This window comes from Rhinolophus sinicus, chromosome 2 (assembly GCF_057876585.1).
Source record: "Rhinolophus sinicus isolate RSI-liver-muscle chromosome 2, RSI-T2T, whole genome shotgun sequence".
NCBI classification, from domain to species: domain Eukaryota; kingdom Metazoa; phylum Chordata; class Mammalia; order Chiroptera; family Rhinolophidae; genus Rhinolophus; species Rhinolophus sinicus.
Window position 1 is genome coordinate 144,938,575 of NC_142502.1, and position 144,179 is coordinate 145,082,753.

The 144,179-nt window shown below is 39.1% G+C and overlaps 2 protein-coding genes across 5 annotated transcripts; both read right to left on the reverse strand.

Annotated features, from left to right (window-relative positions):
- Window positions 1-2,569: 2,569 nt before the first annotated feature.
- On the reverse strand, window positions 2,570-65,931 carry AFTPH (aftiphilin). Of its 4 annotated transcripts, XM_088796119.1 has the most exons (11): window positions 65,585-65,813; window positions 64,844-65,162; window positions 37,575-39,529; window positions 26,415-26,566; window positions 24,396-24,522; window positions 23,921-23,977; window positions 20,926-21,048; window positions 15,711-15,771; window positions 14,119-14,202; window positions 10,073-10,196; window positions 3,218-3,707 (listed from the first exon to the last, which is right to left on the reverse strand). In XM_088796119.1, the coding sequence occupies exons 3-11, from the start codon at window positions 39,495-39,497 to the stop codon at window positions 3,563-3,565; spliced, it is 2,796 nt and encodes a 931-aa protein (XP_088652245.1). In that variant the 5' UTR covers window positions 39,498-39,529; window positions 64,844-65,162; window positions 65,585-65,813; the 3' UTR covers window positions 3,218-3,562. The 4 variants fall into 4 exon arrangements, with proteins under 4 accessions (XP_019573561.2, XP_019573578.2, XP_088652245.1 ...); XM_019718002.3 differs by lacking the exon at window positions 64,844-65,162 and having other exon boundaries at window positions 2,570-3,707; window positions 65,585-65,931; XM_074332062.2 differs by lacking the exon at window positions 14,119-14,202.
- A 46,525-nt stretch (window positions 65,932-112,456) lies between these two features.
- Window positions 112,457-119,871, reverse strand: LGALSL (galectin like). The gene is made up of 5 exons (XM_074332060.2): window positions 119,373-119,871; window positions 118,515-118,586; window positions 118,286-118,374; window positions 117,440-117,617; window positions 112,457-115,546 (listed from the first exon to the last, which is right to left on the reverse strand). Exons 1-5 carry the CDS (start codon window positions 119,775-119,777, stop codon window positions 115,403-115,405), a joined length of 888 nt encoding a protein of 295 aa, XP_074188161.2. The 5' UTR covers window positions 119,778-119,871; the 3' UTR covers window positions 112,457-115,402.
- Between the last annotated feature and the right edge of the window lie 24,308 nt (window positions 119,872-144,179).

Genomic DNA, 144,179 nt, shown 5'->3' on the forward strand with positions numbered 1-144,179 from the left:
GTGCTGCCCCCTGCAGATTCTTTCTCCTTTGGAAAAGCACCAGGAAGGCAACAGATCCAGTCTGAAGCATCGCTGCAGCTGGAGACAAAGGTCCGGAATTTGTTTCTAAGCATTCCTTTAGCTCAACGAGACTGTTTGCATGGGCTGAGAAGGGGAAAATAGGTGGGGCCGAGACTTCTGGCTGTCTTACGTTATCTGTTCTCTCCCTCCTTACTACTAGACTCCTTTTTGGATTGCTACCCAGAATAAATGTATTTTCCAGTCTCTTTTGCAGCTAGATATGGTGCTGCAACTAAGTTCTGGCCAACAGAGTGTGATTGGAAACATCATGCATACTTTATGGCAAGTCCTTAAAGGGAGGGAGATTGCCTTCCCTGGTGGCTGGAATGGAGGGATGGTGGTTGTACCATTTGCAGTTACCTTGGACCATCAGGTAGAAACCATGTGTTGAGAAGATAGTAAGCGCTTCCGTCTCTGAGGATCTTATGAAGCCTCTTTACCAGTCGCAGACTGTTTCCTCCCATTTTAAAGTCAAGAGAAATAAGCTTCTATTGTTTAAGCCACCATTACCATTTTTCATCAATTCTCGCACGGGTTGTACAACAGCATTCTTTTGTACATCACTCAGGAAAAAAAAAAAAAAACACTGCCAAATAAACGGATACCCCATCCAGGTGTATGACACATTCGATTCAGAGATCCAATGTGACAAAGGTGTGAGTCTTATTACACGAAATGCAGTATTTTGGGTTTTTGTTACAGCCAAGCCTAAATCCCAACTGATTCAAGAAACACAAGGGAACGAGAAGATGACACGTTCTAAGAACACAATAATCATGTAGAGGGAAGAACAAGTTTCTATATGAAAGAAGGACCCCAAAATAGTAGTGACACATGACTCAATTCAGGGAAGTTTCTCCTACACTTCGCAGTCTGGCGCGTGCTAACTGGGGGATTATGTATGGCTATTTGGATTTGGACATCAAGGGACAGGAGACTCTAGGGGACGAGTGAGCTGATTTTAAGTGTCAAGGACACAAAGCTGATTGCCAAACCAGTCTCCACTGTGTGTGATTTTGGCTTTTTGGGTCACTGATTCTTTGGTTTCTTCTCCCAACTCTGCAGGGTCCTCCTGGATGACTTTAGGACAAATGTGCGGATGACGAAGACACGCTCGCAGCGGACAGGCTCTCCCTTAGCTGAGATCGGAGGATGCTCGAGGTCCTTCCCCCACCAGCCACTGCTACTGCTTTCTGGGGCAGTTCCAGCCCTGATCTGGTGCAAAACACAGCCGAGCACTTTTGGTCCTCAAGACTAGAGTGCTGGCTTTAACTAATGACACTCCAATAGCAAGGTGCCTATTGTGATTAAAACATCAAAGGCCAACATGACAAACAAAAGGGAAATCTGGCTTATCTAAAAGTGGGTGTAAGATGAAACATCCAGAGTTATGAAAGCAGGGCCTTCATGAGGAAGGCCCACTTGACCGTTTTCAAATAACAATGCAACAACTTATTTTTAGTGCTGCTTTCTATGAGTGTTTCTTAAATCTACCAGGACCTCCAGGGCCGTCATAGGTCTTGCTGCTTCTATGCTCTATCATTTACTGACTGTCTAGTCATGTGACAAATGTTTTACATTTATTATTTAATACATCAACCCCACACGTAGGTAGTATCGTTCCCATTTTAAAAGATAATATAATGAGCGCTCAGAGAAGTTGATTAACTTCTTCACAGTAACTCAGCTAATACATAGGCTCTGAACTTAGGTTGGTGAAGGTTGCTATTGCAATTTAGTTGTCATGTACTGTAGAAGCAGTCCGTTCAGCTTCAGTTACTGAACCATGTCAAGTGCTGCTGAAAATAATTTTAGCCTTTCATTCAGAAGGTCATTGGGCACTGAAGACTTGTGACTATTCTGAAGGAAAGCTTTCTCTGAAAAAGATTAAAAAAAAAAACAAGTTAGGGAAATGATGGAAGCTGGACTGGAGGGTAAGCATGGCCACTCCAGGCCATACTTCAATTACACTCAGGCAACTGTTCCAATGGCCCGTGTAATAACCTGGCAACACAGGAATCTGTCAGTGAAGGTGCGAAAGGTTCCCCTGGAACATTCCCGCAGCAGATGAGGTGATGGGCTGTGGGCTGACTGCTGATTTCTAATAAAATACATTATGTAACTCTTTGGGGCACCAAGATTTAGTAACAGTATTTTTAAATTCCTTTTTAGAAATTGTCTGATCACCTTAATTTCATGCATATATTTTCTTGGAAAGTAAAAAAATTCCTTACAAATCCCTATTTAATCTTGCCAATTCTGATGAAGACACATTATAATGAATCATGGGAATTTCTTCTATGATCTCAAGTTCTACATAAAAACAACTCAGCTACTAAAAGTACTGATCCAATTCTTACGGGCCAAATTAGAATTCTTCCTGGTTTCAACAAAGTGGAAGCCCTACCAAATATCCTCTAGACTGAAATACATTAAAATGGAGTAAAACATCACATCCAAACTCATTACATTCCCCCCCCATACCAAAGTACAAAGACACCAGGCTAAATTTCTTTTAAATTATTTTATTTTTGTGTAAGCTAAAAGGAAATTTACACACTGAAATCTCAAAAGACCTTGGGCATGCACATTACCCTTGTTAGAAGTTCTTCTACGTCTCTCTTTTTTCCATAGGAATTTCCCCAAACATTTAAAACCCATAGTTTTTCTGTATGTACAGCCTAAACCATAGCAATCTATGATTATGTCATTTTACACTGTGCAAAATCCTCAAAAAATAGTGGTATGATAGAACAACAAAAAAATCAGTAACAAGTAAATTTCATTGTAAGACATTCATATAATTTGGTCCTTCTCCAAATCAAACTGATTTAAAACAGACACAATCTCTTTAAACCCCTCCAAATCAAGTTCTGACAATGATCCATACCCTGTAACAAAGGAGCAATCGATGAAGTACCTTGCAAAAGGTCAAACAGCAATACGCCAGATTGAAAAGATTAAAACAGAGCACAAAAACGTTAACAAAAGCCAGATCTGAGACAAACCCACCACACACAAAATTCAAAAAAAAATTAAATGGGGACTTTGGAGCTTATTTATGATAGCAAAAGTAATTCAAGCTATGATATGAAAAATTAATAAGACATTCAATGGAATCTGAAAAGACTGAAGGGGATTTCACAGACAGCGGAGATTTGAGTTTTTAATTTTCTTTTTTTTATTTCAAAAGTTTTGTAAGAAGGACACCACCAGTGTATTTCACAAAGACATAAATGTATACACCCCAGCAACACAAAAAGAATAAATCTTCAAAAATGTTCACCCCCAATTATTTACATTTTTTTCTAATATAAATTTAGGACTTCAGTATGTAAATAAATATACATTAATATGTATACCTTCCTAATGCGGCTTCCCGACAAATCAGCTGAACTTGAATTTTTGTTTTTGTTTTTAATTACAGCAGGTATGCTTTTGATGGTAGGGAAGGGACAGAGGGAAGGAAAAGCCACTGAAACTGTCCGGTCCACATCAGTGGTCAGTCTGCTTTCTCTTGGGCGCTTGTGGAAGGCGTTAACGTGGCAGGGAACATCAACACCTTGGCATGCATGAAGGTCAGGTCGGGAAGGCTAGCGATCACCTTGATGGCTTCTTCACTCAGGTGCTCTTCTCTTTTCGGTTTCCTATTGACAGATGGAAAAAAGAGAAGTGTGCTAATGTGACTTTGCTGTAGGTCAAATGGGAGCAAGTCCACTCTCAACACAGTCAGTTCGCAAGCTATGGGGACCTGAGGATCTTTTTCTCTGCCAGTTCCTGAAGCTCATAATACTTTTGTGCTGTGTGCTTCCGGTGCCAGATGCCAAATCTCCTAGGAAGATGCATGCCCTGTTTGTGTATGTTCATTACAGCTAGTCACATACATGCAGATATGCAAGTGTACCCATGGACAGCTCACAGCTTTACTCAAGGCTAGGAGCATCTACCCAGGCTTGCTTGTAAAATGTTACTAAGTAGAAATACAATTCAGAAACCCTAATAACACTCCGCCCAACTGGAGTTCCCCTTGCTCCCTGTGAAACTACCCAAATTACCTTAATATAAGACAAAGTATGTCTGGCACAAGAACTTGTAAGTCATTTTAACCTCAGGCATTCTTCATCCCCAAGGGGGAATTCCAGGAGAGAAAACCCTCAGCTCAAAACCACCCAGTCCCGGCCTCACAGGGACATAGACAGCAGGTCCAGAAGCAGCAGTGCGAGGGCCGGTTGCTGATGCTGAGAAAAGTCCACAGGCAGGAAAGACTCGGGAAGAGGGGAAACCTCTCAATCCTGTGGGTTCTCTAGATGAAGTACCTTTTGCTACACTGGCCCTCAGTACTAGAAGTGAGCAGTTCGGGGCCTACCTAGCACAGGTATGAAGAACTCCTGGTCTTGCCAGTAGGTGAACCACAGAAAATGCCAACTGAGCCGCAAATGTGGCTCCAATTGAGCACATGATTGTAATTCAACCTTTATTTTTTCCAGGATGTTAAATATATTGAAAGAATAGTTGTAGTCATAAAGATACTAATTTAAACCAAAGTACATTTAAAATTGTTGACTCTAAAAAGCCCAATATCTTTTATGGTAAAGGACAATTGTTACTGTGTTAGGTGTGACACAAGTTATTTCTTCCACTTAAATATTTTATTTGTCCTTGGGATGGGGAGCAGGAAGTCAGGAGATAAAACAAGAAAAGAGAGATGCAGGCTTTTATTTTATTAAGCAGACTTTTCTTTCACCACTTTGAATTTAGGCTGAAATCAAGATTTTATAGAATGACTGAAAAATCAAACATCAGACTTTTAGGACCAAAGTTCTTCAACAGGAGGGTCACGTTTAGGCACACTGAAACTTTCAGCAGATCAACCAATATTGAACTCAGCTCTAAGGTTTCTCAGAAGAATGAAACAGCACTTCAAAAATTTTCTGGTTCAACTCTTCAGTTGACTGCACTTAAATGGTGACAAAACTATGACGGTGGATCTTTGATGGGGAATTGGATGTCTGCATCACTCTAAAGTAAAACCAGACAGTTCTCTTTTTAGTCTGGAAGTGTATAACGGAGAAAGCCTCTCACCAATGGTCAGTCTTGGCATGACTAACAATGGAGTCAACCAGACGCTTTGTATCTTCTGATGTAATGCACCGCCTAGGAAGGGTTCTAGCCAAAATGATTTACCTGATTCCATCAAACCTTTAAGATATAATTTCCAGAAAATAAGGGAAATAGAGAAACATGTTAAAGACTACTTTCTGGAAGCAAACAGACAAATCCAGAGGTTGGGACATTCTGCAGGACAACGGGACTGATCTTTTTAACAAGCCAGTGTCATTAAACTGAACAACAAACAAAAGGGATGAGGGTAGATATGCTAGGTTAAAAAGGACTAAAAGCCATAACAGCCAGGTACAATAGTCCTAGATTGATTACTGATTTGGACAAAGCAGACAGAAAGGACAGTATTGAGGAAATCTGAATACAGCCTGGGTATTTGATGACATGAAAATTTACTGAAATTGACAGATGGAGATCACTGACTGTACGAGTAGCTTCAATTCAGTATGGACCATAAAAATCTCATTTTTGGTTAAAGCAACACACATACATGTAGACTTAAATAGAAAAAGATCTGAAAGAATATGCACTAAGGAGTTACAGTGATCTGAACGGTAAGAATGGGATACCTAAAATTTTTTAAATTTTGTTTGCCTGTATTTTCTAACTTTCAGCAATATATCTGCTTCTATAATCATAAAAGGTTATTAAAAAGAGTAACAAGACGGCACCTAAATGGCCTTCTTTATTTGTAGAGAGCAGTTTAAGGTGTGGGAAAGGAGAGCAAGGAAGAAGCTTCCATTCTAGGAATGGTTGGTAAAGATTATTCTAGGATTTCTACCAATTGCCTTATTTCAGACAATAGGAAGCGATGTAAATTTAAAAAATTACTTAGTTTATAGTTTGTGCATTTATCTGTAGTCACTATGCATTGATGTGATCTAGTTTTCTTAAAATATAAGAAGTAAATGCTTGAGAATTTGAAAATAAAAAGTTATATCATGAATTTTTCTCAAAGCCAAAGGCTGTGACCTAATTTTAATTTATATTCTCGCTAGTAAAGATTTATTCTTTTTGCCAAAGAAATACGTAAGAGTCCAGCAATAAACCCACTCATCTATGGTAAACTGATTTTCAACAAGGGTGCCAAGACCATTCCATGGGGGAAAGAAGAGTCTTTGTAACAGTGCTGGTACAACTGAATATCCACATGCAAAAGAAAAAAGGCCCCTATCTCACACCATATTAAAAAATGAACTCAAAATGGATCAAAGACCCAAGTGTAAGAGTTGAAACTATAAAACTCTTAGAAGAAAACCTGGATGTAAATTTTCCAGGTTCCTGGAAATTTCTTATCTATGACACCTCAAGCACAAGCAACAAAAGAAAACATACATAAACTGTATATTTCATCAAAATTAAGAAACTCTTGTGTTTCACAGGACACTATCAAGAAAGTAAAAAAACAACCCACAGAATGAGAAAATATTTGCAAACCATGTATCTGATAAAGATCCAGAATATGTAAAGTATCCAGATGTGTAAAGAATTCTTACAACAATGACAAATTACCGAATTAAAAAATTGGTAAAGGATGTAAATAGACATTTCTCTAAAGAAATACAAATGGTCAATAAGCACCTGAAAGATGTTCAATATCACTGGCCACCAGGGAAATACAAATCAAAATGACAATGAGGTATTATTTCATACTCACTGGGACGGCTATAATTAAAAAGTCAGACAATAACAAGCCTTGGTGAGAACAGGAGAAATTAGATCCCTCATACATTACTGGTGGGAAATGTAAAATGGCGCCACCACTCTGGAAAATAGTTTGGCAGTTCCTCAAAAAGTTAAACATCGAGTTACCATATGACTCAGCAGGTTCCATTCCCAAGAAAACTAAAAACATTTGTCCACACAAAATCATGTACATGAATGTAGCAGCATTTTTCACTCTAGTCAGAAAGTGGAAACAACCCAAATGTCCAGCAACTCATTCCTGAATAGCAAAATGTGGTAAGTCCATGCAAAGGGATATCATACAGCCATGAAAAAGGATGAAAAGTACTGATACAGCAACAACATGGCTGAACTTGAAAACACGCAAAGTGAAAGAAGCCAGACACAAAAGACCACATACTGTATGATTCCATTTATATGAAATAACCAGAATAGGCAAATCCATAGAGACAGAAAGAAGATTAGTGATTGCTGAGGAAAGTGGCAGATAGGGAGAAACTGGCTAATGACTGAAGTTTCTTTTTGGGGTGATAGATATGTTCTGGAATTAGTGGTGATGGTTGAGCAACCTTGTGAATGTACTAAAAACCACTGAATTGTACATTTGAGGAGGGTGAATTTTATGGTGTGTTAATTATATCTCGATTAAAAGGTGAAAAAAGATGTATCCCTTTTGACAACTAGTCCTTTAGCTTGTATAAACTTCAGTTAGAGGTCTGTGGCTACTAACTAGCTGGCCACTCACTGACTAAAATTAGTAATTTTTCTTTATTTTAGAAAAGGCATGCAAGAAGATTAAAGTACTTTAAAACTAAAAACTTGCATTTCTTTAAAAAATAAGAAGTCACTTTTACAACCCATGTATGGAAAGAGAAGAGTACATGTGCTTTGTCTTATACATACAAAGGCACTTAGAAAAGAGTAGGGGGTGCTGTTTGTTACATATCAAATTTCCTTTAACTAGACCACTGTTTCTTAAACTTTTCTTTCCTTTACCTAGACCACTGTTTCTTAAACTTTTCTTACCCTACAGTCGCTCAATGCTTTTCCACTCTATCTTCTGTGTATTGTCAAAAGGCAAGAAGATTTTGCTGAGCTTTACATTCTATAACTTACTCAAAAACAAAAATAAAAATGAAACAAAACCTAAAAACAACAAAGACACTTACAATGCTTTCTAAAGCTATATATGCCACCCGCCTTCTCTTCACTGTACAACTGAGAAGTACTCATGGGGACAATTTACAGTATTACTTTCTAATTTTAAGACTTGTGAATATTTGCACTTCTCACCATTTTCAAACAATTAACTCCCCAAAACAGAAAATACAAAGTTGGCAACTTAGTTTTTCAATTTATTGTATTTTAAATATGAAGCTGAACAGGTACTAGTGAGTAATTCAATGCAGCTATAACACTGACCCTAGAATATACACTACAGCGTTAGTTCATTTCATAATAGTACAGAATAAGGGAAAAACAAAAGTAACTTCTTAAAGTGATAGGGTTGGAAAAATTCCCTAGTGTACAGCACCTTTCAAAGATGAATTAAAAAGTTAGGGGGAAAAAAAAAAAAGTTAGGAGAGCAGGTTAACAGTGTGGTTTAGAGCTCCTCCTAATGGCATAAAGCATGAACTTTCATCACTGGGGCTTCCAACTAAAACTCCACTATAGTTTATTCAGTGAGACTGCAGAGGCAAAAAAGGTAAGGAAACAGGACAGTAGGACTGCCCTTAGAAAAGATTGTTCGAAACACAGCAGGGCAAAGTCCAAACAATAAAAGCATCAGTTTTTTTTTTGTTTTTTTTTAAAGTTAAATGTGCAGTAGCTTTTGGTTAACATATGTAGAAAAAGTTGATGAGAGATTTGTACGAGAAGAATTTCAATTTGAAAAAATGATTTATTTGGAAAGAGAAAAAATTAGAAAGCAAGCAAAACACCCACAATGGCCACATTTACAAGTAGGTTCACTTCATAGTAGGTTTTAACAGTGCCACGGAGCATCACTACAAAGAAATAGGGGGAATGAGAAGAACAGTGCAGAGAATCTGTGGACAAATGACAACGTACATGCTACAAATCCATTCCAGGGAAAAGGGTATCCATAATTATAAAACAAATAACAGCTTTAATAATTCTACATATTAATAGTATTAAAAATGATAAATATTGGTTGAATGAACGGATACTTAAGCATACAATACAGTTTAAAAGGCAATGTGATAACTCAAGCCAAAGTTTTAAGACAGGTAATAAGCATTTATTATTTGCAAGAATAAAAGGCTGTTTTAAATGGATTTTTTCTACAGAAGCACTGATTTTAAAGATTAATCTGAATTTGACAAGTAAGTGGAACGTATTTATTCAGGAGAAAAAGCTATAATACTTCCGCCAAAGTGGCAACTAACCAGGTAAATAGTTCCACTTTAAAATGCTCATGTGTCATGGATTTGGGACAGCAAAGTTGGTATGCCAATTAACCAATATTTGCTCTTGCAGGAGTGATTTACTGGCTCATAATGATTAGCTTTTTATTAGGAACTAGCTTATGTCTATGGCTAACAAGTTAAAGCAATGGCTTATTCCAGTGCTTAGTTATATAAAACTAAAGGTTTCCTGAATCATTAAAAGCCCAACCAAGTACATTCCTTGTATCTGATTCTGATGTTGAGAATAACTGCTTTTCTAAAGGCCTGAAGGGGCTCCCAGAAACCTTGGTACAGAAACCAGAGGTGCGGCATGTCAGTGAAAATTCAGAAAATAAAAGAGTGGCCATCCCCTACTCTATGTTAGCCCAGAAGTGAAAAGACGAACCTAAGTGACTCTGGGAGTGTGAAACTGGGTTCCCAAAGATGATCTTTTCAGTAAGTTATGAAGGAAAAGTGGGAGTGTTTTTATAATGGTTTTATGATTTCAATACTTAATTAGAAGTCTTCTCTACAAAGTTGGGGTGGGGGGAGAAAAAAAACCACATCTATTAGCCCTTTCCAGTCTTATGAAATAGCGCTGTTCTAATAAAGTTCATAATTAAACATAATTTGATACTATTTTCTGGAATTAGGCATCTATTGGTTTTTACACATAGAAAGTGAATTTTAATATTTAATAACAATACACTGAAATACTGCCAACTTATGTGCTTTCCCATTCGGGCTGTTTTAACAGAGAATTCAAAATGAGGGTGTAATGAACACTAGCTGTTTACCTGGTCGATGTGCTTGTCTTCTCTACTGTGGACATGAGTCTCGCAAATGCATCAGTCACTTTGAGGCTTGAGGTGGAGATTTCCAGCTTAGAAGTTGTTAACTCATACAACTCTGGGTCCACACCTTATAGTATAAAATGATAGTCAGTGATGGCAAGCTGCAGTGGGTTATTCAATAGCCACAATCCAGGATGCACAAGGCAAATGTTCTGTAAACATCTGAGTCTTTCACAAGCACAACACATCTTTAGTACACTGTACTATTGCATTTATTTTTTTAAAGTTTTTATTTTTTTAAAGCATAAGTCCCACTTTTCAGAGTTTTTATAAAGTAGGAAATACTTTTAAAATTCCACTTTGGTATAAAGATAGCCTTTATCGAACATAGTACCATCCAAACACTTCTAAAAATTCTATCTGCTATAGAAAACTCGCTCAACTTTGGAATAGTTTGTGACATGAAAGTTAACAATGATTTATAAATGGAATACACGATTTATTATATAATAGGACACCTCAGCTTTTAAATTGATTAATTTCAGTTTTTGAACTTCCTCTTCCCCTACCTCTCTGACCACTGTCCTCCATTTTTTCCTTCCACATCAGAAGATTTAGAAGCTAATATAAAGTTTCAAATACAGCAAATGATTTGGTTAGTTTAAATATTCTGACCATAGAGGACATAAGTAATTACTCAAAGCTTCAAGTTATTACTAAAGATAAATTATATACCGAATTGTTCTTTCTTCAGGTAAGAAGTAGGAAGGGTAAGATATTCTTGCAAAAAGTGAAAAAATAAATACTTTTGGACAAAATGAAAATTGTCTCAAGGGTTAATTATATTTCTATAGTCTCATATCTAAATCTAGTAGCTAATAGTTCAAATATCTTGTTAGAGGAATTCAAAACAAAGCTGTTAGAAGATTAGATTTATTGTAAAAGTCTATAAAAATCCTTCTCTTACCTGACTTCACTAAAATATACATGTGTTTATATTTCCCTTGAATATAGATTTATATTAAATATAATGACTACAAAAAACACGGAAAAGAACAATTAAATATTTCAACTCAAGCTAAACTTGGATAATAAAGATAATCAGATAAAAATAAATTTTAATCCTATACTCTCCTTGGTCCCAGCAAATTACTAGATGAAAAGTTCAGTATTTTCAGGGTATAACAGAAAAGCAGACTGTAAGGAAAAATGTCTTATAGCTTCATAAATCTTTACTTATAATTTCTAAAAAAGCTTTCATGATCAGCTGATAAAATTATATACACATACACATATTAAAAAATTTCTTCCTTTTAGGATATTTCAAAGTTAAGAAAAAACCCAAGAACTGCCTCCTATTAATCAACTTTGCAGACAGATGACTAGTAGATATAAACACAGATCTCAGATGTTTACAGAAAACAAACAAGCCAAAGCAGCTTCCACAGTTACCATGTCCAATAGGGAGGAAGGCTATAGAAAATGTTTGTTGACTCTCCCAAGTTCTTCGTATTTCATTAAGGTACAGTTTCAAAAACATATCTAAAAAGCCTTTTCTCTATTATTTCTGTAATAAATATATAGGTTGCAATTAAAATGCAAAAAATTATAGATGCCTGTAAAGGGACCCAACAAACCCAAAGTACCTTCTTCCTCTACTGTGAAAAGTTAGATGCCAAGTAACCACAAAATTTCAGTAGATGTCTAATGCATAATGCAGAATAAACAACTGCATTCTGACTGGCAACAGGAAAGTGCTGGTAAAAGTTTAGTTGGGTTTGTAAAATACCAGCTACTTGGCTGTCAAACAGTAAAGCGGGAGATTAAAAAAAATAACCAAAAAAAAAATCAACCTCCCAACCCAAAACAAACATTATCACCAAAAAGAAAGAAAAAAAAATAGTACTATGGCTATATTTTAATTTTTTCAAAAACAAGATACTCTAAACTAATAATTTTTTTAATAGAAGAGTTTTTAAAAATTTTTTTATAGAACCTTAATGAGGCATAGTTTAGTTACATAACTAAAACTAGCCAACCAAGTTCTATGCCAACCTCCTAAGTCTCACACACAAAATAATTAAATAACCGCAAGCTAGACAAAATGACTTTCCCAGAAACAAGTCAGAAAAAGTACAAGCAAAGGGTGAAATGGAATACTAAGGTGTTGATACCTGTAGCTTGATGGTAAATTTTAACAACAACCAACAGCAATAAAAAGAAGCCAAAGCAACTTTATAGTAACCAAATTTATATAGCAGCTAGAGCAGCATATTAATGAAAATATGGAACGAAAATATTTAAAAGGTTCCAAAGTAATGAGGACTGCATTTGACCATGCTAATTTCCTTCCATTACAGCTCTAAGCTTCTGAAACCGCTTGTTCTTCTCGAAGCTGCATATACTGAGCCTGGTTTTCAGGTCATTTCTGTACTTCTTTATATGGTCAGATTATTTGTGCTCCTATGGATGGATGGTTTTTAACTGAATTTGAAATGTAACCAAAAATTAAATTTAAACCAGGTTTTTGGGCATCCAAAAATAGTGACCTCATTTAAATTATAATACAGTGCACGACAAAACAAAGCTGAGAGCAAATTAAAAATGGGAGCTTGGTAATTCATTCTTGGGAATACAGTAATAAGGAAATGGATACACAAGTTTCCCCCCTCGCCCCATTAAGTATTTAAAACAACTAATTAGCTCACCCAGGTCATTTCATAGCTCAAATGTATTTAGAAGTAATTTAAGTAAATAGTGAAATATCATTTTGAAGTAAAAACCAACACAGATTGGTTTTTCATACGCTTGCAAAATCTTGGAAACAATGAACATGATAAATAGGGGCTTATTAGATTTGAGGAACCCAGTCATTTTCCCAAATGGCCTTGGAACTTCCTTATAGCAGGATCAGGTTTCCATAAGCAGACCTTGGAGAAGGGCACCATGGTCCCAGGCTCACCCTTAGCTGACTCTTACTCTCCCCCCTCCCCATTTCCCATCATGGTGCTAAGCTGCTGGAAGTCGGTGGCAGGGTTTTCTAGTTGAATAGAACAAACCCAGCAAATTCTCAGGAACCAGGCTGGCTGTGTAACTGGCCACTAGTGAGGACAGAGAGGGATCCTTGCTATGCATTCCGGGCATCAGCATCTATATAGCACCCCAAGGGCTGTCTGGTGATCAACGGGTATGATTACCAGATCACAAATTGGGATGACAGAGACTCATTAAAATCATTTAAAATAAAATGTAAACATAAAAATGCCATTATATTTTAATCTTTTATTCAGTTAGAAAATGACAAAGTACATTAGTTCTTTGGTCAATGAACTGAACTTTTGCAGGGCTGAACATTAATTTAACAGGCACTCCAGTATGGTTTAATTTCTAACTTTTAATATCTCATAGCAATTATTTTCTGATATTAACTTTTGTAACTTTTTTTTCTCCATGGAAAACTGACAATATACTTTCTATTTAAGAGCTACATAAAACAGTAATAGTTCTACGTGGGACTATATAACTGCTAGACTCCAACATTTTGAAACCTAATTATACATTTAGCAATACTAATAAACAACTATTTGAATGCTAGAATTTGTAAAGGTTCTATTATCACAGGCACTACAATGTAAAGTCATCTTTGTGTACTAAAATATTCTTAAATCTCTAAACTTCTATTTTTTCAAATGGCTTCATAGAATATGCTTTAAAAATTAAGCATATAAAACATCACATTTTTCACTTACATGGAAAAAAAAATCACCCCTGCCTTTAACTGTCTAAAGACATTAGGGCTATTTTATTCCTAGAAACTACTTGCAGCTCTGAATATTACACTCTGAGAAAGCTTTCCTTAAAACACATGTTACAAAAGTCATTTGCTAAAGTCAGCTACTAGAAAATAACAATAGATAGATGAAAGAAAAGTGTTAGAACGACATTATAGAGAATACGATCTACTTGTTTCCTTGTTTATAGGAAAGTCAAGGGATGTGGTCATGCTTTGAGTAAATAAACTAGAATTGTGGTTTTAACACTCTGCTGACCTGGGATTGTGGTGCTGCTGCTAGAGCTACTGTCATCCACGGGCCCAAAGAAATCAAGGTTCAGAAGAGTGGAACCTCCACTAGCTTGAAATTCAGTGACCGTGTTGGTAGGCAGCCACACAGAAGGTAAGCCAAGGGAGGAGGGGTTATGTGCAAAAAGGGGTAAGACACACACTTGAACATGCAGGTTATAATTAGTAGTCATTACACATTTTTAAATCAACATTAAAACAATGTGTACAGTATTAGTTTTTCATTACTAAGGACAGTTCTGAAGTAACAATTTAATTCAGTGTACATTTTCTCATGTACAATGTAAATAATTTAACACTTAGTAAGGTTTTAGTTAGGAGTTCAGTTCTTTCAATCAAAACTCAAAGCCATACCAGAAAGACCAAGGGGAAAATATACCCGTTAAAGGGAAACAATACTTTACTCTCGACCCAATATTAAATCACTGTACATGCCCAAATCAGTATTTCATGTTAGTAATGTTGGTTTCTAAGTAATGATTTTTCAAAAGTGACAAAGTTGTCAGTTTTAGGACACGCATCAATACATTAGCTTAAAATAAAACAACATAAGGAATGTCATAACTGCCCTACCCTGATGTGCAACCTCAAGCTGTACTGTTCCCCTTTAACTCTGAAACAGTAATCAGAAATAGTACACATTTTTAAAGAAGTTGTTTGTTAATAAAAAGCACGATGATTTGACTAAATAAATAAGACACCAGACAACAGCAAAAGGTGCATTCAGGCTTTCCTTCAGCACAGTTATTCAATTGGATGCTTTCCAAATATCCTGGGATCCCCACTCTAAGGCAAAGCTGATATGAATGACAGGTGTTTCAGGCAATGGCTCAAACAACTGATGAAGTACGAAGAGTAAAAGTAATTGTATTTTAGGGTCCAATTAAAACTTGTGGTTTCAACACACTGGAAAGCTAGCATTTTGTGTTTAAAGACGCCACATTACTGGAGTAAGTTATTCCCTTTTCAGGAATTTCTCTTAAAGCCATGAGTAAAACCAATTATTTCTGGAACTACCTACTAGTATTTTGAGATTAGAAAAGGATCAAGAAAATCATTCATTTTCCATTTGCATATAAGTGCTCTATAAAATATTATTAAATCTGAAAACTACCTTGAGTCAATAAACATGGATCTATTTGCACATTGTTTTGGTTAAATAATTGTGCTTTGTGCTTTAAAGCAGCCTCTAGCCACAAGACTTTGCAACCAAGAAAATCCCATAAATTAAAACTACAGAAACAAACTTCAAGTAAACTGGTCCTATCATTTAAGCTACCTAGATACTTGTAAAAAATAAATAAGCTTGTTTTTTGACTTAAGATAAAGAAACTAAAATTTTACCTCACTATTACTACCTATACTGGACATCAACACTGTTAACAATAGTAATGGCTGGTTTCTTGAGCAATTACTATTCAGAAAGAAAGCCTGAATTTCCAAAGATAATAAGAAGTTATGTTCAAACAAAAAAAGGAAATCAGCAGAGAGAAGTTTGTCTGAACTTTGTAGCTTTCTTAACTCTAGCTCTGGTGCTAGAGGCTCTACGGAGAGACGTACCATCTAAAGGGTTAGTAAGGCCACTGCTACTCCAGTCAAACTGGACGGGTGGTAGAGACTCCTAGAGTTGAAAACCAAAAAATCAAAATTAATCAGTACAGGTTGTAGCAACGTAAAGAATCCTTAAAAACAAAAACAAAAACTATTATAGCAAGATAATTAGCCAATAAAACACCTAAAGACAAAATTGGGATAATTTACAATTTCAGAAGGTTACCTGCAAATATTAACCCAAACTGAAATTGCAAAATTTGCAAATAGTACAGCTGGCTGACATTTAGAAAAGTCGTATCTGAGAAATGGAATTATCTTTACATTTTCAAACAGAAATTTATAGACTGATTCTATGTCAAGATTTCAATTTATTCTCAAATGATGATTTAAACTATTGGCTTGATTACAATAAAAACATTGAAATATTAAAAGACATCACTGACTTTTTTCAATAGTGTGATTATTTTAAATGACTAGTCACTTAAAATTTCTTAATAGAATAGTATAATGCAATAGAGAAGGTACCACTAATACTGAGGAGATTTGGGTTATTAGAGGCTGAGTAACTACTAAGTAACTAGTTGTATGACCATGTGTGGTTAATTTAGTTGGTTTCGTTATATATTAAACGAGAAGGCTCAAAGTCCACGGTGTCTGGTTCATTACAATTTTCCAAATTATAAAGGAAATTATGGGCCAGCAAATGGGAACTACATTTAAAATTTTTTTTTAAATTTAATCAACTTTTTAAATTTAGAAATTATTTATAATGTGTATTAGGATTCAATTTTTCTTTTTTTAAAGATTTTATTGGGGAAGGGGAAAAGGACTTTATTGGGGAACAGTGTGTACTTCCAGGACTTTTTTCCAAGTCAAGTTGTTGTCCTTTCAATCTTAGTTGTGGAAGGTGCCATTGGGCTTCAAGTTGTTGTTCTTTCAGTCTTAGTTGTGGAGGGCGCAGCTCAGCTCAAGGTCCAGTTGCCGTTACCGGCAACCTTGTGGTTGAGAGGACACGCTCCAACCAACTGAGCCATCCGGGAGGCAGCTACAGCTCAGGGTGCCATGTTCAATCTTAGTTGCAGGGGGCGGAGCCTACCATCCCTTGTGGGACTTGAGGAATTGAACTGGCAACCTTGTGGTTGAGAGCCCACTGGCCCATGTAGGAATCGAACCGGCAGCCTTCGGAGTTAGGCGCATGGAGCTCTAACCGCCTGAGCCACCGGCGGGCCGGCCCCAGGATTCAATTTTTAAGATAATGTACTAAAAAGTATGTTCAGAATGCATTTGCATATTCTAGGTTTTAAAATTTTGTTAACTGCCAAACAATAAATATAAAATGACCAAATAGTACATCTAAGATGTAAGGCAGTATAAAACATTTTCAAAATGAGCATTGCTTTATTTTAAGAACATTCTTGATGAGAAAAAATTTTGGTTTTAGGTTTCCTTTCTTCTTTTATTTTGGGGGTGCTGTTGACAACACTTAACTGAAATAACCTATTAGGCTCTTAATATTAACATATCATCTTTATTTTTTTGTATTGCTTTCCTATATGTATATATATATGTTTTATTGTAAGGTAGGTACTATTAAAACTTCACATTCATTTTTTTTCTGTGTAGATAAAAATGTTGTTCCCTGTAGGAAAGGAGCATGATTTTTGAAAGTCTAACACCATGATATTATAATAACAATTGTCTTGATAACTGGGATAGCAATGAAAAGCATATTACTATAACCATTTATTCTCCCCCATATGAGGTCAGGCCTGAAGGTTGGGGGGAGGGTGGATATAAACAAAGCAAAATGCTTCGCGGCTGCCAGGGATTAGGGATAGTTGTAGGAGTGGGGTGAGGTGGGGGAAACAGGGAGCAGATATTATGGGAGTTTTCTGTGGTGATGGAAGAGTTCTGTATCTCGATTGCAGTTGTGGTTACATGAATCTATCCATGTGACAAAATGACATGGAACTATATACACATATTGTACAAATGTCGTATTACTGGTTCTGATATTTCCTATAATTATGTAAGATGTAATCAAGCAGGAAACTGGTGAAGGCTATAAGGCACCTCTTCTGTATTATCTTTGCAGTTTCCTGTGAACTATAATTATTTTAACAAAAAATGTTAGTGAAAATCTAGTTTATAACCTACTTGCAAGACTGATAAACAACATTTAGAAAAGATCTTAGCTGATCTCAAAAATAAGCAAACAAACAAAAAGCTCTAGGCATTCCAACAAATTCAACTTAGTATTATTCTACTTCTAGATGAATAACCTTTAGTCATATTCAACATTGACTGGGTGGACAAAACCCAAGTATTCGCAGTAACAAAATTTCTGGATAAATGGAGCAAAGTTCTTTCCTTAACATGTTTTACCTAAATGATGTCAGGTAGCTAGATGCTTAGAAATATTTCAGTGATTTGCTAGAATTTTAGCTTCTCATATAGGTGTATGGCATTTTAAAGACATATCCAATGTTATCATAATGAGGTGCTAAAACATGAATCAACATTTACTGGAAATGAGACAGATGAAAAACAGGATACCTAAGCAATTATAGCCTAACTAATGGCATTGACAAGACAACTCAAAGAAAAAGCACTAGAATAAAGCATTTTAAAACAACGTGAAGCAATGTGGTATGAATGATTAGAGACAAAAACACTTAAGGAAACAAGGTCGTAAAAAGAGCAAAAAAAAAAAAAAAAGAGACCAGAGACAGAAGACTTGGGTGCTGGTCTTAGGTGTTCCACTGATGTATGATTTTGGGTATATCACTTAGCCTTTCCAAATGTTTTCTTATTGTAAAAGGAGAGCACAATGGTAGATAATAATTTTTGCTTTCTTCTAACTTTAATATTCTGATTCACAACTGAAACACCCATATCAAGTAGCCCAAGAGAGGAAGTTCACTAATGGTGACTAGGTGGGTAACTGCTAGCTAGCCACAGGGGGCTCTACTCAGCAGTGAATAAAGTGTGGTTAAAGTATTGATTCTCCTACAAGAAGAATCATTAATGACACCATGGATGGTGTAACCTTGCAATTCAGTGGGTAAAGATTAAAAAAAAAAAAAAAATCCAAAACAACAAAAATACCACTACTGCTTTTACCCATAACCTATCTTTTCAGGTAAAAGTATCTTAGAAAAAAACACCATTAACAGTTGTTAATAAGTTATTTAATTACTAAACAAGAGATGCCAATTGTTACAAGATTAATGAGTACAAACTTATTTGGAAGAAAGAATAAAAATTCAGTGGGTACCAAAATTGAAATAGAATAGACAGATCAAAAAACATGCAGTCATAATGAGAATTATGTTACTATGCTAAGTTTTATAGTCTATCAAAAATGAAAACTTTATAAAAGGAAGGTTTAGTATATATTTTTTGAAAACAAATCAGATATTAAACGGGTCTTTTTGGATACATTTTGTTATGCTTCTATAACTGAAGGCTATGGCTGTTTCATCTGAAAATTATGACCAGCAGGAAGATGTAACAGCATTACTGCATGGCCAAAAAGTAAAGTAAAAGCACTATATACATTGCATGCTAAAGAATAGTAGTAAGAAATATCACTTCATATAAAGAGAATCTTTACAATGCATTTCAGATGCTTGTTAAATAATTTAACCCGAATCACAAGTATGGAGCCAAGCAAAGATCATATATTTAGTGATGGAGGTGAGGCATCTCAGCACTTAATTCTGACATACATGCTGAAATCTGCAGTGTGAGTGTGTGTGTGTGTCAGAACGAAGACTTACACAGGCTCATGTCAATTCAGAAATAAGTTTGAACAACGTACACTGGGAAATACTATTTTCACTGATTCTTACAAAAGCCTAAAAACTAAAGCTAATGGAGGATCACAAACTACAATAAAGAAAATAAAGAATAAATTTGTTAATTCAATATTTATATGTGTATTTTTTAAAAAGAGAAATAAATGTATGCACTAACAGCGGTAATATTAGATGTTTCTTGAAACACACTTAAAATGGCAGGACCTTGCTTTGCATTATTTTATAAAGTATGTTATGCAAAACACTAGTGATATAGGTATTATGACTCTTCTCCCATGGTCCCTGCAGAAGAAGGTCCTGTGGCTAAGTAAATTTGAGACATAAATTAAAATTAAATAGGGTTATTATACACTACAAGATTTTTCAGAGTCCTTAATGTGTGTGTTGTAAATCTCCAAGGGTGGTTGCAGGGTATGATACAAAGTATTTCCCAATCTATCTTCACCCTGGAACCATTCTTTAGTGGAGCATCTCTGGGGATTAGTATTCAATGGAACACACATTTTGGGAAAGGCTGTCCAAACGTACATTTTTGTGTTAGATATAAACGAAGATGGTATTAATGGTTAAGAAATGACAAACACAGCAAGGATATGTTGTAGAAATGACAATGTTCACTTAAAAATATCAATCTTCTAAAAAACAATATTTAATCAGCACTGAATCAGTTTCTGATTTGATGTGGGAGGAATAATTAAGCAAACCAAAATGGCTCTTTCCTCCCAGATAAAAAGACGGAGACTTTGATATTAAACATATTAGACTGAAATAAAATCTGTGCTTAAATGTGCCAAGAAGGTAAAGAATAAAAAAGGGAAGAGCGCTTTCTTTTCTTCTTAATCCACAGAATGTTTTGTTAAATGCCACATCACTTTCAACTTAACAGTTTTGTTCAAACTCCCAAAACAACAGTTTTTGGCGTAATAAACATGCTTAAATTTTACTACTTTTTAAAATTTTGCAGGCTTCAGAAAAAAGAAAAACAGCAGAATTGAAGAGTTGGAATAAATGTAGTGTTTCCCATTTTTTGAGGAAATCTAGCACTTACCCGATTTGTTTGTCAGTAATTATGATCATACAATGTTCAAGCTGCAAGGAATATTTAGAAATGTTTGCTTTAAACTCTTCATTTCATAGGTAAAGAGACTACGTCTTGTATAGGTTTAAAGGACTTACCCATAACTGCCAGTTCTCAAATTGTGCCTTTCTATTTTTGGAAATTAAGGATAATTTGTTCATCGTATTCCACAGGATGTTAGTAACTGAAATCATGTCTATCATGAAATCAAAATTTTAAAATATTTTAAAAACTAAAAGTTATATATGAAGGGAAACAACAGTGTGTGGGGACATATGTGTATAGATATGCATGAACATATCTATACACGCAGCTATTTTACCTGGAATTGGTCAGATGGACATGTGTTCATTTCTGGTGACATGGTAGCTGTCTGACCGATAGAAGCAATTTTTTCTGCAGCAGATAGTGGTTTCAATGGTTCCTTGGTGGGTTCTAACATACCCTGAAAAAGGTGTATTAGCCATTAATTTTGCGGGGGATATCAACTTTATAAGAAATTTAATCTAGCAGAAAGCCGAAAGGAAAAAAAAAACAGGTCATTTGGAAAGTACTAAGGACAAAAAGAACTATTCTTAAATTTTGTTTAGAGAAAATCGTATAGCACTATAATGGAAAATGTTTCACAATAATATCTTTGGAACTCAAACTTTTTGAAGTAAGACCTTGTATTTTACAGAAGACTTGTTTTAAAGTGCCTAGTTATCAATGTCACACAAAAGCATAAGTTGGGATGGCGAGAGTGGGGAAGCGGCGGGCACAACAGTGTACTATATCCAGGCCCTAAGAACCCAACACTTTTATTAAGCTTCACACATTGAAACTGCAGGAAATGGCACCCTTCGTACACATTTCACCATGGGGGTGTTTGGAGAAGTGAGAGCTGATTTTAAAATACACCGTGTAATGTGATGACATCTATATGCTTCAATGTGAATTTCGTATTTGATCCTAGCTCCATACAGGAGGAGAGCCTTTATACTTAGTTCTTTGGACTGGCAAAGCAGAGACACAGCTAGTTTGGAGGGGAAAACATCCATCCTATATGTTCCCTTAGGTGTGTTGCAAATACACTTTTTGAGTCAGAAAGAAAGACAGTTAGGATGGGGAAGATAGAAACAAAGAAGAAAAAAAGAAATCAGCATTTTGCATCAACACTCTACCAAACGCTAATAATGGGTAATAATCTAGGTTAATGGCCTGAAGAAAAGCCAAGCTTCTACGTATTTAAAAATAATACTTGAGAAGCTCTTGAATATTTATCAACCAGACCAAATAAAAGCCTTCCTTTATGGGGAGTAAAAAACCCCCAAAAAGCTGTTAAGTCAATAATGTTTGAATCTGTAAATTTCTAAAAAAAAAACACCAAGTTTTCGGGAGAATTCCCTATCCTCCTCCCCAAATAGGGCATAAGCTAACTAACACAATTCACAGATTAAATTCTTAACAATGGTGCATGTGAAAGGTTTTCATCTAGCAGCTTGGAAAAGAAATTCATGGTCTAACTCAGTATCATATACATTATACAGGCTTTCTAGTGTGCCCTAAAGCAAGAGACAATGCATTTAGTTAACAATTACTACTCTTACCCAACTTTTCTAATGTGAACTATCACTTAAAACAGTGCTTCTCAAAGTAGTCCCCAATCAGTATTTTCTGCATCACCTGAGAACTTGTCAGATGTGCAAATTCTAGAGCCATACCCCAGACCTACTGAATAAGAAACTCTGGGAGTGGTGCCCAGCATTCTGTTTTTAACAAATCTTCCAAATAATTCTGATGCACATTAAAGTCTGAGAATCAGTGACTTAAATGATCATTTTAGGTACTATTCTTCCAGATGAGATCAAAAGCTACTGAACATCTCTTATGTGTAAAGAACCATGGAAAAATTCAGGTATAAAATTTGAAGCCATATATATGAAAAAGAGTATGTTTGTAAATGTAAGGCATCATTAAAATGGATGAGATGATGCATTCACTAACTCAACTTTAGTATTAAAAGGTTATACAAATGGTAAAATTATTACTAATAAAGATTATCATTAAGGTAGCAAAATAAAGCATAAATATTAGTGTCTAACTCCTCACAAAACTTCAAGAACTGGCTGATGTGCTAAGCCTACACATAAGCATTAAGCAGATTACTGCTGAATGAAAGCTCCTATAAATAAAATTCATACTTTCTATTTAGAATGTGGCAATAACATCAACAATCTCTAGAATGCTATTCCTTGAGAAAAAAAGAAATACAAATAACAAAAAAGTTAAAGAAATGTTCTGGATTATATTTACCCATAACAGAAAAGAGTGTAGGGATAATCAAAGTGTTTTGAAAATATAAGATAACCATTTACAAAGGAGCAGAAACTGATAAGAAAGTTCAAGCACAGAAACGTTTTTGTCCAATTCCACAAAACAAAAACAAAACAAAGCAAAATGGTCCAATTCAATATCAATAATTAGAGCTTATTCATGGAAAGTTTGTAGATTAAAAAAAGGTCAAGTTCCACAGCAAATTCATTTTCACATGCACATAAAGGGCTATACATTTTGACTCATACCAAGGGTTCCTTAGTTATTTTTTTCTTTCTTTCTTAAACATAGTATTTTCCCTTTATTTTCCAGTTATTGGTGAAAGAATTTAAAAATACTTTTAGTTTAATCAATAGAACACTTTTATTCACCAATAACTCAAAGACACACCAAAAAAACCCCCACAAACACATCAAACTTTAAAATGTGACTGAATCTTGATAAGGTACAGAATGAAAATTCCTCAGTTATCCTGGACTACCTGGCATATCTGAAAAAAACAAAATTCAACACATTTAAAACATTGATGGAAAAACCGAGAACCAATTATGGGTCCTGGCTCATTTTCATTGACTATAATTTTGTCTTTCCAAGCTTTTATATATATCCATACTCTCAATATTGCATTATTTAAATTGCTCACAACTGGATTAAAACAAATGATATTTCAGCTTCCTTATTTTAAAAGCAAACTTAGAAAAATAAATAAAAAGAGAGACCTCCACAGGTACATTTTACAAAGAGTTATGAGTACTAATATTACCAGGATAAAAATAATTTTCAATCTAAAACAAAACAGTCTGTAACTAACGGAATATAGAAAAATGTCCTCAGATCAAGACTTGAAGGGATTTATGAGATCAAAAGGGTATTATATTTATTCCTTTAAAGTTCCCATACTAAATGCCCCTTAAAATACACTTTCCATGTTATTCTATGTAAAATGATTTTACAGAATAAATGCAGCAATGATAAATACACACAGATAATTCTGTACTTACCAATCCTGCTGCATACATGGGCACTATAACAGGTTGCTTCTTATTGCCCGTGAAGAGCTACATATATGTGTTAGAGAGAAAGAACATATATTTAGAGAATGATCTGTCATACAGTGAAATTCTTTTCAAAATATCCTTACAATGCTTTGTTATATGCATTGTGAATGACAAATTGAAAAAATTATCAAACTGCCCATATAGGGTTAGATCTTTGATCTCCTCATCCAATTACTTCATTTTATAGTTGAGAAAAAACATTAAACAACTTTTTCTAAAAACAGGAGATATAGATTGGAGCAAAATTTATACAGACTTAGGTTTAAAAGTTGGCATAGTCAAAATACATAAACATTTAAACCAATTAATATTTATTTTTCTGAGGCACTAGTTTATCACAGCTTGAACATAAGTGTAACAGAATTAAAAAACATCCATAGGTTGATTAAAGGATTTTCCAAGGTACCAACAAACTCACAATGTTTCGGGTGTCTATTCCCAAGGAGCACAAAAGCTTCTTGTTGCTATGGGAACCGCCCCACTGATATCTCAAGCCATGTGCTTCATGGATATCCTGTAGCTCGGTCCACACATCCAGCAGTTCCCTGGAAAGGTCACGATGAAGCCACCAACAATGGGTTACTCAATAGCTTTCACCATGAATTCTACTTTTAATGTGACTGTGAAATATTATACTTTACAATTAATCTTGAGAATAACATAGTATACAACTATTATCTGAATGAAATCAATAGCCAACGTTTACAGTCATTAGAAAACTAAGTTAAACTTGTTTGAAACAATATGCCAGTAATCAAGTAAAAATTTAGCTATTATGTTCTTTTTTTAATATAAAAACAAAAATATTTAAAAGGAGGAAAAACAAAAGCAACCCAGCATTCCACCTTCTTATTACAGCCATTTAATATTTGTGTTTTCTCCTTGAGTCTTGATCCACAAAAACACAGGAGCAATTATAGCAAATACATAATTTGCATTCTTTTTTCAGAATGTAAGCATTTCCTCATCTACATATGTATCTTTTTCAATGGCTGTGTAATGTTCTATTAAGACTGATACACCATCATTTATTTAGCCAAAATCCTATAATTTTAAATAAGTTGTTTTTACTGTTTGGCTCCTATTTTTAGTAAGGCAAGAGTATCTTCCTGTATTTTATGGCAAAATGTATCTTCCTGTATTTTATGGCAAAATTCCTGTATTTTCCTTAGAATGAATCTATTGGAGAGAGATTCCTGGGTCTAAGAGTATGAACTATCTGTACATCTAGAAATTTAAAAAAAATACATCTTAACAATTTTAAGCTGGCAAAACATAAACCTTTTTGTTCCCTTCTCTTCTTAGAAATCACCCCAAAATGAAAATCAAGAAGCAAAAATAATCTTCATCTTCAATGAAATTAAGTGATACATAAGACCTTTAGCTACAAATACCGAGGTCACAAACAGGGACAAAGGAGAGATCTGCAGAGGGAGAGAATGCCTCAGGGGTGGAGAGTAATGAAATGCAAGGGAAGAGTCCAGGAATAACACTGCAATTAAAATTAGAAAATCACTCTAGACCCTCTAAAATCTAATAATTAATAGGAGTTCCAGAAATAAAAGAGACAATAGAGGGAAGGTAACTGTCCATACAAGAGAACTGCCCAACACTGAAGAGCAGAAGTCTCCAGACTAAAAGGTCCTACCTAATGTTCAATCCAATGAATGAAAAAAGACTTTTATCAGGATATTCCATTGTGAAGTTTTGGAACAACAGCAACAAAAGATCTTCAATTATAAATTTAATGTGAGGATAGAATAAAATAAAATTTTATCTCCTATGTACCTTTTTTTCTCAGAAGGCTATTAGAGGATGTGCTCTACCAAAATGGGATGTAAGTGAAAGGAAATCCCCTAAACAACACGTGTTAAAGAGGCCTAGACTGAATCCATTCCAGATTGGAATAGGAAGAGGAGGACTCCAGGAAAAAATGGAATGGCCAGCCTGATGGGTTTGATCATAAGTAAAATTGTAATAACAGGCTAATGTTAGGGAAAGACTTAGAAAATGGACAAAGAGAGGCAATTCTTAACTCCAGGAAAAAGTTGAACCGTAAAGGAAATAGTGGCTAAGCAAGCAGTGAATGCTATTTACATGATTATAACGAAAATACCAAATAAAAATTTAACGAAAAACTGTAAGTATAGTGGAACGATAAAGGGAGGAGAATGGCAGATGTAAAATCTAAATTTTCATCTACCATACTATGAAGCCAAAAAACAGTATGTAAGATTGATTAGAATACTGACTTAGAAATCACAAAAAAAAAGAGCTAAAAAATGGAGAAGCAGGTTTTTAAAAAATGTCTGAGCACAACATGATTTTTAAAACTTCAACAATGTTTTAGAACCTTAATGCTTTAAGATAACCTTATAAATTACAACAGTTGAAACTAACACATACAGATGCTATCTGACAACTGTCTACTACTTACCCACTTTCAGCTAAGGCCTCTCTTGTTTTTATTGGCAAAGTGCTTGTATCCAGCAAGTGCTTCAGGGAAGTAACTTCCTCTTCAGTATCAGGAACAAATATGGAAGGAAAACACGCTTCGAAAATTCGCTCCAGGCGGTTTAGTAAAGCTGTCTGTATCAAAACACCCCCCAAAAGTTTATTTTCATTTCTCTAATTTTAATAATGTCATAATTTTATCACACACACACACACACACACACACACACACACACACACACCCTGTCCATTACTATGAGAGACGGAAACTACCAGTCAGGTACAGGAAACACTAAGTGAAGAAGCATAACTACTCATAGAACAGCTGTTTTAAATGATTAAATAATCATGGTGACAGAGTAGTGACAAACGTAGTTACAAGCCAAGCACCAAACCTGGTACTTTGTAAATCTTACTTTATTTAATTCATTAGAAAATTCTATAAAGAAGAAATTATTACCCAACTGTAAAGTGAGAAAGCTATCTCAAAGTCTGAATAATTTGTCCAAAGCAAAAGCAAAAACAAAACCAGACAGCATTCATATTCTTTCCACCACACTGGGACGCTTCTTACTACCATTCACATACTCTAGATTTAGGAACAATAAGATTGTCAAAGTATTATGCTATTATGGTTGAACAAACCTTTTTCCTGGGTATAAACATTTGAATTTTGAAAGCCTTTCAGAAATATCTCTGCTGTTAATAGAACAAACCAAAGTAGAAAAGAATGTCTCAATTTTTACTTAGAAATTCCATTTCTCCACTCTTCTATGGTATATATATATATATATATATATATATATATATATATATATATATATATATATATTTTTTTTTTTTTAAACGAGAAAACTGCCTTTCCTCCAAGCAAAGCCTGCATATTCCTATTTTCACCAAGAACACTGGCATTTTGGAGTACTTTCACTAATTAAAACCTGTTAGATTAATTTACTCTTTGGGGAGATACTACTAGGTTTATTCTACATATGCAACTGAAAATGACATTTATTTCCCTTTTCTTAACTGTATTTTAGATACATGTAAAATTGAGTAGTAGCTCAATTTACTACTTAAACACCAAATCGGAATACAAATTATTGTAAGTGAAAGCTTGTCTGAAGAATAAGTGTACTTCTAAAATGACACCCAGTGGATAAGAAAACGTCACACCATGGTGGTACTTCTCACCAAATAACACAAACAAGTTAACACTTGATTTCTGTTATTCAGTATAGTCAGGAAATAGGAAAATGAAAACCAAAAGGAAAATTTTTACGAACATATAATATTTTCCAAACTAAAATCTCTCTTTTGAAAGTAGTATCAGAGCGAAAAACTTAACACTGCATAATTAGTCTCAGGGTGCTCTACTGCTATCTCCACAAGTTACTTTACCACCTTCATTATGGTCATGTGTGTGATATGAGGAAAGTTCTCAGTATCAATTATGAAACCTAAAGAGTAGACTCAAGATCCCAAGGCTTGTGAAACTTGAGTGTGTCAAGGGGACCTACGCTTACGCACTTCAACAGGGAATGGGCAGACATTACTCTTAAAGGGATCAGATAACAATCTAATTGGAAACCTGAGGAGCGGTGGCATCTCCTGGGCAGGGAAGGTAAACAAAAACTCACATATGACCAAATTTTATTTCTCTGTAAGTTAAAACAGAATCTGGCATCCGCTTTGTTATCCTTTTAATGGGATAGAAAAAGTATTTATGAAATTAAGAAAGAAATGACCCTAAAACACATTCAATCACACGGGCAATATTACACATAACTACCAGGTCTTAGGGCACACCAGTGAGCAAATGCTTTCAATTAGTAGAAATAGAACATTATATTAACCTAATCACCTCAAGTTTTTACTTCTTCCCCAACCTTTTCTCATAAAGAATATAAATGACACAGAAATGTAAAAACAAAGTTCTGTATGTCTTTAGAATTAGGTATTACATTCAATGGCTTCAAATCTTTTGTTGAATAAAATAGACAATTTTTCTACGTAGGACTAGACACTAAATATTTTCGGCTTTGCAGGCCATCCGTAAACAAGTAAGTGTGGGTGTGTTCCAACGAAATTTCATTCACTAAGACAGGCAGCAGGACAGATTTGTCTTGCAAGCCATAGTTTGCCAACCTGAGGCAGAACAATAAATATTACATTGGTGCAAAAGTAATTGTGGTTTTTGCAATTTTTAACCTTTTAAACTGCAATTACTTTTGCACCAACCTAATAAATAACAAATAAAGATTCAAATTACCAGAGTCCACTAACCGAACAGTACCTCCCACCACAAGGAGGAACTCCTCAACAAGAAAGCAGCTAACAGAACAAAGATTTTGATAAAATTAAATTTCCTCTGACATAATACTTTTAAAAGTATATCAATTGCCAACCATCCACAAGACCAGTTTGATGGTAAAAAGGCATCCACTAAAAGGAGTTTCTTACTACCGTACTATCTTGTTCATGGTAATACATAATGTTAAATTTCATTTACTAGTAGTTAATTCCAGTAAGTAAATGGCTGATGTAATTATAACACTTGAACAATAAAGGGCTGTGGACTCAAGGGGCTGAGACTCAGTTTCTGGATTTATAAACTGGAAATTATCAGGGCCTACCTCACAGAGTTGACGATGAATTGAGAGGATTAAATACTCGGCACCTAATGTGTGCTCAAGATGTGGTTGCTTTTATCACTGCTATATTATCATATAGGTGATACATACAGACACAGTGGCCTGTTAGGGAATAAAAGTGTCAAACTAGGTTCAAATCTCTCTAAGGATGTTTCTCTATCACTATTTAGCATTCTAAATCATTATGAAAAAGACCTGTCTCAATTTATCAATTTCTACCATAGTATAATAGGAAATTAAATAATCCAAATCATCTCCAAAAACCTCTTAAGTTGGGAAAAAAGCACCTAATTATAAAATATCTTTAAGAGCTGCTTATATAAATAAAACCTGTTACTGCTACTACTTGTGGACTTTAAACTTTGGAAATTGGTGAACCTTTTGGTTGACCTACTGGCATTTATGACTTAAATCTTGATCATATTATGAAACACAACGTGTGAAAACCACACATTAGGTGTGTTTAAGAGTGCTTTACTTCCCAAGATGCACAATAAAGTTAAAAGTTAAAAAATGTGATGGAATATAGTCCAAGTAACTTGGTAAATAGAACAGGTACAAGAATATAACATAATGCTCAGAACAGAGATTAAACAACCTACCACAAGAACAGTTTTTCTGGTGACCAAGCAGACAGGTTTCTTTCAAGAAAACAGATTTTTCCAAAACAGATTATAATCAGACATTAAATTATTTAAAAAATCATTGTTATTTTAAGCATAAAATTTGAGACTGATAAAAGAAATTGAAAACTGTGATACTGGTAAAAGTTTTGAGTTTGTTTTAAAAAATTATTAAATAATTTTAACTTTTAAAATATATACAATTTTTTCTCAACACTATGAGCAAAGGACAGTTTAATACGCGCAACCTTAAACCAGATCAGTAATATAATTAATATCGCATCAAAATCAGAGACAACAATGTGAAATATTTAAACTTGGATTCATTCTGTGTGCATGAGTAAAAATGAACCTTATTTATATTACCCTGATTATATGAACTCTTGTTTCTATATAGAGTATATGTAGCTAGAATAGGAAATCTCCTCCTGGTTTTGATTAAGTGACGGTACTACCTAATTTTTTTAACTCCTTATGGCTCTCAGAAAAAGAAGATGTGCATTGAACAGTAATGCTTATTAACATGTCACAGTACATGTGGACTTATATTAGATGTAAAATTCCAAAAGATTACGTTTGTTGTTTGGGATTAGTGGTAAAGTCAGACTGGCTGAGCTGTTTCCCTAAGCAGGTAAGGCAGCTTATATAAAGCAGACAATATCAGTATAACCCAGTCCAGGAAAGTGAGGGCCTAACATCAGGAAAAGATCAAAAGACTTTCTCTGAAACACAGCTAAAAACTGCAAAAGCCTGTTATGGTGCATTGTGGTTTTTATTCAACACTTACATAGTGCTTACTACATACCAGGATGCTTTATAAATATGAGTTCATTTAAGCATCATAAGAACCATCTGAGGGAAGTATTAATAACATTATTACCCCCATTTTCTAGATGAGAAGGAGGGAGCACTAAGCGGTTAAGATAACTTGCCCACGGTCCCACGAACACTTCTGAAGCTGAATCCTCACCTAGGAAGTACACAGCTTCAGTCTGTGCTCTTAACCTCTACATTATGTTGTCATCAGAGCAGTTCTAAATTTAATTTATAAAAATCACAGGAGCTTTGAGTACAGGGTCTATATGCCTTATCTTGAATCTCCAGTACTGAGGTTCCTACATATAGTTGGTACAGGAATAGTAACTGTATCAATATGCGATAGATTTTTTTTTAAAGCACTTCAATTTTATTTAAGACTGCAGGGGGCATATTTGTTCTATTTACAAAAGCAAATCTTATTGTAAGCCATCTACATCATTTTTGTACACAGGTTGGATATATTTGTGTAATTATAACATGTGTAAATAGTAATAGCTGAATGCCTTTATGTACTAGGTACTATGTTTGATGCTCTACATATATTACTTGATAAATCTTCTTTAAAAAACCCCAGAAAGAGTAAGTATTTTTGTTTCCATGTTACAGATAAAGGAACTAAGGCTCAAGGAGATAAAGGTAACTAACCAGGCTGATATTGGTATGGTGCACAGTAAGGATTTGATCCAAAGCCCAACTCCAAAGCCTACTTTCTTTTCACCAAACCAAAAAGTGGTCTTTCAAACATTTCTCGCCATTAGATAAGGGACTGAACTGTTAATTGCTGAGGTGATGACCACACTTAAAAAAAGAAAATTATTTCATCTGACACTACAATTCATAGTTTCAACCAAGCAAATGTGTAAATTTTTACTAAAAAGTCAGTGCTGTACTCTAAATTAATGTGAGGATAACAAATAAGTGCATATACACTTAGCACAGTAAATATTTAACTGAAGTTACAAGGGTAACTAAATAAAATAATATTCACATCAATTACTTGAATTTTAAATGCCTTTGATTCCAAAGTCAAAGAGGAAAAATAGTCAGAGTTCAACCTTGAATTTAGAATTAGGAAAACTGGCGACTGAATACCAGTTTCTGTAACTGTCATATCCTTCAATTCGTACATATCTCAACTTCTAAGCCTGGCAAACAGCAGCACATTTAGCTATTAAACATTTTAAGAACTGGAGGTTCTGATAAATGTAGGGTTGGAAGTCAAATATTCCTCAAGGCAGGTGCCAGACTCCCTTTTGATTTTCTCTATTTGTGTCCTGTGCTAGGAAACCAAAGGAGGTTTGCTACTTGCACAGAATAGCACTTATGCTCAGAAGAGTTCCTACCTGTCAAAATTATTCTGAGAATGGAAACTAGTCCAAAGCAGTAGCTTTGGTCTTAAAATAGTACGATGGGTGAGTATCACAGCCAGAAGTAGGAGTACTCCCACACAAATTCTCATTACCTCTCTATTACTTTCCACTATTCACCAAAAAATTCAATTGGCAACACTATTTCTTGTACTTCTGAAGACCACTTTCCAATCTCATTTCTGAGATTACTTAGTAACAGTTAACATTTATTGAGCATGTATTATGGGCAAGAAAGACATTGTGCTAAGCACGTTCACGTGCACAATTTTATTTTCATAATAAGTTCCAAAGTAAGTACTTTCATTATTCTTCAAATCTGAGGTTCAGAGAAGTGACTACTGCAAGTTAGTGCTAAAATATGAACTGGAACCTACCAGCGGTTCCAGAGCCTTGCTTTTAAGCCCTATATTATACTCAAGACTAACTTACCCAGTAGGCACAGGGCGTAGGGCCTACAATAATTTTAGGGGTTCATGAAAATGTTTTAATATCTAATATTAATATACTCATCTTTATACCAATTTGTAAAATAAAATTTTAAATGTCTTTTATGGGGAAGCGGCTCACAAAAGTCCTATGTGACCTTGGCTATACGATTCCCCAAAGGTACACTGGCTTTTATAGCATTTCTCATGTAAAACATTTGTTTTCCTATCAGAGTCCTTACTACCTTGAATGTCTTTATATTTTTTTTTTTTTCAAACCAGATAGGATTTCGGGGAAAGCAAAAATGATTAACTACTCAATGATTTAATTCATCCATGGGGACACAAAGCATCATGAATTCATTTATACTCATTCCCAGTTGTGTCATATCTCTGCCTGTCATAACTCTATCTGAGGTCGAAGGAAGAAAGCCCTGGGGTATAAAAACAGCTATTTCCATTTTATCCACTTGTGCAAATAAATCATGTTATCTAATGCAGAGCTGCCCAATTAGTATGTCTCAGTCATAAATAGGTTACAAGTTTTCAAAAAATCTTGAAAGCTATATATAGACATATGGTGTTATTTGCCTCTTGTGATGGTTAACTTGACTGGGCCATAAGATGCCCAGACAATTGGTTAAACATTATTCTAGGTATGGCTGTGAAGGAGTTCCTAATGAGATTAACATTTGAATTGGTAGGCTGAATAAGCAGATTGTCTTAATATGAGTGGGCCTCACCCAATCACTGAAGACAGCTTAGCGAGTGCACATCTTGGGACTTCTCAGCCTCAGGTATGCCAACTCCTTATAGTCTTCCCTCACCCCCATTCCATCCATCCGTCATCCTCCTGGCTCTGTTTCTCTGGAGTCTCATTTAGTTTTCCAAAGGGGTGTGTAAGACCAGCACTTAGGGTCTTAGGCTCTGGTTCATATGCCACTCAAATGCATATCTTCTTTAAAGTATCTTGTATTTAAGGTAATTCCTAGAATTTCTTCAACATATTTCTAGTTAGTTTTCCTTTCTTCCTTAGGAACAGAAGTTGATTATTGTCAATAGCTTTAATATTGATAGCATTAGGTCTTGCTCTAAGTGGAAGTTTAAAAGAAACATAAAATCCACTGGGTAATTTATTCTTCCATTTAAGCGGATACCTTATGCCTCACCACCATTAAATATTAAGTAAGATATCAAATACAAACTACAATTGTACACTTATCAATCCTCAATTTCAAGCTATATAACAGTAACAAACTGTAATATTCACCATGCTCTAAAAAGATGCTTTGGCCCTTCTGCACAATTTCTGGATACATCTAATACAGTATTTCTATCTATTTTGGAATGAAAGTCCAGAATTTCAAGTTTTCTGAGGGAAAAGTAACAAAAGGAATTGCTATCGAAATACTTCAAGTAGGTAAAGAGGTATAAGGCCAAAATCTTAATTTCTTTCTTTTATAAAAAAATTGAGATATAATTGACAGATAACATTATATTAGTTTCAGGTATACAATGATTCAATATATGCATATATTGCAAGATGATCACCACAATAACTCTAGTTAACATTCATCACCACACAGTTACAAATTTGTCTTGTGATGAGAATTTTTAAGATCTACTCTCCTAGCAACTTTCAAGTATATAATAATACAGTGTTATTAACTAGAATCACCATGCTGTACATAACATCCCCAGGACTCATTTGTTTTATAATTTGAAAATTTATATCTTTTGACCACTTGATTTCTTTATTTTGTTGCTTACTTCTGCTTGTTATAAGCTTAAGTGTTCACCCACAGAAAGGAAAACTTGCATAAACCTTAGGCAGATGGTTAAATAAACAAAGGTGAAAATACAGGATAAGTTACACTCAATTTGAGGGTGCCGGTTTTCTGGTGAACAAAATAATAGCTTAATCTCAAAATAACATAACCCAAAGTATTAGTGATTCTCTTTTCTTGTGATACTCTTAATTTTTAAAGCTCTCAAAACAAATCTTCATTTAAAACATTTTCCCAGTAGCATTATCAATTAGATGGCTAATAAGAAAAAATGATTCACAGCTTCCTCTTCTACAGCCAATTAATATAAAAAAGATTACTCACTAATTACCTAAATTCTCAACTAATATCCAGAGCAGTATTTTTCAAATTTTACAAAAGCTCCAAGTTAAATGGAGTGCTTATGACATTATCTCCTTTACTATACATCTAAGAAAAAAGCATCTTGGCTGTTTCAATCAAGCTTTCTTTCTGGAACGTTAACAGGTTAAAAAAAAAAAAGGCAGAAAACTGTTAAAACAATATACATAATGGTCTTTTGGGGAAAAGGATTGCTTTGAAAGTAAGGAGGATTTCGTTTTTTGTTGTTGTCATTTTCTTTTGTTTTAAATCTTAGCCCCAAAAGTGAAGCCCAGTTTGGACCTCTTTCCAATTTGTACACAACAGGGATACCAATACTTTTCTCTTACAATTTATAAGAATGTTAACAAGACAATGAAATATACTGAACTCTGGGTTCTCAGAAAAAAATATTCACTGTAGAGGAAGAATATTTCTAAATAAATGGTCACGTATGCCTCTTACATCAAGGCTTGAATGCGATGAAGCTTGCTGGACCCACATCTGAGAATCAGTTTGACTAAGAACATTTTATTAGTTTGAAAGATTTCTTCTTCTTGGTTGATTTTTCCCTACTTAACAAATTATTACAATAATGCTGCAACAACTGATTGTCTCTTGACCCAAAGAAGATATATTTTATTAAAATGTTAAGATATCCTTTTGGTAGGCTGAAAAAAGAATAGCACTAAAAAATAGGGACCTGGGCAATGTCACATACCAAAAAGTCAAAGAAATTGCAAATGACCTACACCAATTGTCTGACTTCAAAAAACAAAGACTCATTCCCCATGTTTGTTTAACTGAATTAACAGTTCTCAATTCTCAGCCTCTCACAACATTCTGTTAAAGCAGAATTTGCACAAAACCACTTGATAGCAAGCGCTCTGTTCAGGACAGAGTTGTTGCATCCAGGTAAGACTGAACAGGAATAAATCATTTAAAATTTTACCATTAAAAAACCTAAAATTTACTGTCATTAATTATGTGAGGATTTCTGTGCTGTCCCCAACTTTGTAGCAACTAGTAGAAACATTTTTTTAAAATTAATAAATCTAATCTATAGGATTAGATTAATGTACTTTTCCAGAAGATTTAGGAAAAGGAAGAAACTGCAGGCCACAAGCCTCTTTCACAATAGCTGGATAAGAATGAAAGTCACTTTCAACTACTCGGTTACTTACTCAGCAGGCTTACCCATTTCCCTAACTCAACTTTCTTCCAAACTTCTCTTCCAGCCCTTCCAGCAGCTTCTCCTTTCCAATATCCACCTCCAAGTTCTGCTCATTTTACATAACCCATTCAGCAAAAATAAAAGCCTAAGGATTGAGCCAAATAAACCTCAGCAAATCTTATTAATGCATCTTGTCATATCTATACAGTTTTTGTTTTATTCTTAATGGAATCATAATACAAAATTCTTATTTTTCAGCTTTTTCCCATTCATTTTAAAATTTGTCATTTTATTTTATTTATTTGAAGTAGATATTACGTCCTTTTTACAGACAAATGAGCTCAGAAGTAACCTCTCCAAAATCATAAAGCTTGTAAGTGGCTGAGTCAAGATTCAAACTCAAATCTGTCAGTTATCGAACTATACATAAATAACTTCAATCATCTTGTATAATGCAAAAAATTCCTTTTTTTAAGTGGTCATATTTTTAAAAATTCACTACCTGATGTTAAAAATTCTAAGGCTATATATCAAAGATCTACTACCAGTATCACATTATACTCTAGTCAGATGAGACTAAATAGGGAAAGGAGTAAATCAAAACCAACAGTCTTTCTTTGTATTTTATAATTAACTCACCCCTTGTTTAAAATTGCAAGCTCTGCCTCAATAATAAATTCCTCATCAGATATAATACACATTAACCAAACCATGTAATAACTGAATTAACAAATTAAGGTATTCAGACACTCAAAGTCAAATGAAAAGTTATTAGCTATACACACCAACTGATAATACCATAATTTCGACAGTATCTTAATGTATCAAAGGTATCAAAGCAATGATGTATAACCATTTCAATTTACATTCAGACTTTGGAAATATTTCCAATTAAAAATGATTTGCTTAGCAAAAGATTACTAACTAGAGAAGCAGAGTTTGTAGATTCTGATTTTATTCTCAGTATCTTTAAAATAAGCCTGTGGACCAAGTGTTACACATATCAATTGCCAGTATAAAGCAGTTATTTCCAAGTGTTTCTCTTCCACACCCTGGGGTTGAGGAAAGGTAAAACTCAGCACAGGGTACAACGCTGGCTTGGGGAACAACCTGGGTATCACTTGTAGGGGCTATTTTATTTTAGGTCAAAATAAATCTTCTCTGAAAGAATTTGGACCAGAAAAGGATACAGTACAGGGCATGGGAGGTTTAAAAATATTCTCCTTGACATACCTACCCTAAGAAGAGTAACCATAAATGTGCACTTGCAAGAAATTATAAGCCAATAAATACAACCACAATAAGTCAACCCATGGCTGTTTCTTGTTCTAGGTCTAAACCTTCATCCATCTCACGCCCTCATCACACGTCTTTTAGAAGCTGTTAAGTTATGAGGTCCAAATCTGTTTTTTTCAAATTCTTTTCTATCCTTTAATTCCCTATAGCCTTCAGCACAGGCTGAGGTTTCAAATTCTGCTTGCTCTCTCCTGCAATCAAAACTGTACTTCAATTTCCTAGGTCTTTGAAGACAGAATTAAGAGACACTATTTTCTGAAGCTTAAAAAGAAGTCTTCTAAATCTCAGTTTAACCTTTTAAAATCACTGTAAAGGTAAAAACTGAAGGAATCACTGGAATACTTAATTAGCTAATTAATGAGTTTTTACATAAGCGATATTTATACTCATTAAAAAACTAAGTTGATGAATTTCTGTAAACATTAAAAAGCTCATTGAGATAAGGAAAAATCTTACCAAGCATTACTATAGGATTGTCTATTTAAGGTTTACCAAAGGGTTGTGAAAAATGTAACTAATCTGCAAATCAGGTAAGCATTACGTATCATAAAGAGACTCCTTTAACAGGTACCCAATTTGAAAATATTTTTTGAAAACCTAAATTAGAAGCCTCCACAGCAATTACTATATCATATAAAATGGAGTAAATCAGTAAATACCTGAACTGAAGTGGTTGTTTCCTGTAAATGGCCACCAGCAACTGCTCCTTTGGAAGTTGCTAAAGGAACACTGTGCGTTTTGGGGGTTCCCAGAGTATCAGTCTTTTCATCTGTCCTATGTGACTGCCAGGCTTCCTTTCGATGATGAGATTCAGTAGCCTGCTGGTCTCCAAAAGCAGCCCAAGAGCAACTATCTTTCTGCCCATCCTCAAAAGCATTCCAATCTACAACTTGACTGGGACCAGCTGAACTGAAGTCTGCAAAATCATCAGAGTCTTGAAAAGCACTGCAGTCATCTTGACTATTTGGCACAGAATCAAAATCTCCAAACTCACCTTCTTGCCCAGTTGTCAGTTTTGAAACAGGCTCAGAGCCTGTAGACTTCCTTGCCAACTTACATTCCTCTGATAAACTATCAGAAGTCAGTTTTTGGTCTGACTCGGTAAATGTAATCTCCTCTTGGCAAGAAACAGCATTCGTATCCCCAAATTCTCCAAAGTCATCACCTGATTCACTAAAATGTGGGAAGTGCTCTGAGGACTCTTCAAAAGTGACATCGCTCATTGACTCTTGAGTACCAGTAACAAAAGGTGGAGTTGTGCCACTGGCTGTGCCAAAGTCACCAAAATCATCCTCATTGGTATCGTTGCAAGTCACAAAGTCATTACTACTATCGGCATTTTTCATACTTATAGAATCATCCAAAACATTTTCTTCTGTAGGATCAATGCTGGGGCTTTGGGAATCAGTAAACTTTCTTTCTTCTTTGGAAGAACTAATTTCATCATCAGCATCAAGAGTTTTAGTAGCATCCATACATATGTCAGCACATTTAGTTGTAAATAAATCAAGTTTTCCCTCGGTTTTACATTGTTCTTTCCCACCGGCTTGTGAACTATCAGCTGAGTCTACCAAACTCCAAGCTGTTGACTGCACACCTGAATTTAAAAATTCATCCTGTTGCAATGTTGGAAGGCCTTGCTTTTCGGTGCTGAAACCTCTGTTCCTCTCCTTCGTGCTTATTTCTGAAACGCAAACCTCATCCTCTCCATCAGTGTCCCCTTTATCATCAAAGCTTCTACCCAAAGATGCTTCTTTTACAGAATTCAGTTCATTGACTCTATTGATTTTATTATTTTCCTGAATGGTTAGTGCTTCTCTGTCATTTAAAACTGTACATCCTATTTCTTCTAGTTGTATCCTTTCCTTTTTGGAAAATGTGGCAAAATCTGCAAATTCCTCAGCAGGACTCTGTGCACAGTCTAAATTACACTCAGTACTAAGAGTGCTGAGAGGCTTTTTTCCCTTTGCATTGGCTACAGTGCCCAGATCATCTGTTCCCTGAGGATTTACAGTTTCCAATACCGCAAACCCATTCGTTAGAATCTCCAGACAAGGAGGCTTTTCACCATTGCAGCTCTCTAACTGCTTGTTCTGAGGAACAACATTCAGATCAGTTCTAAAATCTCCTGGCGAGACAGTTTCAGGTGTTCCAACATTCTGCTTCTGCTCCACTCCTTTCTTTAAGTCTCCTGGACTTTCTACGCCGTCAATGGAAGTATCTAAAGTTTTAGATGAAGTGATTTCTTTGCTGGTGGTAGAGAGTAAAACATTAGACTGTCCTTTCACAGAAGAAAGTTCAGCAGTGATATCCTTATCATTACCATTTTTAATGGATTTAAAGCTTGTAAGGCTATCGACATTTTCCGAGAAATCATGAATTGGCATAAAATGGTTTGAAGGTACAAACTCTTCCTTGGGACGAGTATAATCTGGTGTATCAAAATCAACAAACCCTACGCCAGAAGGGCTAACTTCTGAAAACCCACCAAATTCCCCAAATTCATCGTCATCCTCATCCTCGGCTCCGTTGTCTAGAGGTGGTGGGGATGAAGAGTACATTCGAATGATGTCTGGTTCCATTCTTCAGTTGCTCTCAAATAATTAATTTACACCTGAAAAAAAAAAGACATTTTTTGGATGAGACAAATTACATATAACAAGATGTTTCAAAATTCTCTAAGCTACTTCAAAACAATGCAAATTCACAGTTGTCTGTCTTGTATCTTTTGAACTATTTTTCTCGTAGTTGAGATTACTTTTCATAGCTATCATAATATGCCAAAAAAAATTTCTCTCTTCTAGTGTACTCGTATGTTTCCAAGGGCATGGGTAGTCCATTACTAAATTTGGGGATTCCAGAAAATTTCCAATAAACACTTACAAAAGTACATTTACAAAATTCTCTCTTGGGGCACTTGCTTGTTCTCTTAAGCTCTCTTTCCAGTTCACGGGGGAGTCAGGGCTTGCCTTACCGATTTGTGTGAGTTCTTTACAAATAAAAGATATGACAATTTTATCTCTAATAATTGCTATAAATATTTTCCTCATTTTGCTTTTCAATGTTTATTTCTGACCCAACTTGATTTTGTTTTTGTTTTAATAGACTTTATTTTTTTAGAGCAGTTTTACGTTCACAGCAATATAGCAGAAGGTACAAAGAATTCCCATATACCCTGTGCCATAGACTCCTCTGCTATGAACACCTTCCACCTAAGTAGTATATTGGTTACAATTCATGAACCATTATTACCCCAAGTCCATAGTTTACATTAGGGTCGCTCTTGGTGTTGTACAATCTATGGGCTTGGGCGAATGTATCGTGACATGTATCCACCATTACAGTATCATAGAGCAATGTCACTGCCCTAAACATCCTCCATGTTCCACTGACTCATTCCTCCCTCTCGCCTGACCCTGGCAACCACTGACCTTTTCAGTGTGTCTATAGTTTTGCCTTTTCCAAAAGGTCATATAATTGGAATCTTACAGTATGGAAGTAGCCTGTACATACTGTTTGGGTTGGCTTCTTTCACTTAGTAATATGCATCTAAGGTTCCCCTATGTCTTTTCATGGATTGATAGCTCATTTCTTTTTAGCATGGAACAATATTCCACTGTCTGCATGTACCACTGTTTCTTTAATTTTTTTTATAACACTCAATTTTGAAATCATTTAGGACTCACAGGAAGTTGCAAAAAGTTATCATGTATATTCCACATAATAATATTGTAAATAATAGCACACGATCAAACCAGGAAACTGACATCAGTAAGTACAACACTAATAACTCTTCTAAAGGCCTTGTTTAAATTTCACCAGGTTTGTTGTGTGTGTGTGTGTGTGTGTGGTGTAGTTCTATGAATTTTTATCACAAGTAGATTAGATTTGAATAATCAGCACAGTTGGGGTAAGAACTGTCACAAAAACAGTTCAATAATATTCATCAAAATAAAGCAACTCCTTTGTGTTACTCCTTAATATTAACAGTCACATCCTCCCCTAAACCCTAACTCTTGGCAACCACTGATCTAGTCTCCATCATTATAATTGTTTCTTCAAGAGTGTTCTATAAATGGAATCACACAATATGAAACCTTTGAAGTTGGTTCCTTTCAGTCAGCTCCATACCCTAGAATGTTGTGTGTATCAAAAGTTCATTCCTTTTTACTGCTAAGTAGCATTCCATTGTATAGATGCACCACGGTTTGTTTCTCCATGTACTCCATGTAGGACACTTGGGTTGTTTTCTGTATTTTACAATTACAAATAAATGCTATGAACATTTATGTACATACAGGTTTTATGTGAACATGAGTTTTCATTTCTCTACATAAATACCCAGGAGTGGGAATGCTGCGTCACATGGTAAGTGTATCTTAACACTATAAGACATGGCCAAGCTGTTTTCCCAAATTAATTTTTAAGGGGTCAAATCAACTGAAGAAATGAAGAAAAGTCTTTAGCAATTTTCTTCATTATTTTGCTATTATATAAGACTAAGATTTAACAGTATTTAGTTTTATTTTCTTTTTTTAGAGCTTTTTTTAACATTTAATTTTTAATACTAGAATTTACTTTAGTGTATGATCAAAAATAAGGATCTAAGTAAAAATTTTTTCTTAAATAGCCAAGCAAGGATCATAATCTCATTTATAGAATAATCTTTCCCATACCTATTAGTTTATCATATCTTCCTTTTTATACATTTAATTCTTAAATGGAGTCCATGTCTGGGTTATTCTGTTCCTCTGTACTAAACAGTCAAAAGTGCCAAAGGATAGACTAACGTTAAAAGCAAAGGGAGGATTATCAACCAAAGTCCTAGAATAAAGTCAGCCCCAATACAATGAATTGACATCTCCTGCAAGTCATAACTGCCAAATTAGACACATGAAGAAATTGTTTACTACAAAATTCAACCAGTTTTGCAAGCTAAAAAGAAAAAAATCCCTTTCTTCCAATTCTCAGAATAAAACTTCGTAAGATCTTCCAGTTTTAGGGAGAAGGTACCTTAGAAACCATATTAATTTAGAGATAAGGAAAATGGGGCCTACTAGTGATCAACTTTGCCAAAGGTCATACAGCTGGTTAGTAGAGAATGGCTTCAGAATTTTGAAAAGGGTATTTGGGGTCAATGACTGGTCAGTTGCTGAGAGTTACTTGAAAGAAATGAGCAAGTCAGGAGAAAAGTAAGAAACCCCATTGTAATATATCTACCTTAAATTGTGTTTCTTATGAAATCAGCATCATAAAGAAGGAAATAACTGCTTTAGTTTTTAGATACCTTCTTTTCTGCTGCTGATTTAAAGAGCAGAGGAAAAAAAACAGTAAAAGATACATATGAACCCTATTTTCTTCCCTTGTCCCGATAACCCCTTGTAAAGTTTAGTGTACAAGGTAATTTGACCCCTAACAGCTTCCCTGTAATTATGAAGTTCCTATTTTTAGAAAATATTCTGATTGTTAATGAGTGTGGAGAAATGGACACTTGCACACACATACTGCTGGTGTGTAAATTGCTGTAAAGCTTCCAGAAGGCAATCTGTCTATCCTATGCAAACTTTTTTTTTTTAAAGTAAAACAAAATGCTCCAAAGGGATTACTTAAACAAATTATGCTATAGCCTTATAATGCAATAGCATACTGTGTAGCCATTAATACAATGATTTTTTAAAAAAAATTAAAAGCATTCATAATTAGGGGAACATGTCAAAAGGACACAAAAGCCAGCTCCAAGTGGTTAAACAGTGCACACCTTCAGCATCAAAATAAAGATAATGATTATAACCTGCTGAATAAAATAATAAACTATCAGTCCTCACAGATACAAACATGTAAGTGAATAAGCTGAAAGTTAGATGAGGAACAGGATATTGCATACCTCCCCACAACATACTTAATTACAAAGGGAAAATGGGTAACTTTATAGTGGTGACGCCTGACACTTAATCAAGTGATCCAAGTGAACATCATTAGCATGGGAATATCGAAATCATGCATCACTTGATAAAGGTGCAATGAGAACGTTCTACAGGATCACTTCTGGACTATTCCTGCCAAAAATACATAACGTGTATTGAGTCATGATGAAACTTCAGACCAACTCAAATTGAGACAGTCTACAAAACAATGGGCCTGTAATCTTCAAAAGCATCAATGTCATTAAAGTTAAGGAAAAGCTGAAGAACTGTTCCAGATTGAAAATGATTAAAGAGACATGGCAAGTAAATGCAGCACTTGATTCTCAACTGCCTTCCTTCTCTATAAAGGTCTTAATTGGGACGATTGTGAAACTTGAATACAGTCTAAGGATCAGCTAGCAGCAATGTACTGATGCTAATTTCTTGATTTTGATGGTAGTATCATGGTTATGTAAGAGAAATGTCCTTGGTTGTAAGAAACACACTAAAATCTTTGGGAGAGATGGGGCATTGGGTTGGTAACAGTCTCAAATTGTTCCAGAAAAAAACTTGTTTGTATTGAACTTGAAACTTATGTTTGTGACTATTTCAAAATGAAACAAATTAAAAACATTCAAGGAAATTTATGTTTGCACTTAAATATGCATGTTTTACAATAAACATGTGTTACTTTCACAATAACAATACCTTATTTTTTCAATTGTGGCAAAATATATATAACATGAAGTTTAACATTTTAACCGTTTTTAAGTGTACAGTTCAGTGGCATTACGTACATTCACACTGTTGTTCAATCATTATATGTTGTTCAATCATTATAACCATTCATCTCTAGAACTTTTTTTTAATCTTCCAATAACTGCCCCCAACCCCACCAGCTCCTGCAACTACCATTCTGCTTTTTCTCTGAATTTGACTATTCTAGGTACTTCATATAAGTGCAATCATATAGTATCTATCCTTTGATGACTGGCTTATTTCACTTAGCATAATGTCCTCAAGGTTCATAAATGTTGTAGCATGTCAGAATTTCACCCTTTTCAAGGTTGAATGTTATTCCATCGTATGTATACAAACTATTATCTATTGATGGATAGTTGGGTTGCTTCTACCTTTTGGCTATCGTGCATAATGCTGCTGTAAACATGGGTATACAACATATCTTATTTTTTTTAATTTTCAACTTTGAAATACTAATAGACTAACAGAAAGTTGCAAAAACAGATCTGTGCACCCTTCACCCAGCTCCCCCTAATGGAGACATCTTATATAGCTCTAGTACAATACTGTGTTTCTCCGAAAATAAGACCTAGCAGGACAATTAGCTCTAATATGTCTTTTGGAGCAAAAATTAATATAAGACCCTGTCTTATTTTACTACAAGACCGGATCTTATAGTAAAATAAGAACAGGTATAACATAACAACATAACATAACATAACATAACATAACACCGGGTCTTGTATTAATTTTTGCTCCAAAAGACGCATTAGAGCTGATTGTTCGGCTAGGTCTTATTTTCAGGGAAACACGGTAGCAGAACTGTAAATTGACCTTATTGGTACATTACTATTAGACTACAGATATTCAGTTTTCATCATTTAAAAAAACAACTTGCATTCATTTGTGTTTGTGTGTAGTTCTGTTCAATTTATCTCATGTACAGCTCTGTGTAACTACCACCACTATCAGGATTGAGAAGCGCCCTTTTCCCTGCCCCATCACTGTCCCTGTCACACCTTAGGAAGATACCCTTGTCCCTTAGGGAAAAGAAGCGCCCTTTTCCCTGCCCCATCACTGTCCCTGGGTAACCTAGTATGTTCTCCATCTCCATAGTTTTGTCATTTTAAGAGTGTTATGCAAATAGAATCATACAGTATGTAACATTTTGAGGTTAATTTTTTTCACTCAGTATAATGCCCTCAAGGTCCACTTGATTGTTGCATGTATCAATAAGTCAATTATTTTTATTGTTGAGTAGTATTCCACTGTACAGATATACCAGTTTGTTCGACCATTCACCAATTAAAAGATACACAGGTGTTTCCAGTATTTTATTATTATGAATAGTATATACCACAGTGCCAAAAATATGTATACACATGATTTGTATTCATCTTTTGTTATTAGTATATATTATTACAATTTTAATACAGATTTTCCCTTCCTTAAAATGTGTATACATTTTTTTTGGCACCCTCTGTATAGTACATTAACAATATATATACTAATAGTATATTAAACTAGTATATATAATAAAGATGCTAAGAATATTTATGTACAGGTTTTTGTACGTACAGTTCTTGTTTCTCTGGGTTAAATGCCCAAAAATGTGTTTACTGGGTCCTATGGTAGGTGCCTGTTTAGTTTTGTAAAAAACTGCCGAACATTTTCCTGAGAGCTAGATCATTTTGCATTCCCATAACACTGTATTTTTGAAGAACCTGTGGTGTTTGTTTTTAGTAGAATCTGTTCATGGTTAACCTACTGCTTTTTCTAAAACTTTTCATGTTTGAAAAATAAAATATTTTATTGGTTCTAGGCCTATTTCAAACTCTGATGTCATGGAAAATACAAAGATCTGAATCAGGAACTTTATGACCTAACCAACGACACAGAGAGAAGTCTTTATCCCTGTCACACCTTAGGAAGATACCCTCTCTTTTTCTCCTTCTGGGTGCAACAGGCTCTATTAGCCTACAGGACTATGAACATTTCCACATTTCTCAAAACTGTATCACCTACTGATGGGAAGAACTTGGGCTCACATTCCCTTTCAGTAGGTCTTGGCACTGGCCCAATTCACCCTTCAGAAACCTAAGACTGCCACTCCCAAGTTTCAGCCAAGAATGCCAAACAGCCAGTGTGGAGGAGGCCTGAAACTTTCTAGAAAATTCTTTGGTGTCCAGGCCAATTCAGTGACATTTGTTAATTGAAGTATTATATATATATGCTAAATTTACCTATTAAGTTTGACTTAGACAAATCTACTTTTTTTTCATATAGAAAATGTGGATTTTAAATAGCTATTCCTACTTAACAGGAAAAAGAAAAGGGGATAGATGAGTTAATTTAATACTGTGCCTGGCACATAGCAACCTCAGTAAATGTTTCTTTATCGTTCTTAATGAGCTACTTAGTCCATGCCACAATGAGTCCTGTAACTTCTTTATAACCTGATCAAGCACGTGTGAGTGTGGGGGGCAGGGGGATGTGATCAACTTGCTATTTTTATGTCTGCTTATTCTAAGACTTAGTGAGGGGAGTACATAAATAATGGAGCTATCCAGAAAAGAAACGAGCCACAGTATACACAAATAGTAGACAAGAGGCTCTCGTGACTGAGGAGTAAATAGAATACCTTAAAGGTAGTCAGAGCACGGAGATAAGAGAATTTGTATAGCCCTCCTGTATGTTGGAGATTTGTCCATGGGAAATCACATCCTTACAAAAAGACTGGGGGACAATATAGCCTTTAATAAATGGTGCTGGATCAACTGCATATTCACACAGGGGGGAAATAAATCTTTGATTCTATCTAACATATTACACAGAAATCAGCTCCAGATAACTTGCAGATTGTAGGCCTAAATGTGAAAGGTAAAACAATCAACCTTCTAGAAGATAATTTCAGAGGTTATTTTCATAACCTTAGGGAAAGCAAGATAATTTAACCAAGAAACAGAAAGGACTAATCATAAAAGAAATACTGATAAACTGGACTTCCTTAAGATTAAAAACTTGTATTCATCAAAAGATCAACATTAAGTGAGTCAAAAGGCAAGCACCGCCTGGGAGAAGATATTTGTAATACATATAACTGTCAAAGTACTCATATCCGGAATATGTAAAGAATTCCTACAAATCAATGCAAGACAACCAAATAAAAAATGGACAAAATATTTGAACAGGAATTTCACAAAAGAGGATATCCAAAGGCCAACAGGCATATGAACAGTTATCAGGGAAATGCACGTTAAAACCATAGTAAGACACCCTACACACTCACCAGAATGGTTAAAATGAAAAGAAAACAATTTTAACCATAGCCACTGATGGCAAAGATGAGGAGCAACTGGGATTCTCACACTTTAATGGTGGGAGTGTGAACAAGTATACACATTTGGAGAACCGTTTGGCAGTATCTACCAGAACTGTACCAGGCATACACCCCACAAAAGTGAGGACATATATGCACTGAGAGACATGTACATGACTGTTTATGACAACTTCATTCTTAACTAAAAGTTACCCAAATGTTCATGAACAGGATGGCTAAAATAAATCATGGTATATACAAACAATGAGATACATGGCAATGAAATGAATTCTTACTACAGGAAACAACGATGACTATCACAGACATAATGTGTGAAAAAAGCCAGATAAACACGCACATACATACCGTATGATTCCATTTCTATGAAGTACAAAACAGGCAAAACTAATACACGGTGGTAATTCAGAAGAGTGGTTACCTATAGGGGGTCACGTTCTGACAGGAAGGCAACAAAGAAGAGCCTGCTGGATGCCAATAATGTTACTATCTCTTGACCTGGGCAGTAGTTACATGAGCACATACATTTGTAAAATTCATCCTGCTGTACACTTAAGATTTGTGCATTTTGCTGTATATATGTTATACATCAATAAAAAAATGTTTCTCAGAAAATCAACATACTTAAACTAAAAACAATTACATTACAAGTGAATAAATATATGGCCATGGTTATAAATATACCATTCTATTACGTAAGGTTTGCTTATTTATACTTTGCCTTGTTCTGGGATTTAAGGCAATATATGTATGTCTGAAATGGCAGTGTGGTATAGGGGAAAGATCTTGGACTTAGAGTCAAACAGATCCTAAATTCAGATTCCAGTTTCACCATTCACTAACTATGTAAGTTTGGCCTCTCTGAGCTTCAGTTTCCTACATATAAAAATGAGCTAGCAGGGGCGGCCGGTTAGCTCAGTTGGTTAGAGTGCGTTGCTACTAACATGAAGGTTGCCAGTTTGATTCCTGCATGGGCCACTCTGAGCTGTGCCCTCTTTAAAAAAAAAAAAAAAGGGCGGGGGAGGGGCAGCTAGCAGTTAAATGCTGTTGTGAGAATTACAGAAAACAGACTTTCAGTACCTGGCACATTCTGTGCACTCACCAAGTTATCAACTACCATCACATTTTAACTTTCACCAAGTCTGTAGCTCAAATCATAATCTACCCTTAACAAAATCTAAGCCAATGTTTGCTTAGTTGGTACAAACATTCACATGACTCTGCATATACTTTAAAAGGTCACTAAAAGAAAAAGCCATTTAAGAAAAATATTACTCACCATACTAAAGATACATCAAGTTGACTTTATTGCTAATTTCTGTAACTAATCCCTAGAAACTAGGAAACAATGCCTAAGGTTGAAGGACTGACACCATAACATCCGAACCAACTCAAGGGACTAGTCTGTTAAAAGACCGATGTTTTGAAGTGGAACTGGATAATGTAACACAGAAGTTCTCACCAGTACCTTGCAGTAAACTGGCTGTAGGTCCTATCCAGATAAAGGAAAGACCATAAGAATAAAGGCTTCTAAGGCGCCTGGCTGGGATGGCAAGGATTCTACATATTGTTCTAAGACACAGAGGCCCTCTAGGAATTTCTAAAAATCAAACATTGAAGAGTTGCTTCCAGACAAGCTGAAAACTCACCAGAGAAACGCCTACTTTTTCACAGAGCACCAACCCAGCAGCACCAATGTGTACATCAACTTCCAAGGCCAGATTAACACACCTAAATTACACAATCCGGCTTTACTGATGACCCTTCACTCTAGACCTATTTTTATAGGGACTGGGAGGGTGTGTGAGTGTGGTTGAGAACACAAGCAGGAAGAATGGTGGTAAGAAAATGGAAAAGAAAGACAAACAACTGTATCTGAAGTTATGCTACTGATAGAAATAGTACCGTGTTTCCCTGAAAATAAGACCCAGCTGGACAATCAGCTCTAATGCGTCTTTTAGAGCAAAAATTAATATAAGATCTGGTCTTATTTTACTGTAATATAAGACTGGGTATAACATAACACTGAGTCTTTATAATGTAATATAATACAATACAACACAATTAATATAATGTAATATATAATATAATATAATATAATATAATATAATATAATATAATACCGGGCCTTATATTAATTTTTGCTCCAAAAGATGCATTAGAGCTGATTGTCCGGCTAGGTCTTATTTTTGGGGAAAGACAGTACAAATCACACAAGCTAGTTTTATTTAATGGCTCACAAAAAAAATTTCTACCTTTTTAACACAGCATGTTTGAGGTTTATAATTAATCATGTTAAAAAAGAAAAATATCTGTATTTTCTTCAGAAAAATGCATGAAAATGTTACATAAGCAATTAATATCAATTTGCATTACAAACATTGCTTGCTATTGCAGTAGTTCAAATTATTCAAATCTTTACTGTAATATCCTCATGAGAGTTTTAAGATTCTATCAAAATGTACTCTCAATGAATCTGCCCAGCCTACATTCCTTGCCTAAGAATTATCTTGTCATAAAGAAACAGAAGAACCCTTCTCCTGAGCCATATGAAGATTCAGATTTTAGTTAACTTCTTGGTTTTCAATACTTCTAGAGATGACTTGAATCATGATGTCGAAAAAAGTTTCATGTCTCTAAAATTTAAAATCTACAAAAATGGTAACTTTTATTTTCTCTTTTTGAGTGCTTTGTTCTCAGCATATTAGCTCAATGGCGTCCAAAACAACAGCGAGAGCCACTACAAAATAAATGCTTTTCAGTAAAGAATTGAGAAAGATTTTATAGTTGTTTGTTTTTAGGACTATCATCCTTCCTTTCAAGAGAGGCTGAAAACTTTAAGGCTACTTAATCAAACATCCACAATCCCAAAGCTGAATATTTTTAAGAGATCTCATAAGCCCTTTGATTTGTCAATTTAAAAACAAAAGCCCAAGACATCATAGATATCAACTGTATTAATATGTCACAATGTCCTCAGCTGCACAATATGCAGTATTATTTAAAACATGTTACGAAATAGTATATTCCACCTGCATTCATTCTCTGCTTACACCAATAACAAATTAATATTTATTCAGCACTTACTATGTGTCCATACTATGTATGTTGAAAGGTATTCATGAATTATCTCATTTAGTCCTCACACTAGCTATGAGGTAGGAATTATTATCATCATTTTACAGATGAAGAAATAAAAGCTTAAAGAGGTTAAAGAAAAAGCTCATGGTGGTATAACTGGTGGTATAACTAGTAAGTGGTGAATCAGTCACAAGCCAATAGAATTTTTGAAAACTGTCTTAGTGCAAATATAATAGCAAATTTTAGAATTAAAGAGTCCTCCCTAAAATGTTTCTGAACTGCTCAGAAAAAGATTTCTGAAACTTCCACAAAAATTTGGAAGGAGTGAAAAAAAAGATGCTTACAAATTAATATGAAGAAAGCATAAGTAGCAAAAATGTCAAGAAGTGATTCTCTTATTTCAATATTAATGTATATAGTGGTAAAAATGTGGTAAACAATGAAAATAAGCAGAATATCTTCATACCCACACTGATCAACCTCAAAAGGCCAGATTGCCAAGAGAGACAACCAAATTGTCTGTCTTCTTGGTTTTGATGTTAATAAGGGTGATTCATAAAAGTACAAATACCATATACATGATGTAAATGACATGAGCAGCAACATACATTCACTCTTCAATGAATGTTGCTAAACAGCTATAAGACATCGTTTTCTTCAACAGAGGCTGAAGGTAATTTTCAGAAATTCCTGAGAAACAGCTGTATTATTTTATCTTTCTATGCAAATCCATAAGCCATTTTACTTGTATTTGAAGTTTCACAGTAAAAATTAAACAAGATTATAACATTAGAAAATTATTTTACCTTTAACTTGTCATATCAAGTGTGCATATTTGAGAGTTTACTAGCTATTTTTTCCAAAAGGCACTTCTAATTGAAATAAAATAAATGACATTGGATAACTGTTACTAACAAAGGCAACAGAACAGAAGCAGCAAGGATAGAAGCATTAGCCCTTGGAAAACAGTTTTTTCCCCCAGGACTGTCTGCTCTTATAATATTGTTGCAGAATAAATTACCGACTCTAATTTCCCACCCTACGGTAATACTCCTGAAACTTTACAAACTAAAAGCAGGAATTACTTCAATTTCATGCCCCTTCAATAAAATTCTTTCACTAAAAATCTTGCTTACATATACAATATTGTCTACAGATAACCCCCTGGACATTCTGTTTTCTTTCTCAATTGCTTGCTCTGGGGGGCTCTCTGAATTTCTCCCCATTACTACTGATGCTTTTTCATCAGCCTGTAAATGTTTAAGACTCTTCCATCTTCAAACAAATCAGAGCAAAACAAAACAGGGCCCTCCCTTCCCAGCCCTTTTAGCTCTCCTCCTCCTCCTCACTATCAAGCTTCTTGAAAGGGCCTTGTCTATTCACTATCTCTACTTCCTAACCCACTCACTCTTCAACCCAGCACAATCTGGCTTCCATCCTACCATTCCACCGAAGCTGCTCTTGCAAGAGTTACTTTACTTGAGCTCAAAAAACTGGAACTGTTGTGCAGGCACAGGCCTCTGTTGTTGATCACACACCCTCAGGGCCTAGCTCACAGTAGCAACTGAATACATTACTGTATTATGATTCTTGCTGGGGCATTCATTCCACTCACCACTCTTGAACTGACTCCTCCTTCACCCCCCGACCAGATTTCTATAACCCTATCTCTGGTCTCCTAATGCTCCACTAAATAAGTTAGGAAATATCTAAGTTCAATCTAGGTGAGTAAGTATGACCTGAGAAAGGCTGGCCCTGAAATGTGACACATGGGCAAGAAAACAAACCCAGCCGTTTTTTGTTGCAACATGTCTGAAGGAAGACTATATTGAGAGGGGTAGTACTCACATACAAGCTAGGGGAAAAACAAACAACTAAAGGATAAAAATTTGTTCAGGGATTTTTAACAAACCAGCTGACATGAATATCTGCTTTGAGGCAGTTTCTCAGCATAAGTGGACATGTCAGCTGGTGTCACCAGAGCATGATGCTACCTGGACAGCCCATCTAATTTCCCTGCTCTTGTTCTCTACTCCCAGCAACTTTCTTTAGTACTTCATGTCAATTTTCCCACAGATTTTGCAGTCAGTCGACATGAATAGCTGACATGCTTTGAAAAAAAACCTTTTTTAAATTAAAATTTATTGGGGTGACAATTGTTAGTAGAGTTATATAGATTTCAGGAGTACAATTCTGTAATACATCATCTATATATATATCACATTGTGTGTTCACCACCCAGAGTCAGTTCTCTTTCCATCCCCGTATATTGGATCCCCTTTACCCTCATCTACCTCCCTCCTCCCCCCTTACCCTCTGGTAACCACTAAACTATAGTCTGTGTCTATGAGTTTTTGTTTCTTCATTTGTTTGCCTTGGTCTTTTGTTGTTTTCAGTTTTACATACCACATATCAGTGAAATCATATGATTCTCGTTTAGCATTATAATCTCAAGATCCAGGCAGGGTGTCGCAAATGGTACTATTTCATCTTTTCTCATGGCCGAATAGTATTCCATTGTGTAGATATACCACAACTGAAAGAAATTTCTTGCTGTAAAGTTTTAAATTTGCATTCTGGTCAAGACTGATAGGTTAAACCTGAAGCGCCCAGGGAATTTGGGGGTGGGGGAAGAACACCTACTGTATGGAGTTTCAAAACTAAAGACACCACTTTTGTCTGTAACTAAAATAGGTACACGTTGGCAGGCCCTTGGCAGCTGCCCTTCCTCTAACAGTGCTACTCTCTATACCATGTTTCCCCCAAAATAAGACCTAGCCGGATAATCAGCTCTAATGCGTCCTTTGGAGCAAAAATTAATACAAGACCCGGTCCTGTTTTACTATAAGAGATTATATTATATAAGACCTGGTCTTATATTAATTTTTGCTCTAAAAGACACATTAGAGATGATTGTCCGGCTAGGTCTTATTTTCGGGGAAATACGATATGATAAACATCTACCAGGACAGCAACTTACCTTTCAGAGATAAAAGCATCTAGTAAAGGTTATAAAACTGCAACCAAACGCAGTAAGAATTCAATTGTCTGAGGTAATGAGAAAGGAAGCAGACAATGTCCTCAATAATCTAAAACTCACAAATTGTGCCTTAAAATATGACCTATGTAACAGCAGATTTACCTCACAATTTCCTTGACAAGTTTTACTCTAATTTGTTCCTTAACCACCCACCAACTGACAAAAAGATGACCTAGAGATACGTGAGGAACAGAAGGAAACCAGACAATGACCCAGGCTTAAAAAGTCATTAATTATCCACATATAACAACATATAATAACAACATTCTTGGGGCAAAATATCATAAAAACAAAAGCTTTGTATGGTTGAAAAATCACATATAAACACATTCCAAAATAGTGCTCATGACGGTACGTGTGTGTGGTGTACACAGGTAATGTCACAAGTGGTTCTACCTGTACCAATAACTTCATGGAAACTATGGAAGGAATTCCCATGGCAAACAGATTTCTAGCTGGTTGAACTTTTAATGGTGTTATTGCTTGGTTTAAAGTTTTACTTTCTCTTGAGAGGTAGAGAGGTGAAAGGGTAAAAAGAAGAAAAAACCAGGTAACACTTATTTGCAATAAACCATCATACGTTTGGTTAGAAATTATTTGAGAATTAACCTGGCATATAAAGCAGAATTTTTCAAACTTCCCCCTCTGTAACCCACAGAAGAAATACATTTTGCATGATGACCCAACATATACATATATGCATTTAAAAAACGTGTCACCAAACAGCATTTACCCTTACTTTCTGTGTACTCTTGCTATCTTTAGTTCTAATTCATTTTTTTCTTAAAAGCTGGTCATGACCCCCTAAATTGATTTTATAAACCTAAATTTACAAACCAGAAATAGGTCATAACCCAACATAAAAGAAAAAAAAGTCTGACAAAAGGGACACTGAAGAATTTAGAGAAAATGACTCAATAGTCAATTTCCCCCATATACTACTAGTATCACTGAGGTTAGGGAAAGGCAGTGGGTCCTTCCACACAGGGGCTGCAAACAATGTCAGGTAATTCAAAGAAAAGCTGTGACATTTGTCCACAGTTTTAACCTTTAAATTATGTAAGCAGTGTGATTTTGGCAACTTTAAGCTTCTGCAGTATTTCTACTCGGGGTATTTTCTAAACCATCAACTCTGCGATAATCAGTTTTATAAGAATAACTCATTTTACAGTCTTGAAGCCATTGCTTAAAGTTTGCTACAAGAAAAAAAACCACTCAAAATATTTCTATAAAAACTCAGCACAGAATTTGTACTGGTCATGTCAGTATGTCTACGACAATGACAAGAACAGTTTGTATGCATCAATTTTGTCCTAGGTTTAATCCACCTCATAATAATATCATTCTCTTTCCTTCGGGTCCACTTCCTCTAAATCCAATTATTGCTTCTAGCATATAAGAGAAAAGAAAGGAGCTTATTTTAGAACAAAGAACTCCTCTTTGATCTGGTGCTTACAAGGACAAAATGCATTCTTAAATTACATTATTTGAATGAACCAAGTAATTTGATAAAATGAAAATTTCCTTTCCTCTTTATAGAATTTTGCATAAAAATAGTAAATAAAAAATACTATATTTCGAATTCATACTACCCTCAAATCTGGAAGCAAGCCACTTCAAGGATAAAATTAAAGATACTATTACTGGGCGCATATATTGGTTCACATACTCCAAGTAATTTAGTAATGTATCAAAATATTAATACACATTCTTTTGACTAAGCAATTTCATCTGCAAGAATGTATCCTACAGATGCATTAATAAAAGTATGAAAAGATATTTCCACAAAAATGTTAATTCCTGCATTCTTTGCTTTTTAAAAAGTTACTGAAAACAACAAATATCAATAAGGAATAGCGTAAATAAAAAGTATAGCCAAAAAAACCAAAAATGACTAACAGGTAAAGGTGTCTAAAACATATTTTTAAGTGAAAAAGCATTTCTGAGGCATTGTCTCTTGATTTTCCGACCTATCATTTCCTTCCTTTCTCCGCCAATGGATCTGCTTCTTCTGGCTGCTTCGTTAATGTCAGTGTCCTACAGGCCTTGGTCTCCCTATATTCTCATCCCTGAGATCTCATCCAGCTTTTGTTTTTATATGCTCATAACAGCCAAACCTCAACCTGTTTGTGGGCTACCCAACTTCAGATCTGTCTCCCCAAATGCCTTTTTGTATGTCTCTACCTTGATGTTTCAAAGACATCTCATAGTCTCCAATTCCAAACCTAAAGTTAACCTCTACTCAAAAAACAGAAACCACTTGTTCCTCCTACGAGCATACAATTTTAAGTCCAGAAATCTGAATGTTATCCCTGACTGCTCTCCCTTTGTCATCCCCCCTCCCCAAAATTAAATCAACAAAAACTTAAATCCTTAACATCTCTTAACAATATTTGTTTATAACAATCCAGGACCAACACCTTATTTCAGAACCTCATTATTTTTGGCCAGGATTACTGCAACCCACTTGAAACTCCTTATCTTACCCAATGTGGCTAAAATACTCCCTTTGCTTCAGCCGGACAAAACCACCCCGTGTCCTCCACTGGCACCATGTTACCTCTAAATTGTCACAATGCCATTTCTTTTAATTTCCTCTACTTACCTGTCTACAGAACCCATTTACTAAGCCTTCAAAACCCTATCCAGGCATGAAGCTTTATGTGAAGTGAGATCACTAATATTTATCAAGTTACTATGTGATAGGTACTGTGCAAGGTACTTATTCATACATTATTCAATTTAATTCCAACCATCCATTTTATAAATGAAAGAACAGGCTTAGAGAGGTCAAATAATCTGCTCAAAGTCCCACAAAGAGGAAGTATGGAAAGTAGGGCTCTAACATTAAAGCCAGTATTATTTTCATTCTATCAGGCTGCTTGTCTGAATTAAGCCTTCTTTTCTATATCTACCTCTTTTATTATATTTAGCAAAGTGAGTCAAATGTTTCCATGTTTGTCTCCCCTAGTAGATAAACCACTGCTTCTCAATCTTAACTTTGTATTTTATTTTTTAAATAGAATAGGTGGAACTGAATTATCTGCATTTAGAAAAAAAGTTTCAAAGGTGATTCTGATGGTTAACAAAGGTTGAGAACCGCTGTGTTAAGCTTCCAGAGATTAAGAATATTACTGGACTTTATAACTCTGGAGATGACATAATGTCTCTAAACTTCACTGCTGAACTCACTGATAAAGGTAAATCAATGAAGTACTTTTTCTTATAAAAAGTTTTCCTTTACAATTATTCGATTATACAAATATTTCTTAAAGTTCTGTCATACACATTTACCTGAGACTATCACTAATAAATTTAACACTCAAGATTTCAAAATCAAGGAGTTCACATTAAATCTTCAATACTTTTCTTAAAAATGAAACTTAGAAAATTTCCTTAAAGGAACAAATTTAAATTACTGAAATAATCCTTGAAACAGATATAATTATATATATAATTTAAACGTTAATACAATTCTTGGAAAAAATAAAATTGCATTTAAAAAATTAATCAGTTTCACTTGCAGTTGAACATTAAGAAATGATTATGTGAAAAGCAGTAACAACAACAGAAAATTTTCTCCAGAAACCAAGGTCATTGGTAAGCTGATTAAAATTCACACTTCTTATTTAGGTGTAACACTTACACTGTGCTTCAAGTAAATTTCTGAAACCTAATGAGGCAGAAAGCTATCATCTGCTGGCTCATTATGATATAGGGAAAACAGTCTGAAAAAAAAGTGAGAAGAATCAGTGACTTAATTACAAATAAAAAGTGAATATTCAAACCTCTGTTTGGGCTTCAGGTAAGAGAAAATTTGACTTTGATACCTGAAACTTGGTAAGATTTTTTGTTTTTCAATTAGGAAGAAAGACGCTACTGAAAATATTCAGTGTAAGAGTTAAATTATTTCCTAGTGATAGGTTTGTTATTTTTTTTATAAATACTAAAAACAAGAGCCTCAAGAAAAATAAATCAATGCTTCAGATTTTGAGTGTTGCTGCAGCAGAAGTATGTTATCTGCAAATATTCCAGGTCAACATTTCCTCATCCAAACAATAAACAAGATGGGAGATGATAACCTAGAACAAAACAGAAAATACTACAAAACATAAGCAATGACTAAGAAGAAAACAACAAAAATACCTACTAGGGAGGGTGAGTGAGCCAGAAAACATTATTCATTTCATCCATTTAAAAAACTGTGGTTTCATTAAGATGTATGCAAATATTAAATATCCTACTTCTAGAAGTCTTGCTTTGAAAAGTATTGTTTAAAATTAGCATTTCAAGAATAAGATGTGACTTAGGAATGGTCTTCTTTATTACCAGAAATGTTAATTTGATTTAACATAAAGAAAATTGTTTCTCTTAACAATGCAGGGTTTTTTAGATTTATTGTTAAGTTTATTGTTAGATATTTTTTTTTCCCCCTGGCCCATGTAAAATGGGGTCTCCACTTCTATTTTCCAACTGGTGAGTTCTGTTTGTAAAACTGAAAGCTCTTGGTACACATACAGTATACCATCACATCCATCACAAGCAAATTCGGGTAGTCAAACCTTTTCCAATTCTTATGTCTCTGTTTTTCCTTATTGATTGTTCTGGCTAATGCCTCCAATATGAAATCTAATAGTAGTGGTTGATAGTAGGCATCTAGTATTCCCCCTTGATTAAGATACTGATTTTTGGTTTGAGGTATATGTTTTATCATATTACAGAATAATCCAATAATTCTTATTTTAAGTTGCTTTCCTAAAAAAATCAGAAATGGTTTTTAAAACGTCTTTTCAGTATTTAAGATAATTACATAATTTTTCCTTAGCTCTATTAATGGAGCAAAAATATCAATACTTATTTATAATTGTATTCAGCCTATTCAATAGTTAGGGAAGCCCAGTTTGTCTTCTGATGAAGGAAAAAACAATGTTTCCTAACAATCAAATAAGCATTGTGTAAGATTATCTACTCAATTACACACATCAAACAGAAGTATATAACATATTTGATCTAACTTATTCCTTACTTTTATAAGTAGGCTTCAAAACAAATCGAAACTTTCTCATATTAAACATACTCAAATTAGCAGTATAAGTTCTTCCAGGTTTCATCCAGGCTCCCATCATACAACTCTCACCCAAACAATCTTACCCACCACATAAGGCTTTAATGCCACATTCTAGGACTCCCGGATTGATACCTACAGCCCAACCCTCTAACCTGAGCTTCAGTCCAACCAAGTTAACTCTACTACTAGGTCCTCTCTATTTGAATTCCTCAAGACCTCGACCTGAGCTTAACAAAAAACGGAGTTCAAGCTCTTCTTCCTAAATTTGGTCCTCTTTCAGGGCTCTCTAACTCAGCGAACGGCCCCACTACCCATCTAGTTACTAAGCCAGAAACTTAAGAGCTCCCCATCCTCCACTATCTCTAAAGAATGATTTTTATCATAAATCCCTCAATTCTGGAATACAGAGGGTGACAAAAATATGTATACACATTTTAAGAAAGGAAATAACTACTAAAATTATAATACTCAATATATACCAATAGCAAAAGAGGAATACAAGTTATGTTTGACTTCTGCGATTACAAGAGATGCTCAAAGTGGTCACCATCAGCGTCCAGGCACTTCTGATTACGGTGAACCATTGCTTGAGCAACGTCAACCAAAGTGTCCACTTGTATACAGTTTTTTGGCACCCCGGTATGTCTTTCTATTTACCTTGACCCCACTGGTCTAAGCAGCCGTTCTCATCTAAACTAGTCTCCCTGACTGTCATTTAATGATAGTCAACCCAAGTAATCTTTTCAAAAGTCAATCTGACCATGTCAATCCTGTGCTTGTGATAAAGATTTTTTAAAAATCTTTAAGAAAGGCTATGTAAGCCAATTCCATCTCTTCAGCCACACTCCTCCTCCCTTCCCCCATTGTTTTCAATGCTCTAACTTAGGCCTTTCAGTGTTTTAAAGGCAGACAATGACATTCTTTTATGCCACAGGGCCTTTGCATCTACAATCCCATTGCTTAAAACATTCCCACATATCCTTCAATTCTTAAGACAAGGGATCAATTCCTCACGTAAGTTTTCCAACATCTTCCCCCAAGTCCTCTTAGATATATTTCTTTCAGAGCATAAGAACTGTAGTAAGTTATAGTTTGTAATCAAACACTTATAATTTGAAAAATGTGCAAACTGTGCACACTGTGAAAAACATACTAACAAGCTTAAATGTAATGTGATTTTTAAAAACCTATTTACTACTTTCTAGAACAGTGACGTTAATCTTATATTTTTTCTTCATAGATATAAGTAAGTCAATGTCATTCTCTAGAGCAGCACTGCCTACTTGAAATATAAGCCTCATATACAATTTTAAATTTCCCAGTAGCTAGTTAAAAAAGAAACAGATGAATTTAATTAAATTTTGCTTAACTCAAAGTATCAAAGATATTTCTATTTCAACACGTAGTCAATGTAAAATACTGGCTTTTACATTTGTTTTTGAAAACTGGTGCACATTTTACATTTAAAGCATATTACTTTGGATTAACTTTATTTCAAGTGCCATATGTGACCAGTGGCTACTATACTGGACAACACAGTTCTAGAAAATAATATTCTATTTCTTGTACTTATATAGTCAAAGAGTTAAAGGGTATGACATTAAGCAATTTTAACTTCATATCAAACAAGGACATGTCTCAAGTTTAAATTCTTCAAAAAATTTTAAACATTCCACACTGCTGAAAAGCCTAAATCCAAAATTAAAATTCAGGTAAACAATTTAAAAACTGCATATTTACTGATCATCTGAGGAGATTACAGAAAGATGACTTCTCTAAATCACTGCTGATAGGAGTAATATTACCACAACTTCCTGGAAAGCAACTGGCTTTCCCTTTGACTTAGTAACTCCACTTCTAAGACTCAGTCCTGTGGAAACAACCAAGGACAAAGCCAAAGATTTACATTCAAACTTGTTCAGAGATGCTTTTCTATGATAGCAAAAACTGGAAAAACCCAATCTGTAAGAAATAACAGAGATAACCTGAAACCCACTGGATGGCATTCTACACAGCCATTAACAATCATACTTTAAAGAATATTTAATAACATAAGGAAATGACCACAATTTAATAGTTAAGTAAAAGAAAAATCTATGCAATATGATTTGTGTGTGTGTGTGTGTGTGTGTGTGTGTGTGTGTATGACATACCATGTTTCCCCGAAAATAAGACCAGGTTTTATATTAATTTTTGCTCCAAAAGACGCATTAGGGCTTATGTTCAGGGGATGTCATCCTGAAAACTCATGCTAGGGCTTCTTTTCCGGTTAGGTCTTATTTTCGGGAAAACAGCATATGCACAGGGAAAAAAACAAAACTGAAGGAAAACCAAAATGTTAACAGTTATCTCTTTGTAGTGTGATGATTAGTGATATATTTCTTCCATTACTCCGTTTAATATATATTTATCGAGTACTACTCTGTGCCAGGCATTAAAACTGATGGGTCCCTCCATCAAGGGACATACCAGTTTTCTTTACACTTTTCTACATTTTCCAAATTTTCTATAGTCAGTATACTATACTTTCATAGCTTAATAACTATAAAACTATAGTATGGAGTGGATGCTAATTTTGGCAAATCAGCTATAAAGTGATATTTTTACATCAGCTGGGGAAGAATTTGAATATGGCCTTGAATATTGGTTTAGATGAAAATTTCCTGACATGGTCTAGTTGACTAAACAAATCAAAATGAACTACAAAACAGTCTATATAAAAAGATTTCATTTTGGTAAGAAGTGTACATATATAAATATATATATAAAATGTGTGGAAAGATAGGTACTAAACAGTTAACAGTGGGGGGGGGGTCTCTGGATAGTGGAAATGCAGTATTTTTCTTTTCTGTATTCTATAATGCTTCTGTACACTTCTGCATTAAAATTATTTTTAAAAATTAAAAAAACATATACATCCACTATTTACTAAGCATCTACTACACACAAAACTGCTAGGTTCTATGAAGAGTAGAACTGAGTAAAAGAGTCACAACCTTCAAGAAACTAACAATTAATTAGGGGGAACAATACAAGAAAACAGTAAAAGTAATTAATGCAAGGCAGAATATAAACATCATATGAAGTAAAATGTAGTTACAAGGATTATAAGAAAAAGTTCTCACTTGATTAGGAAGAGGAAGAATGGTGAAATTAGAAAAAAGCTTCACAAAGGAGAAAGAATTTGAAATGGGAAGGATTTTAATTGACAGTGGAAAGGGCAGGCGCTGAAGATACAGCATGGGGCAACTGTCAAGGAGCAGGAAGCCACATAATAGAGTTTGGTTAGAATGCAGACTATCTGAAGGGAGTAAGGCAGTATGCTGAGGGCCTTGGATTCTCAGAGGGTAGTACCTCTGTAAACTTTTGAGTTTAGCAATGGGTAAATTATCAAAGGTTCCAATTTGAGAAACTGTCCTGCCACTTCTCATCACCTCTATTGCCACCACCATCTTCTTTCAAGCTGCTACCATTTCTTAGCTGCATCACTGTAACCACCTCCTAAGGGAATCTTCCTGCTTCCACTCTTGCCAGACAGATCCTTTTAAAACACAGATTATATCATACCTCTATTCAAAAACCCTGCAATGGTTTCCCATCTCACACAGTAAAAAGCCTAAGTCACTGGACTTTCTACAAAGCATCTATAAGACTGCCCTGTCTCCCTAACTCTCTGATCACACCTACGACTCTTCCATTTGCAATTCTTGAATATTCCAGGCATGCTTCTGCTTCTGCTTCTATAACTCTTTCCCTCATGTCATTCACCTTCTTCAGGTCTTACGCCTTCTCTGACCCAATCCTACATAAGACAGCAAGCCCCACCAACCTGCCACTCCTGGCTCAGAGGCAAAAAGTTTGGCCTCCTCTATCCCCCCAAACTCTCTCTATTTTCCTCCACAATACTGATCTTCTACCATCTGTTTGTCTATCTCTACACACATACACATAAATACATGTGCGCACACACACGTATATGAAATTGAAGCACTATGAGGGCTAATTCTTTTCCTTGTCTATTCATTTCAGTATTCCTAGCACAAAGAACAGGGCCTGACATACAAACGGCTCAATAAGTATTTGCTGTATGAATGACAGGAAGAGAAGACCACGGTGTTAGTAGATATTAAGTTGAAATGGTTTATGGCATATTTAAAATATTTATATAAATAGAATCTACAGTGAATTTATTCTAATTTACTTGTTTTCCCTGTGGGACATATTCACCAAAATAGTGTTTGTAATTTAAGCTTTGAGCATATAGACAACCTTTGATTTATTAGCAATTTATCTTTGCAAGGTTTACTTAAGCTAGTTATTTGGAAAGGGATGGTGGTGGCTAAGGAATGACACTGTAGGATGGAGTCTTAAATCTCCTACTTTCTTTCTCTTTTCACTGCGCCCAAACTAACGAGCAATGACTTTCCCAGCTCCCTGCTACTATATAGTTTCAGATATTTTCCCTTTCCCAGGGAATAATCTAATCCAGACCTAAGAGCCCCTACCCTACGGTAAGGCCAAAAATAGAAACTAGGAATGGGATAGAGGGGTGTTGAGATGGTTGGCAGCAATCAGAGGAGAACCCAGGCAAGGGAAGTTACTGCAGAGGAAGCTCGAGAGGGCAACAATTCTTAATTTAAATACTTTCAAGTTACAAGCTCCTTGTATTTTAGAAGGAAGTCAACACAAAATAACACTAACTCCTTCCCTGTCCTCTTTTAAAATACACTATGCTGAAAGATAGAGTGATACCTGAATAACCAGCTTTTTAAATGAAAAACCTGAACTTTTTATTTTATTATGATTTTAAGCATATGACAAAGTTTAGGGGGAAAAATATAATGAAGATCAAGTACCCACCACCTACCTGTGTTGAATCCTAATTTTTTTTTTTTAACCAAATCTGCTTCAGATTTATTTTAAAGACAGTAAAGTTATGGTTGAAAACACATGGGCCCTGCCTAGATTCTTTATCTCTCTCCAATTCTCCAGAGGTAACTTTTAATCTGATTTGCTGTTTATCATTCCCATGCATGTTTTTAAACTTTTGCTCCATATTCCATGACTGCCAGAAACTATATTGTATAATTTTGCATGTGTTAAAACTATATAAATGATATCATATTATATTCTGACACCAGCTGTTTGATTTTAGGCAAGTTACTTAACATCTCTGTGCCTCAGTTTCTTCTCTGAAAAAATGGGGATAATACCACCTACTAGTTTACAGAGCTGTTGTGAGGATTAAATGAGTTAATATACTGTAATAAATTACTTAAAAAAGTATCTCACTCATAGGAAGCAGTGTACATCAGTGTTAGTAATTACGTAACGTTGCAAAAGGACCTGTGATTCTGTGTGCATGCATGTATGTACGTGTATATACATGGATTGAGAAATATTACCAAAATGATATATACAATCCATATAATGCCATATGTTTTCAAAATTGTGTAAAAACTAGAAGTACTTTTGAAGTTAAGCTGGAAAGTTTCACTAGCCTACTTAAAGAGGAACTGAAAGTGCTAAGCAAACAGGGAAGAAGTATTTTTTAACTTACAAATTGTAGGTAACATTAAATTAGAATATATACATTTGATTTAAATAATTTATAACTGTTTAAAAATACCTAAATATTTAATGGCCCCTTGTTAGCTTTTTTCCCCCCAGAGGTCGTGTTGGGAGAGACGGTGGAATCTGTCAATGTAATGCTATTCAAAGACTTCTCAGACTGTTAAGGGAGGCACTTTAGATTTCACACAAAATAAAACATTAGTTGATACTCAAATTTCACTGCTTTTCTGAATTAGTTTTTAACTACCTGTAAGCAGAATAAATTAACTTTTAAAATAACATCTTATAATAGGATTTACCTAGATTCAGCTTTTCATAAAGGCAACTGGATTCTGTAAAATTTACCAATGCAGTTATGGATACATTATCTTTGTTTTGATGGGATTATTTGTATAACAGTCCAGGTTTAAAAAAAAAAAATCTGAAAACATTAAGACTTAAATGCCCTATATATTACGTGAATTCTAGTCAATTTCTTTAAAGAGCTTTTTTAAGATTTAAAAACATATCTATGCTCTGAAGATCGATTAATCTAATTGTTACATAAACAAAGGAATTAGATCTAATGAGCATTTACTAGGTGCCACTTACTGGGCTAAATGTTTTACACAGGATCTGTCTTTTAATCCACGTGAAATAATCTTCACGGACAAAATTTAGAAGACTACCATAGGCACTTTGCTTAAACACATGTACTTGTGCAAAGAGTTAAAAATGACTACTCCAAGAGTCAATATTTAAGTCTGTAAAGCACATAAAATGTAAATCAACTGCGCAAATTTGAATCAACACAGCAGTGTTGAAACATTTGTTTCCCCCCGTTTAGCATATTATCTGTGTCTAAACAGTTAACTGAAAGCAACAATTAAATGTAGCATCAAGGATTAAACTGTCTCCCCCTCTCCCCCTCCAACCTCCCCCCCCCAAGTCGGGGGTATGACAACGTAGCCAGTGAAAGGGAAGATGAAAGTCAAAGTAAGTTTTACTTCTCTTCTCATAAAGTGAGAACTTTGAAATGGAACCATTGCTTTTGTTTAATTTATCCCCCCTCACCCCTAGTAAGATATTTAAATGTATGAGTTAATTCTTCCTTGGCCCCAACAGAAGATTTAGTGGGAAGCCAAGTTATATGTAACCTGCATTAACCAACAAGAGAAAAAGACCCAGCCATGCCCGGTACTTGCCTAATGAAGAAAGGGCCTTACTACCGTTCACCCGATACTGTCCCCTGGCCACGCAAGACATTAGCACCTGCCAAACTGGGAGTTTAAAGAATAATGGTCCAACTTTTCGAACGCAATCTGGGGAGGAGTCGCCGATTATTTCTTGAGGAGTGCAAGAAGGGAGCAGAAAACGTCCTCTCAGGATGGGATGTATGTGCTTTGGGGTCGTCTCCTTTGCCAGTTGGAGGATTCAAACTCCACTTGCTTCAAAGACCCTTAGAGGCAGCACACTCCGGTCGCGGCCGGCCTCCGGCCTGGGCGAAGCAGGCAGTGTTTACACCTGTCACGAGGGGGTAGGGGGGTGGGGAGAAAGAGGAAGCCAGAGCAAAGCCCCAAACTTCTCAACAGCTCCCGGGAGGAAGCGGCTAGCGCGGCGCTGTGGGCAGGTGGAAGCGGACGGGCAGGGCGACCCGGCGGCGGCCGGGGAGGTGGAACAGCTCACACTTGCCCGGCCGGTGGCCGGGGTGGCGAGGAGGAAGCCGTGCGCTTTGGGCGCCGCTGCCGGCTTCCCCGCACCCTCCGTGGAACAGGGCAGAGCCCAAGCCAGGAGCCCGCAGGCCCGCAGAGCCGGCACCGTCCCCGCAGCCCCCGGCTCCGCGGCAGACAGGTGCTCCCGGCCGCCGCGAGGGTTCGGCCGGTGGGCCGGGCCCCCTCACCCTCTTCCCCAAAGCGTGGCTGGGGGAGCGGAGCGGTGGCGCTTACCTGGCTCGTCCGGGGCGGCCGCGATGGGCATGGCTCAGGGGCCCGGGGAGGAACTGGCTCCCCGGGGAAGGACCGGCTATTTCGAGGCGAAGCTGGTGAGAGCGGAAGGCAGACTGCTCACAGCCCTGTCAGCGAAGCAGCGCCATGGGCGCCCACCCGGAGTTTCAGCGTAGCCGCGGGACCCCCATCCCATTACCCTCCGCCCTCTTCCGCCGCCGCTGCCGCCGCCTCCACCTCCTCCTCCTCCGCGGAGAACCCCCGCCCACTCCACACACTCTCCCATCATGCAGCGGGGGAACCGCTGCCGCCCGTACGTCACTTCCGGGCGCAGGTGGCTAGGTCGGGGCCGGGCGCTAGTGGGTGCTGGGGGGTGAGGGGGAGGACGCGCCAAGGGAATTAGTGTCACAGAACGCTTATCCTGCGCAGGCGCTGTCGCGCAGAGCGCCAGCCGCCATTTTGGGTGCGGGCAAGCTGCCCTTTTCCTTTACTTCCTTGCGAGTCGTAGAGGGGGTGGGGAGAAGACGTCTTTCCGCACTCCCGCCTCCCTCCCAGGCGGCGTTCCGGGCCAGGGACAAGTCCTCTTAGCTGGTTAACGTTAACGTTTAGCTCAGGACCGAGTTAAGTCTGTTGCTCTCCTAATAAAACTGCAAAGGTTTTGGTATACAGAACCATATCTTCACCAAAAACCTACTGCGGAGCACTGATCAGCTTGCTCTTTTCGCCCCGAAAAACTACATTTCTATTCACCGTCTAAATCCCTCCCTCTTTTTAATTTAAGATGACAGAAAAGAAAGCTGATATTTAATTAATAAAGAAGAGAATATTATAAATGAAGCGTAAGATGAGAAGTAAGAGGAAAAGCAGCCGCTGACAAATCGTCTTCGAGACCAAAAAAAAACCCAAAAACATAATAATTGGGGATTTTGCTAACGGATGGAGACGGTGGTCGTTTTTCATAAATGCTGCGGGAGAATATCCGATGAAACTAAAATCAAATCAACTTCTGCATTTCTCTAACAAAGGTCACAACAGATTATTTTCTTATCATCAATCTTGAGCAGTTTATCATTTGCGTTGTTAAAAGATTTCCCTCTCCTTAATCAAGAATTGTTAGAAAACCGGGCACTATAAAAATCAGACTACAGGATTATTACCGTCCGGGACGATGAGCCCAGGGTCCTATCCAGGAAAATCATGAGCCTTGCCGGGTGCTCTTTTTGCTCACATTTGGCAAACCTGCACCGGTAATCTGAATAATTTAAAATAGTTCCGAAACAGCAAAGCTCAGCAGCTACGCAGGGAAATAAAGGTGGAAAACACCCCCTTCAGCCACTGAAACGTGTCCACCCCTTTGAATGGAGGAATTATACAAATCGGGGAAGATACGGACAAAAGCAGTTCATCACAGTTTATCCCGCCTCCGCAATGTTCTAGACAAATTAACTTGGAGCGCTAAAATAGACTCATATTTGTCTCTACAACTCAATTGCTGTTAAGATATGCGGAGACTGCATCACTTTAAATTGGAGTACCAATTGCCTTGTGGTGGTGCTGGATTTTTTGTTATTGTTCAATCACTAAAGCGAGAAAAATCTATAAGACTTGTCAAATTTATTCCTATTGTATTTCGCCCCCTGCTGGTTTAGCCCATGTGCAAGCTTGCATATACACGTATACTGTATATGTCACAATAAATGTTTATTGACCAGGAAAGAAAGAAACAAAATTATTTGTTTGTTTGTGCAGAGAAACTGGAAACTCATTGATTTTAGATGAACACATGCTTGTTTTAATTTGATAGCTCTACTAACCGAAATATCGGAGTAAGAAGAACAGGACAAAATTTTAAAGCCTACGTCTACCTTACACCAAGAAAATCTTTAAACTGAAATGTAAACATGAGGACATTAAAAAGAAAACCCTGCTTTCGGAAAAATGCCTTCCTGATTTCATACATAACACGATTACAAAATGACGATTTTTGTCATGTAAATGCAGAAGCCAATCACTTAAGGACAACAATTGAGAAATCAGCGGCTAACTTTGTTCGTGGAAATTAAGTAGCTACTTGGCCAGGTGACTTATGAGTGCAAACAACCAAGTAATCTTACACAACATTCTGAAGACAGCATTTCAATACTGTGACATTGTATTACAGGAGGAAAGTCTTCATCTCTGCATATTTTAAAGATGAATCTGTGGGAAATATACTGATTAAAATTCATTGCATTTGGGTCCAATGATAGTATTAATTTTGTTTACTTTTTAAAAATTATGACCATAACTACATTACCTAAGATTTTGCATCAGGAAAAGAAAAAATAAATGGCCAGTTACCATTTGTTGTATTTACTTCTAGTGTTTTCTCCTGTGCAGGCTTTTTACAAGTTGTAATCATAATGTAAGTTGACTTTGTATCCCTTCTTTCATTTAATAGTATGTTGTAAGCATTTCCTCCTATTGTTTAACATTTTGTAAAGCCTTAATTTTAATTGCCTACATTGTATTCAATGGAGTAGACATACTGTGATTTACCCATTATTCTATTAGTGGATATTTTCGACTATTACAAATAATACTTTGATGAATACTTTTTGCATGTGGCTTTGTCCAGTTTTAGGAATTTTTTCACAATATAAAAATGATTGAGCCAAAATGCTATGTATGTTTTATTGACACTTCATCTCATATTGTTTTCCAAAAAGACTATACCAATTTACAATACCTCCAGCTATATACCAATGTACCAATTTTACCACCTTTTCACCAGCAGTGGATAATAGTTAAAAGAAAAAAAAGATTGAATTGTACTTTATAGACCAAATGTTGAAAGGAACTTAAACTAATATTGTATAAGAAATCAACAAATAAGCAAGTACAAAACCCTAGCAATGTATTGTTCTGGAAAAGCAATATATATGCACCTGGGTCTATGAAGAGGCTCTATTCAAGTCACTTTTTATTCAAAATCACTATGACTTTGTATAAATTGCGTAATGTCTCTGGACCTCAGTCTTCTTATATGTCAAACAAGAGAGTAGAACTAGACCACAGGTTTTCAACTCTACTAGGACTGCTACTGTATTTAGTGCGTGGTCAAAGCTTTGGCCCTTCCTGTGGAAAGTGCTCATGCTACAGATGCTCAAATTTCTTAGACCTACTAAGGCTCATTCTATGAACCACAGCTTCAGAAACCCTGTACCAGATGATCTCCAAGGTCCTTTCCGTATCTAAACATTTTCCTGTGATTTTATTGTATAACCCAGTAAACACTTTCCGGCTAAATAATACTTTTTACACGATAAATGGGATATATTGATAGATGGATTACTATTCAGCACTTAAATAAATTAGAGCTATAGTTATCAATATGGTTAGATTATAAAAATAAAATGAATTTTCAAAATGAATAAATATAAATTTTTCAATGAATGTTACTTTAAAAAATAAACCAACACTTTACTATTTTTGAATACATTTTGATAGTAAAGCATAAAAATATGAACTGGAATGATTTACACAAAATTCATTAGGGGCTAATATAGGGCCAGAAAGCACTAACGAAGACTATCTGTAATTGCAATTGTTTTATATATTTGAAAAAATGTGATGTAAATGTTATAAACCATTTACATTTTTTCCAGCTTTGTTAAGATGTAGTTGACAAATAACAATATTTAAGGTGTACAACTTGATGTTTTGATCAGAGCATTTACATTTAATTCTAGGTGGAGGGTGCATCAATGTTTGTTATATAATTTTGTGACATGTTCTACATTCGTTTTTTTCATGGTTAAAAAATAACTTTTCCAGAACCAGTTAGTTTAAAAGCATGAATTGTGAACAGCATCCTAGAGATAGTTCCTGATGTATTACGCTAATGCTAATATCTTAGATTTGCAGAACTTTTCATACTGTTTTTAAGTATCTTCCCCCTTCTGATTCTCACATAGCTTTCTGTAGAGCCAATTAATACCATTTTACAGAAGATGTGATCACAGATTTGGGGATTTGAACAAGATTAAAAAGTTAGAGCTGGAGTTAGGACTAGAACCGTGATCTCCTGATTCACAATTTCCCCCCTACATCATTTGGCCTTCTCGCTTTATAGAAGAGTAACAGTATACAACCTCTGTTTCCTCGTAGGTAAAGAAAATTTACTTCATTCTATCATTTAATACTTTCCCCATTGTCTTCATGTTTGAATTATTTTGTAACGGAGTTGTTTTTTTCTTCTCAAAATGAATATGGTTGATAAATGGAATAAGCCCTCACTATCATCTAAAGAACTGTCTATATAGAATTGAAGCCATTGAAAAATTTGCTGAAAGAGTTTCAGCAGCTTGAGAAATCATCTCGTCCAAAAGCAGTCTCTTCCCCCGTCCCCCTCCAATTCTACATGTAAGATTAATAATGTCCTAAAAGGTTAAATGACAATGATGTCCTCATTCAGTTTGTTTATAGACAACCATAAACCAGGTTTCATGTTCCTAATCCAGAGTAACCTCCGTTTTTATTCCACATTTTTTCCTGTTTGTTGCAATCTTCTCTTTTTCACCAAAACACTTAAGAAGCCAAAACTATCTGGGACCCACATGAACTTGTCTTCTATATGCTCAGCTGGCTGGGGCCGTAATATAAGATGTGCTGAAGATAAACATTCATGATAAATATAAATTATGTTAATTATATATAAAAGTATTATGTTTTATAATAAGAATACAATTCAATTTTTTGCTGTTAATGTTTTTGTTGCTGGTTTGATGGGTATTTCACCATTTTACACTCGATAAAGATGTGATGAGCAACAGAGATTTCGTTTCTTAATCATTGCCACTGGTCTTTCTTGGACTTGCTTATCAAGTTTATTGCATAAATAATGAAAATTACAATTTAATGTTGTGATAATTTAGGGACTCCTGGATAGCTAGAACATTCTGCAGAAATATTCAAAATGTCAGGGCAGTATAGACCTTTCCAAGTGTTACTGCAGGCAGAAAGAACAGGGCCTCGGGGAGAGGAGAGGAGAGGAAAACAAAGAGAGATGAGATCATTCTTTAGGAAAGATGCAGCTACCAGGCTGGCCAACACTAGATCCTGGTAACTCAGGATGCCATTTTGCCCCTCGCTTTAGCTACTTGTAGTAGATTATATTAATACTATTAGCACACTAGCTTACTATTAACAATACTATTAATAATAATACTATTAGCATTGTGGGCAGAGAAAAATCTCCACCCCATGTTGCCATGACAGTTCCGACAAAGGCCAAATGAGGACAAGGGAATCCCACTTCCTGACGGGAAAGAATGGTCAGTGAAGACCCACCTTGGGAACGCCTGTAATGTCACCCCTAAATCTTGACTATTTCACACCCTCATTCTAATAAAATCCTAAGCCTCTGTTCTTTGGGGCAGTTGCTCTTCTCCTGGCCTGCCCGCTCCTACTATTTTGGGAGTGTACTATTTCCTTTTTGTTTTTCAATAAATCCACTGCTCGCTTGGCTTTGCTTACTTGGCTTATTCCGTGAATCCTTGAATTCTTTCCTGTGATGACACTAAGAACCCGTTTTTCCACAACATACAAGTATGTATGTGGCAACCACGAAGGAATTAGTCTTCACCGAAATCTAGACTGAACTTTCCATGACAAGAACAAAGCTGTAACCCGCTTTTTGCTCTCTGCTTTCTTTCTGAGGCTGCTCCCCTCACTGGCTCCCTCTCCCTTCCTCCTTTTCCACGACCACTCAGGAAGGCATTAGCTGCGTTTCAGGGATTAGTATGGCCTTCTGGGAGCCAATCCTCTTGACTTCATCTCTTCCTTCTTGACCTTCTCTCCTGTGAGCAGACATGTTTAACTCCTTATTCGACTTGTTTTCACTTTCCTGCACCTATCTTGCCAGATCAGTAAATCTCAGGAAAGTCATGAATGACCAACCCATTCCTTGCCTTGCCTCTGCAACTGAAAATCATACTTACTTAGCTACTCTTTTTTCCCTTATTGGTGGGGCTCTGACTCTATCTTTTCTACAGGCTCTCTGAAAGGATCTGCCTTTCATGTTGCCTCTGCCTGGTACGTATTAAGATGGGATACTGTTTGGACTGAGTCCAAGTTGCCCAGGATTTGTCCCTGAGAAGCCGTGGGGTGGGGGCATGGGGCACACCAGGTGGCTGAGTTTTGAGACTTACCAGGGAGAAACATGGGTTTTGAGACTTACCAGGGAGAGTCTCCAGTGGCAGAATGGAGGGAGAGGGAGGGAAGGAAGGAAGAAGAGAGACAGAAAGAGAGAGAGAGAGAGAAAGAGAGAGAGAGAGAGAGAGAGAGAGAGAGAGAGAGAGAGAGAGAGAGAGAGAGAGAGAGAGAGAGAGAGAGAGGAGAGAGAGAGATTGAGGAGAGAGACACCTAGGGCAAGGTCGTGGCTGCCACAGTCCCTCTGGAGGGAGGTCCCTTGCGCTGCACATGGCTCTGGGGGTCGCCCTTCCCCTCCCTTGCCTGCCCGAGAGGTGGCTTGCGCCCTGCGCCAAGGCCAGTCATGTGTGGGGCCACGCCCCAGGGATGTGTATGCCAGCATTGACCCACGGGTCACTGCGATATCTCCCACTGCTGCACAGATGCTGATTCTTGGGAGGTGTATGATCCAGAGGGTGGGGTGGGCTGGCAAGGAAGCCTCTGCCACCTGCGACAGGGGGAGATCTGCTGGCAGCCCCTACAGGCCTGCTTTCATGTGCACAGGGTCCTTGGAAGCTGGGAGACCCTAACTGCCTGCCAACTCATCTGCAGGTGGGCCAGTTTCCTACAGATACCAACCTTTCCACCATCAGACCAGGGACCCCCAAAGAAAGCGAATTCAGACTATGGGCTTGTTTAATCCACCGTTTAATGACCTGCCATGAGGTCCACACAGTTTGATTTCCTAAGGAATGAATGAAATTAAGTTTTATCTGGACTGTCTGTAAATTAAATGAGATAAGGGATCTCCTCCAAGAGAGGGGAGGGAGTCTTCTTTCCCCCACTAACCATGTGGCCTGTTTGAAATTCATAGACTCCATTTTGGCCAGAGGGTTATGGGCCCTACAGAGGTCTTGAAACTTTAAAGACTCCAGGACAGGGAGAGTCCACCCTAGTGTTGGATGCCCTCTTATAGGACATAAAGTCTATCGAGTTCCTCGGGAGTTTACAGCACCCCACCCTCAGGTTTCCAGATACTAAGACAGGGATCCCAGTCCTGGGATGGGACTATAAGCTCTGGGACATCAGAGCCAGTCAGGGTCACTCGGCAATGGGTGGTAGCCATGGTGACAGAGGCCTGCAGGGAAAGGTCAAGGACACTGTGATGTTGGCTGCCTCTCTGGGAGAGCAATATGCCCTGTGTAGCTCTCCAGGAGAGCCCCCTGTACCCCCTGCGTGGCTCTCTGAGAGAGCCCCTAATCCCTTCTTTTTCCCTTTTTCAGGCTACCCTCCCCAAGGACTTGAAATGGGTAATACTTCTTCCATTCCTAGAGACTTCCCTCTCAGTTGTCTTTTTCAGAACTGGGGCACCTTAAAAGTAGACAGTCTTAGAAATAAAAAGCTTATTATTATTATTGTTTTGTAACATTGTCTGGCCCCGATATAAACTAGAAGATGGGGAAGCCTGGCCTATAAATGGAAACCTAAAATATAACACCATCTTACAAGTAGATCTCTTCTGTAGAAGACAGGAAAAGTGGTCAGAGATCCCATATGTCCAGGCATCTATGTACTTAAGAGAACCCCAAGGCCTGCGGGGCCTGTACTATGGCTCACTGCTATGTAAACCGTGGTCCTCCACCTGACAGTAATCAAGAGAAAGAGACTTCCACTGACCTGACTCCCAGTTCCAGCCCTAAAAACTCTACGGGCCCACTGGAGTTACTGGTCTCTCTCCCGAGAGTCCATCAGAGACTGCACCCACGCTACCCCCATACCAGCACGTCTACCTCCTGTTACCCTGTCCTCAACCCCTGGGAGAATTTCTATACCCACTCCAGGAGGTGGCAGGGGGACCTCACCACCCAGGTCCATGTCCCTTTTTCAATGTCAGACCTTAATCATTGCAGAGCCGTTTAGGATGGTTTTTGGTGATCCAGGCAAATTCACTGACGAGTTTAAAAGTTTGGCTCTATCTTTTGATCTTACCTGAGGGACTTACATGTTATTCTCTCTCACTGCTGTACCCAAGAGGGAAAAGCTGGCATTTGGGGACAAGCGCAGGCTTATGCCAATTCCCTATATGTATTTCAACCTACCCAATACCCAAGTGGGAGTGACAGCCGTTCCCACTCAAGACCCCAATTGGAATTATCAGGCAGGGCAGGAAGGAACTATTCACAGAGTCCACATGATTCTCCACCTCCTGGAGGGGATGAGGAAATGCCCAAGCAAAACTGTGACTTTATGATAAGATTAAGGAAATTACACAGGAGCCACATGAAACCCCAGCCTTTTTCCACACTCACTTAGTAGATGCCCTACGCAAATATACTAATGTAGATCCTACCACCCAGGAGGGACACACTGTAGTAGGGATGCATTTTATTAGCCAGTCTGCACCTGACATTTGCAGGAAATTACAGAAAGTAGTTATGGGACCCCAACCCCTACCAGTCAGCTCATAGACATTGCTTTCATCATCTTTAACAACCGAGACAGGGAAAACGAGGAAAGAAAGGAACAGCGAGACTGGAGATGAGAGCAGACAGAAACAGGCTAGACTTTTGGACACAGTTATGGACAGACCAAGGCCAAAAAGCCACCTCAGGGCCACCCCAACAATCCCAGAAGAGGAACACCAGGTAAGGGAGCCTGTTTGGATATGGAAGCCCAGGCCACTAGAATAAGGAGTGGTCTGAATCCTCTAAAAGAGCCGTGCCCCTTGTGCAAACAAAAAGGGCACTGGAAGAGGGATTGTCCCCAGTTCCAAAGGGAACCAGGACCAATTCCTTCCCTTCAAATGGCTGTGATCGACTGACAGGGCCTGACATTCCCAGCAGCTCTCAAGAAGACCATCATCATCACAGGGGAGGAACCACAGGTAACCCTTGATGTGGCAGATAAGCCTGTTAATTTCCTGATTGATAAAGGAGTCACTTACTCTGTCTTGACCACTCACTCTGGACCTACGGTATTTCCTCTGAAACTTGCTCAGTTATGATGGAACCCATAGGTTCCGGACTCTTACTCAGTCTGTCTCTTACCAATGAATGAGATAAACATGTAGTAACTCATAAATTCTTAGTTATGCCTGAATGACCCACTCTATTACTGGGAAAAGATCTGTTCTCGGCTTTAGGGGCCACATTAGGCCTTCTGGAGTCTCAAGGATCCTTCCTAGCCCTCTCAAGTTATCCTGCCTCAGAAACCTCCTCAGGATATCCCAGGATATGTTAAGCAGCATCACATCTGAGATTTTGAGTCAGGGAATCCTGGGAAGAGCCTTTAAGACAGATCCCATTGAGGTCTTTCTGAAGGACCCCCTGTCATATCCCCAGAAAAGACAGTACCTCGTCAAGGCTGAAGTCCATAAGGGACTCCAGCCTCAGATACAGAAATTTATAACTTATGGACTTTTAGTACTCTATCAATCCCATTGTAATACCCCTATTTTACCAATTTGGAAGCTCAGTGGAGAATATCGTCTAGCCCAGGATTTGAGACTTATTAATAAGGCCATTATACCTAATCACCCACTGGTTCCAAACCTCATATTCAATTCTAACTCAGGTGCTGGGGCACACCAGCTGGTTTTCTGCCTTGGAGCGCAAATATGCATTCTTTTGTATCCCCTCACACCCAGACTCTCAATACCTGTTCACTTTTGAATGAATAGACCCTAACGCTGGTCTGTCCCAACAGCTTACCTGAACTATATTGCCTCAGGGATTTAGTGATAGCCCCAATCTTTTTGGAAACACTTTGGCTAAAGAACTTAGGGAGGTCTCCCTCCCAAATAGGGCTCTCCTCCAATATGTGGATGATATTTGTAATCCCATGAAGGAACTTTTAGACACCAATACCGTCCAAATTCTTAACTTCCTGGGCTCTAGAGTGTATAAAGTCTCCAAGAAAAAGGCCCAAAATTCTTCACAGAAAGTAGTACGTTTTAACTCCTGGACATTGGGCTTTAACTACTAAGAGAAAGAAGGCCATTTCCTAGCTTGGCCTTCCTCAGACAAAAAGACAACTTAGAACCTTCCTAGGTATGGCAGGATTCTGCAGGATATGGACCCCCAGGTTCAGCGTCATGGCCAAGCCACTATATGAAGTCCTAGCTGGGTCAGACACTGAACCGTTAGACTGGACCTTAAAACAACAAAATGCCTTTGAAGATACAAGCGGTCTTTAATGTCTGCCCCAGCCCTGAGTATACTTGACCTGAACAAATCTTCACTGCAGAAAAATGGAATAGCCCTGGGAATACTGACGCAACCATTGGGACAAGATCTCCGGCCAGTTGCTTACTTTGCCAAACTGCTGGATTCTGTAGTGAAGGGACGGCCAGTATGCTTAAGGGCAGCGGCTGCCATGGCTCTCCTAGTGGAGGAAACCACGCCTTTAGACAACACAGATGAGGATTGGAATACAGATGGCAGTAGCTACATGTACAATGGCGGTCACAGGGCAGGATATACCATAGTAGCCTCCACTGCACTATGGGTCCTTTGCCTCCTAATATTTCAGCTCAGAAGCCAGACTTATCGTCCTCACCAGAGCCCTAAAACTGGGTAAAGGAAACAGAGTTAATATTTACACTGACTCAAGGTATGGATTTTTAATCCTTCTTGCTCACGAAGCAATCTGGGAAGAACGGGGACTCTTAACTGTAAAAAAAAACTCCATTACACACCATAATGAAATCTTGTGTCTACTTCAGGCTGTCCTGGAGCCCTCTGAAATTGCAGCAATACGCTGTCAAGAGCATTTAAAAGGAGATTCAACCCAGATTATAGGTAACAGACTGGCTGATCAGGCAGCTAAAAGAGCAGCATTCCTAGAGCTTCCTGGACGAGTCAGCCTGTATCCTGGAGGAGAGGTGCCCCCTAACTACTCCTTCTTACTCTTCCTCAGAGGAGGAAACACCTTATCTGAAAGGCTATCAAAAACAGCAGAGGGATGGTGGATAACTTCTGATAAAAAGATTTTGTTACCTGCCATTGTCAATAGGCCATATTTAAATCCCTTCATGACTGGTAGCCAGCTAGGGTGATCGGTGAGCTTCACTCAATTCAGCGCTATTTAGTAAAGTGTGGTTGGTCCAGGTCCTGTTTTTATGCTGCAACTCCTGAATTCTCTCTGGCTCTTTTGGAGCCTAGGATTTTCCACATTACTTAAAGAACTTAAGGATAATCCTCTCATTGATAGTCTTAGGGGCCCACCACTTTTCTTCCTGTATGTTTTTAACATGTTGCATGTTCTCTCAACTCCAAAGCCAGGTCTCTGTGACCCTCATGGCTATCCCTTCTTCAAGTCGTTGGTCAGGCCAAGTAGCAGTCGCCCCAGGAAAACCACTAGTGGCTCTTCCCTGTGCCCTTGAAAACTCCTACCAGATCAATGCTGCTGAGCCAGAAGCTGCTCCCTGCCCCGAGCTAAAGGCTCCGTTGAGACTGCTCTTCCACCCTCTGTGGGTGCTTTGAGGCTTAGTGCCTGCAATCAGACCTGGGATGCCGGCACCATTCTGGCAGCTGCTCCATGCTGTCAGAAAGAGAAACAGTTTGGTACATGGACAGAGAATAAGATATAAAGTGGGATAGACCCAGGTCAGAACCTTAGCAACATAGAACCTTGCTGAGAACTTTCCTCAGCTGTAAAAATGAAGAAAGGGCCCCTCCCTCATAGAGGCGCTATCTCTGTGAGATGAACTAATGTGTTCCCACACAGAGCTTGGTGTTGGTCCCTTAATGGAAAACGCTACTACCACCTACCTGACCAATGATTCAAAACCAGGGGTGATTTTGCCCTCCCCCACCACGCTCCTACCCCAGGACATTTGGCAATGCTGGAGAAACTTTTGATTGTCACAGCTGGGGTGGGGGTGCAACTGGTATGTGAGGAGAGGCCACTAAACATCCTACAATGCAGAGGATGGTTTCCACAACACAGAATTACTCGGCTCCAAACATCAGTGGTGCCTCCGTTGAGAAACCCTGTTCCAGACCACCTTGAAGCTGCCAGTTGCTACTATATTGCCTTGGCTAATTCTGTCCACTGGGGCCACTAATCCTGGGTCCTTCAGATGTCTGCTACCTGTCCCAAAAGCTTAAAATCACTCCAGGAACTAAACTGCCACATCAGCTTTCCAGAGAATTCTCTACCATTTTGGGTCCCTACTGGTGTGTTATTGCTGACAGACAATAATTCTGGTGTTCTGGCCTCTGGGTCCATATTAAGTACACCAGACCCTTAATTCTTACAGCTCTGTAGATCCCATGAAGGAAATGTTGCTGTACTTTTCCTATTAGAAGTCAGACCAGACTTCTCCCAGAACAGGACAGGAGAGACTTGTGCAGGGACTCCGCTGGGACCTTCCTGTTCTCCGAGGTCCAGGAGGACTTGTTCTCGGTACCAACCAGAATCTTTGACTCCCTTCATTAACACCATCAAGATGAGTGTCAGTTTTCTCAGATGAGCGAGTCAGCCTGCAGCTAAGGGCTCAGAAGCAGACAACATCCCGGGGAGCTGGCCACCACTTCTCTCCACACCTTTAGTCCTACCTTGACCCTGCTTTAGACTATTTTGCCTTATCCAACCTGGTGTACGTTACTTTTGCTCCTCCTTCCCCCAAACGAAAGACAAAGACAATTGGACACAATGAGCCTCCTGATGTGATGCAATGTGAAGTACACGGATCGTAGATGAAATAGGTAGATCGCAGCAGCACGGAGATGGCAGAAGTACACAGTATTCCTGCCAAATATATTTAACCTGAATTTAAATAAGCCTTTAAATCTGCCTTCAGTTTACAGGAAATACTGGAGGAACAAGTTCAACAGGATTACAAAGAAACCGTCATGCTGATCCAGTATGTGGATTATTCTACAAAACAAATCACTTAGTCTCTTCAAAAGGGATAATTCTAGATTAAAAGAGATTTAAGGTAAATAACAACCAAATGCAATGCATCGTTCTTGATAGGATCCTTATTTGAATAAACTAGTTACAAAATAAATTTGGGGTTTAATTGAGGAAATCTGAATATGGACTGGCATTAAATGCTCTTCAGGAATTAATATTAACTTTTAAAGATACAATAATGAAATTATAGCTATATATATGTATGAGAAAGTCCTTACTTTTTGGAGGTGCCTATAATGTTACAACATGTACAATTTGTTTTTAAATGGTTCAGAAAAAAAAATGTCATACACACAAAGATAAAGTAAATATGGCAAAATGTTAGCAATTATTGGATTGAATCTAGATGGTAGATATCTTAGTGTTTATTGTACTGTTCTTTCTACTTTTCTGCTATCTTAAATATTTTCATAATGAAACATAAAAGAAAAGACCATTAAAAATACTTAAGTATACAGATGAGGTCTGGGTCTCCTTTACATTTATTTTCAAGTTACTGCATTCCCTAGGCAATCGTTGTCAAGTGCACGTTTCCGATTCTGGAGCAGCTCTTGTAAACAGTGATCTTGTAAAGGGTTTTAAAGATGTAGAAAGGAGAAAACAAGCAAGGCCTGCAACTTGCAAATCAATTGTAATTAGTTTAAACTCTCTAATGTGAACAAATACAGTCGAATTACAACTCTGCTCACCAAGGAGCAGTTCTAATGCAGTGTTAGCAAGAGAATAGCGGGAATTATATTATCATTAGTACTGCACTATTTAGGTGGCCCTACCAGCTGAAGCTTTCTCTGTGACTTTCCAATACTGTTCTCTCTGCTTAGAATGCCCTTCTTCCTGCTTCTTATAGTGGACAATTGTCGTTTTGTGTGTGTATGCGTGTTTTTTTGAGAGCTCAGCATCTGAAGCCCTTTTCTATGTTTGGGAAAAATCACCAACTTGGAGTCTAGCTAGGAGCAAAGCTTTCCTCCCAGTATAAAAGCTGAATGTGTCAGTGTGGGGAATTAAAGACAGCTGCAGACCTTTTTGCCATGCATTACATTTTGAGATGGGGTTTACCTTGCCTTTTCTTGAGTGTGTGCTATCCTGTGGCTTGATTTGACCAATAGAATGGGTGACAGTAGAGCTGTGTACCTTTTCAGGCTGAGCATTAAGAGATCTCAGGCTTCTGACTTTGCTGCTTAGAATGCTCCCTCTTCAAAGAAAAATACCAGGTAAAATGTGCAACTTCCGCGAGAGCATCATGCTGTGGGAAGCCCAACCAATGGGAAGAGGCTCTATGGTGGAGAACTGACCTGTTTCAGTTTCATCTCTTTCTCAGTCTTGGTTTTCCCTCAACCAAGTAATGCTCAACCAATCTTGGTGGAGTAAGTAGAAAAGAAATTCATTGAGATGATACTAAGTAGTTCACAGAAGGTTATTAGGTAGCTGGTTGAGCTCCTGGTCCACAGTTCGCCATGTGAGTGAGCCATCTTGGACATTCCAGGTGAGCCTTCAGATAATTTTAGACCTAGCAGACACCACCTGGAGAGTAGGACTGTCCAGTTGAACCCAGTCAACCTACGGAACCTTGAGATATAATTATGATTGTTGATGTTTTAAGCCACTAAGTTTTGGGGTGGTTTGTTACACAGCAATGGGCGATGAAAACAGGCAGATACTTACTTTTTTTAGCTTCCTTTGCAGCTAGGTGTAGCATGTGACCTAGGTTTTGCTAAGCAGATGCCTCTCCCCAGACTTTGAATTGGGAACACATGACACATTACAGCAAGAACGGAAAACTTTTTCTGACAGTGATGGTAACAGTTGCAGCAACTTCAGAGGCAGTAGGGGCTGGTTGCTGTTTAATGTCCAGGGCCAGTGGCACTGAATATACCAGTTTCAGCAGCATCCTCACTGGACCAGATCTCTGACATGATTTCGGGGGATGTTTCGTGCTGCATGGACTCTGAGCCTGACTCTTGAGTCATCCAGGAAATTCTGTGAGCTACCTAATATTATTTTAACAAATTTCTTTTCTAGTTAATCAGCCAAAGTCAATTTCTATTGCTTGTGACTAAGAACTCTGATACATACTCCTTTTACACCAGCTGGCTTTCATTGTTTCCTTAAGATAAATGCAAAGCTCAAGATTTACTCCTCCTGGAAAACTTCACTGACATGTTCCCCCAGTTTGTTGCTCCTCTTCTAAAAACCTGCAGCGCCATATGTGTCTTCAAAATATTGCTCTTATCACATTCATTATAATTTCCAATTTCCTAAACTGTCTACCCCACTAAACTGATAATTTTAAAGGAAAGAACTGTAGTTTTCATCTCTGTATCTCTAGTATCTAGTATAGTGTTCATCTAACATCTGTTGGATGATGAGTAATTGAAAGAATGAAATTGATGGTACGAAATGTAGTATATTTATAACAGTTCTGGACATATTATAAATAGGCATGATTTCAAAAAGATTTTTTTATAATAGTCTTTTCATAACAGATCATTGATAAAGGTCTCCTAACAATAAAAATAGAGCAAATTTTAAAGTTCTGCTTTAATAAAATACCACTGTAAATTCTTTGGCTATTACTGATATTCATAATCTTAATGGATTCCTTCTCAACTTAGTAACTACTTCCTTTTTATGCAGTGCCAGAGAAATTTTCATTTTTATTCCAGTGATTACTTTGATTCTTTTTGATGTAAAAATGTTGAAAGTGTGGGTTTAAAAAAATCCATTTACTGATATTCCCTAGAGTGTTTAAGTATTTGGAAGGAAGAGTTGTATAAGAAAAGTCATTTTAGAAGGAAAGAGACGATTGATACACATCACAGAGCTTCTACCCTTATGATTTAGTGAAGTCACAGTAAACACGTTCTCATTTGAGAAGAGCATAGAGTTAAAGGTGAATGAAAATATTTGTATGGTCAAATATCCAGCTACTGACTCAAGATTCTCCCACTAAATCAGGGTCCCCAGCTGTGGGCCATTGGCAGTTGTCTCATTCAAAGTGCCACAGGTGATAGTGAAATGCACCAAAAGTTGAGAACTATTAAGACAAAGAACCATTTATTTTCTTTTGGCTATTAGCTTATTATTTAACCACTTAACAACATTAAGTAGTATATCAAGGCTCGGTCCCAGGTACTGTGGGGACATACAGATGAATAAGATGCTCTTTGTCCTCCAATGCTTTGCAACCTGGTATCAGGTACATGCAAAGAATTTGCATGTTTTATGTACTTTTTCTATGTGTTTTATAATTCAATAAAACAGTTGTTAAAATGTAACAGTCTTTAGCTCATGAATCTATGTGTGCTCTAGGTGAGATGCTGTAAATTAAGTATTGAACACAGGGCTTGGGATGTAATAAGTTCCAACAATTGTTAGCAGTTGATGATGTTGTGGTTATTCCATGGATGTCATATCCCTACCCACTGGGAGATAGAGCCAATCTCTTCCTGCCATATAAGCTACATGGAGTTTGAGATAGACAAGTGATGCCCAGAAGAGGATGGCATACCTCTGAGTATTGCAGCCCATCTCAGGACTCTGAACATGGGTTCAAGTGGATCCGTGTTCTAGGTGTCCCAAGGTTCAAGTGGATCCGTGTTCTAGGTGTCCCAAGGTTCTTTCTTTCCCTCTCAGAGCACTTCCTGGAGGAGGATGAAGCAGGGTTGAATCTTGGGTTATACTCAGGTATAAAAGAGAACCTATAAAATCCGTGCACTCAGGAACTGGGGTTGGTGGTTATCTGACACTGGGAGCTTTTATGAGCTTGTCATGTTGCTTTTATCCTTCCATTAGTATAATGAACATATGAAGCTCAAATGTTTATTGAATAAATGAGCACATACATCTTGAATGCATCACCAATGTTAAGTCTGTTACCTTCCACAGAAATGTATCTATCCCGAGCAACTGGAGCGCTGATCTTACTAAGGCACCTGCTGAGAGAATGCCAATTTATCCATCTTTTGTTAATACCCTACCTGGAGAAGTGTGATGGAAGCTCACTCTTGCCAGCTCCATCATACATCAGCAATCCAGATCCATAATCATGCAGATTCTGAATCTCTAGGCCATGCAGGGCAACCACTCTCTGGTGGGGTATTTCTCAAGACTCCCTCTGTTGACCCTGATCTGTGAATCACTTCTGGATATGCCGGTCACCTTGCCATCTGTCAGTTTTTTGCCAGTCCAGTCTCTTTCAAATTCAACCTCCAAACTGCTTCCAGAGTGACCTATATGTATTACAAATGTAATCGTATCATTTATTACCAAAAATACTTCACTAGTTTCTCCCAGCTTGCCTGAATGATAAAAACAGAACTCTTGCTTAGTGAATAAGAACTTTCATAATCTGCTCTCAGCTTTCTGTTGTGCGCTCAATTACTTGGAGCGCCCTAAACATAAATGCAAGCATGCATGTCTTTTCTCACTTGATTCCCTCTGCCTAGAACACCCTTCCCTTGTCTAACTGATTAATGACTATGAGTCCTTTAAGACTTGCTCAGACATCAACTTCTTTGGGAAGACTCACTCATCTGAAAAATGCCCTTTTTCTATGCCCCCCAGCACACTGGGTGACATTTATCATATGGCATTAATAGTTAAGGTCCTTCAGAGCAAATAAAGTAGATTAGTGAATATGAGTTATTGAGGTTAACACAATCAAAATTAATCACACCTGCTGGTAAGGTCCAGGGAACATTCAATTTACACAAGTGCTGCTCAAACTTTAATGTCACCTCGAGTTCTTGTTAAAATGCAGAACCTGATTCACTAGGTTTGGGGTGGGACCTAAGATTCTGCATTACTAACAAGCACCTCGGTGATTCCAACGGTGCTGATTTGACATACAGACTTTGAATAGCAAAGGACACCCTCCTAGTTGCTGGGAATTCTAAGGAATATAACACATAGTCACTCCTGACAAGAGGCTCATGGTCTAGTTGGGGAGATAGGATATACACAGAGAAAGATGAACAAGGATCAGATAATACCATAAAATTCGACTTCTCTTTTTAAGGTACAAAGAGTCATTATCATTGATTGCACGGTCTGTTTCATCTTAGTATAGGTTAGGCTTATATACACTAAGGAATCAAACCATACATACATATCCAGAGACACGTATCGAGATCACATATATTCATCGAATAGTGAATATGCTCTACGAATAGTAATTTTTATTTTAATAAGTAAAATACACATTTAAATATTGTAGAGTTTATTATGAAGCAGTTCAGAAAATATCTGCCAGTAACTCCCACGGACCATTCCAGCATCTATGCCCAAGGAGTACGTATAATATAAGAATGTTCATTGCAGCTATATAGTGGAAGCAATCTGACTGTTCACTGGTAGGGGATAAGTAAATGAAATGTGGTTATTTACATCTAACATGAATGAACTAGATCTACATGGATAAGTGGATAAATCTCAAAGACAAGGTTGATTGAAAACACAAGTTGTTAAAGGATACATGTAGCATGAAACTGTACATGTAAATTTAAACATAAAACAGTGTGAATGCTATTTTACGATATAAAAACATGCATGGGAAATGCTACGTGCAAACTTTAGGACAATGGAGCTAGGGCTCTGGATAAGAAGGCATGTGATGGGAGATTGGGAAGGGAAAGAGAAAGGGTTGGGAGGGGAGGCCTTAGTTTTGTCTGTCACATTTTATTTTTTTAAAAAGAGAGGAATATCTGTAGCAAGTATGACATAATGTTAACATTTGCATGTTTCAAAGGTGGGTAGGGCTTGTGATGACGAATCAGTCTCTCCATAATCAAAGACCCTCATGTCATACATTCTAAAAGTTAAAATTAAGAGGTCCTTAATGTTCTACTGACTCTTGTTCTTCAGAACAAACAGTGTGACTCTTTGTTTTACAATGTGTATTTTTCGTTTGTCCTTTCAAATAAGTGTTTGGAATTTGTTAATAGGCAAGTCATGGGTCCCAGGCCATCCACCAGCGCTGAGTATGGATGGATCTGGTTCTCCCCCACCTTCACCTCTAGATCTGTTCCTACAAATAAATAAGGAAAAGGTAAACATCCCAACACAGAATGAACAAAAAGTAATTATTAACAGGCAATTCAAGAAAACTCAAATGACCAGTAAACATAAAAGGATTCCCAGCTTTCCTGGTCATCGGGAAAATAATATTAAAACCACAGTAAGACACAGTTTAATACCTATTAGTTTGCCAAATTAATAAAACAAGAAACTGAGAGCGCTGCATGTTGGCAAGAATGTATAGCTTCAGGAATTCTCATTTTCCTGCTGGTAGGGAATATAAATTGGCACACCCATTCTGGAGAGCAATTTGCCAATATCCAATAAAATAAATAGCACATACCCCACGAACCAGCTGCAACTCTACCTCAGAAGTACATCTCAGAGACACTCTTATAAACCAGCATAATGAGATAAGAATATGAATGTTGATGGCAACATTGTTTGTAATAGCAAAGATTTGGAAATAACTTATGTCACCATCCAAGAAAATGGAAATATAAATTATGGTACAGTTATAGCATAGAGAAGTTAATATGAATGAACAACATGGAGCTACATGTATTAACAGTATATACCGTGTTTACCCCAAAATAAGACCTAGCCGGACTATCAGCTCCAATGTGTCTTTTGGAGCAAAAATTAATATAAGACCCAGTCTTATTTTAATATAATATAAACTGTGTGTTATGTAAGACAGGATCTTACATAATATAATATAATATAATATAATATAATATAATATAATATAATATAATATAAAGACAAGGAATAATATAATATAATTACATTAGAGCTGATTGTCCATCTAGGTCTTATTTTCAGGAAAACATGGTATTTCTTTAATGTTGAGTGAAAAAAAAAGTTGCCAAAGGATACATAAAATATGATATTATATACATAATATCTGAAAACCTTACAACATCATTTATCATTTAGGAATACTTAACATACGTAATACAGGCATGAAGACATACCTGGAAATAATAAACATCAAATTCAGGACAATGATTTCCATTGGCTATGGATCAAAGAAGGAAGTGTAATCACAGAAAGGGTACACAGAGGGCTTCAACTCTGTAAAGTTTTGTATCTTTTGATGGTGGGTACATGGGTGTTCACTACATTGCTCTCTCTGCCTTTTTGTATTTTTGAAATTTTTTAGAAAGAAAAACCTGTCAGAGGGTTTAGTCTGGTGAGAACATTGAACTGGAGATGCTGCTTGGAAAGGGTAAGGGCAGGGTCAGACTGTGACCTGATTGGACTGCAGCAGTGTGGAGACTGGCATGGAGGCTGGTCGCAAGTTAGATGGATGCTGCACAATTCAAGTGGCAGGTGACATGAGTGGGTTAAACTAGGAATGGACATGGTGCCTCCATCGTCCTTCCTTATTTCCTAGGCTCCTTTGCCAGTGGCTTCTGGGTAGCTTCAGTTTATCAGAGGCACTGATGATCGCTTGGATGGAGGTATATCCAAGGAAGAATATATGGAAAGGAGAAACCTCAGTAATTCTCCTCCACCCCCTTTATCTGCTTCAAGTGACCTATTCAACAGGGGCTGTGCCCCTTCCATGGTCCAGCTCCCAAGAGAAAGCCCCTCTCTTGATGCAGCCAACTCTCACCTGGCTTTGGACTCTGGCAATCGTTTTGTCCCTCCTGACTAGGGCAGATGGCGACTTCCAACTGTTGCGAATCCCTGGGTTGCAGCACTGTCCCTGCTTGGTCAGCAATTCCAGCACCTTGGTAACTAGTGCTCTGTATTAAATGCTCCCTCTTGATCTACTGATGGGACCCTGACTGATACATAAACTTTTTGGATGCTTCATACTCTGTTTTCTGTGGGAAACAGAGGCTACAGTGACAAAATGAATAGGAGCTAGAAGCAACTGAAACTCCAACTGAGATCATTTTTTTGTTTTGTTTTTACAAATGGTGGAAACTGCTGGGATGACATGGCTTCTTCCAGGGATGTCAACAACTGCTATTGGTCCAGCCAGGCAGACCCATTCATCAAAGGTGACCCCACCATTAATATCAGCTTTCTTGTTCGAGGAGACACCCAGATTCTTCTTGGGAAGACACAGCAGTGAGGAATCAGGATATGGACTAAAGTTTCTAAAGCAGTTTCTTTTTGCTATTGGTCTCTATTAATTGCTAGAATAATTTTTATGGTTACAAATTAAAACACATTTATTGTAAACATTTTGGATAATTCAGAAAATACTGTATCTAAAAATGAAACCAAAAGAACACCCTGGAAGTATTTTTTTCTATTAAGAAGGGAATCCATTTTTGTTAAATGGAGTCTGTAACACAAATCACACGGATCTAAAGTATTTTGTTTATTCAGTGCTATGTTTTAAATGCCCTGCTCTTTGCTGATAAGGAAACTGAAATGAGAACCTAATGAACGAAACAAAAAATCTTTGTTAGCTGACTACTGGGATAGTGACGAAGGTCTCAAATTAGAATAAATTCATCTGTACACTGATATCCAACAGGGTACAGATTTTTCTCATTAGTTTAAAGGGATAAAAACACCATTGTTGTTAAGTGGTTTTACTACAGAGCCTTATCCATGTCAAATGTAACCCTGTTACATCTGGGTGGACATAAAGACTTGTGATGAAGGCTTAGATAGTCCTGGAAGATAGTAAAACAATTGTAGGAGATGATGTTGGTCCACAACTTACCTATTATTAATCACATGGATATATATATATATATCCATCCATACATATATATCCTGTTTCCCCGAAAATGAGACCTAGCCAGACAATCAGCTCTAATGCATCTTTTGGAGCATACATTAATATAAGACCCGGTCTTATATTATATTATATAAGACCCGGTCTAATATTATAGTCAAACTTCCATTAAATTCAAAGCATTTGTCTTCTCCTTTCTTTCCTTTCTCTGGGTTTTTCTTCTTTAAGATCATACAGTGTGATTTCTGGTTGTTAGAGGCAGCAGATATCAACTCTGTTATCGTCCTTCGGCAGTGGTTTAAAAGTAAATAAATAAAAGTTCTTCTGACAATTTATAAACCTAAAACTCACTAGGAATTTTGTTTTTCCAGAGTGTGCATATATACGTATATATATTCTGAGCTGAAAAACTGGCTATAGCAAGTGACTGTCACACCACAGCCCTACACAACTTGCAGAGCAGCTGGCAGGACATCCCCCAAATAGTTCCTTTCCCTATGGCATCTCTATTACTTTTTCTTTTCTCCTGCCCATCCTTCTCCCAGACCTGCCTTCTTCCCACCTCTCTGAGACAGAACTGGCTCTGATTCTCCACTCAGTGTGTGTATATTCAACCCGACCCAGCAAGGTGAGTCATAGGCTTTGGCCAAACAGACTGCCTGTTTTCCTCAAGCATACCCTTGGGGTCTCAAGACATCTGTGAGTTTTTTGTTTTGTATTATTTATTTTACAAAGCTGGAATCATCTGACTCCACACCTGGTTTGGGGCAAATTCCTTTTTTAAAAACTCAACATTATATTATGGACAATTCTCTTTATCAACTCACACAGTTCTTTTCCCTTCCTTTTTTATGGTTGCATAGTACTCCATAAGGTGCTGACCATACTTTTTTAAAACCAATTCTCATATTGGTTAACATTAATGTATCGCTCCTGTGTTTTGCTGTGACAAATGATGCTGTGGTTTCTCGGTGGTTTTGTCTGGGGAGTGGAGTTGAAAGTGGAAGGGAAGGATGACAGTACGTTTGGAGAATGTCAAAGAGCTGCCAGCCTGGTTTTATATGTAATAATAACTCCAGCTCAGTAAAAAGCTCCTCCAGAGCAACTGGATGCTCTGGAAATGGGGTGAGAGTGAAGGAGGAAGGAAGCGGCGAGGGCAGCAGAGGAGATGGGATGATGCCTGGGCGGATGGGCATTGCTCTTCCTACACCCCAGTCCTTTTTAGGCAGCCAGTAACTTCTATTACCAACATGGTGTTAGAGACCCAATGTTAACTCATCTTTCCCAACCTAATGCATTAATGGCGGACTCTTCTGTGCTTTAGTTTGGGAAGCCAGGCTGAGACCAATTGGAGGGTTTTTAATTCCTCAGCAAGGGGTCTACAGCAATATGGAGGCTGTAAGTAGATTGCGCCTGAGTTGAGACTTCAGTTGTCAGCGCAAAAGTTTGCTCTGCAACTACCCAAGTGTTCTTAGGAGATTAACAGCACAATTAAAGAGCAGCCAACCTTGGAAACGAACACGATATATATCACCTGTCTGGTTGTGCTTCCACTCAATAGTTTACCTTTATCTCCCAGGGGTGGCCCCATTCTATTCACTTAACTCCATATTCTTTGTACTCTTTAACTGTCCATCACTGTATCCACACAGCATCCCATCCCCATAGCCCAGCTGGTTGCTTCTTCTTTCTCTCTCTTTTTAAATTAATTTTTATTATTTATTTATTATTATTATTATTATTTTTTTACCATTGGTGGGTTCATCACGCATACTTGCAGCATCCAACATCACTTCTAGAGATAAATACAACTGGGCCCCCAAGCCTGACTTTTTCTGAAGCATTTCACTTTACAGTTTTTTGTTTTTTTTTTCCCTTCACAGAATCACTCCTCAGTCATCACTTATTTGGGGGAGATGATCATTTCCTACAAAGCACATTTTGCAAACAGCAAAGTAACTCTAATAATTACAGCAATATGTAATATGATATGACCTGCGTGTACTAACTATACATCTGACTGCAATCGAACACCAGCCCCCAAATAACAAAATGCTGCAAATTCTCAATTTTGTAGGACATATTTGAGTCTCTTAATTTAATTCTGCTTCTATGCAGGGATGACTGCCCAGGAAGGCTTTTATTCCCTTCCCTTCTATTGTTGCTTACCCTTTGGTCAAAGCATGGCTCTCCTTCCGAACCTCCACCAATCTCCACTCTGTTCTTGGGTTCCCCTTTGGGTAAACTGCCACAGGGCTTCTGCTCGACCTGGAGCTTCCCAGGTTGAGTTACTTAGTCTTTGTTCTCAGGATCAAGTGAGGGCAACTCTCCTCACTGCTTCACACAGGCTGCCATGTGCTGAGAGTTTGAGTCCGTGGAGAAGCCTTTTAATGGGCTGGAAGAAGGTGTCATCAATATTTAGTACCTTGCCTCTGGTATCCGTTCCTTACATCGCTCTCCCTGCCAACCTACCCCTCTCTGGGGGACTGGCCCCTTCCCTGCCAGGGTTTCCAGCCTTCTTCCACAGGAAATGATTTTTTCAGTCTCTCCACAAAAGCCCAGGAGGAAAGGAACTGGCCTCTCAGTCACAATTGGCCCCAATGTGGTATGGGAGGCAGTGGGAGTAGGTAAATGTTCTCCAGAGCTGACATAAATGAATCTTCCAACAATAACCAGCTGTTGCTGTCACTGGAATGGGTAGAAAGCTTACTTTGTTTGGAATGATCAATGATGGGATTACCAGAAAATCAATGTGTCAGGCAGTGACTTAGAGTATTTACTGGATGAGGAAATGAAGATCGATTTATTTTATTCACGGTGTACATGAATGGAGGTGTGTGTGTGTGTGTGTGTATGTGTGTGTGTGTGATTTCCTTCCGTTGTAAAGGAGCCATTTTCTTAAATTGAGAGGGCCAGTCTCCAAGGGGTAATTAGGATTTTAACAGCCCACTATGGGTGGAAAATTTCATTTTTCTAAGTATTGAGAAGTGCATGCTAATAGTTATCCCAGCCATTAGTTAGTCTGCCAAAGATTTCTAGCATACTTAGACATTCAGATAGATGTTCCAACAGGCACTCCAATCAGCAGAGACATGTAAAGACTTTTCTGGAGGAACTCAGTCTGTACCCAATGCATTATCCAGGCATGTTTGTTTTTAGATTCATAAGTCATTTTGTTGTCAGAGCAGCCTCTTTACTCCTCTATTGAATTCTTCAAGGCAGCTGTTTCAAATCCTTTTCACTCTTCTCTAAAAACCGTCTCACCTCCCTGCCTCCTACAGATGACCCGCACACCTAATTTACTGAGAAAGTCAAAGCCTCCGCTCTCTTCTCCACTGTCTCAATTTTGTCTGTATCATCATCCATCCTTCGCTTTTGTCCTTCATTCTTTCTCAAAGCCTGGTGAAGTTCTCCTTGATGTGACCAAGAATATATTAGATCCTTGGAGGCAGTTTATTTTGGATAATTTTGAAAGGTGTGCAAATATGCATGAAGCTAGCCCACCCTAATTCATCAATTTGGAAGGCTATGGCTGGTGACGGTGGCTCCATACGTACATAATGGTGAAATTATATTAGCAGTTCCTATAGAAGCAATTGTGTTCATTTTCTAGGTCCCTTGATGTTGCTACATTCTGTCATTGTTCATGCCCTTTAATTTAATGGCAAGTCTCCTAGTCCTATACCAGGGGCCTATTCCTGTGAGAGGCTCAAGATGCACTGATATGTAATGATAACTAATGAGGAAATATAGAAAGAATGACGGCATTAGAAAATTACCATTCGGCCACCACCACAGTAATAATTGTTTCGGGCAAGATTCATCAATAAAAAGCTAAAATTTAAAAATTTATCAGATTGCTAACCTGTCTTTCTGGAAAGTGTAGGCTATAGTGAATTTATCTGGAACCATTACAATTTTTTGAGCGTCACAGTATGTTTCTGCCTCAAGATTTTTGCACTTGCTTGTCCTGCCTGGAAAGCTTGCTCTTTCTTTTCTTCAGGTCTTTGCCCAAATGTCACCTTCTCAGAGAAGCCTTTCCTGACCTCCCCCCTTAAAATCACAACACCCTCTCCCTTCCACCTTATACTCTCTCCCCTTCTCTGTTTCCTTTATCTACACTATTTATCACCTTCTAAATAAATATTTTAAAAAACTTATTGATTGACCTGCTCATTTCCTACCACTATAATCAAAGTATGTGAGGGCAAGATTTTTTTGGTTCTGTTTTATTCACTTTTTATGCCATATTACTAGAATAGTATCTAGCACACAGAAAGTGCTCAGCATTTACTTATTTGTTAAGTAAATGAATTTTTTAAAACATCTCACTACGTGGGTCAGACAAAGCACAGCTGGAGCTTTGATTCAGTTCATGGGCCATCGGTTTACAACTTCTGTTTTAGACTGTTATTGAGCAGACCTTGGAGAAAACGTTGCAAGCAGTTTCCTGCTTCCCACAAAATAGACATTTGATTTATTTTGTTCTGGGAAGTGGACCACAATGAGATTTAAGAAAAGGCCTCTAAATTCCAGGGAGCTCACACCTGCCTGTGTCTTCACAGAACAGGGGAACAGCAGTCTACTTTTCATCTTGTCTCTGCTGTAAGTCCTGGATTTGTTCACACCCAAATTTCTGTCTCCATCCTGGCATGTGGACCGGTCCTGGTCTTCACAGTTACATGAGCCAATACATTTCTCTTGTTGCTTATTGAGGTGGTTTGAGTCGGGTTTCTATCACTGTGAAGGAAAGCATCCTGACAAGTTTAATATGATTTGGGACAAGCTGTTTCATATTTCTGAGTCTCAGTGTCCTCACTTATAAAAAAAGAGGGGGTCAGATTAGATAAGCACTAACGCTTTTTCCAGGATTTTAACACTTCAGAATTCTAACATGGGTAAGGCCCCTGATCTATGGAACCCACACATTTTTGACTGTGGGTGAACCTGGTTCCCTGGACCCATGCTCTGCCCCATCACTACCAGCCCTTCTGAGTTAATGGGGTCTACTCCTCCCGCCTCCTTTGGGGGGTTGGTTGTTGTGGCCCCACGTTCACGACCTGCCCTTATTGGCAGAGCCACTGGCATTTCACTTCTGCTCTGTCCAGATATGCCCTCCTTGTCGGCAATTTTTCTTTTTTCTGACTCCAGCTGCTTTTTGCCTCCCCCACCACCCTTTGTTCCATGTCTCGCTAAAATCATATTTACTTGCTAATCGGCAGCATTTAGACATTTTTAGATTTTTGATTCCAGGACCCTATTAGGTATCTAGATTGTTCTTCCCTTCTCTATCTCCTTCCATTTTTCTCTGACATGGGTAGGAATCTTACTGTATCAACTCAGGTTAGAAAGCCACATTATTTTCTTATAATTGTAATATAGACTCTGACTCTAAGCCCCCATTTGGCAGGGCTGGAGGGAAATTCAGTCTGAGACATTAAGGATTCCTCCCCTTACCCCAGAGTCAGACAAAGGTCTTGGGGAATCTTATCCAGAGCAAAACCTCTGGAGGGGGACCCCAGTTCAGAGCATGCTGGTTACTGTGGCTATGCTTCCTTCCTAGCCCACATGGTACCCTGCTGGGCACACTTGGGCATGAAAATAACAAGAACTAATGTTTATGGAATGTTATTGAAGTATCAGGGATGGACTTGTTACATAAATAACGTCATATGAGCTAACTACTCTTTGATCTAGAGCATACTTTCCCCACATAACTCACAGTTCTCCCTTATCTCCTTCAAGTCTTTGCCCGAATATTAACTTCTCAGCAAGGTCTACCCTGACTACCTGTGTCTGTGCTTCATCTGCCATGACTCCCCATTCCTTTTCCCTGCTCTACTCTTGTATCCATAGAACTTACCTTCTAACATACTATGCTATGTGAATTATGTACTAAGAGTGTCTTCTGTCCGCCTGCCACACTAGAACACAAGCTCCACAAGGGTAGGACTTTTATTCCGTTTACCTCTCTCTCCTAAGCCCCTAGAACAGTTGGCACGTATTTCAATAAATGCTTGTAGAATACACAGAAATCCTCATTTTACAGATGAGGACACCGGGGCATACAAAGGGAGGTAACTAGCCATTGCCACATAGCCAGCAGGTGGCAGAGCTTGGGTTCAAACCCAGGCCATCTGATTTCTTTGAACTACTGCACTCTGTGCATGAACTGGGTAGGCCCAGACCCAGATCTAGCCTCCCTACGCACATCACTCTTCCCAGAGGCCCTAGCATATCCCTGGGACACTGAGAGAGCACAGAGTACAGATCCCAGTCCTCAAGGAACCCATGACTCTTCCTCTTCCTTCAGCTCAACCCCATACTGTTCCCAAGCACATTCACTTCCAGAATAATATAATATCCTCAATGACGTTAAACTTTCATTTAGGCCAGGAAAAAAGAGTGTGTCTTCTAGAAACATAGCTTCCCACCACACAAGCATTCCTAAGACTAAGAAATACAAGAATTGGTCACTTTCTTAGAATGAGGAGGTGGTATATCCAGAAAACAAAACAGAATTAGCTTTGTGTGTATGTGCGTGTGTGTGCGCGTGCATGTGTGTGTGCATGTGTGTACGTGCATTCACGCATAGAATTAGCATGCCTTTTATACCCTGAGCTCCCATTCCTACACCAGTTGCAAGGTCCTCTCTTTCTCTCTTTTTAATTCCAGTCCTGAAATCCAGCAAAGCTACCACTACCTCCTGAAACACCTTTGGATGGAACAGGGTTGCACAAAGCCCACCTCCCAAGAAAGCTGGAGGGAATGGAGCTCCCACTGCAAATGTGAAAAAGGATTTTCCTATCATTGGATGATTTCACCCCCTGCTCCTCAATACCTTCAGCTGCAGCAATTGATTAAAGCCTCCTGCCAATTTGGCGAGAAAGGATAGATTTTCCTTTGTGTAAAGTCCTCTCTGCGGCCCACCCTGCCCACTAGGTAAAGGATAAAAGAATGTGTGTAGTGATGTTTTGAAACAAAGGAGCACTGGACCTGTTGCAAAGTCCATCACAAGTGGAGAGGGACAGAAAGACCTTCTGTGGCTGAGTGCAGCGCTACATGCACAGTGTTTAGAAAGGTGAGGCCAATGGGTTTTCCGCTCTTAGAGAGAAAGCTGTGTCTTCTTCAAAGCACAATCTCCCCTTTGGGACTCAACCCCTTTGATGATGTTCACAGACACTAATATTAATAAAGATGCTATTCTATCCTTCTCCCCTTCCACTTCCCTTCTAGAAAATCGACACTCGTGAGTATTATGGGGAGGGAGAGAGAGAGCATTCCCTTAATTCCAGCGTGCCAAAAAGCTCCTGGAATTATCTGAAAGGACAACTGTGTCATATGACCAGGAAGATGGAGATGCATTTCCATCCTCGAACATTTCCTGTCTTTCTAGTGACGCCTATTTCTCTGTGATTGACAAGTAGTTTTACATGCCAGAGACTGATTAAAAACAAAACCAAATCCTGTTGTGATCCTTTCACAGCTGGCCCCTTCAGGTTCCATCTCTGAGTGAGAGACAGGCAGAGGAGAAAGCTGAATGCAACATCACCCTGGAGAAGAGGACGCCAAGGCACGGGGCCAAGAGAGCCTGTGCTGTGGGCCCAGAGCTCTGAGGTACCCCAGTCACAAGACTGGGAGAGGTGGCCCCGCATGGTAGGCGGTGCAGAGCCCTGAAAACCAGAGCGGGTAAGTCGGAGGCACCCCTGGAGGCTCACTTTCACTGGCCCCCCTTTTCCTCTCAGGTAATTTGTGAGGCTTGAGGAGAAATTTCCCAACAGGATGGCCTCCGTCAAACCACACATCCTTGCACCTCACTCTTCTCATCCGTAAAGAGGGAAGGGGTATGCCATAAGTTCCTCTGAAATGATGTGCTTCTCAGGCTGGTAGGAAGCAGAAGGAGAAGCGTCTCCAGAAGCCAAGCCATCAGATAGGACTCACAGAGGTGGCCACACCTCCCTCCCCTCCCCTCCCTCCCTCCCTCCCTCCCTCCCTCCCTCCCTCCCTCCCTCCCTCCCTCTCTCTCTCTCCCAGCAATTCTCAAACTTGAGGGTACATCAGAATCCTCTGAAGGGCTTGCTAAAACACAGACTGCTGGCCCCACCCCCAGAGCGGCCTTTCAGTAGGGCTGGGGTGGAGCCTGAGAATTTACATTTCTAATAGTTCCCAAGGAATGCTGCTGCTGCTGAACCTGGGGATCACAGGTTGAGAACCCCTGCTCTAGTCCTCTCCCACCCAGTGGGAGGATCCCTCCGACCTGAGGATCACCTGGGTGGAGCCCTACCTGTAGGGGGCAGCCTGGTTCTGCCTCAGCCTAGAGGAAGAACTGGGTTAACCGTGAAGTTAACTCGTGACGTTAGCTATTTTCTGAAAATCCTGGGTAGATGCTAAGGTTACCTCACAGCACTGGGTCTGGGTCCTGGGCTGGAGAGCCCCTTTAGGCTGAGTGGTCCCAACCTGGGCTGGCTAGGGCTTTGCTACACGAAAGAGGGCAGCTTTGCTGATGCTGGCTTCCCACGGGCAGGGAGTGTGTCTCATAGCCTTAGTGTTCTCACAACTGGCTGGCTCAGCATCAGGGCCTGTAAATGTTGCTCAAACAAACAAATTCAGACCCTGAATATTTGTGCAAGAGCTAGTGAAAGAGAAGGGCAGGACGTGATGGAATGAGTTTTAAACATGGTCAATCTACCAGGAACTCTGACGATTATTTCTGAAAGGAAGAATATCTTCTGACGCTGGGTGATTCCTTCTGTGAAACCACGACTCCACCAAGGCTAAAGTGGTCCGACAGGCGGAGGCTGCAGGAGCAAAAGCAGCCAGCAGGGGGAGCCTATCCCTGTACTCCCTAGGCTCTTAGCCCCAAGCGAGGCACCCCCCAGTCAGTCACTCTATTAATATTAAAAAGAAAAAACAAAATCCTGTGGTATTGCAAGATGCCTAAACCTTTATTTAAAACAAGGTGAAACTGAATAGGCAACTCACAAAATATTCCCAAACTGAACGAAAGCCTTCTATTTATGCAGCAATCAGAGAGATAGTCAGCATACCCAGTCTAAAGGTAGTCTACTCCAATAGATGACAACTCTCCCATTCAGGAAGCTTCTAGGTAAATAGACTTGCCCAGTGTGGAAAAGAAGGGCATTCTGGTGACATGGAAGGAGCATTAGAGGCTCTGAGATGTGCAGAAGGTGTTGTGGGGAAAAAGAGAGAAGACTAGGCTGATTGGAAAGGATTCCTCTATCCCTCCACCCCTCAGGCCAGGAGGTCAGATTTGGGCAGAGACTCCAAGCAGGGCCTGAGGACAATCACAACAGTCAGATTGTCTACCTTAGTATATTCAGTTTTCCACTACCAGCAGATCACTGTCCAACCTCTAGATATTTAGATGTGAAAGTGGTACCATACAGGCCCACTATCAATAGGAGAGGCCTTCAGGTTGGGTCTCTAAGGGTGGCCCTAGGCTTATACTGCTCCATTCCCAGACAATCTCAAAGTTTCTCTAGTGACCTTAGTGATCACGTCACGGGGCGTGATCAACATGTAAGACAAGCTATGGATGTAGCACAGAGCAACTTCAAGTCATGCAACTGGAAATCAACCTGCATCAGACCATTGGAGCAACAACTGACCCTTATTAGCAACATTAACTGTCCCCTACACTGGTAACTGGACACATGATTGACATAAAGTCTTAGCATCATTATATGGCACTTCACTAAAGAAGTTCCTCGAGCTTTTTATCACCCTTCTCCAAAACTAGTCTTCTTCCTGTATTGTCAGTCTGCTTTTAGTAGTGTAATCATTCACAAAGTCATCTAAACAAGGAACTTTCTAGTTATTTTTTACTCTCTCTCTCTCTCTACCATCCACATTCAGCCAGCCAAGAAATTCTGATGATTCTACCTCTTAATTTCTATCTTCTCCCCTCCATGGCCACTAGTTAGGACTCATCTGGATGGCTACTAGCCTTGTCTTCTCTAATTGCATCCTCAACACTGATTCCAGATGAAAATCATATTTGAACATGGAGTGTCCCTGCTTAAAAAACCACCGATAGCTCCACAATGCCTATAGAGTATGAGGCTGCATTGCTTTCAGGAACGAGGCAGGGTAAGGATAAACAAATGAGTGAGTAAATTGAAACAAACTGATGGAGAAGAGGAATTGGGGATCAGAGAGTTTTTTGAATTCCTGTCACATGGGAGATGACCCACTGTGATCCTGAAGGCCCTATCATGCCCTAGAGTTGAATTCCAATCAACAAAGGGGAATGAATAAAAATTATATTCAAAATCTTTTATTTCACTATTCATGCCACCCCAGCCAGGCATGCTTCTCATTTCCTTCCCCACTCTCCATATAGATTCTGAAAGCACTTTGCCCTATTTTCCTAAGAGTTACACTAACGAGAAATGAGATGTCACACGGTCAGCCCCATGCAGATAGTAGACTGTCCCCCCAAAGGCCTTTCTGTAGTCAGCTGGTTGAGTACTTCCAACCAATTTTCCCTTCTAGTACTACCCAGCCTCTAGCTGGAGAAAAGAATATGGAGATACATTTCCTTTTAACATAGGCCCTTGTCTTATACTCACCTTAGAAAAACATCTTTTTCTGAACATTTATGCACTGGTTAGTTTCTTATAAAAATTGTTGTTACTGTGTTCTCATTCTTAATATTTGCATTTTGGGGTGGTTGTTCCTTGCCCTGTACTTGACAGAAGCCGACAAGTAATCACTTGTGGATATCACCGATGCTGTGACTGGAGTGTCTCAGGGATGTGGCGATGAAAAGCTGGCTTGATGTTTACGCACCCAGGCAACCGTCATATTTACTGTCTCCTTGGTCGGCTTCCAAACCAGCAGCACCGCACCCGTTAGCACAGGCCTCCACACTGGTTACTGATGGGCTGGCCTGCCAGTTGTGAGGAATTTATTACTTTTAACTTGAGCAATTGGTGGTTTCATCTGAGGAGCAGTTTTATAAACACACATCAGAGTTTCACCTGACAAAAATCCTAATGCCCAATGAGGCGGTGAAACCAAAAGGTGTGGCCATGTACCAATTAGGTTGTCAGCTCTTCGTCTTCAGAGACTGATAAGTATTGTGTTTATCAGTCTACGTAGCTTTCTCGAGATCCTACTGTGCATGTGGCATTGATCTAGTCTTCGGGAACGGAAAGATAAATAAGGCATGGTCAGCCAGGAGCAGACCAACGTAATGGTGAGCCCACGTGAGCAGGTCAACGTAATGCAGGACCATAGGGCTAGAAAAGCAGGCAGGAGTAAAGGGCTATGGGAATACTGAGGAGGAGGTGGAGGGCAATTGGGAGGGTTTGTGGGACAGTTGATATTTGAGCTGGGTGTAAGAGGCAAGAAAGAATATTTTAAAAAGAACGTTCATTGAGTGATTGGGAAGGAAATCCTTTGGCTTGCAAGAGTAGTAGATCTGATCCAAGGTAAGATTGTGAGGTATCCGTGTCCCATTGTCTGGCCCCTGTTCTGTTCTTCAACTTGGGAAGCTTCTCTGTTTCCTCCACCCAGGGTCTTCTCCCCAGGCTTCTGCACCCAGCACTGCACTCAGAAGTAGGTCATGTGCACCTCAGAGCATCTTTGATGTAAGCTTTATCTTCAGATTACCCCGGAATGCATACTTTGACATTTATTTAGTCACCTGGCTCTAGAGAGGCCATGACAGGTCACGGTATCCCCAGCCTCACTGAGTTTATACTTCGGTATGTGAAGGCAGACATGAGTCCTTATAACAGGGTAAAATAAAATAAGAATTCTGAAAATGAACACAGAAAGTGAGGTAGAGGGGCGGCCGGATGGCTCAGTTGGTTAGAGCAGGAGCTCTGAACAACAGGGTTGCCAGTTCGATTCCCACATGGGCCAGTGAGCTGTATCCTCCACAACTAGATTGAAGACAATGAGCTGCTGCTGAGCTTCCAGAGGCTGCGGCCAGATGACTCAGCTGGTTAGAGCATGAGCTCTCAACAACAAGGTTGCCTGTTCAATTCCCACATGAGATGGTGGGCTGCGCCCCCTGCAACTAAAGATTGAAAACAGCGACTGCATTTGGAGCTGAGCTGCACCCTCCACAACTAGATCAAAGGACAACGACTTGGAGCTGATGGGCCCTGGAGAAGCACACTGTTCCCCAATATTCCCCAATAAAATAAATTTTTAAAAAAGGCAAAAAAAAGTCTCAGTATTATTATAGAAGTAGTTTTAAAAAATAAAATAAAGTGAAGTAGAACCCCAACTTGATTAATAAAAAGGCATTGTTCTCTCCTGGGGTGATGGAAATATTATAAACCTTGATTGGAATATTGATTGCATAGGTAATATATTTTTCAAAACTCATCAGATTGCGCACTGAAGACCTGTGCATTTCTCTGTGTATAAATTGTACTTAACTAAAAACTTTTTTGACTAAGAAATTTAAAAAGGCATAGTTCTAAAGGAACACCGGTAAGCAGACACTGAGGCATTTCAAAGTGTCATAGAGGCAAATAATCTATCTAGCAGCCATTCATTCAACAAATATTTATTGGGCACTTAATATGTACCGGGACTGTTCTAGAATCCATCAGTGAAGAGATAAAATCCCTGTCTTCAGGAGCTTACATTCTAGCAGGACCATGTGAAAGGCGGAGTTGGGAGGTGGGGGATTACCACTGGTTTCAGCAGGAGCAACTGGAACCTCTCTTCCTAGATGGGCTCAATGGGATTAGTGAAAAGGGCTCAGAAAGTAGAAAGCAAAAGTTCTTACATACTTTGGAGATTAGACCTATTCTTTCAGGTGGTGGCCCGGGTAAGGGCCTGCAAATCTTCCAGCCCCAACCCCAGAGTCTCTCTGAGACTTGAGATGGCAGCGTCCATACCATTTCCCCACCAGCGACACCAGTGGGCACAGAGAAGAGCGCCTCCACGAGAACCCCGAAGTCTCTTCCGCACCTCGTGGAGTGGGCTCTGGCGAAAGCCAGCAAACCGACATTGGAAACTCATTTTCTGAGCGCTGGGAGGGGTGGGGACGTGTCCGTGCTTTTTGAAACCAAATCTATATCCATAGAAACAACCACAGAAGGACTTGGAAGAGCCCCTGGGAGTTGGATGGTGCGGCTGCAAATCACAGGAACCCCAGGCGAGCAGCGATCGTCTGAGGGGATGCAGGTTCTTTCGAAGTCTCAAAATCTTTACTTAAAATGGATCTGGGAAGCCTTGATCATACAGCAAAATTTAATAACAAATATACATACCGTGTTTCCCTGAAAATAAGACCTAGCCGGACAATTAGCTCGAATGTGTCTTTTGGAGAGAAAATTAATATAAGACCTGGTATTACATTACATTATATTGTATTATATTATATATATTATACATATTATATTATATTATATTATATTATATTATATTATATTATATTATATTATATTATATTATATTATATTATATTATATTATATTATATTATATTATATTATATTATGACCTGGTCTTATATTATAGTAAAATAAGACTGGGTCTTATATTAATTTTTGTTCCAAAAGACGCATTAGAGCTGATTGTCCATCTAGGTGTTATTTTCAGGGAGGCTCGGTCATAAGGACAATGAAGCAACATATAGTCATTGTTAATTAAAAATGATCTGAGTGACACAATAGTTTCTGAATTTACAAAGATCGTACAATTTAGGTAATAAATCATATTAGTCTTTTTTCAGTGATAACAATGAGATGATATTAGAGGGGTAGAGTTGGGGCTATAGATTGTGAGACTTGTCATAACATTTCTCACCTTTCTCCCCAATTTTCGCTCTTCCTTTAAACCATTCTTTGTCCTTTAACAATCACACATATACTGTTTGCTTTGTGTTCTATTAGTTGAAAACATATGGCATTTCCACGCGATATGGGAACTTCAATTGGACGTTGAATAAGAGAAAGGAATTAAATTCAGAAAGTTTCCTTAAACCTGAAACCATGAAAAACTTCAGCAATATATGAAAAAGACCAAAATGAACCCCAGGAATAAGCGAGCATCCAAGTTCTTCCCTAGCAGATTGAAACCTTCTCTAGAGGTTGTCTCATCTGCTAGTTTGCCAGTGTAGCATGCTGACCCACAAGGGCAAAGGAACAGGAGAGGAAAAGACACAATCAAGAGAGAACAACACACTTTTGGAATTTGGAAAGCTGATGCATCTTTGCAGGAGTCATCACATTTTTTCTTTAAAGGTCCAGGTAGGAAATAGTTAAGGCTTTGCAGGCTACAGTGTCTCTGCCAAAACTATTCAACTCTGCCATTACAGCATGAAAAGCATCCATAGACAGCAAGTAAACAAATGGGCGTGGCTGTTTTAATAAAACTTTACTTACAAAAACAGGCCTTGGATTGGATTTGGCCCACAGTGGGTTGTTTGCCACTCCTGTGTTATTGGTTAAATGACAGCAGGCCAGAGATAACTAAAAACAGGAGTGGGGAAAATGGGGCTGGAAAATGGAGTCAAGGACTGCTATATATTCACTAACCCCCATTTGCTTTTCCTTATGGACATGTAGGTAGCCTATATTTTGCCAGCTTCTCTCGTAGTTAGGCTGGGGCCATTCAACTGAGCTCTGCATAGTGCAATATGGGCAGAAATAAGACCTGGCCCACTTTTAGGCTTGGTCCATTAAAAACTTCCCAGGAGATCTCCGTGTTCTAACTTGAGAAGCGGAAGCCTTTATGTGCTGGTTGGGTACAGAGGTTCCAGGGGAGAACTCTGAGGCCTTGGAAATTACAAAGCCGTTTGGTAGAAGGAAGCTGGGTTCTCAGATAATGGGGTTGAGCATAGCCTCCCTGCCAATGCATGAGACTTTGACAGGAGCTAGGCATTTAATTTATCATTTCCTGAAGTCACTGAGAATTGAGGGTTTGTTTGTTATACCAGCCAGGGTTACTTGTGTAACCTATATAGATTATAAGGATGACGTTACTTTGCGTCTCAGACCGCTCCCCCAAAAGCCCAGGAATTGGATGCAACTATATACTTTTTAATGTAGGGTGAAGGTGGGGTTGAAATTGGTAGAATTGTTTGCATTTGGGGAGAATAAACCAGTCAGACACTGAAGTCCTACCCTACCTCTGCAAAGTCAGGGGACGACGGCCTTTCTAAAGGAGTTTTCAAATGTTTCATATACAATGAGTCTATTTGATTCTCATAGAAACTTTGTGAACAAAGGTATTCGTTAGAACCCTTTAGTTATGAGAAGCAGAGACCACTTAAAGGAGCATAGGCAAAATTGGGGAATTAATGATAAAAGTCGAGGGGCATTTCTCCAGACTTTATCTTCAAGAATAAAATCAAAGTGAAGTAAAGACTAATTTGATCCATTTTGCCAAATGTCTTGTCAGCAAGGCTGCTCCGGCACTGTTTGAGAGTTTCTATTTACAAGGGTCTGATTTTTAAAAAGTGTTCTCTTCTGCTTTATCAAATGCTTTTAGGAAGCCTGTTGGTTCTTCCTGTCCAGGTGAGCCCCCTGACAGGAAAGACTGGCCTGGACATCTCAGTGCTTCAGGAGGTGCTGTGCTGGCAGGTCCATGAGGCGCATGACAGGAGTGTTTTGATCTGGAACAGCCTCTTGGCCCATGCAGTTCAGACAAGGAGCAGAATAAAGGAAGTCTCAGTGTTCACACACTTTGAAGCTTGCAAAGTGTTGTTTGACAAGCACAGGGACTTTTTCTTACAATGTTTGCACCAGAAACTGAGCCCTTTTGAGACCAGAGGCCACAGGATATGATGATAGCTACAGAAACGTGCAGGAACATTGGCCAAGCGCAGTACAGCAGGAGTCCAAGGACCACACGAGGCCTGGGCATCGAAATCGCCCTGAGTCCTGCTTGGGCCCAAGCCCTATATGACCAGGCTCAGGATCAATGACCTGAGAATCCTCAATGAATTGAGAACCAAAATGTATTAGGCCTGATGACAAAGACTACATCTTAAAGCACATTCACATAGAGGCTAATTTAATCATCACAACGACCAAAGTCAAGGTAAGAGAAACTGTTCATAACACGTATGAAGTGCCCGAGATCACACAGCTAGTTACCGGCAGTTTTAAAATTGGGACTCAGCAGTTTCCTGGATCTTTACTGTTTGATTTTTTCCCACTGATCTGCGATGATTATGCTCATCCTCTCCATCCCTGGTTACACCACCCTCAACACAACCATACCATAGGGGAAAACCGACTCTAGAATAAGAACACTAAGTCCGTTTATTAAGTGCTTACTGCCCGGGTGACTGGTGACTTTCTAAACGATGGAGGCTCCATCAGCCTGGATCTTTGAGTGAGGATGATGTGGAGCTTAACACCCTCCCCCAACCTGAGAGAGAGATGTGACAATGAGCAAGAAATAAACCTTTGCTGTTTTCAGTTGCTAAATGTCAAAGGTTGTTCATGACTTCGGCATACTATCTAAAGTGAGGAGGGATGGAGAGGTTGATCGATGTGATGGTCAGAACATTACCCAGCAGCGAGGCCAAGCCCTTCTTAGCACCTTTCCCCGCAAGACGCAGGTTACACTTGGCCTTGGTGTCTACTACCACCCGCAACTCCCACATGAAGTTATCAGTCAATTATTGGAAGGAGAATTGAAAAGCTCATCTTCCTGGGAGTGTGGTGGTAAAGAGAAGCCCAGCAAGTGGAGGGTCTGGGTGTGGGAACCAACGTCCACCTCACAGAATCACAGATGCTCCAATAGAAGGTGTGTCGAACTGCAGCATCCAGTGCTCTCTGTCCTCTGCCTTAGCGACACATTCGGTGCAGCAGGCTCCTACATGCTGGGCTCCGCACTTTGGTCTCCCTCCCACCCGGGAGCCAGATACGCGTGCCGTCCCTCCCCCACAGGGACTGTTCAGGGCTGTCTTGCAGGGTGCTAGTGGGGGCCTCAATACACTGAGGGAAACTTGGAGTGCAGTCACATTCCTCATTGTCCCTCCCCATGGCCTCTCTGGGTACATATTCCCACTTTCTAATTTGGAAGGCCACTCAGGAACCCTTGCCCTGGCCATGTCATAGGGATGAACAGTCCTTCACAAGGCGGAGAGCCTAGGACCCTTGGGTGAGCTGTCCCTACAAGCCAATGCCTCTGGAGGGTAGGCAGTGGGCTCACTTGGCAAAGTTGACCCTTGGCACCTGTCGTTGGATAACTATGTCATTCTTGGGTACCACGGATGATGAATTTATCTCTGTTCTCTTTCAACAGACTTTCAGCTGGAAGCATCTCTATAGATCTGAACCATCCACAATGCTTCCAGCAGACTACTGTATTTGCACACAGCTTTCCAAGTTCACCTTCACCTCAGCACTTCTCTTTTGTAGGGCATCTAACTAAACTGAATAGGCCCTTCTGTCTTTCTGTATCTGTTTTCCTTACCCTTGAAGCAAAATTCAATTTCTTGGAGGGTCACTTTCATTACTCGCTAAGCTGGGATAATCCCTGGAAAACAAGTGAAGTGTTTGGAGTACCCAACTCCTTTCCTTTCAGTGCCTCTCCAGCAAACACTTGGAAACTCTCATTTCACCTCTGCTTCTCATGCTGCCTCCTCCTGCTCCTGGCTTTCCTCCTGCAAAGAGTCCTGACCTAGGAAGCAGGAGATCTGGATTCCATCTCTACATCTACCTTTGGCAAACTGATTTTAAGCAGCTGAACCTCATCTCTCTGAGCCGCAGTTTGCTCATCTGTAAAATGGCAACATTAGATCACCTCAAGAATGAGCTCTGTGACTCTGTCAGTTCCCTCTCTCACTTTAGTCCTGCCTTCCAAGTCCCAGTTCTGCAGAGCCAATGAACTGTTCTTCCAGATATTTTCTTTGAATTCTTCCCAGGTACCTTCTAGAGGTAGGGCCTTATCTCCAGAGAGTGACACTCCTGGTGGGAACAGAACACCACACCCTGCATCAAGCATGATCCAGAGTGATATTCTGGAGCATGAATTTATGGTATCCACTACGCATTGCAAACAAACTGAGAACTGGCTTGTCTAATTGGCTTTCCCTTGTGCCCAGAGACTTCACTAGTAGCAAACTTATAGCAAAATAGGAGTTTCCCCTCTTTTAGGCCATGGGGTGGGGTATACCTTGAACATATTGTAGTATGAACACAGATCAACTTTCCACTTAACTTTCATGGTGGGGGTGGCAGGTGGTATCTCATACACAGAGTTTTTCATAAAAGCCTGTGGCAGGGCACTACATCCCACCCTCCTGACCTAAAAAGGGCCAGGTGCTTTGTTCATGGCTTAACTAGGAAGTCACTTTTTGTGAAAAAAGAAAATCTGGCCCTTTTCTCCTTTAGAGCCCTGGGTAGGTTATAATTGGTTCTAGAATGGATTATAAAAAGAAGTGTGCTCTTTGAGTTAAGGATAGAAACCATTCAGATGCACTGAAGAGAGCTATAAACCAGGCAAATACATAGTTTCATACTCTCGCATTTGCAAATGACTGAAAATCGACCCAGAAAGTAGGATATGACAGTATGGATGACAAATCAAAGCAGAATCCTATCCAGAGAGGAAAACCTTAAAAAAATATAAATAAATAACAAACAAAAAATAAAACAAAACAAAAAATCCAAACAACAACAGAAACATGGGATAATTAGTAAGCCTCTCAGGACTCCCCAGAATTACAGTTGAGCAAGCTTGTTAAGGCCTAATGGTTGTTTTCCATCTGGTGATAGCTGCTAGATATACTTGGGTGGGTTACTGCAATAAGCATGCCCTGTCACTACTGTTTTACCAGCCACTAATTAATGCCTTAGTCGAACCATCACTGGGAGGTAGGTCAGGCACATGAGCCTCCCCTGAAGAATCAACCAAGACAATAACCAGAGTGCCAACTCTCTCCAGAATGGCCTTGGGAGCCCAGACAGGACACTGCCATCTCAGGCCACTCGGCACCCTCCCAGGCTGCTTCCCGCTGTGTCTCCTCAGTGAGCCCTGCTCAGAATCCTGACAAGCAGTGAGGAGCAAAGTCACACTGTGAACGTTACCTAAGCTCTCTGGACTTGTTTTTCTCATCAGCAACATGAGAACCTTGCAAGCTCTACTATTCAGGTCACCTCAGAACTGCTAAGTTGAGGTCTAGAATATAAGATGCCAGGTGAGGGTGTCGTCATTCTGATGTAGTTCTTACAGCAACTATTTATTGAACGCTGATTACACACCAGGCACTCTGCTAAGTGCCTTATGGACCTTCTTTTGCTTAATCTTGACAATAATCTAGCAAAGATTTTTACCACCTTAGATTACGGAAGAGAAAAAGGACACTCAGACTGGTCAAAACTTCGACACAAATCACGGAGCTGGCAAGCGGCAAGATTGGAACCCCACTTCGTCTATTCTCATGCTCTTTTCCTTTGCATAGTATCTCTGATTCCCCTCAAAAATGCCACAGGGAGCTAGTGGCTACCATCCCGGACGCTGCAGATAATGGAGCCTCTCCAACACCCGTTTCATTGGACAGCCCTGTGTCTAGTGTCAGAGCTCATAAAATGGATTCTACTATCAAGGAGCTGGCTATTACGTATAAACAAGAAAACTATCCACTCAGGATAAACACACATAGGTTCGGCACAAAAGTCAGCATAGGAGGCAAAAATAGCTTAACATCAAAATTTCTCTTGAATAGTTGCTTAGGAAGGGGTCACTTTGGAGACTAGCTTTCAGTATACCCAACATTGCAGGTTTTCATCCAGTGTTGGAGCTGGTGTATAATTAGGAGCCATGCACAAAACCTATCAACAGAATCATTAAGCACTAGTGTAACACTGCAGGAGAGATAGGGTTCAACAATGAGAGACCCAGGCAGCAGAATCAACTGAAGGCACGTCTGCATCTCATCCCTATTCTCAGGCTGTCTGGTCTCTCCATGGGATGGCAGGTAGAATTGCTCACAGTATTTAATGGTTCTTTTTCTATACGTGTTTTTTGTTTTGGTTTGTGTTTTGGTGCCAAACGTGTGGAGCTGAAGTTGAGTACATTAAATGTATTTACGATACGATTCCCCGCCAGATATTCCATGAAGCAGTCCACTTCTTTGCTTGGGGCTTCATTAAAGGAAGGGTCTCCTCTCTACTAGAGACCCATGTATTTTGTAATGAAAGAACACCAAGTTCCTTCTTGAACTCTTCCTTTGGGAAACTAGAATTTCAACTATGTCACTGAGCTTTTGAAAACACCCCACTGGCCCCTCAGATGAAACCTGAAGTCGGTATATACTGGGGAGTTTTAGTGCAGCACAGGGGTACAAAGGGCATTCAGGCCCTCGGAAACACAGCTGAAGTTCTTTAGACCCAGACACCCTCCTGCGTCACCCCGGTGATCAGCAAAGCTCTGCCTTCTGGAACTCCTGTAACATGCAATGTTCTGCCCACTTAGTCTGGCCCTATTTGTTGACATTCGTCTTTATGTATATTTTATGTTTACATGACCTGTCTTTCCAGTTAGATCATAAATTCTTCAAGGGCTGATGGAATGTGTCTTCTATCTCTTTTTATAATCCACAATGTCTAACATTGTGTCTTCATATAAAAGTGCTCCCCTCACATCGAACTTCAGTTATGAGCAATTTTCTTATCAGAGACAGGAACCATGGACACAAACTAATTATATTGACACAATTTAAAAGCACAATCTATATAAAAAAAGCCAATATTTGCTCTTTCAACTAAGCAAGCTGAATTTTCAAAATCATTTACTTTATTTTGAAGTTACTGAGGATTGTAAGGGGACTCTCAAGTCAGGAATATACATTAACTACAAAAGCAAAGAAAATGTTAGTTGCCTTAAAAAAACAAACTCAAACTGTGAGGTAACCCCAATATTTGACTTCACTCAGAAACTTATGAGAGTGGGTTTATTTCCAACCTTCTCAAATGAAAAAACTGTGGTCGTGTGCTCCATAGTGTGTAGGAGGTTTTGTTTTGTGTTTTTTTTGAGGATTTAAAAATGTGGGGCAATAGTTAATTTGAATCTTAGAGTTACAGACCACACTACTCCATGAAGACTGTCATTGAAAAAAAATTGTTTTCAGTAGTTCCTCATCATTTTGCACATTTCTCCCCTCGTTCACTTTTAAAAATAACATTAAAAACCATTTTATGCTGAACTAAAGATCACTTTTATTGCATTTGGAGAAACCTGTGTTTTCTCATATTGGAATAGCTATAATAATTCAGAGTAAAAAACAAGTCCTAAACCTATTTTACAACATCATTCTAAATATTACCTAATCCACTGCTAATTTTGGCTCACATTTTAAGTAAAATACTTGAATGAAATGATAGGAAAAGCATATTCCAATGGAATACACACAGTCTCAGGATTAGCACTTTTGATACTCTTTCTTTACAAAATTGTAGATTATTATAGAAATTGGAATTCGTACTGGTCCAAAGTCCATGCGCCCGACTCTTCGAAAAGACCAAAACTCAAAACGTCAGGGTTTGGAGTAAGGAAAGGTTTACTGATCAAGAAGGGGCAACCCAGAAGATGGGGGTCCCAGTAGTACCTCAAATCCATCTTAAGAAAGTACAACGTTCAGGCTTCTTTTAGATCAAGGGAAGGGGAAATGGGAGGGGCTGTTTTTGTAAAAACTTAAGCCCCAGCCAGAATTCCTCTAATAAGTAGCATGTCTGAAGCAGGAGCTCTTAGCCTGAAGGCCACGGGAACCACGCAGACTTGAACCAGATGGAGTCAGAGAGACAGAACGTTTCACTCGGTTACAGTATCATGATTATTTTAACTCTGGCCTTATCAGCTATAAGAAATGTTTGATTCCCATACAACCTGCTGTCACCTCTGGCTCTCTAAACACAATGTCACAAGTGTCATTATTTCCATTTCCCACCAGAGATGAGTTAAGGCTGGAAGTTTAAAGCACCCGCCTGCCTGAGCACACACAACAAATCCCTGAGGTCCGGGCGTCATTCTCACATCTCACAAAGGATGAAAGCCTCACCGCTTCTCTTCCAACTGTTTCCAGACCAATTGTTTAGGTAAGCTTTGATTATTTACATCTGCCTTTTTAGAATTAATGACAGAATAGCGACAGAAAGGGAGGTGTTGGAGTTATTAGCAAATGTTTATCATTCTTACTCATGAAAGCTTGGAAGGCCCCCAAAAACCTCACTGCATCTCCAAGGCCTGGGACAGGCGTGCCACTTCCCAGGGCCTATTATTTAGAGACTGTCTGTGTAGCCCTACCAAACCATGATGGTCCTTCCTCACCTTCTGTGTTTGTTCCTCTAGTGTCTTTCTTTCCCTGGGAGATGGAAGGGTGTATCAAAGCAGGAGAAAGCGTCAGAAGCTATTTCTTCTCTCTCACTTTCTTTCTCTCTCTCTCATTGTTTTGGCACCTTGTGTATACACCCATTTTAATTAATTATGACCGATATGCCTTGCAAGGCAGTTCTTTGCCTTTTGCAGAAAACCTTTTTTTAGGGGAAAATCATTGTAAAATTAACACGGTGATGAGGAAACAAGGCAAGCAAGCAGTATTGTGTACAAACTCAGCTGCATTTTCGTGTGAAAGGAAAGGAAGACTTTGAATTCATTTCCAAAATGCTATGATGAGCTCATTTGGGCCATTACTACTTGCCTTCTGCCCTCCTTACAAGTTATCAGCCACTCTGTATATTTGCCTCATAGCACAATTGGGCCCCACTCTGATGATTCTCCCTGGCAATGTGTAACTAATTGAAATGTCCACCAAGAAGAAAAGCGGGGCTTCCCTCTCAGAACCTCAATCTTTCCTGGAGCAGCCATTGCTCAAGTAGGTATCAGGGTGCCACTGAGGTCCTAAACCACCCCAGGTCAGGAGGATTTTTACAAAACTTGGTTGAAAGGCATTTTCTTTTACTACAGTGTTTTTGTGTTTGAGGCAGGGGCAGGAGTGAGAAGACAAGGTTAAATCAAGATGATACAGGTGTAATACCGTAATGACAGCTACATGATTTGGGGGGGGGGGTGCAGATTCAGACACCCCAGTGTTGAAATGAAGTTTTCACAGAAAGATATCCACAGATCAGAATTCACAGCCCCGCACAGTTTGATTCAGTGAATGCTTATGGAATTCCCTCAGGCAGAGAGCTGCTTGATTTGGGATCCAGGACCACCCACACCATCCAGGATGTTTCTTAAAAATACAAACTCCTGAGACCGACTCCAGAGCTCCTGAAACAGAATCTTCTGCTCTGTAAGGAGGCTTTCTGGGTGATTCTTAAGCACACGAAAGTTTAAACCACCTGAGACCTTTGTCTGTTTTACTCATTAATGTATCCAGATGCCTAGAATAGCAATTGACACAGCTCAATAAATACCTGTTGAGTCAAGGGCCTAAGTGACTGAGGCACTTGGAGGCTCCAATTACGTGGGTATCTTCCACACCATCTTATCCAAAATGCCGTCATAAAACAAGTATAAGTGAAGGGGACCAAAGTTTTGCCACCCCAAAGTATGCCTTTTGGGATATTGACTTTAAGCTGGTTATTCAAAAACAAAAGACTCAGAAACTTTTACCTTCCTGCCTAAAGGAATTCAGATGGAAAAACCTGCTTAAAGAAGGGAACATCGCCTTCACATTATAATAAAAACGAAATACCAGCAAACTGGGAGAAATCTAGCAAATACTATTCATTATATTTCCTTGTCCCATTGTTTCTGGATGGTCCAGCAAGAGTTTGTTTACCACCTATTTGCTCTTATCTACATGTCTATTAACTACTTTCCCTTTGAAATTCCTGACGCCTACCTCCTTCTACTTTGTCCAAAATGGCACGCAAATGTCAAGTGCCCAATGTCTTATGGCACTCCCTCAGGCACATCCATAATGAATTTTGGACATTTTCTCTTATTAATCGGTCTCATGTTAATTTGATTAGCCCAGCTAGAACTTGGAAGGTAAGAGCAAAAATTATTTTTTGTGCCTCCATTAATGTCATATGCCCTAAGGGACCTTCCTAGCTATGGGGGGGTGGGGGGTGGGGGTGGGGGGGGGAGGGGCACGGGAAGCTCTCCTAACTGCCCAACAGCCTCAGCAAATTGTCTCCCCTTTAACCGGACTCTCTCTGCCTGTACTTAACTGCAAAAGCTGTGACAGAGACCAGCCTCACAGCTTTGCGTCCTTAAAAAACTAAAAAAAATAAAATAAAAATAAAGGAATTAATAAAACCAATTAAGGTATAAGTAGGACCCTAGATCCAGCATGGGAGTTCATATTTCTCTGCCCACCACCCATAACTGAAACTAGGCAAACTTCTGTAAGACAGTTTTACTTGTAGGCAGAACAGCCAAGGGATCAAGTGTCCTTCCTAATCATTCAAACCACAGGAAAGAGAAGGCAAAGGAAATGCAATATTTCTCTTGTGTATAGTGTGCTAAAACTGAATTTTATGATTTATTAAGAACCCACTGCATCCTTAACAGATGAAAGGATAAAGAAACTGGTAGACCTATACAACATAGAAATACTTAGTAATACTAAGGAAGAACGATTGATACACACATGAATCTCAAATGCATCATGCAAATGGAAAAAGACAACCTCAAAAGATGACATACTGTAGAATCCTCTTTGTGACATCCAGAAAAACGACAGGGAATGGGGAATGGATCTTTGGCTACCTGATTAGGGTTAGGAGTAGGGGACAAGTTTAATTACAAGGATGTATGTAGCACAAGTGAATTCTTTGGGGTGATGGAACAGTTCTGTACCCTGATTGAGTTGGTAGTTACATGAACCTATGCATGTGTAAAAATTCAGAACTGTATTGCCCAACACCAGTGAATTTATTGTCTGTGAATCATATTTGAAAATAACCCATTGCATACATAACATAAACTCATTAGGTCTCTGAGGGCCCTGAGACAATTTCCTTCCTTTGATCAGTTTATCACATAGGAACACGTGGTCTTCAAGTATGAGTGTGAAAGTCAGGGAACACTGCTGTACCATAAGGTCTATGCTAAGGACATTGTACCTGGTGCCAAATTTAGCATGCTATCAACTGGAAACCATTTTGTAGAAAATTCCTTTATTATAGTGCAAATAACTTTCAGCAGTGACATAATAATGTAAGAACACATTTAGCACATTTTACACCACGCAGTCAATAAGAAAGTGTTTCTTTGAAAATATCCCATCAGAGGAACATTATTTCTACATTAATGCCAGAAAATGCCAAAGCTGTTTGTCTCAAGGCAAGAGCTTCCTCCCTCTTTTGGATATTTTCTTTTCAAGACAAATGAAAGGATTTGCCATTTTAACAAATCACCATCAATTCTAAGAGTGATCTGTTAGGGTGTTTTGAACGGGGGTTGGCGAGATTTGAGATGGGGTTTCAAATTTAAAAAAATAATAATTTTAAGACAATTCTGGGATAGCCCAGGAAGTAGAAGTCACTTCTGTTAACTTTTAAGGAGATATACACACTCACTCCAATTTTGATGCAGAAATGGACGGATTGTCTAAAGCTGCTTTTTATTCCACCAGAACCTGATTGTTAGTTACACTCCTCGGTTTTGGTCACATTGCAAAATGAGGGCTCTGGTTAGAAATCACTCCTTACATACCCAAATGCTTTCCTGTGAAGCTTTCAATTGCACTTTCCATCCTGAATTCCCACCTTAGACCTCACAAGCCAATGAGAGGATATGAACATTGTTTCCAGTTTACAGCTAATGATCAGTACAGCTAGATTAGGTCCCTGCTGATTTAGCTATATCTGAATCAGACCAGCACGTCATTTAGCTGAAGTCCAATAGGCTTAACCAAGAGGTTCCCACTGGCCTTGCAGAGAAAGGAAGGGTTAACAGTGTGTCTTTACACTAAGCTGCCTAAGGGCTTGGCTGCTAACCAGTCTGCTGATAGGTAGAGTACAGTGTCAATTCCAATCAGTTACACTCCCACCTCCTCTAGTTTCTGCTGAATTATGCAGTGCATGGGAATGGATGGCCACCCAAAGGAAACCTCCACTGGGAGTCTTCCACCACAAGTAGAATCAAAACCCCTATAAACAGTATATTTCAGGGTGCCCTCTGTCTTTCTACAAACATTCCTCCTCAAAATGTAGTGGCTTTACAAGTCACGAGAAGTTAATCACAGGCTTGAAAATACCTGGAGCCACAGAAGAGCCCTCTTCACGGAATATGGCTGATTAAGTCAGCTGGTCCGTAAAGCTTTTCAATGCTCAGCCAGTCTTGTTGGGTAAAGTATCTTCTTATATAACACAATGGAACTGTGCTAAACAGTTTCAAAGTTGAGAAGAATCCAAATATATCACCTATAAAAAATTCACAATTTTAGTTTGCCTCTTCTTAGACTTTGGTACTGAAACACTATCTACATTCTTGACACGTGAATATGACGTGGTCACTTCAGTGCCTCTGCATGTTGTATAAAAAAACTCAAAAGCAAAGCAGGACAAGGACATGTCATAACAAGACACAGTATGCTGTACAAACAAAACCTAAATTATAGATAAATACACCCCTACCTCAGCACCCCTTCCCCTCCAACCCACACTTCCTGACCAAAGCAATGCCAAGAGTCCTTCTCTCTAGGGCCAGTGCAATCTGGGGAGTCCAGCACCCAGAACTCCGACCATCCTGGGCCCTGTGGTCACATTTAGTGCAGGGAAACGCCGACAGCTTAATTGGAAGCATTCGCACTATTGGCTGGACTCAAAGACCTGGAGTTCTGGGCGTTAACCTTTCAGATAAACTAACGGATCATTTCCTAATCTGCAGCCCATCTTATCCTAGTTTCTCAGCAGAGCCCACAAAGTAGGAAGCATCCTCTACTCTGAAGCTGCAAAGGCGTTGCTTACGGATACTGGTGAGGGTCACATAATTAAAGTGATACATGAGCTAATAGCTTACATTGATGTAAATTATTTGCAAGTAAGTTATTTGGGGCTATTTGCTTCTGCTTTACACGACACTCCAGAATCATTTTCATATTATACTCTTAACAGTTTATATAATAGTCATTTAAAAATTGTCTATGCAATCACCTCGTATGTTGTCAATTAAATAGCAACTTAATGAGCTTTTATGTAAATCTAGGGAAAAGTAGCTAGTCAGTCTTACGGAAGCCAATACTGTGCTAATTCACAGCAAGGAGAAAAAACAATGTAAATAGAATTTTACGTAACTCTCAATAACTTGATAAGCAGTTTTTTATCGAAATGTTGCAAAGCCTTCCCAAAAGCACTTACAGTAATTTATATCAAGAGACCCTAAGATTAAGGGCCTGGAGGATATAATTCAATTCTTTAAGGTAGAAATTCCTCTGTTTCATAATTGTAATATGTACTTTTCCCCCTCGGGACTAAGACATTTGTACATTCAAAGTTCATAACTTGCTGTTCTTGAGACATTAATCATTGTCTAATACATATGTTGAGTATAAATAAATATGAGAAAGCTTTAAAAATTTGAATTAACATTATGCTGTGCAAAAAATTCCCCCAAAACAAAAAACAATCAAACAAACCTTGAACAACCTACATTCTATGTAAATACCCTGACTAAAATGTTGGTTGTGCTCCGCAATTCCACTTCAGTGCAGAAATGAGTTGATGTCGGCGTACCGTCTCTTGTTGCTGCTGTTTTTAGCACTTTTGTTTCTAAAGATCACCTTGCTTTGAAAAGATGAAGAGCTTGCTACCAAATCACAAATCATCACAAATCCATTTCCGTTTAGTCTGAATAAAATCCAGCATAAATGTATTACTTTGTTCTAGGAATAATGGCTCGGTGTCTGTTCCGACAGCTTCCTAAGGGCAAACCACAGTTGAAGTTGTCATTTTGGGTTTAAACTACACAGAGAGAAGAGACAGTGAAGCCTGCCTTTTGTTTTCTTTTTAAGTCTCCAGATCTTGTTAAGACACTTCTTCCAGACTCACAGTCAGATAGTTGTGGCACCTGGTCCTATATGAAATAAAGGTGGTTTAAACAACATCAGCCAAGCTTAGTGATCTGGAGGTCCCCATTTATCTTTATGGTGTCAATTGCAGATAATGTTTGAATGCGGTGGTAAAAATCAAAAAGTTGATGTCCATCCACAAACACTCTGAAACGTGGGTGTTCACAAAGAATTTCCACCTGGGAGAAATCAAAGTAATAATCTTAGTTCACAATTTCAACGAACCTTGTGGGGGAAAACAAACAAACTTCATTTTAGAGAAAGAAAGGCAATATCTTCATTGGTTGTCACATGTTGGAGTGCATTGGAATCATACAGAAGGCTTGTTAGAACATAAACACTGTGCTCCGCCCCCAAATGTTTCAATTTAGTAGGTCTAGGGTCAGGTCTAGGAATCTGCATTTCCACCAAGTTCCAAGGTTATGCTGCTGTTGCTGGAACAAGGAACACACTTTGTGAATCACTGTTCTACACTATTCAATATTCTTTAAAGATTTAAAATTGCTTATGCTTTAACATTTCTCCCTTCACCTTGCACTCCAGAAAGTGATGTCAAGTAGCCTAGATTTGTTTATATGGCATTTAATGCCTCCCCTTTCATCCCCTGAACAATTCTATGCCACCGTCAGAGCAGCCCCTCACAAAACAGAACTGGTACCCATGAGTAGCATGTAATAATAGTCTAGACACTAAAACCTGTTAAACATTAAAGCAGAGAGAAGGTTACACAGTAATTACCATTGGACCAAGGATGTGTAATTAACAAGGCTTTCTTAGGCTAAACAGAAATATCTTATGGTAAAAGCTTTTTCTTCTTCTTTTCCTTAGTAATTCACCATAGAGATTAATCACTGGTTCTGTGCTATGTATTCATTAAAAGCATTGGTATTCACCACATAAGGAGAGATTCCATGTGTGATATTAGTTACATTTCATTTCATATTATTACTAAAATTATCACCAAGAAGGGTCGGCTTCATTTCAATTTTGTTGTTGAGGAGCATTATATTCCTCTTGGCAGTCAGAAGCTCTGATTACTCACATTCACGAGCTATGCATTAAGATTCATAATTAAGAAACTGTCACTGTCAAGAGGAGCCTAAGGGGCCATTAGAATCCTAAAGAAGGAGGGCTGGGGTAATGGGTAGGGATGCTTTTCTTAATTCCATCACTGATGTGAAAAGTCATGGATTCTTTTCCCCCCAGAATGTAAGATGGGAAGAAAAATAATTACTCTTCATAAGGCACTTGTAAATATCTAGATGAAGAGCAACAGGTAAAGGGTAGTTCTGTTTTATTAGGTGTGTATGCAAGGCGGAGCTGAGTTGCCATTATTGTGATTTTTGTGAACAAGTTGTAATGTAGACAACTTTATTACCAGGTCTGACATTTTAGTATATCTTTTCCTAACACATTACTGACTTGCATCTAGTATTTGGCATTGCCCTTCATAGAGGAAAGTGCTGCTAATGCTGCTTAATTGGATGGGAAGTTTGGGCTATGCTTCCTGCCCTATAGACAGTGGGGAGCAAATCTATACTCATTCAGGCCCAAGGGAAGGAATCAGTCACACAGTAGACTTACCCCAGAGAGGGAAATAATGACATGGCCAGCACTCATTAGCAAAGGGAACAAGAGAAAATGAAAAAACGATAATCACTACATTCTTTAAAAGGTCATACCTAATAAGGGTTAGTTCTACCTAAAGGTTGAGCAAAATATGAGGAAAATTCATATTTATAAATCAATCAGATATTCTGGGACAGGTATCTATTATATACCTAGTACTATGTTGAGTACTGCATAGAAAAATATTCTTAACAATCTGGACATGTAAATATGGATTTATTTACTAAATATATCTGCTAAATAGAGCCAAGAGCTACCATGGCAAGTATTAATTCATATCAGCAAACACAGCGCTTTTGATCTTTTTTTGTTTTTTTTACCACCGAGTGACAAATTTCCTGGACATGCAAAAATTCTGGCTGCTTCAAGTGTTCTTGGCACACTAGAGGAGTAGAACATCATCACCCTGCCAGGGTTAGAGCTGAAACACTCGAGGTACTCACCCTGAACGGCTGTTCTGGGATGAATGGAAAGTAAGGGATTGCTGATTGTTCTTCACCCTTTTGACCAGACACGCATGAATTTCTGAGGAGCTGCCGCTCTGAGAACACAGCTTTGAGTTCAATTGCCACATCGGCTGGAGGATCTTCTGACTCACCACAGGTCAAGCTGATGGCAAAGCTGATAAAAGAATTGTCTCATTTATTCAGGGTTGGATATAACAACACTTAATAAAGACCCAGGCTCCCGCATTTCCTCCTTCTTCTCAGGGTTTGTCTCCTTTTAATGGGATACGGCTCTTTACACAGGAGGTGAAACTATGTATGGAGAAGTAGAATTACAATCAAACTAGTTAGTTTTGTCACCCCAGAGATATTCTGGTGGAGTTGAAAATGACTAACATTAGGGATTTCAGATACTCCAAACCACCCAAACATCTGTGTCTTAATCCATTTCAGAATTCTCAAAAACAACCACAGAAATTGACCGGGGGAAATAATATCCTGTAAAGTTTAGTTCTCATTTATACTGATAGTTCTTGTTCCAAGCACCATGTTTAAAAACCATTAAAAAAAAAAAAAAATCCTTTGGCCTCCTGAAGGGTCAAAGAGAAAATGATGTGGGCCTATATTTATAATCTCTGATATAAATAGCTGTCTGGAGAAATGATGGCTGGGATTCATACACATTCTTTTCATGGGAACATGGTACTTTCTTGGCACTTTCAACTAGCAACACTGGCCACAGGGAGAGGAAGAGGAGTGAGCAGGCCCAGTAAACAGGAGTGAGCAGGCGCTTGCCACTGCCTGACAGGTTTTGGGGTGAGGAGGACTCTGCCTCTGCTTTACCTCTCAGGGTTGAGGTGAACGATGCCCATCACTAACACCTTCTTGCCTGGTCTCATGCCACCTTTAATATGCCCACAAAATGGAACTATCTGCAAAGGATGAGAGGAGAAACAGGAAGTTTACAGCCTGTAAGGGAAGAGCCAAACCCTCAGATTCTGAGGACCTGACCCACTAGAAAATGCAGTTAGAAAGGAAGAGGGTGCAGGCAGACACAGACAAAATCAGTTACCAGTCGTGGGAAGTACAAGTCGTCTTGAACTGGAGAGCCCAAGGAGTTGTTTAAATGTCCATCATCTAGTTTCTAAAAATAGAAGCACACAGATTGGTTTTCCAAAGGCTCTTATTTTGGGGGTGCGGTGGAGGGTAAGGAAGGGAGCCGGTAAGAATCTACACAAATCTGGCGAAATCCAGCAGAATACAGGCAGTGTCTGCAGATGCTGCCGCCTCCCAGTCCAAAAACCTCTGGAACAAAACCCGTCCTTTGTACCCGGGAGCTAAGCCTCTGAAGATCCCTCGACTCGTCAGATCTAGATCAAAATCAAGGTCGAGACACACCGGGGAGCCAGAGCCCCGCGACATAGGAGGGCAGGCCCCTCTCCGACCGTAAACGCTTCTGGACCCGCTGTCACCCAGGCCTGTCCTCCGGGACGTGGCTGAAGTGGAGCGGCCGCGCTCAACTTCTCTCGGGAGCCGCCGGCGCGGACCCATTTCCAAGGGGGAATCCCCGGGACGTCTAGGGTGGACGCGAGGCGCGCGCCCCAACACACGCACCCTCACACGTGCAACGTGCACACACCGGGCCGGGGGCCGCACAGCACGGAGTGGGCTCTCGGTCACCCCCACCCCGCCGTCCGCCCCAAACACCGTCCCTCGGGCCAGCGGCCCCCCCACCCCGGGGCACCCGCCTCCCTCCCACCCCCCAGCCGGCCGTGCACAGCGGCTCCTGCTAACAGGTACCCGGCGCCTTCCCACGCGGGGGCGCAGGGCTGGGCCTCAGCTCCTCTCCACCGCAGCTCAGCTGGAGCAGGCGGCACGGCGTGCGGGACGGCGGGAAGGGGGCGCCTCCCGTGCACCCCGCCACACTCACCACTACGGCATCACTGTCGGCCACCGATCCCGCCATCTTCTTGCACAGCACGGCGGGGTGCCCTGCTGGCCGCCCGTCCGCGGGGGACGTGGGACGCGGCGCGCGGGCGGTGATCCCGGGGCGGTCCTGCGCGGGTCGGGAGCGCGGGTCCGAGAATGGCTCGGGCGCGCACACACGCGCGGGCACGCGCGCGCGCACGCCTGGGGCCCCGGCGCCAACCGGGCTGGCAGGCCCAGGAGGAGGGGGAGGGGAGAGGGAGGCGGCGCTGGCCGTGAGGTCGGAGGTGGCTGCAGCTGCCCGGACCGCGGCTGCGGAGTCCGTGCTGCTTTCTGCCTCAGGGTGCGGTTGTTGCCACCCGAAGAAGAAAGGTGGCAAGGGCCGCACTGAGCCGGCCCTGGGCGGCATTTAAAGGCCGCCGGGGCCCGGCTCGGGAACCGGGAACAGGGCGGAGACCCGGCGGGGCTGCCGCGGCTTGCTCAGCTTGCCCTGCCCCTCGGCCATTGGACGGTGGAAGGAGACTGGGGCGGGAGGAACGGGCCCGGCCGGGTCGGGGCGTGCGTGAGGGCGAGGGCCTTGCAGGACCTCCTCGGAGTGAGGGTGGGTGGGGCTGGGGAATAGGGAAGTGAGGGGGCATGCCAGGTGACAGGTGCTTGTGACATCCCTGTCCCTCCCTTCCAGCCAACCCCCTTCCTTCTCGGGCTAAGGCCTGGGACAGGTAGGATGGTACAGTCCCAAGTCAAAGGAAGACTGGGGGTGGAGGTGGTATTCCAGAACTCGAGATTTCTTTCAGAGAATTCCAAAAAAATGGGAGGAAACAGTCTTTCTGCTGTCTGGGGTAGAAAGATAATGAAAGGTCTCTGGGCTTGCATAAGTCAATATTTGGCCCAAAAGCCAGAGGCAGAGAGGATTCCCGGCAGGAACTTTTATATCCCAGGAGATTAGATACAGCCAGGCGTCTCTCCCCTGTGGAACCATGGGCAAGCCTGGGGGTCCCCGGAGGCTCTTGCAGGCAGGGGTCCGGCTAAGTCTTACCAAATTGAACTGGGCATAGCCACTGTCCTCAAAGAGTCTCCATTGGACCCTGTTTTTCTACAAGACATCTGCCCAGTTGTCTTGTAAGTTTGTCACTGAAAATCTCCAGATATCCTTTGTGGAGTAATTCCCAGGGGAGTGCACCTCTCTTTATTCCAAGGCACAAATTGCTTTATGGCATTTTCCACATTAAGATGATTATGCAGCTTCTCAGATAAAGCTGTATCAACATACCCTCTATTAGGTGACATCTTGGCTTAAAAATTCCATTATGTGAATCACCAGGGTGTTTTACACTAATAAGCAGAGAGCACGTGTGACCTACTGCAATTCTAGAGGGGCCCGCAGAGGCTCCCTTCCAGCCACTGTTGCTGGAAGTCACTGCAGCTTTTGTGTCTTAGCTTTCCCTTTATGGACCAGAGCTAATTGTGTTAATCTCAGTTGAGTAGGGAGAATTACCTGCACACTCCCTGTAAGCCACAGTCATTTGTGTGTCTCTGAGTTAGACACTGAAGTGCTGCACAATTGTGGCTCACATTTTCTCACATTTTGTTTACCAATCTTAGGTCAAAATCACACATTACTGATTATTTTAAAGTATTAGGCATCTATAGGAAACTGTTGATATTTTGAAAGTGCACTTTGGTATACTTCAATTTCTGAGTCTGGTACAGGGGAAACCCATTGAAGTTGTCATTAGCTAAGCTAACTAAGAGTGACATGATACATCATGGTGAGTAAAGAGCCTGTGCCCTCAGTTCAAATCCTGGCTCTACCATTGACTGGCTGATCTTGGACAAATTACTAAACTTCTCTGTGCCTCAGTTTCTTCATCTGTGAAACAGGAGGGCAATGGTGATGACAATAATGTCTGTCTCGTGTTATTGGGAAGATTAAGTAGATTGGTTCCTGTACCTTCCTTAGAATGGTACCTGGCCCATAGCAAGCACTTATTCTACAAAAATACTGAGTGCCTGCCATATACCAGATAGTAGGGATCCAGTATGGATTTTGTTGTTGTGCTTACATTATAGGAGGGAAGTGTAGTCAATAAACACATATATGTCAGCTGGCAAAAGTGTTAGAAAAAATAATAAGTAAAGTGTGAGAGAGAGAGAGATAGGAGGTGGGGTATAGGGTGGTCAAGGGAGGCCACCTATAGAAAAGTGATGTTTGAGAAGACCCCTCAATGGAGGGAGGGAGTCATTTGGAAATCTGGAAGAAGTTGCTGGCAGAGGGAAGGAAGTCCAAGGGCAAAGTCCCCAGGGTGAAGTTCATGTTGTGTGCAGCGAGGGTGCAGCAACTGAAGATACAAGTAATTAGAAATGGAATAGACCACGTGAGGATTGACATTTATTTAGGAGACATGGAAGGACACTGGACGTTTCTGAGCCAAGGAATGACATAGTTTGCCTTCTGTTGTAGATGCATCCCTCTGGTTACTATATGGAGTAGCCATTGTGAGGACGGTAGGGTGTAGGGGGCTGCGCAGAAGCAGGGCTTAGGAGGCGCCTGCACCAGTCCAAGCAAGATATAATGGTGGCTTTGGCACAGTGGAAGTGGTGAAGAGGTGAGAAGCCGTGGGGCCTTGCTAAGTCCTAGCTGTTGTCCTTAGGTAGCTTTGAGAGTCCATATCGACTTCTAAGCCTCAGTTTCCTCACTGCAAAATTAAAGGGTTGGGTTCTTTCATCATTCCTTCTTCGCTCTTAGAAAATTCTTCTGGTTCCTGAAAAGCTGTGTAAGTAGCATCTCAATTTAAATGGGTTTGAGAGTAGGTGCTGCTGAATAAAAATAATCTTGGGTTGAGTCTTTTGATAAGCGGTTTTGTGGGGGTGAAGAATAACCCTTTGATTTATTTTGTAAGTGGAGTTGAAGATATTTGGATTGCGGGAGATGAGTTTTTTACATTTGGGGAATGTAAAGAATAGGAAAGTACTGAACCTGCCCACAACACTGCAGCAGGGAAAATTGCCTTTTATTCCAAAAATGCTTGATTCCTTCTCAATCAATATATAGAATGATTCATTTTGAATATGGAGAGCAGGGAGAAAGCCTAAATGAGATTTTTGTTATAACTACAGCTGAGCAGTGTCAAACTACCCCTTACAGGGAAAAGTCATTAGCAAATTAATGAATTCTAGAACTTAAAAACATTTTATTTTTCAGTTGTATAGTGAAGGATAGACAAACTTTGCTCTGTGCTTTGATTACAAGCATTTGCTTGTGTCTAAAACTGAGATTCTGATTCTTATGAAATGCAACAGTGATATTTCATGATGAATTGCGTTACTACTGGAAACTAGTAAAAGTGAAAAAAAAAAAGGAGGGAGCAGTCAAACAGATGATTAGCATCAAAAAGGGATATAAAGAGGTCTTGGAAGATAGATTTTGCTAAATGATCTACCCAGATGAAAAACAGTAGATCAGTTTCTTTTTTTCCTTCCCATTTAATATGTTTTATTCAAAGGTTTACATGCAGAATTTCTCATATTGGGAGGAGAATACAGCTTTGACATCAATTCAGCAGCCATTTTATGAGTATGGCTATGTGCTGTGATACCTTGGACCAAAAAGAGATATTTGAAAATGCATGAGTCTTGTCCTCGTGGGAGTCTGGTCCTCGAGGAGCTTACAGCTTTCTCTGGGGACCAAGGCAAAATGCAGTGGTGGGTAAGATAATAAAGACCTCAGACCTATAGCCTGAGCACTGGGAGTTGGGGAGATTCACTCCATTCGGAGGATTAAGGCAGCTCTCGGGAGGAGATGGCTTATCTCTGACCACATGCATAGTAGCAACTTCCATCGTCCCACACAAGCAAGTCTTCAAAGACTGCATTGTAGTTATATTCATGGTCTGCATTCTTTTTTTCTTAATTTATTAAATTTATTGGGGGATAATATTGGTTAGTAAAATTATATAGGTTTCAAGTGTACTTTTCAATGATATATCATCTATATATTGCATTGTGTGTTCACTACCCGTGGTCAGTTCTTCTTCCATCACCATATATTTGACCCCCTTTTGCCTCTTTTACCAACCTTCCTCGTCTCTTACCCTCTGGTAACCACTAAACTGTTTTCTGTGTCTAGAGTTTTTGTTTCTTTGTTTGTTTATCTTGTTCCTTTGTTGCTTTCAGTTTCATATCCCACATGTGAGTGAAGTCATATGGTTCTTGACTTTTTCTGGCTGATTTATTTCACTTAGCATGATAATCTCAAGATCCATCCACGTTGTCCCAAATGACAGTATTTCATCTTTTCTTATGGCTGAGCAATATTCCATTGTGTATATATTGCCACATCTTCTTTATCCAATCATCTATCGAAGGGCACTTTGGTTGTTTCTGTGTCTTGGCCACCATGAATAATGCTACAATGAACATTGGGGTAGGTACATCTTTATGGATAAATGTTTTCAGATTTTTTGGGTAGCTACCCAGAAGAGGAATTGCTGGGTCATATGGTAATTCTATTCTTAATTTTTTGAGGAAACTCCATACTGTTTTCCGTAGTGGCTGTACTAATTTACATTCCCACCAGCGATGTATGAAGGTTCCTTTTTCTACGCTTGTTATTATTTGTCTTGTTGATGATAGCCATGCTAGCAGGTGTGAGGTGGTATCTCCTTCTGGTTTTGATTGGCAGTTCCCTAATAAATAGTGAAGTTGAGCATGTTTTCATGTATCTTTTGGCTGTTTGTGTGTCTTCTTGGGAGAAGTGTCTGTTCAGGTCCTCTGCACATTTTTTAATGGGATTGTTTGTTTTGTTTTTGTTATTGAGTTGTACGAGTTGTTTATATATTCTGATATTAGCCCCTTATCAGAGGCATTGTTTGCAAATACTTTCTCCCATTCAGTTGGTCCCTCTCTGTTTTGTTGATAGTTTCTTTTGCTTCACAGAAGCTTTTTAGTTTGATATAGTCCCATTCATTTATTTTTGCTTTTACTTCCCTTGCCTTTGAGGTCACATTCATAAAATCCTCTCTGAACCCAAGGCCTGTAAGTTGAGTACCTATGCTTTCTTCTATGCAGTTTATTATTTTAGGTCTTATGTTTAGGTCTTTGATCCATTTTGAGTTAATTTTGGTACATGATGACAGATAGCAGTCTAGTTTCATTCTTTTGCACGTGGCTTACTAATTTTTCCAGCACCATTTATTGAGGCTTTCTTTTCTCCTTTGTAGGAGTATGTTTTTGGCTCCTTTGTCGAAAATTATCTGCCATGTACATGTGGGTTTATTTCTGGGTTTTTAATTCTATTCCATTGGTCTGTGTGTCTGTTTTTCTGCCAATACCATGCTGTTTTGATTACTGTTGTTTTGTAGTACAAATTGGAGTCAGGAAGTGTGATACCTCTAGCCTTGTTCTTTTTCCTTAGGATTGCTTTGGCTATTTGAGGTCTTTTGTGATTCCATACAAATCCAGTGATTTTTTTTGGTTCTATTTCTTGAAAAAATGCCGTTGGGATTTTGATGGGTATTGCATTAAATCTGTATATTGCTTTGGGTAACGTGGACATTTTAACTATGTTGAGTCTTCCAATTTATGAACATGGAATATCTTTCCATTTCTTTGTGTCTTCTTCAATTTCTTTTAATAATGTCTTATACAGTTTTCGGTGTATAGGTCCTTCACATCCTTTGTTAAGTTTATTCCTAAGTATTCTATTCTTTTTGTTGCAATTGCAAAAGGAACTTTTGTTTTTTTCATTTCTTTTTCTGAAATTTCATTATTAGTATATAGGAATGCAGTGGATATTTGTACATTGATTTTGCATTCTGCAACTTTAGTGTGTTCATTTATTGTTTCTAATAGTTTTTTGGTGGAGTCTTCAGCGTTTTCTATATAGGGAATCATGTCATCTGCAAAAAGTGACAATTTAACTTCTTCATTTCCAAGTTGGATGCAGGGCCTGAATTCTAAATCCACTCCTCTCTGTGATCTGGCAACCAGTCTTTAGGGCCTCGTTCCTAAAGACTGCCTTTGCTCTCCTGCCCTGGTCCACGTAGACATGTGCCTCCTTCCCTGGTACTCTCAACTGCCTTCTTAGGCTTCCACTCACTGGGCCCTGATCCCCTAGGCCTGCCCTTCAGACACTTGTTTTCTATTTGTGTATCTACACCTTGGCTAGGGGAGGGTTTCTCACCATAGCACTATTGACATTTTAGGCTGGGAAATTCTTTGATGTGGGGGGGGGGCTGTCCTATACATTTAGGATATTGAACACTGGATGCCAGTAGCATCCCCCCTCCCAGTTGTGCCAACCAAAAATGTCCTCAGACACTGACAAATGTCCTGACTGACAAATGTCCTGGGGTGGGGGTTGGGGGGAAGGGGGCAAAATTGTCCCCAGTTGAGAACCAGTTATCTAGAGGGTGCTTTAAGATTCCTATTATTCATGTTCATATATATATATTAGATCCAATCTAATCTAGAGTAGAAAGTTGCACTTCAGAAACACCTTCCATTTTTATTTGGTAAGTCATCGCTTCCTGGCACGACAGGAGCACTTCACAAACGGGTCCACAAAGAGCCCTAACACGACGGAGGACCTGTGAGGGCTCCGACGGATGTAATGTCTTTGTAATATTGAGAAATCTGTGTGAATTTTGCATTCTGTTCCACAATATTCCATGTTTATTTTTGATATAATGTTCTCTGTAGTCCCGTACGTACAGTAAAAAGCAAGCATCCCAAATGTTTACCTTCTTTCTCCCGTGGCTTGATTCTCTCTCTCCCCAACCCAGACCCTAAAGGGTGGTTGCAGTCCACTTTGAGGAAGAAGACACTGCACAGTTTTATGGGTCAGTCAGGCTTTCAACTCTCCATAATTGTTTTTGTCAGGCCACTCTCTGCTCATAATAAATACTCATGTAGGCAGCAAATTATACAAACTCAGCACTCTTTTGTTTACCTGGTTAGGTAGGAAGGCAAACATTTATCAAGCTATTTTTCTATCTTTCAATACATGATTAAAGTTCATAATTATTTTGAGAACTCTGGTCACGGTTATCAAATAATTATGTTAGACACACACACTAATTTGAGTTGAGCAAAGTAATTAGGGGACAACCATAAAACTTGGCAGTCAATGCCAGTTCCTAACATTTCATTATTTTCGGTTTATTTATGAGGAAACTAGAGCCAGCCTCCTGCTTGTGTTTTAATTAGTGCAGGAAGGATTGATTTCAGAAAACCTCCACGCTAAAGTGTAATGAGCCCATTGCCAGGAGGAATTCAAGACTTCAAAGGTCCATGCTGCTTCCTGCCCCCAGAGATGTCACTGTGGGCCTTTTCACCTGTCTGAGATGTCACAAGAGTACACTCCACCCTCTGGAGAGAGTCAAGCCTGTGAAAGGTAACAAGAGCCCTGGATGACGGGGAAGCAGAAAGCGTTCTGCCCAGGGAGACAGAAAGAACACTGCTTCCAGCCTTCTGAATGGGCAGCATGAATGAAAGATACTTGAAGATTTTTCCCAGCAGGACTCTGTGCATCTACTGAGAGCCAAGGGCATGCTTCTGCGTCTTCTCTCCAGCCTCACCTTTTGGCAATTACAAGAGGCGGATCTGTTCTTCTGCCAGTCTTTACCAATCAGGAATGTGACAAGCCTGTGTGGCGGTGCCCTGGGACTAATTTCACTCTTCTCATTATTCTGGATGTTTCTGTTTTCATTTGCTCATTGACAGTCCTCCTTTTTATTGCCTCTGTGATTTTATTTTCTGGTTGTCAAGTGGCATAAAGGGTTTCTTAGTTTTGTAGTTGCATGGCAACTTGCTGGGTGGAGGGAGACCAAAATTCAGATCTAGCAGTCATTTGGAAATCCTGACTAATGGGGAGGAAAACTCAGAAGGCATGCTGCCAGGTGGTCACTTGATTTTCAGAGGAACCGTGTTTAGGTGGCACAGATTTCTGGACTTCTTAAAAGGTGAACTGCACAGAGTAGGGATTCGTATGGCACAGCTTCTGAACAAACCGCCAGCCAGGAGACACCTAGAAATTTAAACTTGGCATCAAACTTGACTAACCAAGGTGATTCAGAGAAAACAGACTTCACTTATTTATTCGATAACTATTTGTTGATCTGGGCTCCATTTTAGTTGCCATTATGATCCTTGCTCACCTCCTTAAAAAAAACCACACACACACACACACACACACACACACACACACTCCTACTTAAAATACTTGTCGTCCTTTTCAATATGTTTCTTAAGGATATCTCTACTCTCCTCATATTATAGATTCCTCCCCTGCACATTGCCTCTTCCATCTGGTGATGTTCAGAATGGGTCTAAGAGCTCCCCCAGCAACATGGCAATGTAGCCCAGAAAATAAAAGTGAAAAGTTTTGAATTCAGAGGCTAATTCCATTCTACCACCAATCAGATAACATGTTTTCTATCTCAATTTAGTTTATCTGGTACGTGTTGATATTAGGCCTAAATTGTTCAAGTGATTAATTTATCCCATCGAGAAAGATTAAGTGAAGAGTTGAAGAAATATTTTAAATTGCAAAAGAAGTTCAGATTGTCAGTCTACATTGATTGGTGATTACATTTCATTCGTTCAAAACTTTGGCCTTGGTTGGCTCAGTGCTGCTCCCAAACCTATAAATTAGTTGGAATTCTATACATTCAGGAGGGGCAAGACTTTTCAAGATTGCCTGGTGTGTATGTGTATGTGAAGGCAGGGTGGAATGGGGAGGGAGGGAAATTTTCAGCTTTTCTTCAAAGGCAGTCCTCATTTTAATTACCAGGAATAAACAAAAGTAACTTGGGAAGAGGAAACAAAGTACGTAGCTGTTTGTGCTTTTTTTTTTTTTCAATCTCATCAATTTAATGTCATGAAAACTTTTTTTTTTTTTAAAGATGACTGAAGCAGAGATACAAGCATTAAATATCTATATGTTTTAAAGCTTTCTCTGCTAACAGATGATTTCCTTGACACTGATCTGGAATCTTCTCACACATAACTGGATTCCTAACCCATTCTGCCCACTTTATTATACATCAGTCGAATGGCATTTAATGATAGCAAATAGCTCATTTTCACAGTAATCCCAGTTTCTCCCCTGGACAAATCTGTCCACTTCGTTCCTGCCCCTTCAGACTCCTCCCTACTCCTCCCATTAACTCTGAGCTCTCCTCCTGGTGAGATTCTTTCTCCACAGCTTGTCTTTGGCAAGTTAAAACAACAAACACATCTCATTTACATGTGTGTGTAAACTCCTGGGAAGGCAGGAGCGCCTGTCTTTCTAGAGGCCAATACTCACCCTTTTCTCTCTTACTCATCATTGACAGACTGATGCCACAGCCAGGACAGGCTGAAAAATGACTATCATCCCATTGCAAGCCAAAACAACTAGGTAACAATTATTCTAGAGAAGTTACAATTAAGGGTTGGCTGTAGATAATTTATACAGATTATCCAATGCCAGGTGATAAGCTTTAAATAGAATTAAGAACGAATGAGCTGTGTGAGAAGCGAGGATGGGTAGAATTTCAGAGTATGGGCAGGTTGAGTGTCTTTTCCAGGTTCGTGATGCTTTCAATCAATGTACAATGCTGTTCATTCTTGGCGCCCTATTAGCATCTCATAAAAGAGCCACAGGTTCACCCAAAATCCCTTAGAAATTTTTACACAATGCTAACATAGAGCACCTCTCAGGAATCTGAGTACCCACACCTGTTAGTAAATTGTAATTCCGTTCCCTTCTTCATTGTCGAGCTTGTGTTCAGTCAGTGTGATCTTTTAGAAACATAAATTGTGTAATGTCACCCCTTCTTAAACTCATTTGGTGGGTTCTCATGTTATTTATAATGAACCCCTAATTCCTTTCCATGTCGTTTAAGGCCCTACAGAGTCTGCCCCTAGCTCTCTGACTTCACCTGGGGGGCCACACTCTCCCCGGCTTACTATTCTTCAGCCAAGCTGGCCTCCCTGGTGTTCTTCCATCAACCAAGCCCACTCATTCCTCAAAAACTCAGTTTTGTTTGCTGTTCCTCCTGCCTGGAGGCACTTTTCTGGTTTCTCATCATCAAATTGTTAACTCAAATGTCACCTCCTAAGAGAGGCCTAGCCAGGGCTCTTTACTGTGTACTCACCCTCTCCACAGCATTTACCTCCATCTTAATTGTTTTGTTTATTACCTGATGTGGCCTTTCCACACCAGAGGGTAAGAACCTTGAGAGCACGAGCTTGTCTTTCTTCTTTGTGGCTGTGAGAAGTGGGCATGAAGATTTACTGATTGAATGAATGACTGAGTGAATGAATTTATGACTAATGCACAGCCACAGATCTGCAAATGAGTTGCTGTTGAGGACGCTCAGAGTTATTGAAGACTCCAGGGTCCTGAGGCCAGAGTCTACTCATTTCCCTCCTGTTATACAGCGTGACACCAGTCAGTCTTCCTTGGGGTGACATGTGAAGACTGCTCTGAGCTGTCCATCTCACCACTGAGAAGTCTGGATTCTAGGTGCCGTATGGGTTATATATAAGTTTATGTTAGACATTAGCCAAAGTTGTCTAACCCAATTGAACCTAAGTTTAAAATGTTAGAAAAGACCCTTGTAAGCGATGAAAAATTGAATGGGTAGATCAAGCACAGAAAAGGTAATAGTGGGGGTGAAAAAATCCCAAAGTGCAAGTATAGCAATATAATAGCTATATTAACAGTGTTATTGCTTCCTCATCCTGATTAGTAGAATCTCATACTCTATAAAGTAACCTGATAGTGAAAATTAACTATAACGTCTTCTCTAAGAGGGATGAGCAACGAAGGTGATGCCTTTCCAGATTATTTATTTAATTTTAACTAATAAGCATTAACATAGTGTTCACGTCTCTGAACACTTGACAAATGCCTTCGTAGGTTAAGTTCTCTGGAAGCAGTAGTTCAGACAGAGTTTGGGGTGTGAGATGTTTATTAGAGATTAACACCTTTGAAGAGAAGGGAGAGAAAGCAGGGAGAAAGAAGTCAAACTGCAATGCAGGTTCGACAAAGCCTCGACCAGCCTGGCAGGAAACTTGGGGTGATCGCTGCCTGTCCAGGTGTCCTGCCTCAGACCAGAATGGTCTGCCTTTATACCCCCACCTTGCTTAGTCACCAAAGGTGAGCTCCCCGAGGGAGGGCATGGCCTCAGGCAAGTCAGCTCTCTGCAGCCGAGCCAGACTGGAGTTGCCCAGAGCTGGAATTTGTCTGCTGACCATCCTCTCTGCATCTGGGCAGCAAGTTCTCCCTGGAAGGGGGATATGGCAGCACACTTCTGTGTCTACTCAAATATTAATTCATTTACATGACAACCCTCCAAGGTAGGTCCTTTTATAAGTCACATTTTACAGATGAGAAGACTGAGGCCTGGAGAAGTTAGGTAATTTGCCAAACTAGGTCAGGGAGCAGAGCTAAGATTTGACCCAGGCAGTGTGGCTCCAGAATCAGAGCTCCTAACTACTAAGCTCTGCTGTCTTTGCTATTACTTCAGAGAGAGCGTTGAGGATAGCCTAATAATACCAAAAATAATACTGGAGTTGCACTTTGACATTTATGAAGTGCCTCCACATTAGTGTTTTTTTGATTTAGTTCTTTCTAAGGTAGTGTGTGCATGTATGTGTGTATGTGCGTACGTGTGTGTGTGCACCTGTGCACGCTCATGAGCACCTTGCCTTGTACTAGTGCATTTACTAAGAACAATATCAAAGGGTGATAATTTTGGGTTGTCCACTGCACTCAAATATTAATCCTGCCTGTAAAAATTTGAGAATCAGGACTAGATGCTGAGGGGCAATGATTGGGCTTGAAATCCTGCACAAGATGGCATGTGAAGAAGGAAGAGCCCCTTTGGCGTGTAGGGCAAGGAGCGAGTGGGTGGAAGAAAGGCTATAAAATGCAGGGCAATCCCAACTGGTTCTGTGCTCTGCCAGTCACAGGAATGAGATGGTAGATAAAAGGACCCGAGGGAAAAGCAGGTGGCACCATGGGAAGAGGATAAGAGAAGGAGAAGAGGCTTCAGCAGGTGTGAGCATGGTGGACCCTAAGCACTCTCTAGAGGGCGTGTAAGACCATACAACACTGTGAAGAACCAGGAGGGCACAGAGGAGGGAAAGGATAGGGGTTTGGGCTTCTCCTCAATGGGGAAATGCGTGGACTTGGACAGAAGTGTGGAGGAAAGAGGAAATCCAGTGGCAGCAGAACATTTTTCCATCACCTGTTTTGGAATTATACATACACATAATCTTTTAAAGATATTTTAAAATCATTTCCTAGATTATGGAATTAGATTTCTTGTGTCTAAAGACCAGGCTTAGGTAAGGAGGAAATCCAAGGATGACAAGTTTTATTTTGGGTGATTCAGAATACACATTTCCCTCTATTTTGCAATTCTACTTTTGTCTAGAAGAGTTCATGCAATAGGAGTTGTTATCTTTAAGATCTTCAGCTCCAGTGGGATTAACTGGTTTCACAATCTTTTTCTAGAGTGTGGTGAAATCTTCTTTTTTGAGCCCAATATAGAACTTCTGTTTTAATCCCTCATTACGTTTATTTTTATAGGAAAACATGGTCCAAAAGGCTGGGGGAAAAAATGTTGGTAGGGAGGGCTCTCTGCAAAAATAGTCAGCAGGGATAAAATTCAGGAATATGACATGTAAATTTCCCAGCAGACCAAATATGTCCTGTGAGCCAGAGGGATTAGAGGATTCTACTTGGAATCTGGATAAAGGTCATTCTTGCTATGAACTGACTGTCACCATCATTGACCCTTATGTTAACAGGGTCTTTCCCTTGTCACATATTCTGTCACGTTGGATATTTCAACATGGTTTGTCCATTTTCATGCCACGTAAAGGTGTCTTAGAAACTTGCCCTACAAGCCCACTGAATAACAATACTCTAAATAATTCACAAAGCAACGCAAATATGTAGGTGTTAAAAACTAATTTAGAACTCCAAGAGAATTCATGATGCTGCATACAGCTCTTGCTTAGAGTAGATACTCAAACTCAATGATTACACTGAACCAAATGGGGAGAATGAGTAGAGCCATTTGTGTATCTGGAGCGTAGAATATTTCTAATGCCATCCTCTTGAAAAGGAGAACGGTTTCAGAGGAACACAACTGCTTCCTGGAGTAAATGGTTTGTATTTGGGGTGGGAGACAAACCAATTCTTTCTGAAGTCTAGGATTCTACTGAAGAATGTTTTACCAAACACGGACAGGCCTTATGAAGGCAGAAGCAGGAATAAGTGTGGAGGGTCATTGTCTAGTGGTAGGGATTGGAGCAATGGTGGAAGAGAGAGGAGATATCTTGGAATCCTTCATGCTCCTTATTGACCCTTTGCCAATTCTGACCTGACTTTCTGCAGTCACTTCTCAGCTGGGCATAGTGCATGGGACCCAATGAAAGTAAGCCTTATTTCAGGGAGCACTTAGGAGGTGGCTTGTTTTAGGACTTTGAAGTGCCTACATTTAATCCTTGGGCACTGCCTTCAGAAGCCACTGCTGCTCCTAGGACATTTGTCTCTTCCAAGAGCTGGATTAAGTATCACAAAGTGAACTCTTTCACAGAATGCTACATGTACCAGCAAAATCAGGACACGTTCTTGTGAAAAATCGAAGCATTTGACTACTTAAAGGTGAAATTTCTGGATTATAGATAGGCTATACACATCAAATAGTTTTATAGATAGATTTCTGTATAGCATGGCTGGACCAACTAAATACATTTTCTAGTCTCATGTGTGATGCATCTCCACTCAGCTGAACCAACCTTCGGACAAACTTATTTTCCCCTTCTAAAAAACAAAGACAAAAACACAACACCCAGCTCACCAAAATTCAATCTCTAAAAGATGTTTGGTCACAGATAGATCTAAAATAAATTCGACAGGCTTTTGATATGGGTCCTCGTCCCAGTGCTTCTCCCCTGTGATGCAGGCCACACACATACTCTTCAGCTTGGTGTTGTCCTAGAATTAAACGTATACTTCTTTCATGAGATGACATTCAAGTCACACAAAGACAGCAAGGTCAGTGAGGGCTGGAAAGGAAAGTGAGCCCGCTTCATAAAACCAAGAGGCACTTATGATTTAACAAGATTTACAAGTGCAGTTGAAAAGAGCTACCAAGCCTGAGTCACAGAGAAGGTTGCCAGCTCAGTTCTCTTGGCTTTGCTGTCACATCACACGAGTAGAAAGCTCCTGAAAGCCTCGCATGAAACTGCAGTAAAGCTCTTTGGAAAATGATTGGATCTTTCATGATTATTTCTCTTGAATCTTTACAGAAGGAATGTGTTGTTCTTTTTCACTGGCCCCGTTACTTGCTGTTAACATTTCTTTTGTCTGTTTTGTTGGGAAGGTCATGTCTGAAGCTTGTGCAGGTTCTTAAATCCAAGTTATTGAATACATAGTAAACTCACACTGGACTCTTTGGGAACAATTTCTGCTAAACAAACAAACAAACAAACAAACAAACAAACAAGTGGATTCAGCAACCCCAAGCTGAGGAAGATAGTCCTTCCCTCTTTAGCCTTGTGTAAAGGCATGAATTAGTGGAGTTCTCTAAAAAATTTGTCACTCAAATGTCTATCAATCTTTTTGTCCCTGGGCAAAAGCAGTTCTTCCAAATCAGCTTTTATGTCAACTGCAATTTTCGGAATACACTGTGATTTATCTCATATGCTGAAAATTTGGTTTAAATGCTGAATACTTAGAAGATCTCAGGAATGTTGGGTAATCCCTGTGTAAGCAATTTGCTAAATGGTGTATATATAGAAGGAACTCCCAAAGATATAATTATATCAATACAGGCAGGTAAATAGAGCACAGACATTTATTTAGATGCCTTTTGCATGCCTGATCTTGGGGTTACATCCATCTAGAAGCTACAAATGCTCTGTCTGCCTGCCTGTGCAGGTAGCTTGGTGCTTCCATTATGTCAGACACTTCCAGGTGGTTACCTAATATCCAATCCCCCCTTCTTCCTTACAAACAAACCCTATTTTGGGGTGACTGGCTACTTGCCAGCTAAAAAGCTCTATTCCCCATACTTCCTTGCTGTACAAGGTAGTCATGTAATGTAGTTCTGGCCGATGAGATTTAAATGGAAGCCTAGTTGATGGGACTTTCAGAAAAGTCACTGTTTTCCCCATAAAAAGCTGGCCTGTGCCTTTTGTTTCGTGTTCTTCTCCTTATTTCTTACTGAAACACAGACATCGCTGCATGCTAATGAGGGCAGCAGAGAAAATTAGAGGAATCTGGTCTTTGATGATATTGAGGACCCTTAGAGGGCTAACTCTAGGGTGCCACCTCCACAATTCTTAAGCAAGAGAAATAAGCCATTTTTCAGCCAATGAGTCAGATTTCTGTTTCATGAAACTGAAGCGCTAGTGCACACTGTACATGATTACCTAATGAGTCCTGGTTCTAAACAAGAGTAGCTTAATTGTCCCAAGATGTAACTGCACTTAGGGTTTGAGGAAGATCAATTTTCAAACATCCCAAGGATTTGATTAACCAAAAGAAAGAAAGAAAATTCTGAAATTCCTCTCTTCATTCAGTGGTCACTGTGACCCAAAAGGCAAGAAGATATTTGTCTGATGGTCTCAACTTTGTAGCGATGTAGTGGAAGAAGATACGTTTATGGAGTCTGGGTATGCCTGGTCATATTTATGTCACAGGTTCCTCTCCTCCCAACATTCCAGTGTTTCTTTAGCAAACAAATAAGAACATCAGGAACAAAAGCCAGTTTTCTACCCTGCAGCACCAAATAATCAAGACTTCCTTAGAGTATAAGCATCTGTGAATGTGTATGTGAACTTGTGCATGTATGTACCACATGGATATCATTCCTTATCATAGAAGGGACACCTAGAGTTTTTTTTCTTACAGTTAAAGATCTAGTTTAAATCATGTAAACATACATTTTAGGTTGATAAATGGAAATGGGCCTCTGCAATTAGAGGAGAAGAATACACAGTGGTGGGCTCCTGTTTGACTCTCATAATAAAGCCCTCTCCACGGTGAATAGTTCAGTCTGAGTGGGGTTTTTGGGACCCGTGCATGATTGACAGACTGGTACCTTGGTGCCAGGTTCAGGAGTTTGGAATTTATCCTGTAGGCTGGCCTTTTCCAAAGGATTCTTTAGAAGCCTGGAGCAAGGAGATGTTTCACAAAAGAAGGGTTCCCTGGTCAGTTAAATTTGGGAACTGTATGTGCTATATCCCTCCCTCTTGAAAATCCACACTTATAATTGCATATTAAAGGCTGAGTTCTGCATTAAAAGAACTGGTTAAACTTAATCCAGGATCTCCCACTTCCATCCCCATAGTACCTGTTAAGAAGTATATACTTTAGAAGGTGCTACAGGACAGTGGGGAGCCATTGGAAGTCTTTGAAAAGAGTAACGAAGGAGATGCTTTAGAAAGATTTCTGAAAGCATTGTATAACCTGGATCAAGATTTGGGGGAGAAGGTGCTTATAGAAAAAATTAGAGGGCAAGGAATCATTAGGTCAGGGGCTCTTCAATCTGGCTACATATTGAAATCACTCGGGGATTCAAAAAGTTTCCAGACTTCATTGCACTTCTAGAGATTCTGATTCAGTAGGTGTGGGTTGGGTCTGGGAGTATGTGCGTGTGTGTGTCTCTGTGTGTGTGTGTGTGTGTGTGAGATTTAATGCAAAAGCTAGTGTTGGGAGTTTACGAGCCCAAATTAATTGTGAGGATTATGACAGTCTAGTTAAAAGTTAATGAGACTAGTACTTGGACAGAGGCAGCAGGAATGGAAAAGATGGAAAGGATGCAATAAACAAAGTGAGACGAGAATCTACATGCCTTGGCAAGTGATTGAATGTGAGGGTGACATAGAACAGGGAGGAAATCAGAGGTTTGAAGCGTGGGTTATTAGGGAGGATGATGGTATCACTAATGGAGGTTAAAGTTAGTATTTTGGGGGCAAGGTAGTATTTTGAGGGGAAGAGGATGCTTTGGTCTTGGACATGTTTTGATTGAGATGCCATATATGTGAAGGCTTATCAGGCACTTGGAAATACAAGTTTCAAATGTAGGAGAATGAAGAGGTCTAGATTCACAGGGAAATGGTGGTTATGACTTAGGACGGCTCAGTGTTCCAAGGGATGAAGTATAAACCAGGGGAAAGCCACATTCCAGGCTGGAGCTCTTGGGATTCAATCGGGATGGTCAGAGGAGCAGAACAGTGAAGAACTGTATTATGAATGTCGGGAGGAAAGGATCTAGAAGTGTGCATTAGTTCAGAGTCTTCTCCTTCCAGTCAGATCTTAGGCAGAAAGCCATCAGCTACAGGCTGTGGGCCTGACTACCAGCTCTACTTCTTATTTACGCTGCGTTCTTGAGCAAGTTTACTTAAACTCTCAGAGCCTCAGTTTCTTCATGTATAAAATGGGGATTATATTCCTTCCATGGTATAGGTAAGTGCCTAATGTAATACCATGTATTATAAAATGGCATATAATATGTACTAATATTATATATATATACTATATGTGTCCCTTGACCCCATTAAAAATTAATTGTATAGACAAAATAAATAAAAAAGAAATAACCATAATTCTATCATATTAAAAATCAGTTTTTTATTTTAATGGTTCTATTTTAGTCTTTGAACACATGCATAAATCATTTTACATAGTTTCCCATCACTGTAATTTTGAATGCTTTTGAACTTAGCATCATATTCTAAGAATTTCCTCTCATTGTTACTTAATTTTCTTAATGATCATTTGATTTACTTAGCAATTTTGTTTTCTTTCTTTTTTCTCAACACATTTCTAATCAGTGGACATTTAGTTTTTTTTCCAATGTTGTTTTTTGCTTGATTTTAAATGATAATCTAATTAATTTAACCCTTACCATAGTCCTTTAATTTTTATAAACTATTTCCTCTTGGATGAACTATCAGCAGAAGACTTATTGAGTCAAAGTTTATGAACAGTGAATGATTTAAAAAATGTATTCCTGAATGGCTTTTCAAGGGTTGTAATATTTTCCATGGGTTACACCTGTTAACAAAGTATGAGTGTACCAGTCTTACTATATCCTCACCAGAACCAGTAATCTTATTATTTTTTATGTTTTTGCCAGCATAATGGGAACTGACTCAGAAAAAATGTTCATTGTTGCTTAATTTGTGTTTTGATACCAATTATAGCTAAATATTTAATATTTTCCCATAGGCTTGTTTTACAAATTATATCGCCTCCTGTAGTAAAGTCCTATTGATATTAGTACAAAGGTAAACTTGTTGATGACACATTTGTTCACTTTAAAAATTAAAGGCCCATGGAAGTTGCTCTTGGAATGTTGAAAGAAAATGAAGTAGGATATTCCGTCAGTCAAGGTCTTAGTCTTGAACATGGTGAGAAATGTTTCAATAAAGGTGATATTTGCAAAGGTAAGTGTGGAAACGTTAAGAGAAGCTAACAAGGGACGGTGCAGTACCCGTAGTTAGCAATAATGGTACCATTTCTAGGCCTGAAGTGGTCAAGAGAGGGCCTAGGTAAGGAAACTCTGAGCAATGGTTATAGATAGGAAAGGGCTCCCTGAGAAGAGCTATAGCTCTTTGAATGAGACACAGTCAACCCCTGGTGACTCAGGAGGGAGGGAACAGGAAATGAATATCCTGACCTTGAGGATTTCTCTGATCTCCTGGGGTGACTCCTATTGGCTGAGCACTACTGTCAGAGGGCGGTTAACGGTAATCCATAAAGTTCAATCTCCTGAAGTCCTAAGCAGGATGAAAAAGAGAAGTGAATGTATTTAGAAGAACAAATGGAAAATATTCAGCACATATTTTTTGGCATTAATATATTTTAGAGTGGCTGGATAATGTGAGCCTTCACAACTGGATTCAAGATTATAGATCTAAGGTCTCACTTAATTCAACTTTTGAATATTATCAAAAGCTATTTAATTTACGTAATTTAGCCTTCAAATAAAAACAAAACAGGATATACCATTACTTCTTTTTTAGGAATCTGGATTGTAGAATTTATTCCTTGCTTGAAGGAACTTTTACAGTGTCAGAATCCCAGAAGCAAGTAAGAAAGAAGCAGTACAAATCTCAGAAGTCAGTAAGAAGGCAAAAGGAGAAGCAAAGAGGGAAAAGTCCAGGATTATTAAGAATGAAAGGGATTATAGTGAGTCTACCCCGGACTTTCTGATTCAGGAGGTTGGGTAGGTCTTGGAAATCTGTATTCGTAACAAGGATTTCATTCTGAGGGAGCCAGTGGACTGTCATTTGGAGCAATTGGACAAAACAATCTTTAAAAAGAAGCTTCAATATCTGCAACCTCACAGACATGAGTGAATCAACCCAAATGGAAATGCCAAACTTGAAGAATATAAAACAACTCACTGAGGACGGGGATTCCCTTGCTTTAAAATCCAGTGTGTGGAGCCCCAACTGTATATGACAGCTAATAACAATGATGGTTCTAACATTAGGCACCTCCTTAGGTCGAGCCCTGGGACAAGTATTTAACAAGCTTAATTTCCCCGAAGCCTCTCAATAACCTCATGTGGTGTTATTAGTATCCACATTTTTATAAAGGAGGAAATTGAGGCTCCCGAAGATGAAGCATAAACCAGAGAACTCACCACTGCGTTGCTCCTCAGGCCCTGAGGATTCTAGCCTATTTGCCTTCTTTTCTCTATCTTTCAGAGTTTTCTTATATTTGTTTTATATGTAATATCCAGAGTTTTCAGTAGTACCTAGTGGGAGGAATGGAGAAAAATATGTCTACTTCATCTTCCTGGAGGCAGAAGTACTTTAAAATATTTTTAAAATAAAAAGGATATCCACCAAAAAATAAAAATAAAAATGAAAAAATAAAAAGGATAACTCTATTTCACTCTAGCAGTTACTTTTCTCTGTCTCCATAACTTCCCAGTCTTCGGCCATAAAAATAAATATTTGGATGATGTTATAATCACAGTTCATAGCATTCTGGTGGAGTACTTAAGACCTTGGGCTTTGGCCTGTATTCCAACTCCACGCCTGACTATGTGATCTGAGCTTAAGACCATATGGGGACCCTGGACTTCTACCCCCACCCAGCAGTGCCCCTTCCCCTTCTTGCTGAGGATAAGTGTCAAATCAATTATCTAAGCTCTCACCACCAGAACCTAGGAAAAGAAGATCACAATAATCCCAAAGCGAGCACAAGGAACAAAATAGTAAAGAGAACAGCCAAAACCAATGACAATGAAAACAAAAAGACAATAGAGAAAATCAGCACAACAAAGAGCTGTTTTTTTCAAAAGGATCAACAAAACTGACAAACTTCTACCAAGATTAACAAAGAAAAAGGAAAGAGAAGGCACAAGTTACCAATATCAGGAATGAAATAAGGAATAGCACAACAGATCGTACTGACATCAAAAGGATAATAAGGGAATATTATTCACAAATCCATGCACATAAATTTGAAAACTTAAATGAAATGGACTGATTCCTTGAAAAAACATATACTACCACAACTCACCGGATATGAAATAGATAATTTGAATTCAAAGACAAGTCTCCAAGAGCCCCAGGGCACAGAGCATATGCCATAGCAAAGACAGGAAAGAGGTGAGAAAGGGGAAGCCCTGCTTTGCCCAGCCCTCTATTCCAGGGAGACTATTCAGGGGTCTCCTGTACTAGAGGGGAAAGAGCTGGGCGACCTTGTTACAAGGGCCATCCTGCACCATTTGACTGAGAACGTCACTGTGTACCAAGCAAAGAAGCCATGTGGCAGTTCTGCTTTATGGGCTGAATTATTCCCCCCTCACCCCAAATTCATATGTCAAAGCCCAGTACCTCAGAATATAACTGTATTTGAAAGTAGGGCCTTTAAAGAAGTAATTAAGTTAAAATGAGGCCCTTAGGGCAAGCCCTAATCCAATCTGATCAGTGTCCTTATAAGAAGAAGTAATTGGGACACACAAAGATACATGAGGGATGTGTGCATACAGAGGAAGGGCCACCTGGGGACACAGCAAGAAGGCAGACAGACAGCTATAGGCCAAGAAGTGAGGTCCCAGGAGAAACTAAACCTGCCGATACCTTGATCTTACACTTCTGGCCTCCAGAACTGTGAGAAAATAAATCTCTGTTGTTTAAGCCACCCAGTCTGTGGTATTTTGTTATGACAAACACACCTGCCAACTGGCAAGGGTCTCCCATCAACCATGGAAAGATGCCTTTCCATGACCGTAACTTTGATGAGCTCCATCCACCATCCTTGACTGACTCCTTCAACAACAGTCCCGGGTAGTTTCAAACCCCTCCACCACAGAGGGTCCTTGCCCCAAGAGGAGTGGGGATGGTGTGGAAGGGAAGACCCAGCAGAGGAACCTCGTGGGCTGGCCCATGGGGAAAGCCTTCCTGGTTACAGGTGTAGACGTTCCTCGTGGTGGGCAGAGCTGCATCTCTGTAAGTTATGATTAACCTGACTGTGAAGTGGCCAAGCCCCTGGGAGATAAGGGTGAGGGGACATTGGTTTCTTTCTCTCACTGGGCCCAAGATTCAAACTTTCTCTCAGTTGAGTTGGTGGGGACATGCTTTGTCTCAGCAGACTCAAGGTGGCCTGGAGGGGCCAGCTATGAAATGACCAGTGACCAGCATGGCTCCTGGCAGCAACCATCCACAGCGAGACCTATGGGTTTGCATTCCTGAGGAGTCCCAGAAAGCCTTGGGTAGAGGATCCAGTGAAAGGCTGGCCTTCTGGGGTATGTGGTTCAGGGGTCAGACACTCTTTCGGGTGCCCTAGGGGAGGGTGACCTCTGAGTGTGGGGAAGTGAGGGACATCTGAGTGACAACAGAGGCTTTGTTGTAGCCTGCATTTTCTCACTTTGCTTTGAGCCTCAGCTACCACCACAACTTTATGCTTGGAGCCTTTAGATCTGGATTTGGTGCTCAAATTGAAAAATAAACAACAAGATTGTATATGTTAGAGCAAAAGGAAGCCCATGGTTTTATGCATTGGTAATGAGAGGAAGCAACAAACTCTTTCCTTTCCTTTTTTATTTTTTAAACTTAAGTCAAACAACAGTTGCATAGATAATGAAGGGAGTGTATTCTGTGTACGTATGTGTGTGTGTGTGTGAGAGAGAGAGAGAGAGAGAGAGAGAGAGAGAGAGAGAGAGAGAGAGAGAGAGAGAGAGAGAGAGAGCCTGAGGTTAAGAAACCAACGTGAGTATTTCTAAAACTTAAGGAGAGGCACAGTGAGGGCTTACTTAGCACTGAGATCTGAGGAAAAAGCTCCAGCCTGGGAATGAGAACACACACTCCATTTTCAGCTAAACTCAACTTCTTTACCTATAAAGTGGAGAGATTGGACTGAATTATTCCAAAATATTATAAATGGAGATTTATTATTTTACTTCAATCCTTAAAAGTGTTTAAGTTAAAACCCTCCCTGTCACTAGGTTCCTTTACTTGAAGGTTAGATGGCTGTATATGTGTGTGCGTGTGTGTATAGTATGTATGTATGTATAGTGTGTGTGTACATGTGTGGTGGAGGCATAGTGTATTCATATACGTGCAGTGTATAGATGTTGTATGTGTGTGTGGTATACGTGTGCAATGTGTATGTGCTGTGTGTATAGTATGCGTGTGTTTGGTGTGTCATACATTATTTACCCTTGCTATCCAGAGCAACCCCCCACATGGCCCCACCTATGCTGACTTTCTGGATTCTTCAGAAATCTTCCCACCCATACCCAGTCAAATAAACAAAAACACATGTGAAAACCTTTCTTATTCTAGTGCCTCTTGAGATGCAGCCAAACAACTGGAATTACATGCTTTGTAGAGAATCAGAGACGTGGCATAGCAATGGGAAATGCAGTTTATATTTGGAAGTCAAATTCCTATTCCCAAACCTGAGAGGGCAAGAGAGGGTAGAGGCTGGGTTGTCTGTTGCCCATATCTAAGGATGTGTGTGTGTGTGTGTGTATATGTGTGTGTGTGTGTGTGTGTGTGTGTGTGTGTGTATCTAGGGGGTACCTTTTGTTAAAATCTCTGTGTTCTCTAGTGTTTCCCCATTTACACGTCTATTTGCATTTTAGACTCCAATTTTAAAGTCAACCCTTCCTTTCCTCTGCATCTCTTTCTCTGATTCTATTGCTCTTCATTCATTTCTCTGGGCCCCTTGCTTTCTTTTTTGCCTCACAACCGTGCATTAAGCTCCTGTGGACAGTAGTTCAGGGTTTTGATCCGCTGCATAGAGGGAGCCCCAGATTAAAGCAGGGAAGATTAGAATGCTGTGCAATTGCTGAGATGCCAGGCCTCTGAATCTTCAATACTTCTACCTTTCTGGTTACAGGAAGGTTTCTTCTTGATTCTTGGGACTACAGAGATGCCAGGGTCCAGCTTGCAATTCCACATCTGTTGCAGTCATGTATTGCAACTTAACAAATCAACAAATTAAGTGGCTTGAAACGACATTTATTTATTTTGCTCATGAATCTTCAATTTGGGTAGGGCTCTTCTCCCACATGGCACTTGCTGGGGTGGCTTAAAGGTGAGGGGTGACTCCATAGTTGGGGGCTGGAGTCATCGGAAACTTATTTACTCACATGTTTGGTGTTTGTTGCTGGCTGCTGGCTGGGACCGTCAGCTTGAGCACCTATATGTGCCTTTTCTATGTGGCTGTTGTTCTCACTGCATGATGGCTGGATTCCGAAAATGAGTGTCTCAAGAGACAAGGTGGAAGTGCATGTTATTTATATGACTTAGTCTCAGAAGCCGTTCAGCATCACTTCTGCCAGACTCTATTGGCTGAGTTACAAAGTTCTGTTCAAGTCCAAGACGGGGTGACATAGACCCCACTACTCAATGGGAGGAGGGTTCAATGTCACATTATAAGAACAGCATGTGTGGTGTGTGTGCATGTAGTATACTACATGTGCTGTATTGTAAGTGTACATGTATACCTATAATCCTATTGGTCTAAATTTGTAGGCAGAAATGGAATTTGTGATAAGGTTGTTATCACATGGGTGTTTAGGCCTACACTTTTGCTTGAATCATGTAGTAGGCAGAATGACCTCAAGATGGACCCCAAGATTTCTGTCCCCTTGGTGTACACACTGTTATAATCCCTTCTCCTTAAGTGTGGGGGGCCTGTCAACAAGATGGGCGTTTAGGTTACATGAGATGGCAAAGGTGAACGGATTTTGCAGATGTAATTAAGATCCCTAATCAGTTACTTTGGGGTAATCAGTTACTTTGGGGTACAAAAAGGGAGACTATCTTGGGTGAGGCTGACATAATTAGGTGAGTTCTTTAAAGAAAGTTTCAGGCCTTCCCTAAAGAAAGAGATTCTTCTGCTGGCTTTGAAGAAGTAAGCTGCCATGTTGTGGGAAAGCATGTGGCTACAATATAAGGGTGGCCTCTAGGATCTAAAAGCAACTCCTAAACAACAGCCAGCAGCAAAATGGGGACCTCAGTCCTTCAACTGCAAGAAAATTCTGCCAACAACCTGAATGAACTCAGAAGAACTCCAGATGAGAAACCAGGCTGGCTGCCATTTTGATTTCAGCTTTGTGAGACCCTGAGCAGAGAAACTAGCTATTCCATGCCTGGGTTCCTGACCAACAAAACTATGAAATGATAAATGTGTATGGTTTTAAGTTTGTGGTAATAGAATACTAACACAAGTCATAACCATGAACTACCTTGGCAAGAAAACTGAGTAACTGAAGAAATACATGGCAGATCCACTAGCGAGACTGTGCACATGCTTTAAGACCCAGCT

What these genes read in the sequence shown, in the direction of transcription:
- AFTPH (XM_019718002.3), bottom strand. Translation starts at nt 39,497, where the DNA reads ATGGAACCAGACATCATTCGAATGTACTCTTCATCCCCACCACCTCTA. An exon ending in CCATGTATGCAGCAGGATTG is followed by an intron (nt 21,049 to 23,920) that starts GTAAGTACAGAA and finishes CACCTTTTTCAG; the next exon opens with GGTATGTTAGAACCCACCAA. An exon ending in CCTTACTAACCCTTTAGATG is followed by an intron (nt 14,203 to 15,710) that starts GTACGTCTCTCC and finishes CTGAATTTCAAG; the next exon opens with CTAGTGGAGGTTCCACTCTT.
- LGALSL (XM_074332060.2), bottom strand. Translation starts at nt 119,777, where the DNA reads ATGCCGCCCAGGGCCGGCTCAGTGCGGCCCTTGCCACCTTTCTTCTTC. An exon ending in CCGACAGTGATGCCGTAGTG is followed by an intron (nt 118,587 to 119,372) that starts GTGAGTGTGGCG and finishes TTCTATTTTTAG; the next exon opens with AAACTAGATGATGGACATTT. An exon ending in ACTTGTACTTCCCACGACTG is followed by an intron (nt 118,375 to 118,514) that starts GTAACTGATTTT and finishes CATCCTTTGCAG; the next exon opens with ATAGTTCCATTTTGTGGGCA.